Raw genomic sequence first — 144,179 nt, 5'->3', positions numbered from 1 at the left:
TTCAGTCTGCGCTGTCTCTGCTGAGGCTAGGATAAGCGTAGCTGCTGACTCAGAGCTCTGTAAAATGTATAGACTCCTCTGTCAGGAATAAATTGGTTGACTTTTAACATGTTATAATTGTAGTTCTTTCACAAAAACGAACACGCATGGAACCTCGAGAGTAATAGGTGATTATAAAATTCTGGTTCCTACACAAACAAAAGGAGAAATAAAACATGACTTGGGCAAAATGGTTATAGGGTCGGACAAATAATTATCTACACAGAAAATACGTGATAAAGCATCTGGCTTACCATTTTTAGAACCAGGTCGGTAGGATAACTTGAAATTAAATCTTGTGAAGAATAGAGCCCATCTAGCCTGCTTAGCATTTCATCTTTTAGCGGACTTGAGATACTCAAGGTTCTTGTGATCCGTCCATACTAAAAATGGGGTCTGAGCCCCTTCTAGCCATTGCCTCCACTCTGTCAAACCCACCTTGACAGCCAGCAGTTCACGGTCACCTATGTCAGTTTTTTCGAGAGATAAGCACAAGGATGTAACTTACCATCCTTGCGACATTCCTGGGAGAGCACTGCTCCTATTCTGGCATCAGACACATCAACTTCAACAACAAACTGCTGTTTGGGAACTGGCAAAGTGAGGATGGGAGCGGAGGTAAAGCTCAATTTTAGTTTCTGAAAAGTTGACTGACAAAGCGGGTTCCACACAAACGGTCTGTGTGGTGAGGTAAGATCATGCAAAGGCAAAGCTATTGAACTGAAATTTCTAATGAACTTTCTGTAGAAATTTGCAAACCCTAAGAACCTTTGTAGGTCCTTGCGTGATGTGGGAGTGGGCAAATTAGTCACGGCATCAACTTTGCAAGGGTCCATTTTGATTTTCCCTGGAGCCAGCATGAAACCCAGAAAAGAAGCGGACACCTTATGAAACTCACATTTATCAGCCTTGACAAAGAGTTCATTCTGCAGTAACCACTGCAACACAGAGCGGACATGAATGATGTGAGTCTCCTCATCCGGGGATAATATCAAAATTTCGTCCAAATATACAAAAACGTACACATTCAACATGTCACGCAAGACATCATTGACAAAGTTCTGGAAAACAGCTGGAGCATTAGTTAGTCCAAAAGGCATTACCAAATACTCATAATGTGTTGAATGATGTTTTCCATTCACCCCCCTCCCTTATCTTGACGAGATGATATGCATTTCTCAAGTCTAGTTTGGTGAAAACCTTGGCTCCCTCCAGGAACTCAAAGGCGGTGGAGATGAGCGGAAGAGGGTACCTGTTTTTCACAGTTATTTCATTGAGACCCCGGTAATCGATACAGGGTAGCAGGGTCTTGCCCTTCTTGTCCACAAAGAAAAATCCTGCTCCCACTGGGGATGAGGATGAGCGAATGATCCCGGCTACCAGTGATTCTTCCACATAATCCTTCATGGCATTGTGTTCCAGCCCTGAAAGAGAGAACAACCTCCCCCGTGGAGGTGTGGTTCCAGGCAGCAAGTCAACTGCACAGTCATAAAGTCTGTGGGGTGGAAGGGATTTGGCTTTGGACTTGGAAAACGTCTTTCATGTCATGGTAACAGGTGGGCACTTGAGACAAGTAAGGATCAGAGTCAATAAATACAGATGTATGAATCTCTTGATCTGGAGAGCGTAGTGTTACTTTAGAAAGAACCTGGGTAGGGTCTTCCGTAATAACATTTAGACCCACCACTCCCGTGCCCTTGTGACAGTTGTTCACGGAATGACCCAACTGCCCGCAGTAGAAGCACCGCCCTTCCCTCAACCGACGTTGACGTTCCTCAGGGGAGAGACGGAGCCTGCCCAGTTGCATGGGTTCATCCGTGGTGACGCTAGCCAGTGGATTGAGACTGACAACAGGGGATCTGCCTTGGTTTGGCTGGTCACCGAGGCTCATCCTCCAAGTGCGTGCTGACGCATCCTTCCGCTGATCTCCGTCCAGCTCGCGATCCAAAAGCCTTTTGTCGCTCTTTATGGTGAGAGTGATGCGAGTGTCCAAGTCGGTCGGCAGGTCTAGTGGGACCAAATGATCCTTAATGGCGGGGATAGTCCTCAAAAAAATGCATCGGGTAGTGCCCTGTTATTCCACTGACTCTCAGCTGCTAGATGGCAAAACTCAATCGCATAATCTGACACCCTGCGCTTGCCTTGTTGTAAGGTGACAAGGGAGCGAGCTGCCTCACGATCTGGTGTGGAATACTGAAAAACTTGCTCTATAGACTTTACAAAAGAAGCCCAAGAATGACGTGGCAGAATTGCGGCTCCATTCAGCAGTAGCCCACGCCTCCGCACAACCAGTCATGTGGGAAATGACAAACGCAATCTTTGCCCACTCGGTGGGGAAGGCAGCTGCCTGCATCTCAAAGTGGAGTTCGCACTGCGTGATGAACGGCTTTCCCAGAATCTCCAGAGAACCTCTCCGGTCGAGAAAGCTGTGGGCAGACAGCAGCGGATGTGGCAGGTGGCTGCATGGTGACTGCTTCACATAGAAACGGTGGTACAGTGGCAACATCGGGTGCTGTGCCAACTGGTTCCTTCTTCTGAACCATATTCATTAGAACTTCAAACTGTGAGGCCACCTGTCTCATCATAGTGTCCTGATGCTCTGACAGTCCCTTTAGATGAAGGTGGAGGGCAGCAAGCTGCTCATCCTGCTTCGAGATGCCTTGACCCCGCGCTTGAAGGGCTTTGCGCACTGGGTCTGAGTCCGCTGGGTCCTTGTTATGGCCAATCATTCTGTCATGAACAGAACAAAGGACAGGACCCAAAATGCATGACTCCAATTCAAATGGACATTTTCAAAAAGAGAAGTTTGATAAACGGGCAGAGTTCGGTACACAGCCAGGCAATCCAAAAAGACAACAGTATCCAAAAAACGTGAGGCAAAAAGGCAAGGTCAATAAACAGAACAGGATCTAGTATTACTATGAGTCGGTGACGTGGAAACAAGGAATGCTGGAACGTGACAACAAGGTTCAACGAACTGGCGACCAGAAAGAATGAGACACGAGGTTAAATGCATGGGGTAATTCGGGTAAACGACGCACAGGTGGAGAAGATGCTCTCAGGAGCAGGTGTGGACGACAACAACCAGAACACACATCCATGACAGTCTGTTTTTATACCCACAAACATTTAATAAATCAGGCCCTTACTGTGCCAGTGCTTCAAAATTACCAATGTAAAAAAGTAGGAAAAGAGCACAGACCTTCACGGCCATACCATTGGCATCCGTGCCAAAGGAGGCAGCAGAAATAAATGTGTTAGGAACTGTGCTGGTGTTGGTTTCACTGATGTAGACTTTTGACAGTGGGATGTGAAGCTCTCGACTCGCCACCTGCCCGCAAACAAGTGTAGAGAGATTATTCTGAAATTTCTGATGTTGAGCATCAACTCCCTACCTGCTGAATTTTGGTATGAAGTCCTTGACCCATCTCTGTCCCGGAATGAGTTACCAGAACAGAGCCGTCATTATAGATGTTCACCAGAGCACCAGCCTAAATACACAAAACATATTCCACATTCTTTTGGAAGCCGACACACAAACAGAACCAACTTACTTGATTCAGCATGCCATCTGAGAAGGCGATTCCATATTTGATCGGGATGATGGAGAGCCCTCTCTTCTTCCACCGGTTCTGCTGGTTATACGTGGCCACAGCAATGCGCCGACCACAAAAGTCCGACTTGAGCTTACATTCGTCCCAGCAGCGTAACAAGTTCTCCGGGCTGAACTCCACCTTGTAGTGGGTGAGTGACGGCCCTTTGTACATGTTTCTCTCTCGAACCTGATGAACCATTTGTTAATTAGACCTTTTAGTCAAATACATTGGTACCTTAATGTGCGAGTTTAATTCGTTTCGTAACCACGCTAAAAGCTCAAATCAATCATCTGTTAAATCAACTTTTCCCATCGAATTGAATGGAAATGCCATTCATCCATTCCGAAATCCCCTTAATAAAAACAAAAACAAAATTGGTAACATGTTGTTTTTATTGTACTGTACAAAAACACGCAGTAACTAAACTACTTTCTGGAGAAATTGTGTGTGAATGCTGAATGAAATATGGGAAAATGTGGAATGATGTTGAATAAAATGGAATGATACGGAATCACATGGAATAAGCTGAACAAGTTTAAATTTGAACATTTGAATCGGTCAAGAAATGTGCAAACTCGAGGTAAATACAACCCCAATTCCAATTAAGTTGGGACGTTGTGTTAAACATAAATAAAAACAGAATACATCCATCCATCCATCCATCCATTTTCTACCGCTTATCCGGGTCGGGTTGCAAGGGCAGTAGCTTTAGCAGGGACGCCCAGACTTCCCTCTCCCCAGCCACTTCATCCAGCTCTTCCAGGGGGATCCCGAGGCGTTCCCAGGCCAGCCGAAGGGCGTAGTCTCTCCAGCGTGTCCTGGGTCGGTCCGGGGTCTCCTCCCGGGGGGACGTGCCCGGAACACCTCACCAGGGAGGCGTCCGGGAGGCATCCGAATCAGATGCCCCAGCCTCCTCATCTGGCTCCTCTCAATGCGGAGGAGCAGCGGCTCTACTCTGAAATCCTCCCGGATGACCGAGCTTCTCACCCTATCTCTAAGGGAGAGCCCAGACACCCTGCGGAGGAAACTAATTTCGGCTTGTATCCGGGATCTTGTTCTTTCGGTCACGACCCACAGCTCATGACCATAGGTGAGGGTAGGAACGAAGATCGACCGGTAAATTGAGAGCTTCGTCTTTCGGCTTAGCTCCTTCTTTACCACAACGGACCGATACAAAGTCTGCATCACTGCAGACGCTGCACCGATTCGCCTGTCGATCTCCCGTTCCATTCTTCCCTCACTTGTGAACAAGACCCCAAGATACTTGAACTCCTCCACTTGGGGCAGGATCTCATCCCCGACCTGGAGAGAGCATGCCACCCTTTTCCGACTGAGGACCATGGTCTGAGATTTGGAGGTGCTGATTCTCATCCCAGCCATTTCACACTCGGCTGCGAACTGCTCCAGTGAGAGTTGGAGGTCACGGCTTGATGAAGCCAACAGAACCACATCATCTGCAAAAAGCAGAGATGCAATACTGAGGCCACCAAACCGGACCCCCTCTACCCCTTGGCTGCGCCTAGAAATTCTGTCCATAAAAGTTATGAACAGAATCGGCGACAAAGGGCACCCTTGGCGGAGTCCAACCCTCACCGGGAAAGAGTCCGACTTACTGCCGGATATGCGGACCAAACTCTGACTCCGGTCGTACAGGGACCGAACAGCCTGTATCAGGAGGTTCGGTACCCCATACTCCCGAAGCACCCTCCTCAGGACTCCCCGAGGGACACGGTCGAACGCCTTCTCCAAGTCCACAAAACACATGTAGACTGGTTGGGCGAACTCCCATGCACCCTCGAGGACCCTGCCGAGGGTGTAGAGCTGGTCCACTGTTCCACGGCCAGGACGAAAACCACACTGCTCCTCCTGAATCTGAGATTCGACTTCCCGACGGACCCTCCTCTCCAGCACCCCTGAATAGACCTTACCAGGGAGGCTGAGCAGTGTGATCCCCCTGTAGTTGGAACACACCCTCCTGTCCCCCTTCTTAAAAAGGGGGACCACCACCCCAGTCTGCCAATCCAGAGGCACTGTCCCCCGATGTCCACGCGATGTTGCAGAGGCGTGTCAACCAGGACAGCCCCACATTCTGCCAGACGTTCCCAGCAGACCCTCACAATACGTAGGGCCTGCCACGTCGGACCGGCATCTTCCCCCACCATCGGAGCCAACTCACCACCAGGTGGTGATCATTTGACAGCTCCGCCCCTCTCTTCACCTGAGTGTCCAAGACATGCGGCCGCAAGTCCGATGACACGACCACAAAGTCGATCATCGAACTGCGACCTAGGGTGTCCTGGTGCCAAGTGCACATGTGGACACCCTTATGCTTGAACATGGTGTTCGTTATGGACAATCCGTGACGAGCACAGAAGTCCAATAACAGAACACCACTCGGGTTCTGATCGGGGGGGGGGGCCGTTCCTCCCAATCACGCCCTTCCAGGTCTCACTGTCATTGCCCACGTGAGCATTGAAGTCCCCCAACAGAACAATGGAGTCCCCAGCGGGAGCGCTCTCCGGCACCCCCTCCAAGGACTCCAAAAAGGGTGGGTCCTCTGAAGTGCTGTTAGGTCCATAGGCACAAACAACAGTCAGGACCCGTCCCCCCACCCGAAGGCGGAGGGAGGCTACCCTCTCGTCCACCGGGGTGAACCCCAACGTACAGGCGCCGAGCCGGGGGGCAATAAGTATACCCACACCTGCTCGGCGCCTCTCACCGTGGGCAACTCCAGAGTGGAAGAGAGTCCAACCCCTCTCGAGAGGACTGGTACCAGAGCCCAAGCTGTGTGTGGAGGCAAGTCCGACTATATCGAGTTGGAACTTCTCGACCTCACACACCAGCTCGGGCTTCTTCCCTGCCAGAGAGGTGATATTCCACGTCCCTAGAGCCAGCTTCTGTAGCCGCGGATCGGATCGCCAAGGTCCCCACCTTCGGCCACCGCCCAGCTCACATTGCACCCGAGCCCTATGGCCCCTCCCACAGGTGGTGAGCCCATGGGAAGGAGGACCCACGTTACCCTTTCGGGCTGTGCCCGGCCGGGCCCCATGGGTGCAGGCCCGGCCACCAGGCGCTCGCCTTCGAGCCCCACCACCAGGAAAAAGAATGATTTGAAAAAAGAAAAAAAAAAAAAAAGAATACAATGATTTGCAAATCATGTTCAACCTATATTTAATTGAATACACTACAAAGACAAGATATTTAATGTTCAAACTGATAAACTATTGTTTTTAGCAAATAATCCTTAACTTAGAATTTTATGGCTGCAACACGTTACAAAAAAGTTGGGACAGGGTCATGTTTACCACAATGTTACATCACACTTTTTTAAACAACATTCAATAAACGTTTGGGAACTGAAGACACTAATTGTTGAAGCTTTGTAGGTGGAATTCTTTCCCATTCTTGCTTGATGTCCGGGGTCTCCGTTCATAATGCGCCACACATTTTCAATGGGAGACAGGTCTGGACTGCAGGCAGGCCACTCGAGTACCCACACTCTTTTACTACGAAGCCACGCTGTTGTAACACGTGCAGAATGTGGTTTGCCATTGTCTTGCTGAAATAAGCAGGGGCGTCCATGAAAAAGACGATGGCAGCATATGTTTCCCCAATACCTGTATGTACCTTTCAGCATTAATGGTGCCTTCACAGATGTGTAAGTTACCCATGCCATTGGCATTAACACAGCCCCGTACCATCACAGATGCTGGCTTTTGAATTTTGCGTCTATAACAGTCCGGATGGTTATTTTCCTCTGGCCCAGAGGACACGACGTCCTCAATTTCCAAAAACAATTTGAAAGGTGGACTCGTCGGACCAGAGAACACTTTTCCACTTTGCATCAGTCCATCTAAGATCAGCTCGGGCCTTGGTTTTCTAAAGTGTTCCTGATCCCATGTGATGATATCCTTTCCACATTGATGTCTGTTTTTGATGCAGTCCCACCTGAGGGATCGAAGGTCACGGACATGCAATGTTGGTTTTCAGCCTTGCCGCTTGCATGCAGTGATTTCTCCAGATTCTCTGAACCTTTTGATGATATTATGGACCATAGATGATGAAATCCCTAAATTCCTTGCAATTGTACGTTGAGGAACATTGTCCTTAAACTGTTCGACTATTTTCTCACGCATTTGTTCACAAAGAGGTGAACTTCGCTCCATCTTTGTTTGTGAATGACTGAGCAATTCCTTTTATACCCAATCATGGCACCCACCTGTTCCCAATTATAGCCTGTTCACCCGTGGGATGTTCCAAATAGATGTTTGATGAGCATTCCTCAACTTTCCAGTCTTTTTTGCCACGTGTCACAGCTTTTTCAGAACGTGTTGCAGCCAAAAAATTCCATGTTAATGATCAGCTGCTAAAAACAATAAAGTTTATCAGTTTGAACATTACATCTTATCTTTGTAGTGTATTCAATTAAATATAGGTTGAAAATGATTTGCAAATCATTGTATTCTGCTTTTATTTATGTTTAACACAACGTCCCAACTTCATTGGAATTGGGGTTGTCAACAAAAAATCTTAATTTTGACATTTTATCTTGAAATTTTGAGGGAAAAAAATTGGAATTGGAATGAGCTGAACAGTTTACTTCTGGTTTACTTTCTGTTCATTTAGGAGCACTTCCTGTTGATTTTAGGGCACTTCTGGATCACTTCATGTTCATTTGAGGTACTTCCTCTTCAATTTCGGGCACTTCTGGGCCACTTAATGTCCATTTTGGGAATTTTAGTAATGGGAATACTTCCAAGAATGACTTAAATTAGCTGAACATGTTGAATTTGGAATGGTTCGAATCGGTTGAGAAATGTAGAAACTGGAGATAAATATGTAAAAATTTTTAATTTGAAGCTTTTTGAAAATTTGGGGAATTTTTGGGAATGGAAATAGTTCACTGGAGGTGCTGAACATGTTGAGGTTGGAACGGTTTGAATCGTTTGAGAAATGTTGTTGAAGGAGGGTGAAAAAATTTAGAATACGTCTTAATGTGGGAAAATGTAGGTATTTTAACGTGGGAAAATTTGTAATTTGGGTGCATAATGCGGACATTGGTTAATGTGGGAATTTGGGCAATTTGAAAAATATTTTGTAGTTGAAGGTCAATAAATGTTGAAAGAGGGGGGAATGTAATGTCATAATGAGGAAAAATGTGGAATTTTGGTGAAAAATGTGGACTTATCAGTGAAACGGTGGTTGACTGGTTAGTACATCTGTTTCACAGTTCTGAGGACCCAGGTTCAAATCCGGCCTTGCCTGTGTGGAGTTTGCATGTCCTCCCTATGCCTGGGTAAGTTTTCTCCAGGTACTCCGGTTTCCTCCCACATCCCAAAAAACATGCATGGTAGGTTAATTGAAGCCTCTAAATTGCCCGTAGGTGTGAATGTGAGTGTGAATGATTGTTTGTTTGTATGAGCCCTGCGATTGGCTGGCGACCAGTTCAGGATGCACTCCGCCTCTCGCCCAGAGTTAGCTGGGATAGGCTACAGCACGCCCGTGACACTAGTGAAGATAAGCGGTATGTAAAATGGATGAATAAAATGTGAAAATATGTTAAATGATTTTGGAATAGCGAGCAAAATTTTTTTGAGTGCAACACAAAGCAAAAAAATCTACCAAGTGACGACTCATAACTCGAAAAATGTGAAAGCTGGGGCACTCGTAAATCAAGGTACCATTGTGTAAATGGAATTGTATTTCATTTGACCTGATCCGCAGGACACTGTAGCACTAGCCCCACATCGATGATCAAGTTCTCTATAACGAAGGCACCCTGAGGCACCCCAAAGCCTCTGAAGGAGGTGTTGGAAGGCAGGTTGGTTCTGCAGGCAGCAGCTCTGCCACGCAGATTTGGAATGTTGTAGGCATTATCCAGATGAAGCAGGATCTTCTCCACTACCTGCAAGATCAGCAGCATCTGGGTCTGGCTTGTTTGAAATTGCAATCAAAGACACATTTTCACCAAGCGGTACAGATCAGTCCATCACCATTTGGAAGCGTAAACGTATTCTAAATAGCTCCTTTATCCTCCTCATTATCATTAGCATTAGCGTCATCATGACATCATTGCAGTGCAACAAGGTGTCGCCCTGAATGAATAGGAATTTTCACAGCCAAGCTTGTTTCCTATTTCCGATTGTTACATCTTCTTGACTTTTCTGCGTATCACAAGCCCAGCTTTATTTAGAGGCACCTTTTGTGTTTTTCCCATTGTATTCCTGTTTTTGCACAAATGTGATTGCTGTCTGTCAGCCAATCAATGGAATGCATTGTGTCATGCTTGAGCTTTTTGGTTCAATACATCAGTACCGTAGATATTAATTATTTTTGGTACGGTACTTTTTGAAACTGTAGATCTGAAAATAGAAAGGCAACAAACGGCAAAACCCAGTGAACTGAACAGAATTTAACTACTTGTTGGAAATTGGGTTACCGTAAAGGAGTAAACTAATGCTACGTACAAAGATGGATTCATCAACTGCATTGCCAGCATTGGTCCAAATTTGGATATCTGCAGCCAGGATCTTTCCATCTTTCTGGAAGCCAACCTGAAACAAACACCCTTGCTGACAAACAGCAAAACTTCAAGAGTCTGCAGCTTTGGACAAACGTGTCCAATACCTTGTATTTTCCCAGCACAGGATGTCGTCCGCCAGTGATCAGCATGTCTTCACCTCGCTCCAGAACGCAACGAACTGCACAATTAGTCCTGAAGGAAACATCAAACCTTATTGGTGAAGTTCTTGACTTGGACATCAATTTAGTTTTTTTGTGTTTCTAATGAATGATGACCTACTTCCATGCTGCCACAGAGGTAATGGAAGCAAGCTTGCTGGTTTTAACAACTTTCCCTCCAAATGCTCCGCCCAGTCTCTTGACATGACAGCTGACTCGGTTAGCTGGGATAGCCAACGTCTCAGCGACAGCAATCTAATGGCAGGATTTATGACAACCCACCTGATGTCATGAGGAACGAATGCACGGCGAAGCGATTCTAAGTACCTGAACTGATGTAGGCCACTGAGACGACACATGAATTTTAAACTCCCCTTGCTCACCCACTGGTAAGACCAGCATGCTTTGGGTCTCCATATAGAAATGCTCCTGGCCTCCGATACGGATCACCCCTGAACAAAATATCAAAAGGTTCACAATTACGAGTCATTTACTGGACAAAGTTTGAACGCTTTTTACCTTCATGAACCAGATCAACAATTTTAAAGGCCTCTTCTACGTTTCCTCTCTCGATCATCCTCCTTGGCTCGAAGTAGGATGACCTCTTGATGGCGTCCTGTTACAGAGAGGGGCAGACCACTTGTCTCGGATGCACCATCGAATAGAAGCTTTTTTTCTTTTTGAAAGACGTTACTGTGAACACACCTCAATAGTAAAAATGGGTTCGGGCAAGTCTTCATAGCTGATGTTCACAGCTGACGCGCCTCTTTTGGCATGGGCTCTGGTGTCCGCCACTACAGCACACACTATCTGACCGATGCATGACACCTGGATACACACATAGAAGCAGCATTAAGGGGAGTAGCCATCATTTCAGAAGTTGGGGCGGGAGAGACACATTTTTCAACATTAAACCAACTTTTGTGAAAACAACTATGATCTTCTCACATTCAATTGCTTCTATTCTGAGTGGCAAAAGAACAATCTCTTTGCGCACAAGCTGGAGAGGAAGCAAAAGAGTTTTTAACCATTTTTACTATTATTTTAAAAAGTACAAATCCTCCGATTTTAGCCTGTTAAACATTAATATATTCAAAATTAGTGAGTCCTTGATGAAAGCAAACCAATTAGCTATGTGTTTTAAGTAAAACGACTTTCATGGACAACTGCTGAAATAGGAAAATTTATTAAAATTTCTTCCTATTTTCCGACATACGTATTTGGAATCAAACGCTAACCCAGTCATTCTCAAAGAGCATACAGATTTCAGAAAGTGGGGATGCCGTGTCCCCATTGTCCACTTTCGACTGCTCTCACTGAACACTAAATCTATTTTCACAAATTGAATAACATTAATAAATTATATACCTGCGTCTCAGCGAGTACTTCTTCTTCATACCCCAAAATTACGTGGGTTTTCTTCCCAGGGATATCTTTGGCTGTGATGATGTCAACGACACCAGGAAGTAGCAGGGCATTGCTCACGTCCACATTTCTTTTAAAATAAAAGTAAAACATGAATCAGGAGGAACGTTGGATAATGTCCAAAATTGTTTTCCTTACATGATCTTAGCATGTGCCCGTGAACTGGTGACCAGAGCCAGGAAAAGCTCGCCATCGATCCTAGGGAGATCATCGCAGTAAACTGCCTCGCCTGTGGCCTGGCTTATGGCGGAGCTATGCATGATGGGACGGCCCACTGGGTCCTGGTCGCTCTGTCCCTCAGATACATGCTGAAGAAGAGGCAGCTTTGTTCTATATGACCATGGGAAATGGAAGGTGGAATGACCTGACCCGGATCTAGGTCAGGCTGGTATATCAAATTCTTATGATCTAGCTAATGAAATGACTAATGAAGTGACTTTCACATTTTCCCTGTCAAGAGTCACCACAGCAAGTCACTCGCATGATTTCTTTAGCACAGTTTTCACAACAAATGCCTTTTCTGACCAGAAATAGAAACCCTGCCATCTACATGAAAGGTAGCAGCATGTAGCACTACACTACCATTGCATACATACTAACTGGCTGCTTCAGTTCATTCAACTGAAATCATTCACCTGCCAGCCGTTGCCAGTCAGTCGGTGTGCCTCAAGGCTTCATCTTAGGAGCCCTCCTCTTCATCACATATCTTATGCCTATCATAAACATCTTTCCCAAATACAATATCCACTTTTATTGCTACAAAGTTGAAAACCAGCTCTAATTCTCCAGTAATACCAAGATATGACTTTTGGGTCATATCGCCAGCCACACCTGAAACTCCTGCTGGCTCAGCTGGATTTCTCTGGGCAGCGGCTCTATCCTCTCCACAACAGTGTCTTCAATCGCATTCTGCAAAATACAATTCTTAAATAAATAAAAAAAATCCACAATATAAACAAGATGGACATTGAGTCAAGGGGTTACCATCTTTCTGAGGTTCTGCAGGACCTCTAGGTTGAATTTAAAGAGGAAGCTGAAAGTCAGAGTGCGACGGAATTCCGCTTTTTCTCCCGGAATCACAGGTGAGAGGTGAAATTCTTTCATGAGGATGTCATGAGCCCGTCTGAGGGTTTCATCATTCCAAGGTCTGCATAAGATTCATACTTAATTTGACACCATGAAGTAAAAGGACTTAAGGGTGAAACTTCTTCAAGTACCAAGTCTACTGCAATTGCCTTGGAATCAACATTTGTGGATGGACCAAAAATCATTAATAATAATAATAATTATTATTATACAAACAGAGAAAAAAACAATGATGAAGAACAAATAAGATACAGATTAAGAGTTATTTAATCTTGTGGTCCAGAATCAAACATTGCTGACCGTGCAATGATAGCTGCACAGGTTTTGGTGGCTCTGGTTGTGGTTGGTCCAATACCTCCGTAGTATATACTGACATCCTCCACTACTCTGAATCCTTCAGAGAATAACACTCGCATTCCAGTTGTTAATGTGGGGAAGGCACTCTCCTTCCTTGGAGCCTGGCGAAATGCTCGAACAATCTCTCCCTACAGTATAAACATGGCATGGCACAATATATTTATGTTGATTTTAATCTGTTTAATGTGTCTAGTTTTGAGGTATTTTCAAAAGCAACATTTTCACCTTTCTCGAAAAAGGGATCAGCACAGAGACAAGAATCTCCTCTGGCTTCAACACTGTTTTTCCAAAGCTCAAAAAGAATTCCTGATTGAGAGGAACCTCTCGCTGTCCGCCTGGTGAAGGACAATAGGAAACATATCAGACAGCACAGATCGCCTGAAGTGTCCACAGTTCCAGGTTGCCAGAATCTCACCACTGCAGATGGTGCTCACGATACAGTTCCCAGCAGCCAGTACTGGGTTTATGTCAGAGTTTGGATACGCACTCATGATGTTTCCTCCAAGAGTCTAAAGAAGCCAAATGTTTCTCATATGGTTCTTATTGTTGTACAGTGATATTCACAGGGAGTTTACTGTATACAAAGCCATTTCGAAAAGCTATTCTTACGGCAACATTACGGATCTGCTGGCTTCCGACATTCCCCAGCTGCTTCATCAGTGCTCTGAACAGCTCTGTCTTTGCCTCTGGAAACTGGCGGCACAGCTTCTTCAAAATAGACCAGACCTCAGAGAGTGTGAATCCCGCTCCCACCCAGACACCTACAGGGAGCCAAGAACTAGTGATGTGAAGAATCATTTAATGTCAAAGCAATGTCTGACGGATATCACCCACCGTGTGTCGTCTCAGTCACCTCAAACAGCTCCTTGACTCTGATGGAAGATATCATCAATGGGTGCACAATGCCCTTAAATGTATCCTCTGGGCCTTTGAAACAAAGTACAATACAAAGGTCAGTATGTAACACACATGATTCTTCTTATTTGAATGAATCCTCCATATTATATTAATTTTGACCGATAGTTGTGTTTCCCATGATCAGTGGAGCCTCTGGGTTACTGGTCTTGAGCTGGACCAGCTCCTCAAGCAGGACAGGGGACATCCATGTCACCCTTTCCCCATAAAAGATGAGTGTCTGCAGGCTGGATCTCTCCGTCATCAGCTGGAGGCAAGAATATAGCAGGTCAGATGAGTAGCCCAGCACTCTATACATCTACATGTACATTTATTCATTTTTTGTACCGCTTGTTCTCCTTAGGGTTATGGCAAGCTTAAGCCTATCTCCCAAAGCTGACTATGGGACACCCTGGACCGGTTGCCAGCCAATTGCACTCTAACACCTACACTCACACTTATACAGTTGAGAGTCTTCAATTAGCCTAAGAAGCATTTTTATTTTTAATTTGGGAGGTAGGCTGAGTACAATACCTGGAGACCACCTATTCAAATATGGGGGAAAACATGCAAACTTCACACAGGAGAGGCTGAGCAGAGATTCCAACCCGTGACCTTACCATGTGAAGCAGACATACTAACTACTGGTCCTCTGTGCTTCTGGTACTGTGTACAAGTTAAATGGAAGTCTTTGTGCAAGCAGATGCTTACAATTAGTTCCGGAGGGAAGATCAAGTCCTGAGTTTGGTCCAACGGGAGGAACTCTGACGTGTCAAACAACAAAGGAGTTTCCTGTAAAACATGATATGGTCAAGTAAATAATTCATCACGCTAAATTCAAACGATGTCATGCAAAAGTGTTTTTAGTATGAAATATGAAGAAAATAAATGGCAGCAAAAACATCACCAATTCAACTGACATTGTTTATTTCTTTCTCACTGCCACAGTTAGGGCCTCTGTTGACTTGACAGCAGTTGGCTTCCTGGTTGGATTACAAACCTTTTCAGTTTCAGTCCTTAGCTACAAAGAAACGAAAAATGTATATGAATTCACTGGATGGCAGCAGACATACCTGACAGAAGGTTCTGCAGCCATCAATGATTGGACGATAGCCAGTGCAACGACACAGATTCCCTAAATTAAGACGGCAAAAATCAGATGAAACATGTTTGGAATGAGATATTTGATCAGTACCCACTGCTCATGCATTAAAACTTCTGATTGGTGAAATACAAATCAAGACTGTCAAGAGGTACCGGCCAGTGCCTCAGTGATGTCCTCCAGGCTGGGCTGAGGGTTGTTACGTAGGAGGGTGTACATGGACATCACCATACCTGGTGTGCAGAAGCCGCACTGTGAGCCATGTGCCTTAGCTATTCGCTCCTGGAAACAGATCATGCACTGTTTATGAAAAACTAAGGCTTTGTTCAAAATTAGTCCCTCTCAGCTACTGTACAGTATGTAGATAGTGTTCTATTCAGTGGCTTGGATATTATGTAGTGCTGTTTGAAAGTGTAATGAGTATAGGTTACAGGTGAACCTGGCATTTGCAAATTCGCCTGTTCGCTGTGAATTGAGGAGCTTCATTGAGACAAAGGTTGCCCTTTCTGACTTCTCTGGAAATTGCCAGCACAGCTTCTTCAAAATAGCCTAGATCCATTGGTGATATCATCTTTCTTGTGGCATCGATAGGCAATTACAAACCCTTCAAGGGGGGTGTCAATAACTTGTGGATTTAACTATTTGCTATATACTATATAAGTAGAGCAACACATCAAAACATGAATGGACAAAGTGCATTTTTAAGCTTTATTCTGTCAAATACACAGGTTAAAACGAAATAATGTTATCATAATTTATTTTTCGGATTCATATTTATTCTGGAAGGTGAACCAGTTGACGTTGATCTGGTACGTTGTAAATATGCGACAGCAATGATGTAATTAATGGCACCCTAGTAGTATTTTCAAACAATTTTTCATTTGCCTGATGAACAAACTATATCGTTCACATTATAAAAATCCCTTTAGTGAGGGAGTAAGGAAATGAGAGAATTATTCTAAACACAGTCGCTGCATTCGGCATCATTCACTGATTCCATCCATCCATCCATCCACCCTTTACCGCTTATCCTCACGAGGATTGCGTGCTTCTGGACCCTATCCCAGCTATCTTTGGGCGGGAGGCGGGGTACACCCTGAACCGGTCGCCATCCAATCGCAGTGAACATAGAAACAAACAACCACTCGCACACACATTTACTCCTACGGGAAATTTAGAGTCTACAATCAACCTACCACGCATGTTTTTAGGATGTGGGAGGAAACCGGAGTGCCCAGAGAAAACCCACCCAGGCACGGGGAGAACATGCAAACTCCACACAGGCGGGGTAGGGATTTGAAACCCGGTCCCCAGAACTGTGAGGAAGATGTGCTAACCAGTCGTCCACCGTGCCGGCCATTCACTCATTCCCTACTCCCTAATCAATATTTGAGATTGTTAGTAGATCTTGGACCAGTTAATCCCATGTACTGTATAAAAACCCCTATACAGTATAACGATTAAGAAGGAGGGAATGAGTGAATAATTACAACCACAGTTTAAGATCCATCCATCCATCCATTTTCTGAGCCGCTTCTCCTCACTAGGGTCACGGGTGGGCTGGAGCCTATCCCAGCCATCATCGGGCGAGAGGCGGGGTACACCCTGAACTGGTTGCCAGCCAATCGTCCAGTTTAAGATCTTCATGCACAATTTCAAGGCATTTTTGGAGTCTCCTGGTGCATTATGACAGTAGGTTATCACATGAGGCATCCAGGCCTGACCTGGACCGGGTGGATCCTGGTTTTAGTGCTACCAATGCCTTCCACTGTGGTGACAGCAGCTCCGTGAAGCTGGCAGATCAGAAGCAGGCAGGCGTTGGCTGAATAATGACTGATGTCATGTGAAGGTGTACAAACTTATTTCTCAGAGTGCTGAATACAAAAATATCAAAGGATGTCAGGGCCACATTGACATTCTTTGACTTTAATTTATTAACCACTGAACTCAACTCAACTTTATTTATAGAGCACTTTTATAACAACCATAGTTGTAAAAAACATACGACAAGCTAACTACAAGAAATAGACGACGACTACAATTACTATTACTGCTACGACTACTACTACTACTACTACTACTAATAATAATAATAAACAAACTGTACAGCTCACTGAGAACATATCAGTATACAACATATACATATTTTCCACCCCTACATTTCCAACTTCAAGTCTCACATTCTACATTTCAACAATTTACTTCATTCAACAGCATTGCATTCTCTACTTTTTTCTGCCTCATTTTATCTGTCATTGGATTACTGTACTGCACAATAATGCACTTATGTACTGTAGTAAATAGCTGCACTTTGGGAGAAAGTTCAGTGAGTTTGGCAAGTCTCCAATGCATTTGACCTTTGTCCTCTTTTGTAATGTTTTACATTGATCTGCATCAAAGCATTGCTGCACCAAGTCCATGCTCCACCTAACAAATATTAACTTTATCAGTACTCAGTCTGCTGGCAACCAATTATAATACCTCTCAAAATCAAAATAATGAACCAAATGTTCTGTGGCCATATTAACAGTGAAAGTAGTGAAACAGTGTTTAAATTTGAAGGATACTAAATGGTTTTGTTGGCAGGTCGGTAGCGTGAGACCATCACTGTGCAGGCCCCGCAGCCTCCTCCACCGCAACCGTATTTGGTCCCAGTTAGCCTCACTAATGTTATTGTCAAGGTTAAATAATCATTAACAGGTATGACTCACATGATCAAGAAGATGAAATATTTGATGGCTTTGTCTTGATTGTGCAGGCTAAATAGAAGGATACACTTCTGTCTGAGGAAGGACAACAGCGTTGTCTCAGGATCCACATGTTTCTCTAGCACCTGAAAATTACACAAGCCAAGTCACAATCACACTACTTTCAACAATTTAACTTGAATGAAGGGAAGAAAGCACTCTCAGTGGGAAGTAAAAATTGTGAGCTACTACTTTTATCAACATAATGTACTGTATATTGTTCCCTCCTTTGATGTTGATCATCAAATAATGTTGATATACATGTACTGTATAGCTATCCATATGTGCATGTAGCTCTAGAAGGGGGGAGAAACCAAAAATAGTGCTGGAATTTTTTGCTATTTTGACAATTATTTCATTTTCTGCAAATAAATGCTAAAACTGACATTATGGGAGTTACGGTGGTGTCAAGTACCATGCACCAAAAAATGCTTGTCTCTCCAGTATGTACAGTATGTAGTACAGTTCTAAAAAGTGTAGTTGTGTTTAACTTTTATGTACAAGCCCAATTCCAATGAAGTTGGGACGTTGTGTTAAACATAAATAAAAACAGAATATAATGATTTGCAAATCATGTTCAACCTCACAAAGAGGTGAACCTCGCCCCATCTTTGCTTATGAATGATGGAGCAATTCAGGGAAGCTTCTTTTTTACCCTATCATGGCACCCACCTTTTTCCAATTAGCCTGTTCACCTGTAGGATGTTCCAAACAGGTGTTTGATGAGCATTCCTCAACTTTCTCAGTCTTTTTTCCCCATCTGTCCCCGCTTTTTTGGAACGTGTTGCAGCCATAAAATGCAAAGTTAATGATTATTTGCTCAAAACAATAAGGTTTATCAGTTTGAACATTAAATATCTTGTCTTTGTGGTGTATTCAATTAAATATAGGTTGAACATGATTTGCAAATCATTGTATTCTGTTTTTATTTATGTTTAACACAACGTCCCAACTTCATTGGAATTGGGCTTGTACACAAAAGTTAAATACAACTACACTGTACGTATTAAATGTACTGTACTGTATTCAAAAAAGTTTAAACCACTGTAACATTATGAAATTTGAACATTTCATTCAGTGATTATTTCACATACGACCAGAAGGAGCTGGTGTACCATTACAGGTACTAGTACTATGAGCATCACTGTTTTATAAAATTAAAAAATATATATTTTACTTAAACATACCTACAGTATAAATAGCAGCCAGTTTATTTATTTTTTCCAGATCTGTATGTTCATGGCTCCCATGTCAAACAGGGTAAAAATATGAAAAACTGCTTTTGAATTGGATCTCATGAGGTTGTACAGGTTACTTAATGAAATGAGCTTTCAGTGCATTTATAACTGTCACAGAAGTAAAGCAAAACATGACATCCACGTAGTTGCACTGAAACAAAAAAAATACACACAATCAACAAACTTACTTTTTTTCCATTGACAAAGAGGCACAAAGGTTCCATTTCTGCGCCTGCGGCCATTTTCACTTTAGCAATTTTAAAGTGAATTCTCAACCTGCAATGCTCCCTGCTGTTAATACTTCTGTGCCAAATAGTGAAGAGTGTGGCTCCAGTGTACAAACTCCTGAAGCAGGGGTGTAGCAATCATTTCAAAAGTGGGTGGGAGAACTTCTTCAGTTGTCAACAACTTTTATAAGCAAATGATCATCCTCTCCCACCCAACTGCTCACTGTTCGACATTCCTGTAAATTCTACAATTATTTATCACATACCATACAGTAAAATACTTTGAAGTGATTATACAGTAATTAACTACAGTTTCCACTGCAAAATGGGATTTTGGTTGACGTCACACAGAGGGTTAGTGTATTTTGTAGCAGAAACCGCGTGGCTCCCAGCATGCATTGTGCCATGAAATGTTGACCTGTTTCCGTAATAAAGACGTTAATCCTTAATGTTCATGAACGATCAGGATTAGAGTAACATGAATGATGTGTGTTTAGTTTACCCGTAGTTCGTTGAATGTGTGTCTTATTTAACTCTCGCATTACATTTATGTTTCACTTTGTTTTCATGAAACCCTGACTCTGGGTTGTGTGCGATAGAGTGACATCTTGATCAGTTCAGCTGTATGATAAGTGAAGTGAAGTATGACCTGGTGATTTATCAACTGTATTAGAAACAAGTGTGATCTTCCTTGTGATTATTCAATTTCCCCTACTTCTTCTGCAAGCCAAAAGAGTTCCCTTTTGTGACTCATCAACATCGCAAACAATAAAATAATTGATTTGAAAGGAAATGTCAAATAACTCACTATTTATAGTGTGTGAGGTCAACCAGTCCCATGTTGTGATGGAGACGGCAGTTCTTTTGAGTTTACTGAATCATTCGTTTACTGATGGTGTAGTGGTACACTCGCCTGACTTTGGTGCAGGCAGCGTGGGTTCAGTTCCCACTCAGTGACGGTGTAAATGTGAGTGCGAATGGTTGTCTGTCTATATGTGGCCTGCGACTGACTGGCGACCAGTTCAGAGTGTAGTCCGCCTTTTGCCCGAAGTCAGCTGGGATAGGCTCCAGCGTCCCGCGACCCCAACCAGGATAAGCGGTGTTGAAAATGGATGGATGGATGAATCATTCGAATCAATTCATTAAAAGGATTCGTTCAAAAGATTTGTTTACCGAATCGTTCAGTTCTTTTTCACATAATCATTCAAGTGCTTCATCATTCAGTTAATGAGCCATCCCTTAGGTTCACGTTCTCTCAACACATTCACTGAAGGACTATGCATTGTTGTTGTCATGTATAGTAAACTAGGAAAGGCGCGGAGATTATTAAAAATAAAAAAAAATTTGGTTAAAATCACTCATGAGTACGTTCACTGCGTAGTACGTCTTTCCTTGCGCGAACGAATCACTCATTGTACTGGTACATCGCTTCTTAGTGGATCACAAACGAAGAAGTTCAACGTACAAATCACTCGTGTCTGACGGATCGCGAAAGATAAATTCAACGAACGAATCACTCTTCAGTTCTTCAGTTCCTCAGTACACCAGTACATCAGTTCACTGAACGAATCACTCTTCAGTTCTTCAGTACACCAATTCACTGAACGAATCACTCAGTTCACTTAAGTCTCTCCCCCGCCTGCACGCCGCTGCCTGACGTTGGCTGCTCTTTAGCCATTCGCCGAAGTGAGTGACAACGCTGGTGAATCGAAATCACATGGCAGTACGTTTAATGAAGTCCCACTCCCGCCTGCTCGCTGGCTGCTCATTGGTGACTCGCTCGCCTCACGGCGGCCAATCTAAAAGAACGAATCATTTCATAAACTGATTTGGTTCATTTCATTCACTAAAAAGATTTGTTCTTCTGAACGAAAGGTTCCCGAACGAAACACCACTAGTCCCATGATGCAGTGGAAACTCATTCATTCATTCATTCATCTTCCGTTCCACTTATCCTCACTAGGGTCGCGGGCGTGCTGGAGCCTATCCCAGCTATCTTCGGGCGAGAGGCGGGGGTACATCCGAACTGGACGCCAGCCAATCGCAGGGCACATAGAAACAAATAACCATTCGCACTCACATTCACACCTACGGGCAAGTTAGAATCTTCAATCAAGCTACCATGCATGTTTCTGGGATGTGGGAGGAAACCGCAGTACCTGGAGAAAACCCACGCAGGTACGGGGAGAACATGCAAACTCCACACAGATGAGGCTGGGATTTGAACCCCGGTCCTCAGAACTGTGAGGCGGTTGTGCTAACCAGTCATAGTGCTTAAATGGAAGACGTTTGGCACCACCGGAAGCCTTCCTAGAGCTGGCCATCCGGCCAAACTGAGCAATTGGGGGAGAAGAGCCTTGGTGAGAGAGGTAAAGAAGAACCCAAAGATCACTGTGGCTGAGCTCCAGAGTCGGCAGTCGGGAGATGGGCGAAAGTTCTACAAAGTCAACCGTCATTGCAGTCCTCCAGCAGTCGGGGCTTTATGGCAGAGTAGCTCGACGGAAGCCTCTCCTCAGTGCAAGACACATGAAAGCCTGCATGGAGTTTGCTAAAAAAAAAAAAAAAACACCTGAAGGACTCCAAGATGGTGAGAAATAAGATTATCTTGTCTGATTAGACCAAGATAGAAATTGTTGGCCTTAATTCTAAATGGCATGTGTGGACGAAACCAGGCTCATCACCTGTCCAATACAGTTCCAACAGTGAAGCATTGTGGTGGCAGCATCATGCTGTGGGGGTGTTTTTCAGCTGCAGGGACAGGACGACTTGTCCAATCAAAGGGAAGATGAATGCGGCCAAGTACAGGAATATCCTGGACGAAAAACAATCTCCAGAGTGCTCAGAACCTCAGACTTGGCCGAAGGTTCATCTTCAAACAATACAATGACCCTAAGTACACAGCTAAAATACAGAAGAAGTGGCTTCAGAACAACTCCGTGACTGTTCTTGAATGGCCACGCCAGAACCCTGACTTAAACCCAATTGAGCATCTCTGGAAAGACCTGAAAATGGCTGCCCACCAACGTTCACTAGACAACCTAACAGAACTGGAGAGGATCTGCAAGGAATGGCAGACGATCCCCAAATCCAGGTGTGAAAAACTTCCCAAAAAGACTCATGGCTGTATTAGCTCAAAAGGGTGCTTCTACTAAATACTGAGCAAAGGGTCTCAATACTTATGGCTGTACTATATTTCAGTTGATCTTTTTTAATAAATCTGCCCAAATTTTAAAAATGTAGGTTTTTTTCTGTCAATATGGAGTCCTGTGTGTACATTAATGTGGAAAAATGAACTTAAATGATTTTAGAAAATGGCTGCAATATAAAAAAGAGTGAAAAATTTAAGGGGGTCTGAATACTTGCCGTACCCACTGTATGTCATAGATTTTTTCGTTCTGCTGATATTTTTTGTAACGCAATATATTCTATAAGATTAAGATAAAATTGTCCTATAAGATTGTCTTTAGGCTTGATGTGTGTTAAGAATGGATTTGTCCCAATTTTAGAGTATGAAACAGGTCGGGCCGACAATCTTAGAAGAATAATCTTAGTTGAAAAGAACGTAGCCAATCAAAAAAGTATCCAAGACTGACAAACGCAGAAGCAACCGTAAATAAAAACAAAAATCTCTTACCGAACCTTCGGGAACACTCAGGAAACATCGGCGCGTATCCGGAAGTGTTTCTTTTTCTTTGGTTTTGTGAGATCATGTGTGACCATGTGAGACTTCGAGATCGGCGATACAATAGAATTTCTATGTGCGTGGTCTGCTGTGTTGAGATTCTCGGAGCACACCACACAACTGATGACCAAAACTGTTGAATGCACGATATTTATGTGTGGGGTCTGTAGCAGATAAAAAAATCTTTTAAGAGAGTAAAAATCTTTGTGTGTACCAGGCCTAACTTACTGTAAAACCTCTATGAAATGTCTAACAGTGCTCTTCTCTACAGTGGCCAAAGAACTAAATAACCAAACTTCCCAACTCTGGTTGAGATAAAACACAATGACAGTAAAGCATAAGCAACCAAATAGTTGAAGGGAGAGTTTGCAATTTTCCCCCAAAATCACTTTTTGTCATGTTAAATGGGTTATTATGACTGTAGTACATGATGATAAATATGATCGATAAAAAATGTAATTGTTCAACTTTTGTTGGTTTAAAAAGGTTTAAAAAGCAAATGATTGCTAAAGAAGGATTAAGCACAAAAGAAAACACTTCTCCAGGTGAATATTTATTTTCTGTTCCCCAAGACTCTCAGGTTATTAACAAAAAACACCCCCTTCAGCTGCTCAAGACCCAACTGAAGAGAAAAATGAAACACCCTTTAAAACCAAACATCGATATTGTGCGTAGCATTTAAGAGCTTCCTTTTCCTCAAGTGGAAAGGTAAAGATGAGTGGTCTGACAGACAAAGTGCAAGGACAACTACTGAATTATACCGTAGTGTGATTTTTGACAAATTAATAAATTAAAAAAATGTTGTCTTGTAAAATAGCCAATTTGTGGGGGGTTACCCAGTCTGGTGCAACTCAGGGGTAGAACTTTATACGCTGCTCTGCTAACCTTTTGGGTTTGACATGATAGTGTTTCAAACAGGGTAGTCAGTTGAACATGACTCTGGATCCAGCCCAGCCAATGTGCAAGATTTTGCAAATATAAAAAAAAAAATTAAAAAATAAAAATAAAAAATAAAAATATATATATATATATATATATATATACATATATCCCCGGGGGAAAAAAATCAATGGCACAAACAGACTTTTGCAAGTGATTAAAAAAAAAAAGTCACTGGCGGAAATGGGCTGCCCATGTATGTGATTAAAAAAAAAAGTTTTTTTTTTTTTACTCATACTCATAAAAAGAAGCATTTTTTAAAATAACTGGTGGAAAGGGGCTTGCTGTCATAGTGAAGTAAATGGATAATCTCGGCAAAGGAGAAGTGCTCACTAAAACAGATTTAGACAGATTTGTAAACAATATCTGAGAGATTTTTTATTTTATTTTGTGTACATTAAAAAGTCTAAAATCTTTTATTCTAACTAATGAAAAATGGGAGCAAAAACAAAAGTGTTTTGTTAATATTTTTGTTCAGTATACTGTATTTAAGTAAAGGAGTTGAATCAGTGCTTTCTTTTCCCAGGGTCTTCTTTTACACAAATATCTGTACTTCTACTTAAACGCTTTTGCCACCTCTGGAAAGAGGCCTCCATTTGCAGGGCATTTGCGAACGTAAACTACGAAGGGAAAAAGTGCTCAAACAATTTGCATTTTTTTTGTTTAAAATAACACGATCAGTCACAAAGTGTTTCATCCCCAAAATACTTTTGTAAGTCATTTTGCCGTGTCACAACACATTTGGTTTTGCTGACAACTGTGTTCAGTCAACTTTCACAGCTGCCGCTCTGGTGGCACTTGCTAGAAGTATAACATCCTGCAGTTCCACTTCATTACAACATGGGAATTAACATTCCAGATGCTGCTCGGTTGTTTTTCTGCATGAACACTGATGTCCAGAAAAAGATGCGCGGGTAAGTACACCAAATTCTGTAGCCTACATATTGGGTTAAAAGCAGAATAGTAAGTAATTTTAGACATTAATGTGAGAGGCTTCACAACCTCAAGGTTTGAAGGGTAATGGGAACGTTTTGAAATACTTCAGCCTAAATAGTAACATACTAAGATTTTTTAAAATACGTTGCATACTGTGTATTGTTATTTTTTTGTATATGCTGCAGGGCGCTAAAAAATGGATGGTGGGCCGCAGTTTGGACACCTGGTCTAAAAGTTTGCGCAAGCTGCAATGATGAAGAGGAGACTTGAAGTTAGAATATTTGGCACAACATCATCAGCCATCGTGCATCTTTAGCTTGCATGCACCATCTTCTGCTACTTGTTGGTTACATTTGGAAGAGATGTGGAATTATAGGACAGTCCTTCCAGCAAAAGTCCAAATGTCTTTCTGTTTGAAAGTATGGCACTTAAAAAGTAATCTTTCATGAGATGCTACAATCCCAAGTTAAAAGGCATTCAAGCCTCCTTTCATTCCTTGTATGGAGTGCACATTGGTGAGTTTTTTTTTTAAAGGCTTCTTGACCTTGACATCATATTGTCTTCCTGGACTCCAGGTGAAGGGATCGTCTCTGCTGGGACAACTTTCATGACGAACATCCGACATCCAGGACGGACGACTTAGGTGCTGATGTTACCACAGGGCTCGCAGTCTTTGTTGACATGGAGAAGCATACACTCGGTGTTCATCCTGTATGTTTAATTCTCCTACAATTGCTCATGCGTATGCATGTCATTTTAATAGGGGATTTTGAAATGTGTTCCCTGAAAAAAAATGTTCAATTGATTTACAGTGCTTAAAAAAATGTAATAGACCATCACCCAATCTAAGGTAATACCATAGCCACCCTAAAAATGAAGAAGATTACTATAATTTGTATTGTTGCTATAATACAAATCATAGTAAGAAATCACATTCATAGATTCAATACCTGTTTTTATATGCTATTGTTTCTGACTGTCTTTTTATTCTATTTATATTTTGTTATTGTTATTTTTTTAAACATTTCAGAGACCTGAATTTCCCATCTAGGGATCTTTTTAATTCCCTGTGCTCTGTCTATAGTATAATGTAGTTTGACTCAGACGGGATGAGCATCCCCTCCCCATGATCCTGAACAGGATAAGCGGAATTAAAAATGGATGGATGGATATTTTTATTATGAAAATATAACTATTATCGTCATGCAGGAATTTCCCCACAATAAATCTTTTAATTTTACTTTTGAACAGAAAATAAAAAAAATAGTGAAACACATTATATCATCTCTCAAAGATCAGAGTGCAAGGACTTCATGGCAGTCGATTAAAAGTCATATTTGCATTGTTAACTTGTTTTGTAATACATACACGTCATTTACACCAAGTTGTCAACCACAAATTGGCTAAAAAAATTTTTTTTTTATTGAGCAATCCTGAACATTCCCCATTTTGAGACATCCTGGATGTAGTTACTCTATCCACAGCACGGCCTAACGGAAGTGATGTAATGTTTATCGTCCTGCACTTACACTGAATGGGGAACTACAATATGGAATATGAGCAGGATGAATATTTATATTTTTATATATATATTTTTTTATATTTGCTCCAGTATGTCTATATTGCTCCATCCTGGCTCGAACTATGCCCGTGTATTCAATACTTTCTGCTAAATGTTTCTGAAAAACACACTGATTCGAAGGTTACTTGTCTACTCTTGTGTTATTTTATTGCTTGGAAAGCCTAAAGAACACCAACACTGCCCACACCATGATTACAAGCAGCTTCAATACTATAAAACTTTGCGAAATAGCAAAGTATGCGGCAATAAACCGAACAACGATGTGTGTGCGCGTGTGTGTGCTAACGCTGACTGAACGGAAGGTGTGCCGTTTGTTACGTCACAGCCGAAAATAGCCGACGACGGCCGAAGATGGGGAGACACGAGATTCCAAACGCAGACGACACATTCAGAGTTATAATTTGGATTGATGAATTGATTAATCACCTCAAAATGGCAGTCATGGTTTGTAAAGGGGTTCTAGAGGTATGAATATGGCTTTTTTAAACCTTTGCACTCTGACCTTTAAGATGTCCCATGTCAGCTGATGAAAGAGTGGCCAATTGCGTTTCTGAATTGATTTCTGACTTCAAGAAGCCCGTGAGCCACATCACATTTGGGTATGAAAGATGAATTCAGTTAGAAATTCCTCCTCCGTCTTGAAAATGTTAAAACATTGAGAAATCACTGAAAAATGAAGAGTCTGGATGAACGCGCTCAATGATGCTGGATGGTGTCTTGTCGATTTCATGACAGTTGGTCTAATAAATGTTCACCGAATAACCCCTTGGAAGAATTATTTGCGTTAGGGACTTGCATTAGAATTAGAATGGTTGTAATAACTCAAAATGTAAAAGACTTGCAATGTGTCACATGCTTATTTTGAATGCTAAAATATAAAGAAGTGACTTTCAGCGTTTCGTGTTATTCGCGAATGTGTCCCTATTAAATGTCCTGCTTTACAAAAAAGCAGACAAATAGTCACGCACTTTTTCTTTCTTTTTTCTTATTTTTTTAAGATATCAAATGATGACACGTGGTCGAAGGGGTTAATGTTATGCTTAACCGATTGATGACTTCTCAGTGAAGCCCAATGAGACACATTTGAAAGGGCTTGAGAAATTCCTGAACTTGACACATTCGGCATTCAAGCAATTGACACTTGTCGTTTGAATGACAGGCGGTCTACTAAATGTGTTAAGCACCGAACATCCCCGCATGCAGTGAATAATCGCACGCCTTGTTTTGGCATCCCTCCGAATTCTAAACGGCCTCCAGACGTTTCCTATGAAGGTTATTGCTTCTCTCATTGCCTCTTCTTCTTCTGCTTGAGCGATTTCCTCCTCTTGACGATCATCTCGTGCAGCTTGTCCATGCCCTCGTGCAGCCCCTCGCCGATGATGGCGCAGGCGGGCTGGACGTGGTACGGCGTGGACGGGCTCAGTTCGGACAGGGCCAGCTGCCGCTCGATGTCGGCCACGTCAAGGGCCCGCGGCAGGTCCTGCTTGTTGGCGATGACCAGCAGCGGGGTTCCGTGGTTCTCGGAGAAGCGCGTGATCTTATGCAGCTCGGCCCGGGCCTCCTCCAGCCTCTCGGCGTCCACCGAGTCCACCACGTACACGATGCCGTCCGTGCAGCGGCTGTAGGGTTTCCACAGGGGCCTCAGCTTCTCTTGGCCGCCGACGTCCCAGAAGTGGCAGCTTATGCCCCTGGATGTGCCCGCGCCACCCAGCCGGATCCTCTCCGTGTTGAAGCCGATGGTGGGCACCGTGTTGACGAACTCGTTGAACCGGAGCCGGTAGAGCACGGTGGTTTTGCCCGCAGAGTCCAAGCCCAGCATGACGATGTGCAGGGACTGGAAAGCCGTCAGGTTGGAGAAACTAGTCCCCATTCTGGAAGCACGGCATGGAATCGGGGATGGAAGGATGCTGTCAGGTCCGAAAAGCGCTTTAACGGGTGGCGCAGAGGCACTCCGGCAGCCTCGATCGTAAATTCCCAAACCTCCTCAACCTCCGCATCCCTGCGTGGCTCGGTGTCACTTCACGGAACACTCGTGACAAACCGTACAACTGTTACATTATGTCCTGTCGCGTGTCTGCAGTCGTGCATATGCTGGTGTGGTGCGACATTTGATCACCCGCACAAGTGCGCGTGACGCGTGGATGAAAAAAAAAAAAAAACAACAACAACAATGCATACAGCGACCAGAATGGATGCGGCAAGATGGATGAGAATTTATATCCGGTTTTGGGAGCAAAAAATAAATAAATAGAAAAGCCTGGATTTGCGATAAAGTTGGTTACCTGACAATGGAAAGGCAAATGCTTTTATTCTGAAAAGTCGCGTTCACTAGTTCCTCTGCGCACAAAACCTTCACGAGACGTCAAGAGCTGGGGGACGCATCCTTGCAATATTGTTGCGGAAAGCCTTTCTTTCGTTCCAACTGGCAACAATACCAAACGTTTCTATTTTTTCTTGTGGGTTATTTTTATTTCTTATATTCGTCATTAAATTTTACTGTTTGGTGTGCTACACGCGGGCTTGTTACAATTATTGTCGCCACTCGGTGGCAGCAGAGTTTCGTCACAAAAGGCCACAGGCGAGCAAAGGTCACGAACTCTAGTGGGTTTCTGGTCTTCAAGGCTTGATTTACACTGCGCTCGTTCAAGTGACGCAATTTGACAGCCTAAGGAGAATAAAACGCATGCAATTAGATATCCTCAAATACAAATCTGACAATTGCCTTTGTGCCTGCAGCACAAATATAGACCGATATACAGACAGGAGTGTGCAAAAGTATACGCATACAGTTGTGAGAGGTATACTCAAGTTCTTATTATTCGCTGGACTTTATTACTGCATAAATGAATTACAATAAATTGAATGGCCACCACCATCACCAGATCTCACTGTGCTGGATTTCTTCTTTTAGGGTGTTGTCAAAGATAAAGTACATTATGCCCAGGGTGGCATTCTCAGAGGGACAACACCCCACAAATGGATTTACAATTTGTAGTTTGTGTAATTGGCGCTCGTCGGTGAGCGACAATGTAACCTGACCTTTGCCGAACCCCTGAGACTGACTCACTAAACGCCTGGGGTTCAATCGATCGAACCAATGCCCCAAGGCAGGGGTGTCAAACTCATTTTTGTCACGAGCCACATCGTAGTTATGACTTCCCTCGGAGGGCCGCTACAACTGTGAACCCATATAAATGAAAGATTACCTCATATACTCTAATTACATACAGTATACACAACACATTGATGAATAGCCAGTTTTGAAATCAGAAGCCTATAAAAACATGTTTTTCAACTATTACATTTCTTTTCAAAGGGGGATTGGTAACAAAAAAAAAATGCTTGCAAATATATCAATGGTATTACAGCAGAACACAATGAGCAATTTTGATTTGTTTTCGCGGGCCAGATACAATGACGTGGTGGGCTGGATCTGGCCCCCTGGCCACCAGTTTGACACCTGTGCCCTAAGGTGACCCCAAAATGGATGGCCTGTTTGTAAATGCTGAGGTCTTTAATTTAACAAAGCAAACATGTAAAAAAGCAAAGCAGTCGCATATACTTTGGCGAATCGACTCCAGAGTTCATCATGTTGAATTTAACCAATTATCAATCAGGCTGTAAAAAAGGAGGTAGAGGGGAGAATCATGGGGCAATGGGTTGTCGAACTGGACACATTTTGTGGGCCACAAAATTTACAAAGATAAATGCATAGGAGTGGTTGTGTTACACTCACTCTAGAACAAATTATTAGACAGGATCTGTTTGGGAAACACTTAAACATTATTATTTTTTTTAAAATAAAGGCACTACCTCTGAAAACCAGGAGTCCAAATGTTTTCTGAAATGCAGTTGAGGGAATAGAATTCACCCCAAACCAGTTATTCTATCAAAATGACAGATGAACAAACAAAGTGGACCTCGAATGAATAAACACAAATCTTGCATTGCACAAATGAGAAAAAAAAACAACAACAAAAACAAGGGAACTTTATCACAATCATTTTGTATTTGTTTCCCAACCTGCTTTCTTTCTTTTACTGTACGTTAAGGATTACAATGTTGTATTATTTTCACAAAATCGTCTATCTTCTCCCCAACTGTGTGGTTGATGGTTATGAAGCTGTGAGGCCAGTACAACTTACCTGGGACAAGATTGACTTTCATAAGGGTGAGGAGTCACCATACAGAGGAGTCACCATACAGCCGCCAATTTCTGACATTTCATGCATTACTCAATAGAAAACCATTTCAGGTAACTTTATTTTTTTATTTAGGGGCACGTTCTTGTTTCGATTCTGAATGTGGAGATGTAATTTGGTTGCTGTTCAGTGCAGTGGTGGATCTATTTTAGTGGGATACAGGGCCACGTTCTGCCCCCAAATCCTGAAAAATCCCAAACTATTTACAATATCATATTTAACAGAAAGCTGTGACGTAGCAGTTTTTCAAAAATTACTTCAATTCTTGAACAATATACAGGGTGTCCCAAAAAATCACTTCACCCTTCTTTTTTTCTGTATCATTTTAGGTATCCTTCAAACAGATGTGAGGCCATAAGCATTTGACTGCTTTGGCTTTGCAGTTTTTGTGCCCCGACTGCAGTCCAGTGCCAGTTTGAGAAGGTTTATGGCTGTCACACTGCATTAATGTATAATACACTTTTCGCTATCCATGGCAAGTTTTTCAAAATAGGATCAGTTCTTGACAAACCACACAGTGGAAAACCTGCTACTACTACCTCTGATGAGAAGACTAAAACACTTTTAAAGCAGGCCTTTATGCAAAGCCAGGGAAAGTCTATCCGGAGGGCTGTACTGGACGGCACTGGATAAGGAGAGAAAATGTCTCGCCAGGCTACTCCAATGATATATTTACTACAACTGTAAAACTTAATATGTAGATGTTGATGGCTTCCCATCTTTCCAAATGATATCGGAAACAAAATTGAAAAAAGGAAGTTTATTGTGACCTTTGGGACCCCCTGTTTATTCGCTTGCGTGTTTAATAAATTCAAGTCAAAGAATTTCAAAGTCACGCTTGCATCATTACATGTTTTTGTCTGTGGCCATTGGAGGAAAGGTTTCGACACCTCTGGCATTAAAAAAAAGAAAAAGAAAAAGAAAAAAAAATATCAATACTGGACTGGTGGATGATACCAGGAGTGCAGGGCACATAGCCATGGGTAAGGGAGCACAGATGCTTGACTGGCCTTGGACACTGGTAACCATTGCAACTCAGATGGCAAAGTCACCATAGCCAGTTGGACAGAAGGCGGCACTTCGGAGGATGTCGAGGCAGTTGACGAGAATGAGCGTGCCGGTCAGGTGCTTCCACCTCTTGGTGATGGGGTTCCTCATCTTGTCCAGGCCCAAGTGGAGCTCTTGGATGACATCACGGTAGCTGTCCCCTACGTGCGCTGCCCACGTCAACAGGAAGTCGTAGGCTGGTTTCCACATGGACTGATGGGGTCAAGGTTGAGGGGCAAGACAAATATTTAATTTATGTAAATGTTTGACAGAGGAAACTGCAGTCAAACATTGAAAACAACTTGCTACTATTAGTGTGTGCACTATTCAATAAAAAAAAGAGTGATGACCAATCTAAGGGCCCATGACTGAAAATGACTCTAGAAAATAGACATTACTTTTTCACCATGAGGTCATGTACTGTATTTCCTAGTGGCAAAAGACAGAGCTTTCTCTGATGACAACTTGAGTACCAAACCTTTCAAAGTTTTCAATTTGAAATATTTCCCAAAATCCCCAGCTAAAATCTCCTGGAAACTTTCCCGAAATCCTCCACCCTCTTGTGATCCAACATACCAAATAACAGTTGCACATTCTCACCTCATTGTCCAGCACGCCGCTTTTATCACAGTGCGGTGCCTCGTAAGCCTCCATCTGCTGTTTGGACACCCTCGCCAGTTTTTCTGCAAGTTCCCTCCAGCGGGATGCCACCTCTACTGCTGTGGTTAGAAGAACAAAGTCCAGAACCAATCTGGCAACCAGACCCTGGCAGTCCATCTTGAGCAAGGCCTGATAGGATAGCAGGTAGAGTTAAGGAAACGTAATCTTACGGGGGTGTAACGTTGTTTGACATCAGTCCTGACTACAGCTGAAACATTTTGGGAACTTTCATTAATTTTATAATGGGACTTTTTTGGTATTTTTTCGGATGGAGGAGGAGAACTGTCCCATCTTAACTTCCTTTTAAAATTTGCAGGAAACAGCCCAAAAATTTCAGTAATTTTTTATTAGATCTCTGCATGAGATAATTGACAGCCAATGTTTTGACTTCCCTTACATTTACCTCGCCCAAACCCACAGCCTCCCCCTGCTTGCTCTCCCTCTGTCACCTGGCTGAGCAGAGTGGCAGCCTTCTAACGTGCGGTGCTTCATCTTCTGATTTAAGCTACATGAAGGCTTGAGTCTAAATATAGCTAGACAAACACATACACATGTACACACAAAGCCTCAGCCTGCGGCATCAGCACAATAGCCCTACATGCAAAGAAGCAGCTTTGTTTCGGACAGATGTGTCATTTAAGCCGGAAAGGATTGAAGAGCAAGCTGTCACATGAAACAGGAAACAGTTTCAAAACAAAATTCAGGCTAATAATAAAGCCACAACCTGAATCCGGTACGGAGATTGAATTCGTAGAGGTTTCCACTCATCATCCTCCACTTACTATTCGGACATTACACCACATGGAGGTTAGAAGTGGTCATGTTGATTACGTATATTTTGTCAGCTGTCTGCGGAGGCACTGACAATTGTCTAACTTCCTCTAACTGAGAACAATTCTGGATGTATTTATTATCCAGCATCTGATGCTACATTGCACATTTTTAGATGTGGTTCAGTGCATGATTCTGTTAATATACTCTTGTCAGTTGTAACCCAATCCGGCACGTGAAGGGATCTGCCAGGCCAGTGTCGGATGCCCCTGAGGCCTCCTGCTCACATTTCATATGGAAACACCTGTTGCAAGGAGGGAAGACAGATCATGAATCGTTTTCTATCTTTTGGTGGCAGTGAGTGAGCGTAAAGAATGAATGAAGAAGTAGCCCGTTGCTGTTGCTAAATGAAGCAATGAAATTGATCATGGCCTGTCATGATGAGGTTGCGTCCACGCACTTTGTTTTCTTGTGGTGTCAGTTATCACTTCCCACAGCTTTTCATGGGAACATTGTCATATGGCAACCAGCTTCTGGCCCAAAGCTGCTAACAAATTTTAATCCGACTGTTTCTTCACTCGTGAGCCACAAGAAAGAATGAGAAGCTTGTTTATTAGTAAAGGATTTTCTTTCTGGGACTGGGAATGTTTGGTGCCGCAATAATTATGTAATACAGGCGACGATTCTCGGTTTTGAGAGACACTGCACCTCAACGTTACGAAGAAACACACATCCCAGACCCAGAGTGCTTTACAGCCGCATTCAGAGCATGACCGTTTAAATTACAGTCCACCTCCGCTTCAGCACAGGAACATCCTAATGTGCAACATTGTATGTTAATAGTTTTTCTTTTTTTTTTTAAATCAAGATAACTCAGTTAAGTCTCCTGCGTGTTAAAAATAAAGACCCAACAAAAAAAAATATTGACAAAGACTATCTCCTCCATCAAGGTCAAAGGAAAGCTGAAATATGTAGTCTCTTTCATTATGGCAGTCTAAGCTGGCAATTCCACCGCTTTTTGTGTAAGGTGTGGATGCAGGACAAGAGGAATTTGTCTACTTCTGACGTAGTAACAGAGGCATAATCGATGCGAAACGCTACCAGCTGCGACCAATGAGTGAAGTTTAAAACCCAAGACTCAATGTCCACACTCCTTTGTGTTGAAAGCTCTGACCTCGCCACACAACTATGACTATGTTAATGAGCATTCCCGCATCCGCTATGTGAAGGCAAACTTTGGACATGCTAATGTTCCACTTCGACAAGTTCTATCTGAAAGAGACAGGCGAATAAGTCCCGACCATGGTTACATGGTTACTCTATGCCTCTGATGCACCGCAAATGCATTATAAAAGTGGCTTGTGTGAAGTGTTCAAAAGTACCTCTCTTCCTTTTAGAAATTTGGAGATCATGTGGAGGTCAGCTGCATATTTTGAAACTGATTCTACAATTAACTGAGGGGTCTACTTTTTACTATGATGATACTTTTACTCACCATCATGAGCTCTCTCTGAAATGACTTCCTCTCCTTGTTCTCCGCATTGGTGCACTCCTCTTTGAGTTTCTCGAGAACACATGCTACCTTCTCCGGCTCATTGTCCAGTTCAGTCCGACAGAAATAATTGAGTGACAAGTTGCCATAGCCCAGTGCATCAGCGAACGCTCTCCAATTTCCTACATTCTCCATGAGAACTGTCCTAACAGTGGCATAGATATATGTAAGAAATTTACAAGGTTTGAGGATTTGCTCTAGCAGCGTCATCGTCGTCAGGTCTGGCCCACACCAGTAAATGGGCTTGACCTTACCCAAAACCAACACATTCTTGGCATGGACCAGCCCCATCTTCCCCTGATAATATCCGATGTACCACTCTTTGGTACGTAACTGCCCTCTTAGTTTAATTTTCTCCTCACTGAGCAGAGCAATCACATCGCCCTTCTTGTACTCCAGCAGGTAGTTGCTCTTGTGCTGCCGTATTATTGTTTTAATCAGCTTGCCAAATTTTAGGCTGGTAACACACCGGTCCTGAAATTTTGGGTATTTAGAGGTGATAGCCAGTGGCGACAGGGCAATCTTGTCCACTTCTCTTTTTTTCAAGAATCTCCTTTGGCCCGTCGTCCTTGCTCCAGACTTTGGTGGCGGTTGCGGCGTATGGACGCAGAACTGGGTGAGGATGCAGTCCAGCATGTCCTTGACTTGGACCCTGAGAGTGAAGTCTGAGATGCTATTGGGGTCATGAGATGACATCATATAGATAAGCCGGCTGACCTTCCCCAGTTTAAGTTGGAATTCCGGTATCATCCCAGCACCATCGCTCGCTTTCACCTGATAGTTAGATACACTGGGGTACAGCCACACTTGGAGGTCCTGGGGGAACCCTAGAACAAAGTGTTGCTTCCCCCACAACTGGAGGGTGACTGGAGGGGTGGAGCAGGCCGAACGACCCACCTCGCTCACCACTAAGGTCTTAGGGGCACAGTCATGCCCAAACATGGCAACAACTGTCTTAAAGGAAGGGTGGATGTGCTTGGGCCCATAAACACCAAGGGTTAGCTTCCTCTGCATGTGATTCCACACGGTCATGTTGTGACTGATGTACAGTGACTGAACCACAACCGCCACGTATATGCATGGTTCAAGACTGTCCAGACGCACTTGGACCATGTCCTTATAAAAGTAACAACCAGGAATGGGCGTGTAAGGCCCGTCTTTGCAGTCGCTCCGAACACAAAGCACTTCAGCGGAGTGGCAGCTGTCCTTCTTTACTGTGACTGATACTTTAATCTCCAAAGTGACAAAAGACTTGATCTGCATGTTGCTGAGCTTGATCTCCACCACTGGGCTGACAGTGGAGCAACTGTCATTGTTGAGCTCCAGGGGAAGATCCAGTAAGGCTCTCATGGAGATCTGCTGGCAGTCACCGTGGCAAACGTGACCTTCAGGAATGTGCATTGTAATGTGTGTGTCCGCGAGTTGAACCACACCTCCACTGCTATCTAAACTACACGCAATGCTTGTCTCAGTCGGCTGGGTCTGACCCCACCCGGGACTCTGGCCCAGTGATTCCAGGTCATGGCATGACCTGGCCAGCTTTCGATGGTTGAGCCATGCTGTTCTGAAGTCCTCACGACTCTGAAATTGCTCTGGCAAAGGCGCCTTCAAATCCGTGAAGAAACAAGATGAAGGTATGTTTGGATTCGATTGTGTTTGAAGAACAGAGAGTTGGGAAAGACACTGGGAACGCTTACTCCTTAAAAGAGGATTATCCCTGTAGAGGTGTTGCATGCCTTCTTGGTTGGGACAACTGTTGAGGACACTAAAGTTGATATTATTGGTGTCAAACTTGGAGCCACTTGGAGGTGCAAGTGTATCGAAAATACTCAAATCAGCCGCATTTGTTACACTTGCTTCTTTGCACTTCTGATTTAACGGATGGATGAAGAGGTTATCAGAAAAGGGATGGTTGTTGTTAGTTGGGGAGGGTTTTAATGTCACTCCTGCCCACTCTCCTAACCCTTCAAACTCCTTCAACTCCTCTTCTTCCTCGTCAAGGTTGTCAATCATCCCGCTGTCACTGAAGGAAGAATTCCTCAAGTTGACTAGTTTGACACTAGAAGCAGGGATGTATCCCATTTCTTTCTTATTGTGCGCATACCACCACTCGCCGCCTGATGTATCCAGAACAAAGAGTCGATCATCTTTGGAAAATGTGAGGGTGGTTAAACCTCTGGGGCAATAATCCTTGATGGCGACCACTTCCTGCACAGTCCCATAGGAGGCTGATGAGTCCAGTCTTAAGGTACTTGGAGAAGGCACTAAAAGCAAAAGAGATGACAATACTTAAATAAACTATAAAGACATTGCTCTTGGCATACACCAATCTATTAGACAGTGAGAGGTTGAGGTCGACCACTTATTTAAACCTGAATATCTTAGATGGTCTTCTTAGTATCTATTATCTTTATTTTATCTTAAATTAGGCACCAGGCTAACATTTTGAGGAGGTCCATAATACGTGCTCGATGAGTTTGGTGTGGAAGAACTTGAGATTCCTGACCTCAACCCCATCAAACAGCTTCCTGACCTTCAAGTCACAAATCTTGTTCTTTAAAAATGGACTAAAATCTTTCAGACACTCCCAAATCATGCAGTTTTCCCAGAGGGTTTATAACACAAAATGTGAGACCACCCCGCACATATTGTCTTACATTTACACTTCTTGTGGGTTTAATGGTCCAGTTTCCTCCAGTTGTACGTTTATTCCTTGCCACAAAACAGGAAAATTAATTTAAACTGAAATTATAGTATAATTAATTTCACCATCAAAGCAACTCTAAGAAAAACAACTTTCATTGCAGAAAATGTGCATAACTGAATGCATAATCTACTATGTTTAGCTCACCCCATTATTGCATATGGAGTATTTCAACAAAGCAGAAATGAAGTTCAACCAGTGAAGCAATGAATGTATGTATGGACACATTGTATCTCACCAGGCCTTCACCAATTGTTTATGATTCAGCATGTCCAACATGTGTACCAAATATGTTGTTCAATAAAAAATGTACTGAAAGGACAAAAAAAAAAAATAACAATCCTCAGTTGATAGACTCAATGGTTGTTTTTAACCTGATGCTGCCAAACACAGTCTTACTTTATCTTATCATAAAAAAAAGTCCTCGCATGACACATTTTTATTATATATTTTAATTCTATTCTGTTCCATATCCCCCGGGATTCCTTTAATGGGATACAATTAGAGGATAAATTAACTGTTCACATTAATCACTTCCAAAGAGAACATTTCATCCTGACCTCTGATTTGAGTGAGGCTGGCTGGCCCCCCCACGCCGAGATCCACAAGTGTCCCCTCAGACTTGCAGCGAGGAAGGAGGTGATTGCTGCTCGTCATGCTGATGAGTCGATGGGCAGCCATGGCCAATCCTCACAGTGTTCTCCATTCATTTGACACGTTTCATCTGTCAATGAATGAAAATATGTTTGAACTGGAGCATGTTTTTGTTTGCTTTAGAAGTATTAAATGGTGAAAACATACATTTCATTTATAAAGCTGTACCAGGATTTTTTTTTTATCTCAACCCCCCCCCCCCCAACCAGGAAACAATTAATAATTTTAATCAATCTTTTAATGAACAACAATACAGCCATCCACCCTAACCTTGAAAAGATATAAGACGGGTATGGTGACACTAGAGTCTTGTGAGTGTGCTTTCTTCATCCAAATTGAGATTATTAGCACCCCTTTGCAACTTCAGTGGCATCCTTAAATTTTGGGTTAATTCCAAATTTCTCAGGCTCCGTGGCATTCGACTTAAGAGGTTCGTTCCACTGTAACTGCTACAGGAGAAAGGAGAGAAGGTTGGAATGTGATTTTATGATGATCAATAACAGCAGCAAGGATGTGTTATTAGTTTCTAATCTGTGTGTAAGAAGTACCGGGGCTTCTAGGAGCCTTATGCTCGGAGACCTTATAAGATATCCATTGCAGCTGCTTGAAAGCTTACAGTGAAGACTTACAGACCTGTAGGCTAGCACTCGTGAAAAGATCAGAGCAGTAACAAAATCAGAGTAGTATGAGGGACATAATTCAGGATTACCTCTGACACACACTACTGAAACATTCTCATACACACACTACTACTGTGTTAACCTCTGTGTGAATCCTATGTCAGTATATTATTAGTGTATTTCAGTATGAAGAGTCAGAGAATTTAGTAATGTGTAATAAAGCGTCTCAGTAATGTGTAAGAAGATTTTAGTAGTGTGAGCGTTTCAGTAGTGTATGTGAGCAAAAAACAAAACAAAACAAAACAGAGTGTGAGCGCATTTCAGTAGGTTGTGAGAACATTTCAGTAGTGTGTGATAGCATTTCAGCATTGTTTGTTAAAGCTTTTCAGTTGTGTGTGTGTAGGAATGAGAGTGTTTCTGTTGTATTAAGTTGTGTGTAAGTATTTAAAAAAAGTCAGAGTGTTTCAGCTGTGTGCGTGAACAAAAATAAATTCACTTGTGTGTGAAAGCATTTAACTTGTGCTTATCAGCGAAAGATCGGTCTGTGAAAGTGTTTCAGTAGTGTATGTGAATGGAAAAAAAATCACTATGTTCGAGCGTTTTAGTAGTGTGTGTGTGAGCATTTCAGTAATGTTTGTGAATGGGAAAAAATTCTGTGGTTTGTGTAAAACATTTTAGTGTGTGTGAGAGCATTTCAGTAGAAATGTGAGAGCGTTGCAGTATGTCAGTGTGTATGACAGCATTTCACTAGTGTGTGTAAAAGGTAATCCTGAATTATGTCCCTGATGGCGTGTGTGTGTGTGTGTGTGTGTGTGTGTGTGTGTGTGTGTGTGTGTGTGTTTGTGTACGTGTGTGTTCAGTTCAGGATTTTCAGATTACCAAGTGACCTTACTGGCAGGGCTAAAACACGCTTGCTAATTTACTGCAGCATGATTATGCATAAATTTAAGGCAGTATGACTAAATTAAAAATCCTCACTCTTCACATCAAATTCTTATGCATTTTATTGTTCGTTGCAACATTTGTGTGGTGAATGTAATTTTGTAATTGATGACATTTTACCCAGACTTTTTACTAGTAAGTAACAAAAAACATGCGACATTTTCATATACAGCTCATATTCATATATCATAAAGTGCACTGTGTGGACATGTTCAAGCTTGAAGCCCAATATATTTCACTGTTTAACAAAAACGAAATAAATTAACATATTTAAGAATTAATGTCATTAGAAGTGTGTGTGTGTGGGGGGGGGGGGGGGGGGGACATTCAAATAAATGTGAACATGTGACATTGCTGGGTCAAAACAAGGTAATAATCCACAATAATTTCTAATAATAAGACAAGGCTCTGCTCACCTCAGTTGTTTGTTCTTCTCCCTACGTTGCCTCATTCCTATATAAGGTTAATAGATCAAATTAAAGCTATCTTCCGGGTCCAGAAGTTTTAGTGCACCAGACTGTTCTGTACTGGATGAGGCTGCTGCCGTCCTTGTGAGATGTGGGGGGCTGGAGACGTCAGAGCAGGGGAGGAGCCACGGACAGACACGCGCACACACACGTTGCACCAAAGACCAACACGGATCAGAATCAACATCATGATTTGTATACTGATAAATGTAGTGTTTCTTAACATTTAATGAGCCAAGACACATATTATACATATTATACATTAGAAACACCGCCAAACAAATATGTCACAAGATTATGAAAACACTCTCATACACATCACTGAATCTTTTTATTTTTTATTTATTTTTTGCTCATATACACTAGTGATATGCTTTCATACATGCTATTGAAAAGGTCTCATACACAATTGTTTCGCTCATAAACACGAATGAAATGCACTCATACTGAACACTCTCCCCCCCACCCCGGCCCCCCACGCTTATATACACTCATACTTATTTCCCCAGCAAAACTTAGTTTTTTTCAAAAATGAAACAAAATCTCCAACCTCCATCCATTTTCTGAGCCGCTTCTCTTCACGAGGGTCGCGGGCGTGCTGGAGCCTATCCCAGCCGTCATCGGGCAGGAGGCGGGGTACACCCTGAACTGGTTGCCAGCCAATCGCAGGGCACATAGAAACAAACAACCATTCGCACTTACAGTCATGCCTATGGGCAATTTAGAGTCTCCAATTAATGCATGTTTTTGGGATGTGGGAGGAAACCGGAGTGCCCGGAGAAAACCCACGCAGGCACGGGGAGAACATGCAACCTCCACACAGGCGGGGCTGGAGATTGAACCCGGGTCCTCAGAACTGTGAGGCTGACGCTCTAACCAGTCATCCACCGTGCTGCCATCTCCAACCTCGTCATGCCTAAAAATATGGATTATCCGCTATGGAGGTTTGTGTTGGTAGCATACCAGAAGACTGTTTAGAGCTCACTGGAGACAAGTGACACGTGAAAGCATCTTATCTTCATTGATTTCACGTAAGTCAAAACATAAAATTTTAAATGAAGTGAGATGTTCTTGATATAATATGAAAAGGTTATAGGCTAGTTATAACAAACTTTTCACTTAGTTATGATATTGAGCCATTTTTTGTGTGTGTGACACCAATATAATTCCGTATGTAAGTTAATGAAAGAGGGAACAATTATGTGTGCAAAGGAAGGGAAGTTATTTTCTGTTGTGCTAAATTATCAAAATTGGGCTTGCATGTAGATAACAGTAAGCTATTATTTTTACTTTTGTAATTACGTACATTTCAAAGTCTGTACTTTTTTACTTTTATTTAAGTACAGGAGTGCAATCAGTACTGCTATACTCACCAGTATTTTCTACACTTGTATCTTCTACTTGAAGTTCAGAGGTGAGTACTTTTGTCACCCTTGCTGATGTCTTTGATTGATGAATAACATTAGCATCACTTTTCTTTTCTATTCAACCGTGTGGGATAGGCTCCAGCACTCCAGGACACCCTTGTGAGGATAAGCGGCTCAGAAAATGGATGGATGGATGGATGGGAGCTGACATCCTAGCTGGGGTTTCATGTCATTTCACTGTCAGGTTTTCAAAGTCGGACCTGCTTGAAAGAGACAAATTCACTGAGCTACCCATCTTCATTATCGTAATGAGATCTCTCCTTTTCTGTTTCCTGGTGGTGCTTGAGGAGCTTCAATACTGCACTGACACAGAACTCACTTCAGAGCTACTATACATGAACAAGATGGTCACAACTGTTCAGTAAGCATTTTTCGCAGATAAATAATATATGCCTGTGATGACTGTTACATTGTTTGTCTACATATACTGCTGCACTGTTTGTATTAAAATATCCATTCGCAGGGGTGCAAACTAATTTTTGTCATGGGCCACATTGTAGTTACGATTTTCCTCAGAAGGCCATTCTGACTGTGAAACCATGTAAATGTTTGATTGCCTCATTATTACAACCCCAATTCCAATGACGTTGGGACATTGTGTTAAACATAAATAAAAACAGAATACAATGATTTGCAAATCATGTTCAACCTATATTAAATTGAATACACTACAAAGACAAGATATGTAATGTTCAAACTGATAAACCTGATTGATTTTAGTAAATAATCATTCACTTAGAATTTTATGGCTGCAACATGTTCCAAAAAAGCTGGGACAGGTGGAAAAAAAGACTGAGAAAGTTGAGGAATGCTCATCAAGCACCTGTTTGGAACATCCCACAGGTGAACAGGCTAATTGGAAACAGATGGGTGCCATGATTAGGTATAAAAGGAGTTTCCCTGAATTGCTCAGTCATTCACAAGCAAAGATGGGGTGAGGTTCACCTCTTTGTGAACAAGTGTGTGAGAAAATAGTCGAACAGTTTAAGGACAATGTTCCTCAACGTACAATTGCAAGGAATTTAGGGATTTCATCATCTACGGTCCATAATATCATCAAAAGGTTCAGAGAATCTGGAGAAATCACTGCATGTAAGCCGCAAGGCTGAAAACTAACATTGAATGCCCGTGACCTTCGATCCCTCTGGCGGATGCTCAGTCATTCACAAGCAAAGATGGGGCGAGGTTCACCTCTTTTTGAACAAGTGTGTGAGAAAATAGTCGAACAGTGTAAGGACAATGTTCATCAATGTACAATTGCAAGGAATTTAGGGATTTCATCATCGACGGTCCAAAATATCATCAAAAGGTTCAGAGAATCTGGAGAAATCACTGCATGTAAGCGGCAAGGCTGAAAACCAAAATTGAATGCCCGTGACCTTCGATCCCTCCGGCGGCAATGCATCAAAAACCAACATCAATGTGTAAAGGATATCACCACATGGGCTCAGGAACACTTCAGAAAACCAATGTCAGTAAATACAGTTCGGTACGACATCCGTAAGTGCAACTTACGCAAACTATGCAAAGCAAAAGCCATTCATCAACAACACCCAGAAATGGCGCCGGCTTCTCTGGGCCCAAGCTCATCTAAGATGGACTGATGCAAAGTGGAAAAGTGTTCTGTGGTCCGACGAGTCCACATTTCAAATTGTTTTTGGAAATTGTGGACGTCGTGTCCTCCAGGCCAAAGAGGAAAAGAACCATCCAGACTGTTATGGACGCAAAGTTCAAAAGCCAGCATCTGTGATGGTATGGGGCTGTGTTAGTGCCAATGGCACGGGTAACTTGCACATCTGTGATGGCGCCACTAATGCTTAAAGGTACAAACAGGTTTTGGAGAATCATGTGCTGCCATCCAAGCAACATCTTTTTCATGGACACCCCTGCTTATTTCAGCAAGACAATGCCAAACCACATTCCGCACATGTTACAACAGCGTGGCTTCATAGTAAAAGAGTGCGGGTACTAGACTGGCCTTCCTGCAGTCCAGACCTGTCTCTCATTGAAAATGTGTGGCGCATTATGAAGCTGTAAAATACGACAACGGAGACCCCGGACTGTTGAACAGCTGAAGCTCTCCATCAAGCAAGAAGGGGAAAGAATTCCACCTACAAAGCTTCAACAATTAGTGTCCTCAGTTCCCAAATGTTTATTGAATGTTGTTAAAAGATAAGGTGATGTAACAAAGTGGTAAACATGACCCTGTCACAGCTTTTTTGGAACGTGTTGCAGCCATAAAATTCTAAGGTAATTATTATTTACTAAAAACAATAAAGTTTATCAGTTTGAACATTAAATATTTTGTCTTTGTAGTGTATTCAATTAAATGTAGGTTGAACATAATTTGCAAATCATTGTAATCTGTTTTCTTTTTTTTTATTCAGAATCAAAATCAGAATCATCTTTATTGTTTATGGGAATTTTGTACCATTCTTCCAGAAGCGCAGAAGTCCCACGCTGATGTTGAACAAGGCCTGGGTCTTAGAACACCTTTGGGATGAATTAGAGCGGAGACTACCAGGTTCAGGTCAGGAATCTGTGCAGGCCAGTCAAGTTCATCCACATCAGACTGTCATCTGTCTTTATGGACATTGTTTTGTGCACTACTGCACAGTCATGTTGGAAGAGAAAGGGACCATCTCCAAACTTTTGCCACAAAGTTGGGAGCATGGAATTGTCCAAAACCTCTTGGTATCAGAATCAGAATCATCTTTATTTGCCAAGTATGTCCAAAAAACAAACAAGGAATTTGTCTCCGGTAGTTAGAGCTGCTCTAGTACGACAACAGACAGTAAATTGACAGAGAACACTTTTGAGAGATAAAGACATTGACAAAAAACAGTCACTGAGCAATAAAGGCCTTTGCTATTTATCTGGTAATGCCGGTACATTTATTTTTTTTTTTTTTTGACAACTGTGCAAAAAGATGCAGAGTCCTCTGGCACTTAGAGCAGTTCGAATGACTAATCTCGCAATAGTCCGGTGCAATGACCATTGTGAAAAGGGAGCCGAGACTTCAAGGAGTGTATCCAGTTTAAAGTGACGAGTAGTGCGATAATCTGGGACACTGTTGATTGTGCAAATGTTGCAGATACTCCTCAGTCAGTGTGGGGCAGATGCTACTCTGCCATGTGTGGCCAGTATTGGTCAACAACAGATATGCAAATAGTGCAGCATGGCGAGACTACTACAGTGAGTGCACGAGTAAAATGTAATTGGCCCGACAGAAATGTGACGACAAACTCAGACAAAAAAATTGGCAGCATGTTGCAATGGAATTGTCGGTTAGCTGTTTAAGAAGTTGATTGCAAGAGGGAAGAAGCCGTTGGAATGTGTTTAACACAACGTCCCAACTTCATTGGAATTGGGGTTGTACATGCACACAACAAATTGACGAATAAGTAGTTTTGAACTCAGATGTCAAGGATAACAGATTTGTCATGATCGGTGCCCTGCTGTTCCTCTTTTGGAGCTTTGGTGGCGCATTGTGGCCTGCTCTCCCCGTTCTCTCTCTCTCTCCCCAGCATTTACCACCCCCTCGCCTGTGCACCTGTTCCCAATCAGCACTCATCACTGTTTGTATTTAAGCCTGCCTGACCTAGGGATCCGACGCCAGGGTATTCGCACTCATTTGTGGTACACAAGCCGACTCTTGTGTTCCAACTATTGTGTGTAAGTTTATTATCCGGCGACCTGTACCTGTACTCACCCACTTGTGTTCTCATTCAGTGCTCCTCCCATACCTCCCACTCCAACCACGGCGTCAAGCTCTTCCACCTCCTCACGTTCCCGCTTCCTCCACAATCCTTGTTCCTACGGACCACTATCACGCCTTGGATACGCAAACTCTGAGCCACTTCAAAATAAACCATTCTCATCTACTCCCTCCGCCTCAGTCTGGTTTTGGCTCCAGTCCAATTACATATGATTACATATCGTGACAAGATTACTCAACTATTATTCAAGTTTCTGTAAAAAAAGTGGTATGATAACCAAAGAAGCTTATGCTATAGATTTAAGATATACAGATTTAAGCAAGAATCATGGAAGTTGACACACGATTTGCTTTGGCAGGCCACATAAAATGATGTCGTGGGCTGGAGCTGACCCCCGGGCCTTGAGTTTGACAACGGCGCCTTAACGTGTTATAACACTGTTGCATTTATGCTGTTTTTGTTAGCTCGTCTAAGGTGTTTTGCATTGTGTGTCAGTATTAGGCCGGTAGACTTTTGTAAGACAAAGTTATGTGGTTTGTTTAATTACATGGCGTATAATTATCTCTGTTGTATGTTTAATTTTACAAAAAAAACCTCGACTGGTGGTGGCAATAAACAGCTTGAAAGAAGCACTTGGATTTTTTTGGGATTTTTTTTTTGAATAATTGCTCACTATCTACCATACTGCTGCTTATTGTGAAATTCGCTGGCAATGTGTGTGCATGGTGTTTATGCTTTGCTGATTATTCATTGTCTGAGTGTTGACCATACAAAACAAATAAATCCAAACGGAACACCAGTCTCCGTTTTAAGTGCTTTACCATCATTTTGTGGCATCTATAGGCAATTACAAACCCGTTTTTGGGCGGGGCGTATATAATTTATTTGTAGATTTTTGATATTCGCGGCAGGGCTCGATCCTTATAGCAGGGGGTTACTGTAATTGGGCCAATGAGTCATTCCAGTCAGTGCCATCCTTGGAGAAAGTTTGCAGTTTTATTCCTATGACATGAAGCCAATTAAGCGTTCCTCCATGTCGCCATGGTTAGAAGTGTTTTTATTGATTTGTTCCTGCTATTCTGTTGTTATTCTCAGATTTCTCTCATTAGCATTAGCAATTCTGAGTTCAAGAAACAATTATTTGAAAGAGGTGCAGAGCAGAAGAACAAGACGAAGCTGTTGTTAGCGAGTCATTCAGTTTCTGTCTTTCTAATTAGTCCAACCTGGAAGGGGGAATTAGATATGTGGGCCATCAGGTGGGAGTGTGTGTAGGTTAGGCACTGATCCAGGTTCCTCTAATCCGATCGGGGGTGGGGGTGTTAGATTGAAGGCTGCAGAGGATTATGGGATTAGGAAGCGGAATATGCCACATGAGACAGCCACATCCTCCGTCACCATGTTGACAAGAAATTCGGCAATAGATTTCATTAAGATTCAACAGAACACATCTCCATAATGCCATGAAGTCATTTCTGGGACTTTCTGGGCCCGTAGTCTCTCTGCCCTATGATATTTCCGGATATTCTGTATCCATATCCATGTGTGATATTCTATACCACACATGGTAATCAATCAAAGCACTAACTAACTAACTAACTAACTGCACTTCATCCACTCTCACGTACTTTGTTCTTCTGTTGGTGATTCCAAGATAACAAGGCTTCAACCAAAGACTGTTTTTCCCAATCTTTAAGGACCCTGCAGGAACCTTTATACTGTATGGCAAGTCAAGTCAAATCAAGTTTAAATAGCCCTTAATCACCAAGAGTCTCAAAGGGCTTCACAGGCCCACAGCTCATAAAAATCAACAACATCCCCTGGTTTAGAACCGCCATCCAGGAAAGGAAAACCACCATTTCGGGGGAAAATGGGGGTGGGGGGGACCTTGAGAAGGAATCACAGATGGAGGGATCCCCCTTTTAGGATGACCATGCTGCAAAGGATGCTGAGAAGGCAACATTTATCTCATGGTATAAGGCTGTACAATGGTAGTTAAAAGAGCAGAAGAGTCCATTTAATGAAATGAAGTGCTGCAGGTAGACACCGCCGAAGAAGTGGTTCTCTTCAGGACTTGAGAGAAGAGAGAAGTGGAAAACAGATCACAATCCAGATGTCAGGGGCTGAGGGATTATTATTATTATTTTCTTTATGTTTTTTTTTAAGATTAGACATTTTTTGAATGTCAGAAGCTTTACATCAGCATAATCATTCTTGTAGCCAATGTCAAAAAATTTCTTAAATATGGCCATGGATGGGGAATATCTTGCATCTCTGAATTTGTTGCATCATCGTTGTTGATGGTTCCTGGTTCAGGTTTTGCCTTATAAATCCCCAAGATCTCAATCAATCAATCAATCACAGATAAAGACACAAATAACTGAAAGTCCATTTACTCTAAGTGGTTCACGAAGTACTGTATTTGCACTTCAACGCGACCCTTGGATGGCTGGATGCTTCCCTCCACTGGTGGATACCTGCTACTGACCATGCAATTTCCAGCCCGGTGACGTGCCTGTTACCATGACGACAGCAACACTCAGGCAGCCCAGTCGCCTCTGTGAATGACACAGACGGTTTGATTTTACTTGGGAGGACAATAGGAGTGAAGAGGAGACAGTGAGCTTGAGATGAGAGTGATCTACATTAAACTTTGTGTGTAGTTCACACATTGATGTCTTCTAAAAGAGCGTCATCACCACTGGTGGGTGGGGCCCCAGATGCAGAACCACCGCACCCATCCAGTGTGCACTTGAATGTGTGTTTCTACACACATTTGTATTTGCTGCTGTCAGACTGAGCTGGTGAGTTTTGGTCATGTTGTGCATATTTTTGTCATGTTGATGTTGGCAAGACATACAGTATGCAGAGAAAAAGTGTGAGGAAACTATTAACTATATGCCATTCAACACAGAGGCTGAAAGGAAGAATAAATGTCAATGTTAAAGTCATCATTCTGACTTGTGGTGAAGTATATTTTGCTTGGAGTGTTTCTGATCTCAAAGCACCACAAACCTATTAGTAATGAAGTTACAACTTAAACTAGTTTTTTAAATGTCAAAATAACATTGTAACTCAAGTGTGACTTTCTGCATTTGTTGTTTATTTGTATCCAGGTTGTTGTAGAAATGGTGGCTTACGGAACTCCTCCCCCCTTGGAAACAACCCTGCGTCCAGACCCGGTGACCAAGCCTGCGGGCGGTATGTGAATTAAAGAGAGGAAAGTGGTTGAAAATAACAAAGTTCTCACAGAGACTTTAAGTCATTCAGAGAAGACCTGGTTGTTAAAGAACAACACACTCTTAGTTAAATATTGTAAAATACAACAAAGACTCGAAGCAGACTGGCTGTACTGTACAAATATTTGCTTTTGTTACCTGAACACCGTCACTGGGTTGTCGTCTCCTGCTGCACTCCTATCCCATCATCCCTGTACCTGGCATAGATTTTACATTTAATTAATTCGTAACTTCACCATGATGTTGCACATATTTCTGGGTGGCAAAAAAAAAAGAAGCTTGATGGTGCCCCTCTATGTCTTTTGACCAAGGCAGAGCCATTGAGAAACAGGGGAAATGGCTCGAATGATGATATTATCCTTCTTCTCGACCGTCATGAATTTGTTGTTCATGGAAAAAAGAATGTTAGAAGAGGGAAATTGCTTGCAGTAATGGCACCAATAGTTTACATTTCAAATGATTAATTGATTTGAAAATAGATTTGTTGCGAATTCTGAAATACTCTAGGTCAGGCATGCCCAAAGTCCGGCCCGCGGGCCAAATCCGGCCCGTGTCCAAATTTCCTCCGGCCCGAAGCATCATGTCATAAAATCAATAATATGTGGCCCGCCAGCACAGTTTACCACAGTAAACAATACAGACATACAAAAAAAAAAAAAGCCATTTTATATTTCACCAGAGGGTGGCAGTAGACCTGTGGCCGCACTCTCGTTGTGTGACCCCTTTGTGAACTTTTACCCCTGTGGTATGTTTTTAGCCTATTTCTAAAATGGCAACTGAAACTAAAAAGAGGAACGTTGACAACGAGGTCCGCAGTGTCCAGGACAAGTGGATTTCTTCACTGACATGCGAAACAACTGTGTCTGCCTAATTTGCCAAGAGGCTGTGGCTGTTTTCAAAGAATTTAATTACCAGACGAAACATGCTAACTACGACAAGCTACCGGCGAACAAACGCGCTGAAAAACTGAAGCCACTGGAAGCTCTTTTGATAGCACAGCAGCGCTTTTTCACAAGAGCCCGTGATTCAAATGAAAATTCTACAAAGGCGAGCTACGAGTCTCAGTGAATTGATTTTTTGTGATGATCAAACCACAGTTTTGTCAAATTTCTGTCATCTTATTTGACTATACTATAGTCAAATCAGATGACTATATTATACATTATAATAATAGTATAATCACTATACTAGCTGCATAGCCACTATACTATTCTTTGTCAAATGGAAACTGGGATGTGATTTGTTAAAACAAAATCAATAAATACATGTTTCAAAAAATGTCAGTCAACTTTTATAAAATAGTTAATTTGTATTTAATTTATTATTATTTTAACCTTTAACTACCCTGGTAATGCAATTGAAAACAGATTCTCATTTGCAATATCGACCTAGCTGCAGACAGCAAAGTGATATAGTTAAATATTTACATGTTAATTTACAATGTTAATGGTTGGAGGAATATCAGGCCGAATGGTCGGCCCCCATACATTTTCGTCTGACCAAATATGGCCCTCTTTGCAAAAAGTTTGGACACCCCTGCTCTAGGTAGCGTGATCATTGAGGGAGTGTCACTCCCAAATGTGTTTTTCACCTTGCCGACTGGGGGAGGAGGTGTTTAGATCAAATGTGGGCATGTGAAGCCCTTTGAGACTCTTTATTTTATTTATTTATTTATTTTAATTTAAAGGCTATATTAGCGGAGATGGGCTCCAGCAAGCCCGCAACCCTCGTGAGGGTAAGCGGTACGGAAAATGGATGAAAGGACAAATAAACTTGACTCGACTTGACTCTTTTGAAGCTGAAATGGAAAGCATGATATAGGGCTGATATTAACTAGCAGGCTAGCTACTATGTTTTGCTCAAGTTCCATAGGCAACCCACGCAAATGATGATGGAGTTTTGGTCCCCAGTCTGCCTCTGTATAAGTGGCTACTATGTCTTACGATCTTTTTTGTACAACTATTCACTCCATTTTTTCTTTCCAACCTACAGTTTCTATTATTTATTTAACCTTTTTGGGGAAATGTGTCGGCGTAACCTCGAGCACAAGTTTTTGTCAAGCTTTCAATTCAGGTCAATTGTAGTCAATCACTTTTCTGCCACCCGGAAGTATCCCTCCACGTATGGTTTGTAAACGATATGAAATGGTTTATGGTTTATTATGGATGAGATAGGTTTTAGCTTCAAATAATAAAGAAATACAAGTTGAAAAGAACAAAGAAAGATTTTTAAAAATCTGAAAAAAGTTCGATACTTTATTCAAGAAAGAAATGCAATTTACGGTGTAAAATAATATATTTAATGCAGCAATGATGACATACTACTAAGCCATGAGTGACAAGGAAGGAGTGTCTAATCAGCCTTACATCAGAGTAGAGTAAACTCCCCAATGCTGCGCCTGTTGCCGTGGAGATAAGAGCTGAGTCTGATACCAGCTGCTCTTTGTTTTCACAGATGAGCCAAGCAGAACTACAGAAAATCAACTATTTGGAGGAGTTGATTATTAAATTAATTCATTCCAGCCCCACAAAAAAAAAACACCAACAAAAAAATTTGTAACATTTTTTTGATCAGAAAAAAATAGCACTCAACAGCATTTTACTTCATAAAAACATTGAGTAATGTGCGAACAGTTCCTCAAATGACACAATTAAATAAAATGCAAAGAATTAGACAATTTGTGCATCCTGATTCCATGCTTCAATGCCCATTGACATTGTGCTCCTTCTGGTGTGTGAGCCTAAGCCACCAGGGCACAGTCTGATACAGACATTCATACTTAACAAAGCTAAATTAAGTGACTCAGTAAGCTGCAGTAATATTTGTCGGTTTTTCGCAGAGGATAAAGAATATACAGTTTGCCTGTGTGTATTGTTATATTGTTCGTCTGCACGATGCTGCACCGTGTTTAAATTGCTGTTGCTGAAAGGATCGTAACTACCAGAACATTGATCCTAGTTTTGTTAGCCTATCTAAATCAAATTGCATTGTATGTTAGCATTAATCTAGAAGACTTTCGTATGTTATGTGGTTTGATGAGTTACACAATGTACAATTCTCTTTGTTTTATGCTTATACTTTAATTGGGAATGCCAATAAACAGCATGAAGCTCTTTAAATGTTCACGAGCTGCTACTTGTTTTAAAGTTCCCAGCTACCATTTAGAACTCGTAACAATTTTTTTTGCTTGAAACTCAAGACAACAAACCGACTGAGCAAGGGGTCTTATCTCAAGAAACTTGTAAGCCAGGTCACTAGTAAGTGGAGGGGCCACGGTACTCTTCATGTGTATCCACGTCTGACATTTTTGTTTGGTGGTGTGTCATGAGATTTTCCCATTGCAAAATATGTGCAGTGGATCAGTAAAAGTTTGAAAGTTGTTGGTCTAGCGTTGACAGATGTATCTCTAGTGTCTAACTTATGCAGCCCACAAGTGTAGAGCTTCAGGTGGCCAACGTGTGGGCCAGAGAACCATGGTTAAGAATCACTGGTATGAAAAATGAAATAAGGAGTACAGTTTCTTCTTTTAAGATGAGAATGAACTGGGAGACAGATAAGTAATAATTCACTTATCTAAGCTTACTTCAACTTGTGTGTTTTTGTTTTCTTCTAAAGGCCTCAACATGGATGGCAGTAACATTGCAGCCTTGATTGGAGGTGAGATAAACACTAAGGGCCCAATTTTCGAGACTGGTGTAAATCTGGTGCAGCGGGCAGCATAGATCTGCGCTACAGGTGGGTTAGAACTGCGTACAATTTGTAGACCAGTGCAGCCCAGTGGATCCGAGAGTGGGCGGGCAGTACCATTGGGGGCGTGTTTACAAAAACTTAATTCCTAGCCAATCAAAGGGGGCCCAGGCAGTCATAGTAACATGGGAGGAGGTGAGTCCACACTTAGCTGCATGGCGGTGCTCCTTAGGCCGGGGGCTGGATGACTGCTTGGTGTTGGGGCTCCCCTCTCATGACCCATAGCTGGGATAGGCTCCAGCACGTCCACGACCCTAGTGAGGAGGAGCGGCTCAGAAAATGGATGGATGGATAAATATGTCCACGGATTTCAGTATCTGTCCCGATCAAATTCACCCAAATCGTGTTAGACCTGCAGTCTATCTTGGACCAAGATTTAGATGTGGTCTTAGCAGGCGTAATTTTAGACGGACGTTCTGCCGCTAAATTGTCACTCTGATGAGCTCATGACCAAGGACACTCTCTCGCTGCTCCAGAATGCCCATCTTGGCGCAGACCGGTCTGCCAAATTGGCAAACATGTGCAGGGAGCCTTGCGCTTGGACAAAAATCAGAAACCGCTGGCCTTTGCCCCGTGCCGCAGATGCACTGTCTATGAAAATAGAGCCCTTTATGGCAACTTCTGCTTTTGCTCATGTAATTAAAATGCATGAATTCTAGTATTGTATTTTATGGTTGTGTGTTTCCTCTTGTAGGTGTCATAGGTGTGATGCTGCTAATCCTCATCTGTGTGATGGCACTGCTCTGGTGCCGGTCCAGACATAAGGGCTCCTATTTCACCTATGAGATGGACAACCAGGATGATGATGATGATGATCATGATGATGATGACGATCATCATCATGATCATCGTCATGATCATGATCATGATGTTGACTGAGTTTGCTCTGATACAGAACTCCAACACAAACTTCGTCTTGAGGTTACAGTGGACGACTAGCTCAGGAAGATGTGAACTTTTTACAGGAATATAGTGACCGTGAAGTCGCAGTTCAAGATTTTGACACACTTTCTCATTGTGGTTGTTATTCTCCAAATATTACTACACTTTGCAGATTTGTGAGAGAATTCCCAAACTGTCCTGTTAAATTAGTCAAAAAGTTACAAGAAAAGGAAATTAACTAAAACTATTAAAATGTTGCAGGATCTCTCGTTAAAAAGAAAGAAAAAAAACAGCAGAAAAGTGTCTAATTTTGTAGGATACAGTGGATATATAAATTCGACACACCCATGTTCCCATGCCAGGTTTGTGTGATGTCAAAAATCTAAACTTCAGCTTTCAAACCTTTTTCCACTTTATTCAGGTTAATCAGAGGTGCTTTTTGAATGGTGGCATGTGCTGACTCTCATTTAACATGAGTTTGACTGTGAGTTTGAATGGTTCATTCTGAACACAGTCATATCCCCAGTTATAAGACGTTCCAACATTATCTCAGTTGTTTATTTGTACTTCCCCATGTTAAAATGTTTTATTTTTTTCTATTGGGTTTTTACAGTTTATAGGTTGAGTCACTGATGGTGTAGCGGAAAACTCTCCTGACTTTGGTGCGGGCAGCGTGGGTGCAGTTCCCACTCAGTGATGGTGTGAATGTGAGTGCGAATGGTTGTCTGTGTCTATATGTGCCCTGCAACTGACTGGCGACCAGTTCAGAGGGTGTAGTCCGCACCTTCGCCTGAAGTCAGCTGGGATAGGCTCCAGCGTCCCGCGACCCCAACCAGGATAAGCGGTGTTGAAAATGGATGGATGGATGGATGGTTTATAGGTCACATTAATGGTGGAAAAGGTTTTGAAATGATTTATCTTAGTCTCAGATTTTACATCACAATAACCTGGCCTTTGAACAGGTTTGTTTAGACATTTCATATCCACTGTAGATAGATACTCTGTATTTAACTTGTAAAATATCTCTCTATCTATATATATATATATATATATATATATATATATATATATATATATTCCTAATGTGAAATATGAAAATAAAATAAATATAATAATTAATCAGGTGCCAAAGCTTCGAACTTCAAGAGATGACGTTTTGTAATTTTGTACTTATATATATTCTCTGAGTAAGTAAAATGAATTATGAACAGCACCACCCTGTGGCTAAAATGTATCACTGTATCCAGGTGTCGGTTTGCCACAGACTGAAACCACTTGTCTGCAGGAAGGAAACTAATGAGATAAATAACACTGCATTTCCCCGAATTGCTCACTGTTGGCCAGAAAAAGGATGGTTTGGAGGAATACTCTAACCCGTCAGGTCCGGCAGATTTTTTCCTGAAACATTCATTTTACGAGTCATTTATAGAAACTGGTAGGTTGAGGCTCATTTCCTGCTGCCTGTTTTTCATCACTGCAACTCGAGCCAACAATGATGCAGTCAATATTATCTCACATTACAGCTGCTTCATGCCAGCAGTTTCCAAGGAGGCTGGGTTAATCTGAGAACTCATGAGGTGAGACAAAACATTTGGATACATTCACAGGACACAAGGAGGGTCTTATTCTGAACAATGATCAGTGCAGCCCTATGAGGGGGGCTCAGGACAGTGCAAACTAGGCCGGTCCCAAGCCCGGATAAATGCAGAGGGTTACGTCAGGAAGGGCATCCGGCTTAAAACTTTGCCAAACAAATATGAGCGTTCATCCAAAGAATTCCATACCGGATCGGTCGTGGGTATGGGTTAACAACGTGCGCCACCGGCGCCGTCAGCCTGCAGGGCGCCGGTGGAAATGCAGCTACTGTGGGTCGAAGTCGAAGAAGAGGTGGAAAGCGGGATCTTTGGCAGAAAGAGAAGAGGAAAGCACAGAGCGTATAACTGAATGTGGGGACTTTGAATGTTGGGACAATGACAGGAAAATCTCAGGAGTTGGTTGACATGATGATGAGGAGAAAGGTTGATATATTGTGTGTCCAGGAGACCAGGTGGGAAGGCAGTAAGGCTAGAAGTTTAGGGGCAGGGTTTAAATAATTTTACCATGGTGTAGATGGGAAGAGAAATGGAGTCGGGGTTATTTTAAAAGAAGAGTTGGCTAAGAATGTCTTGGAGGTGAAAAGAGTATCAGATCGAGTGATGAGGCTGAAACTTGAAATTGAGGGTGTTATGTATAATGTGATTAGTGGCTACGCCCCACAGGTAGGATGTGACCTAGAGGTGAAAGACAAATTCTGGAAGGAGCTAGATGAAGTAGTTCTGAGCATCCCAGACACAGAGAGAGTCGTGATTGGTGCAGATTGTAATGGACATGTTGGTGAAGACAGGCAGAGCAGAGAACCATGTGGTGGAAGCTGAGACAGGACGAGTGTTGTGCAGCTTTTCGGGAAGAGGTGAGACAGGCTCTCGGTGGACAGGAGGAGCTTCCAGATGACTGGACCGCTGCAGCCAGGGTGATAAGAGAGGCAGGCAGGAGAGTACTTGGTGTATTTTCTGGCAGGAAAGGAGAGAAGGCGACTTGGTGGTAGAACCTCACAGTACAGGAACTCATACAAGAAGTGGGACACTTAGAGGACCGAGGAGAGGCGAAAGGAATACATTGAGATGCGACATTGGGCAAAGGTAGAGGTGGCAAAGGCCAAACAAGAGGCATATGACGACATGTAAGCCAGGTTGGACACTAAAGAAGGAGAAAAGGATCAATACAGGTTTGCCAGACAGAGGTATAGAGATGGGAAGGATGTGCAGCAGGTTAGGGTGATTAAGGATAGAGATGAAAATATGTTGACTGGTGCCAGTAGTGTGCTAGATAGGGGTAGCTTCGAGGGGTTGATGAATGAGGAAAATGAGAGATAAGGCAGAGTAGAAGAGGTAAGTGTGGTGGACCAGGAAGTGACAATGATTAGTAAGGGGGGAGTTAGAAAGGCATTAAAGGATGAAAAATGGAAAGGCAGTTGTTCCTGATGACATTCCTGTGGAGGTATGGAAGCATCTAGGAGAGGTGGCTATGGAGTTTTTGACCAGCTTGTTCAATAGAATTCTAGCGTGTGAGAAGATACCTGAGGAATGGAGGAAAGGTGTGCTGGTGCCCATTTTTAAGAACAAGGGTGATGTCCAGAGCTGTGGGAACTATAGAGGGATGAAGTTGGTGAGCCACACAATGAAGTTAAGGGAAAGAGTAGTGGAGGCTAGACTCAGGACAGAAGTGAGTATTTGTGAGCAACAGTATGGTTACATGCCTAGAAAGAGTACTACAGAGTACCCAGAGAGGAACTGTGGTACTGCATGCGGAAGTCTGGAGTGGCAGAGAAGTATGTTAGACTAATACAGGACATGTACGAGGGCAGCAGAACAGTGGTGAGGTGTGCTGTAGGTGTGACAGAAGAATTTAAGGTGAAGGTGGGACTGCATCAGGGATCAGCCCTGAGCCCCTTCCTGTTTGCAGTGGTGATGAATAGGCTGACAGATGAGGTTAGACTGGAATCCCCGTGGACCATGATGTTTGCAGATGACATTGTGATCTGCAGTGAAAGCAGGGAGCAGGTGGAGGAACAGTTAGAAAGATGGAGGCATGCACTGGAAAGCAGAGGAATGAAGATTAGCCGAAGTAAGAGAATATATGTGCATGAATGAGAGGAGTAGTGGGAGAAGAGTGAGGCTACAGGGAGAAGAGATAGCAAGCGTGGAGGACTTTAAATACTTGGGGTCAACCATCCAGAGCAATGGTGAGTGTGGTCAGGAAGTGAAGAAACGGGTCCAAGCAGGTTGCAACGGGTGGAGGAAGGTGTCAGGTGTGTTATGTGACAGAAAAAGCCTCTGCTAGGATGAAGGGCAAAGTTTATAAAACAGTGGTGAGGCCAGCCATGATGTACGGATTAGAAATAGTGGGACTGAAGAGACAACAGGAAGCAGAGCTGGAGGTGGCGGAAATGAAGATGTTGAGGTTCGCTTTCAGAGTGACCAGGTTGGATCAAATTCGAAATGAGCTCATCGGAGGGACAGCCAAGGTTCGATGTTTTGGAGACAAAGTTAGAGAGAGCAGACTTCGATGGTTTGGACACGTCCAGAGGGGATGGAGCTGCCAGGCAAGCGAGCTAGAGGAAGACCAAAGAGAAGGTTGATGGATGTCCTGAGGGAAGACATGCGGGCAGTTGATGTTCGAGAGGAGGATGCAGGAGATAGGCTTACATGGAAAAGGATGACGCGCTGTAGCGACTCCTAAAGGGACAAGCCGAAAGGAAAAGAAGAAGATCAAACGAATACACATTTTCACACCAGGGACTGATGTTGAATTGGCATCTGAAGTGTACTGTTTGGGATCGAACTCCTGTTGTGAATGTTACCGTTCAGCTCCTTGTTAGAGAACTGCAAGTTGTGCAAAAGGTGCTGAAACACTGGACATGAGCTTTAAAAGCTGACAGAATGTCAAATTAAGTTAACCTGTACAGGTTATAGTGCATTTTAGGGTCATTCTGAAATTTCACCCAAAAGACCAATATCCATGACTTTTGGGCAGTAGTGCATGTTCAGTGTATTAAGCTATCATTTTAAACTGACACGATGACAAACGGCGGCACGCTGGCCGACTGGTTTGAGCGTCAGCCTCACAGTTCTGAGGAGCGAGGTTCAATCCAGATCCGGCCCGCCGCATCGTTTTATGTGGCCCTCGAAAGCAAATCATGTCCGTCGACTTCATGTTTCTTGCGATAATATTAAAATTGCAAATTGTCTTCACTTGTAATAACGTTTAGAAATTGCAAGCACTTTTTCTTGCCAATCCCCCTTTTAACATGATTTTAATATGAGTTGGAAAAACATGTTTTTAAAGTCTTATGATTTAAAAACTAGTTATCCATCAATTTGTTGTGTATGTGTAATTATATGAGGTGATAATTCATTTATATGGGTTCATAGTCATAACGGCCCTCTGAGGGAAGTCTAACTACGATGTGGCCCGTGATAAAAATGAAAAATGAAAAATGAAAACACCCCTGATATACTGTATTATATGACTATACATATACCTGTATACGTTTATATGATTATATTTACATGGACTAATGAATTAGGCATTAAAACAATCTGTTCTTCTTCTCAGTCTGCCCGGGATGCTATAAATGGTAAGCAGAGCTGCCAACACTCCTCTGGCACTCACCCCTATGGGATGAGCCACGGGTCTGAGCCTTAGACCAGATCTGGCTGGCTTGCGATGGAAAATCACCATGGCATCAGGCCTCTAATTTTGAGCGGCTTTGACCTGTAATCAGAAACCTTTTTCTCTGTCTGGGCTAATTTGAGAAGAGATTTGCTAAGGAAATATTTTTAAGCCAGTACTTTTCTTTGGGAAGAGTAACATTTGACCTTTACAATTTTCTTGTGTCAACAGAAATGTGCAGTGCATGTAAATATGTTTATGACCTGATTGTGTGGTATAGGTTGTCTTACAGCAACGCTCATGTGGGTGCAACATCACTCTGTTCACTTATGGAAGTTCCAAGGTGACCTGTACCATGTGACCATCCCCAACAAATAGCCATTTCAAGGTGCTCCCACTTTCTTTCTTTCTGGACTCGCAGCATCTAATTTTCATTCCTTCACTCACAATAAATACCGTTACATTTTCACTTTATTGGTTCTCTTTGTCGGTGTTTCCCAACCTTGTAAGCCAAGGCACATCTTTTACATGCGAGAGAGCTCATGGGAAAACGACTAAACAAATGTCACAAAGTATTTAAGGGGTACCTTGAGTTAGGAGTGCCCTAACTTACAAGTTTTATTAAGTGACCAACAGTCCTTTGGCCAATATTTCGCTGTGCGTTGTGAGCCTAAATTTTAGTTGTAAGCGGGCTTCAGATGCACCCCTGCTCGAGTGAAGTGAAAAAAGGAGAGCCACTGTTGTCAATGCACATTCAGACGTTTATAAAACGGGACAAACAGTCAAACACACAAATACAAAATGAAAACGCTCGCAAGGAGCATGGTGCAGGCACAAACACTGAATGTCACTCACTTAGTCACACCCCTTAAAAGCACACATGAACACACAAATGTACTAGTGTGCGTGTGCGACTTTCGGCTTAATTACACATCCTAAAACCAGTCTATTTCTTTGCATTTACTTTTATTACATGGTTTTTACAATACAGTGCAATTTCTATTTATTACAAACATGTAACCCCCCCCAATTTTTTTATTTTTTCCGAGGCTGGAACGAATAAATAACATTTCACTTCATTTCAATGTGGAAACTTTAGTTGATATATGAGCAATTTGAGAAATGAGCTTTGACATAGAATTAATAAAAAAATGTGGGTAGCGTCATTGAGTTCAGAAAAACTGTACAAATTTTACTTGTATTATTATTATTACCACTGCCCGTTTTTATTCATTCGTCTAATGAAATTATTTTGTTTATCGTAAATAACAAAAAAATAAACAAATTCAAATATACATTCGTCATTGCTTTATTTGAATAAATAAGTTGTTAACGCTTTACAATTCCATTAATTACAAATTATACAATAAGGTATGAATGAATTCATTTTATAATATTTTTTTTTTTTTTACGTTTCTTACATACACGTTTTAACTTGGCCTCTCCGGGTGTACAGTAATGCTTACTCGCTTTCATACTAGTCTATAGTACGTACTAGCAAGTTAGTACACTAGTGCAAAACAAGCCACATTTAAGGTTGTCCTTTGGGTTAGCGCACCTCTCTCAATTGACTTTATACATGCTCCTATGTAGTCCACCTTAAACACCGTACAGTAACGTGTGCGTGTGTGTGCGCAGCCACATTCGACTCCTTCTCAATTTCATCACTACAGCTGCTCGGGCGACACACTGGCGGATCTCCACAAACCGTCACTTTAATAAAAGTACCTGCAGTGGAACTCTGTGACCGTTTTCGTCGTGAGTTTGTCAAGTTGTAGCAGACTGCTAGCTTCTGATGGGCGTTTCGACGGAAAGAAAGGAGGGGGGGAAAGTATTGATTCATTTTTTTAAACTTTTCCTTTCTCTGCGGATGTGATTAATTTTGGTGCGTCCGGACCCAAAACGTGATTAGACCACCTTTGTGAATTTTGGGGCTCGGATCTCAACATGCTGGCGAGCACTGCCATTTACGCCGTGAGGAAACGGAAGAAGCCGCTTCAAAAAATGTAAGTTAAAAAAAAAAAGGAGTATGGAGTATGATTACTGTAATCATACTCCAACCAAAGTACTCAAACTACAGCAACAGTACGCTCTTCACCTCTGTTCTATTCTGTTAGCATGTCACTACTGTACAGTATGTCGGAAGGAATATGCTAAAACAACATGTTGCTTTTAACAGTGCTCCATAAAGAATTTAAACGTTGCGATGTTTTCTATCGCAGAGATGTATACTGTATTTACAGTATGTGGAAGTACATATACTTGTGTAAAAAAAATATATTTTCTGGTAAATAGTATAGTAATGATTATAATCCTTTATTTCAGTTAAAGTTTACTGTACAGGCTGAAATGTACTTAAGAAGTAAAAACAACAAATTTTTTTTTTTGCTGTCAGTTTCATACAATACCCGTTTTGTTAGCTATAATCAGGGGGAGGAGGGTCAGTAGTTTTCCTCTCTTTTATTAAGATCCATACTGCTCATATTGAGAAGAAAAATCACTGAACACTTGCTGCAGGTGAAATGACAGGATAATCAGGCCTGAACTGGCAAGCCCTGCTTGAGCAAGGCAAACAGCAAAAATTGATAAATTACCTGACTACAACTGGCGAAAAAGGAAAATACCTGTATGCTTGTGATCAGATTAGACAGAGAACGCCAGAAACTGGAGTTTTTTTAAAGATCACTCAAGACAGAACAATTTCACCATCAATCATTATTCTGACAAAACAAACAACAACAAGACATTTTTTAAACAAGGCCATGGATGGGGGATATCTTGATTCTCTGAACATGCAGCGTCATCACTGTTAATGTTCCCTGGTTCATGTTCATCCATGTTGCTTCTGTCCCTTTCTTATGCCTTATAAGCCCCCAAACTCCCAATCAATCAACAGCTCAACTGCGGCTGACTTGACCTCTCGTATTTCCGTCTTTTTTTACACCGTGTCGTCGTACGTGAAGGTTGAAAAAAAGTAACAAGCCTATGACAAATTAAGGACTAGAACGTACAGATGTTTTGAAATGTAGTGATTAAAAGTCAGAAAAATAGAAAATGTAATAAAATTAGATAATACATGGTGTGATGCTGAGAGCCACCTTCACACTATACATTGCTTTTTCATGCTCAAAGACATGCTTGAATATGTGCAGGATTTTTTTCCTCTGCAGTGTGCAGTTAGTGTAATATTAAGCCCATTCACTATAGAAGACTGCCCCACGGTGGTTACGCAATATGAGTAGAGTGAGTGCAGGCCCACCCAGTCTGTTTAACAAGACAACTGTTGCCATTTCACGCTCACTGTACCATTTTGAGCCATCCGATTCTCCTGTGTGCCCATTGAGTGCTGCGTTTTGGAGGTTGTGGTCAGCATGAAAGCAGACCACACACCAGCTTGATGTCCCTCTAATTTTTACAACACTGAAACAAGTTACTGTGAGACGTTTTCAGAGATTTGCAGATTGGTGTCTTCAGAAACAGATTGGTGTCTTCAGAAACTCTGTGCAGTCATCAAACACAGTGAAAACAAAGTACAAATGAGCACATCAATTTCAAGATCATGTCAAAATACATCCATCCATCCATTTTCTGAGCCGATTCTCCTCAATAGGGTCGCGGGCGTGCGGGAGCCTATCCCAGCTATCATCAGGCAGGAGGCAGGGTACACCCTGAACTGGTTCCCAGCCAATCGCAGGGCACATACAAACAAACAACCATTCGCACTCACATTCACACCTACGAGCAATTTAGAGTCTCCAATTAATGCATGTTTTTGGGATGTGGGAGGAAACCGGAGTGCCCGGAGAAAACCCACGCAGGCACGGGGAGAACATGCAAACTCCACACAGGCAGGGCCGGGGATTGAACCCCGGTCCTCAGAACTGTGAGGCAGACGCTCTAACCAGTCATCCACCGTGCCGCCTGTCAAAATACAATGAAGCCTATAACTTTTTATAAGCACAAAGACAATTACCTTGTTCCTTCCGCTTGACAAGGGAGCTAATTAAAGATTCAGGACTTCAACTCTGTTTCTTCTTTCTGTAGCTTTGGTCCGTCCTTGAGATTCAGGATTTATGTTTCTCTTCTGCTTTGTGCCCTAGACCTCTTCTTTCCAAAGTCCCAGGGAGCTCAGACTAATTTTATGTTTGTATGTGACATCGCCTTGAAAGTGGTTTGCTATTACTGTAAAGCTTTGTGACATGGAACTGATTGCCTAAGAGTACATCATTTACACTAGTGAAGTTACAAGACCAATCCAGTTAATTCTTTACTGTGAGTCAGGAAAGCAGGTCACACATGCTTGATTTTTAAGATCTTAACCAATTTTTAAAACGTGAGAGACACATGATGACGAAAAAATCTGCATTTGTGTGTTTAATGCTATTCTCGTATGTTGATAATATGTAGTGGAATAGTGCACTAAAGGATTTTGGTATAATAAAAATACATTTGTATATTTGTCTTGGGATTTCTTGTAAAGCTAGGGACATACTTCATTTCTGGAGACTGGAGTGCCAATTCACAACAGAAATTATATCGAGGCAAATTCAGCAGGTCAAGGTCCTCCTTATACTAACTGAACCTCAAATCAGCAAGCACTTGGCAACGGAGGCAAGGAAAACCTCCCTCTAAAGAAGAAACCTCTAACAGAACCCAGGCTTTGTGGGGCGACCCTCTGTCTCGGACGGTTGGGTTGAGATGGAGGGACAGAGGGTAGATAGAGAAAGCAGGATCGAGGGGTTGAGCGACGAGACAAACAATGGGCACAAAAACAGCCATACTGTATAAACAAAAGTACCGGTTATAGTCACTTAATGAAAGCAACAACGGTGATAATAGTCCGTTCCCAACACCACCCTGCCGCGACCTCGCCACTGCCAAAACCAAGTAAATAAATGCACATTCGCACAGTGGTTGCAACTTGCTCCATTCGGTTAATTAATATGTAGTGACATCAGAGTGACGGTGACAATTGCTGTCAACTGAAAAGGAAGCAGTGAGTCTTGGCTGTGAAACCTTATACTCTGGTCGCGGTTGGCGGCCTTCCACCTCTAACTGCAGTGACGTGCAAAGGGGGAGGGGTTGGGCATCCAAATGAGCTCTGGTGGGCATTGATGACCCCCTACCCCCACCCCCACTCAATTGACAATTGGTTTTCAGGGGCATATAAGTTCGATCTGCATTGTTTGATTGTTCAGAACTCTGATGGGTGTGTAATACTTATTGTTTATGTTGGCTTTTTTTGTGTAAGTTTGATTGTTCTCCCCGTGCTTGTGTGGGTTTTCTGGAGGGACATGTTGCAACAAACATACGTGATGTTAATTTTTTAAATTCTAAATGTCCATATATTCCATAGAATGATATTTAAAAGATGTTTTTTGTTTTAGTGGTTTATTTTCAAAGGGACATTACCAACTATTTACATGCTTACTAGTACAGTGTTATCTGTTGTTTTTTTGTAAAACCAACAACATGGATCATTTTAAAAACATTGTCATCTAAAATGCAAAGAAATCATTCCCATTTTTACTGTCATTGTTGCATAAACATATCCTAACATGTTTTTGTTTTTTTTTAAAGAGAAAACAATCGTTTGTTCTTAAAAGTCCAAAGGGTTCCTCTTCACCTCTGTCAAACACAGACCCTTCATTATTCCAAAGGAGCTAGTTTGAAGCTGCTCTTGGGAATTGCTTGGGAAGCGGCTCCAACTACCGGAGACAAATTCCTTGTGTGTTTTTTGGATAAACTTGACAAATAAAGATGATTCTGATTGTGATTCTGATTCTCCTCTTCCTTGGTTTGAATATGTTACAACAGTAGCCTCTTTCACAATGACTATCTAACCTGTTTTTTCCCCAGTCCTGTTTGCATGATTATTGGCGCTGATATTCAGCATTTTGACACATCGGCCTTAGCCTTTTTTTTTTTTTTTTAATCCAACGGCCAATATGAAATCAATTCAAAACAAGGTAAACTTCAGGGAACTATTTTCTGTATTTATTTTCAACTCATTTAGGACAGCCCTTAGAGATGCAGCACCTCATTTTTGAGGGGGTCCCAACACAAATACAGAAAATACAATAATGCAAAACATACAACAACACACAAAAAACATAGATACACATTGCTCTACTACTGTCCGCAACCCCCACACCCCAAGTATTTATTAAAATTTTCAGTCAACTTCATGAGAGATTCTGCTGAACCTGGGAACTCACTGTACATTTTGTTCTTGTTTGAACTTAAAACAAAGATAAATGAAAGATGAACATTTCAGTTATATTGAAATTTTGGAAAACTTTATTTATTGTTGAAAACTTTAGGGACGTATATAATTTCAGTTTTTAATTTAACTTTATAAGACATGCTGCTGAGCCTGGGAGCTCCCTGCAGTTTTTTCTAGAATGTTAAAACAAATGTCTATTGTCTAAGATGAATAAAAAGCTCAAACATGTTGCAAATCTTTAAAGCTCTTTAATAAACATATGCTTAAATACATTTAAACAATGTTAAGTGTTGGAGTTTGTATTATTCAAAATATTACTTTTACTTTTTCAAATATTATATTTTACTTTTTACTACAAATGGTCCTCCTTGACTAATAATAATCAGTAACAGCCCGAGCAAACCATATCGGTCAATTAAAAAATATGAGAACTTAGATTCGTCAGTTAACCTAACATGCATGTTTTTGGAATGTGGGAGGAAGACAGACTACCCAGAGAAAACTCACGCGAGCACGGGAAGAATATGCAAACGCCTCAACCTTAGAACTGTGAGGCAGATGCTAACCACTTGAACAAAATATTACTTCTTGCAAACAAATAAATAAATCCTGAAGCCTGCCCTGTGCATAGTCTGATAACTAGAATGTTTCTAGCTGTCCAAATAGCTGGCACTGATTCATTTCCTTTTAACTGTGTCAGAACTCCAGTGTCAAGAAGCAATTTCCGTTCTCTTGTTCTGAAAAGGTGTCTCTTCCACTCGAGACCAAGCACCTTTGTGTGATCGCAGGGGAATGTTTTTTCAAGTCCAACTTGATCCCATATTGCGCTGGCAGACACACCCCTCACATGGCCGATGTGCCAGATAGCGCTAGAGGCAGCAATACTGGCCTCTTTTTGTTCTTGTTGAGAGTCCTGCCGTCAGGAATGCGTTGATAGCATCTTGCCTTCATCTTGGATCCATCGTTTTCTGGAGGATTATTGTAAGCAGATGGCTGTTTTAACTGGAAGGAATGAAAGAATGTCCACATTTAAAACTTTCAGCTCCAGCCATGAACGCACCACCAACACTTGTCAAAGCTTTGCAATAGTTGACTAAAATGTCAACTTTTATTATTCCCACTTACTGTAAAAATAGATGTCGAAGAGGTGGAAAGCGGGTTCTTCGGCAGAAAGAGAAGAGGAAAGCACAGAGCCTAGAACTGAATGTGGGGATTTTGAATGTTGGGACAATGACAGGAAAATCTCGGGAGTTGGTTGACATGATGATGAGGAGAAAGGTTGATATATTGTGTCTCCAGGAGACCAGGTGGAAAGGCAGTAAGGCTAGAAATTTAGGGGCAGGGTTTAAATTATTTTACTGTGGTGTAGATGGGAAGAGAAATGGAGTCGGGGTTATTTTAAAAGAAGAGTTGGCTAAGAATGTCTTGGAAGTGAAAAGAATATCAGATCGAATGATGAGGCTGTAACTTGAAATTGAGGGTGTTATGTATAATGTGATTAGTGGCTATGACCCACAGGTAGGATATAACCTAAAGCTGAGAGAGAAATTCTGGAAGGAGCTAGACGAAGTAGTTCTGAGCATCCCAGACAGAGAGAGAGTTGTGATTGGTGCAGATTGTAATGGACATGTTGGTGAAGGAAATAGGGGTGATGAAGAAGTGGTGGGTAAGTACGGCATCCAGGAAAGGAACTTGGAGGGACAGATGGTGGTAGACTTCGCAAAAAGGATGCAAATGGCTGTAGTGAATACTTTTTTCCAGAAGAGGCAGGAACATAGGGTGACCTACATGAGCAGAGTTAGAAGCATGCAGGTGGAATACATCTTGTGCAGACGATGTAATCTGAAGGAGGTTACCAACTGTAAGGTAGTGGTAGGGGAGAGTTTGGCTAGACAGCATAGGATGGTGGTGTGTAAGATGACTCTGGTGGTGGGGAGGAAGATTAGGAAGACAAAGGCAGAGCAGAGAACCATGTGGTGGAAGCTGAGACAGGAAGAGTGTTGTGCAGGTTTTTGGGAAGAGGTGAGACAGGCTCTCGGTGGACAGGAGGAGCTTCCAGAAGACTGGAACACTGTAGCCAAGGTGATCTGAGAGGCAGGCAGGAGAGTACTTGGTGTAGCTTCTGACAGGAAAGGAGAGAAGGAGACTTGATGGTGGAACCTCACAATACAGGAAATCATACAAGGAAAAAGGTTAGCTAAGAAGAAGTGGGACACTGAGAGGACCGAGGAGAGGCGAAAGGAATACATTGAGATGCGACATAGGGCAAAGGTAGAGGTGGCAAAGGCCAAGCAAGAGGCATATGATGACATGTATGCCAGGTTGGACACTAAAGAAGGAGAAAATGATCTATACAGGTTGGCCAGACAGAGGGATAGAGATGGGAAGGATGTGCAGCAGGTTAGGGTGATTAAGGATAGAGATGGAAATATGTTGACTGGTGCCAGTAGTGTGCTGGACAGATGGAAAGAATACTTCGAGGAGTTGATGAATGAGGAAAATGAGAGAGAAGGGAGAGTAGAAGATGCAAGTGTGGTGGACCAGGAAGTGGCAACTATTAGCAAGGGGGAAGTTAGAAAGCCATTAAAGAGGAGGAAAAATAGAAAGGCAGTTGGTACTGATGACATTCCTGTGGAGGTATGGAAGCATCTAGGAGAGGTGGCTGTGGAGTTTTTGACCAGCTTGTTCAATAGAATTCTAGCGCGTGAGAAGATGCCTGAGGAATGGAAGAAAAGTGTGGTGGTGCCCATTTTTAAGAACAAGGGTGATGTGCAGAGCTGTGGGAACTATAGAGGAATAAAGTTGATGAGCCACACAATTAAGTTATGGGGAAGAGTTGTGGAGGCTAGACTCAGGACAGAAGTGAGTATTTGCGAGCAACAGTATGGTTTCATGCCTAGAAAGAGTACCACAGATGCATTATTTGCCTTAAGGATGTTGATGGAAAAGTACAGAGAAGGTCAGAAGGAGCTACATTGTGTCTTTGTAGATCTAGAGAAAGCCCATGACAGAGTACCCAGAGAGGAGCTGTGGTACTGCATGCGGAAGTCTGGAGTGGAAAAGAAGTATGTTAGAATAATACAGGACATGTACGAGGGCAGCAGAACAGTGGTGAGGTTTGCTGTTGGTGTGACAGACGAATTTAAGGTGGAGGTGGGAATGCAGCAGGGATCAGCCCTGAGCCCCTTCCTGTTTGCAGTGGTGATGGATAGGCTGATGAGCCTGGTACATGCGAGCCTGGTACTTTTGGTGAAAAAAACCAAAACAAACTATTGCAGACTTGGTATGCTGTGCTTTATGAATACTTCAGGTTGTCTCATGCTTTTTAGAATTTCAAGTCAGTGAGAGGTGATCCAGCTTCATGTTGTACATGTTGTGATTCAGACTGGTACCTTCGTTCCCATGATCTTGTCATCAACTTGTGGGGAGATGAGGAAGTCCAGGTTGTCTCCTAGTAAAAAAAAAGCAATTCACATTTTCTCATATTCTCCTGCTCACATTTTCTCATATTCTCCTGCTTATATTTACCTTTTATTTAGTGTACTCATGTTCTGAACTTGTTTTCACAATCTGTCTTGCAGACCCAAACTGCCACCTCCTGAAGGTGCCAAATCAAACCCGTCCAAACGGCACCGTGACCGACTGAACAGCGAGCTGGACAAACTGACAAGCATGCTGCCCTTCACCGAAGAGGTTCATGCTCGGCTGGATAAGTTATCCGTACTCCGTCTCAGTGTGGGTTACCTGAAGGTTAAGAGCTTCTTTAATGGTAAGTCTCAGCAGCAGAACTCAGAGCTGCACAGTACCTTTGTGAAGTATAGCTTCAAACAAAATCAATCAGCAGTGTCAAAGTGACTTAGCAGTGCCAGAACCCATAATTTATTGAGTTAGTTGTAGGGATAATGTCACATGCAGTCTGACATAACTTTGCAAACACTAACACTGGGACAGTAATGTGAGGACAAGGTAAGCAATTTTGTTCTACGGGAGCAGATAAAAAAGCACCTAGAACTAGCTTCTGTAAGAAATGACAAATATCTTCAGTGGGCCTCATTGTCAAAAGTGAGGCTCGGCTTTGTTGTTGTTGTTTCCAGTTTCCACCAGTGTCTGCATAATGCTTGAATCGCCTTTTGCAGATGCAGACTTACTGAAAGATAGAATCCCTTTTTGCAGATGAGGCATCTTGGTGTAGGATCTCGTTAACAGGGTTACTAAATCCCTGTGTTGCTGTGAAATTGGCCCTTCTGGCACACCATATATTTGGAACTGACCTTTTGGCCAAAGGAGGTGGAAAGTTACGGGCCAGTACGTCAGTGTCTGTGTCTGTGTATGGTTTATGAGCACAAACATACAACCTGCCTTGTGTTCAGTAGAAACTTCTAGCAATGAGCTCATATGTCATCCATGTTGAATTCTACACCAATCAAATTAGGAGTGTTTGCTGAGGCCAATCAGTAAAACACAGTGGATGTCTTGCAATATGTTATGCTCCCTTCACCAGAGTACTTCATATTTGTCTATTTAATCCCTATCATTGTCATTCTCATCATCCATCCATCCATCCATTTTATGAGCTGCTTATCCTCACAAGGGTCGCGGGAGTGCTGGAGCCTATCCCAGCTATCATCGTGCAGGAGGCGGGGTCCACCCTGAACTGGTTGCCAGCCAATCGCAGGGCACACAAAAACAAACAACCATCCGCACTCACATTCAATCATATTCATATTCACATTCAATCAACCTAGCATGCATGTTTTTGGTATGTGGGAGGAAACCGGAGTGCCCGGCGAAAACCCACGCAGGCACGGGGAGACCACGCAAACTCCACACAGGTAGGGCTGGGGATTGAACCCCGGTCCTCAGAACTGTGAGGCAGACGCTCTAACCAGTCGTCCACCGTGCCGCCCATTCTGATCATATCAGAGATATTAACTATGGTCTCCCTTGTAAAACCCTAAGACCATTTTAACTTTGACGACCACCTTCCATCTCCCTCCTTCAATGTCTGGAGTTTATTGCTAGTCGGAACCCTCAGATAATACATTACTTTTGACTAATCCCTCCCCCAAACTAGCACCGCCCCCATCTGACCTCCATAAACCCTGTTGAACTCCAGGTTGTTGTTGAAATGGTTCGACCTGTTTGCCTTTCACTGGGACAACTCAGGGCTTTATGTCTTCATGGGGCTTAGCACACCCATTCATACCCACCACACTAGAAAGTTTCACAGTGTAGCTTAGTTATCCTTCAAAGACTCTTTCAAAGTAGCCCTGCATCAGAAATACATTGTGATGCCTGTTATTATCCTACTCACTGACCTTTTAGTATTAACAACTTCTCATTACTGTTTCTTTTCGGATTATGTTTCTTATGATATAATGAGATGTTTGTTCATTCAGTGGTCCTCTTATGGGCCCTCATCACTGATTATGATTTGTACTTCATGAGCCCCTCCAGCAGAGAATGGAGGATATTGCCTTTAGATCAGTTCTTATGTGTCATAAGTCCGAACGGTGTTGTAAACGTTGTATAGTCTGTTTTTAAAAGACAAATGTTATAAGGCGCTTGAATAGTCAAATACAGTGGAACTTTGATTTACAAACTCAATTCATTTCCAGACTACAACCGCAAACCAAAATGTTCACGAACGGAAGCAATTTTTTCCAATAAAATTAATGGAAATTAATAATCCGTTCCAGGCCCATAACCAAGTCAGTTTCGCACACGGCCGGTGCAGACGCCTGGCAAGTGAATAGAAATAGAATTCATCCGTTACTGCCCCAGAGCCAAGTGACGTTCCCCTTGCAGATGCCCGAGAAAGAGCGCACAGCGGGGCCCCCGTCCATGCCGCGAGTCTTCAGCCGATCTGTCGGACACTTTCCAGGGCTTACTAATTGCATTATCACTTGTACTTTTTTTTTTCTTGGGAGCCATACTGAGGGCTATAAGAAAAAACAAAAAGAAATTATTCCATCCATCCATTTTCTGTACCGCTTACCCTCACTAGGGTCGCGGGTGTGCTGGAGCCTATCCCAGCTATCTTTGGGCGAGAGCGGGGTACAACCTGAACTGGTCGCCAGCCAATCGCAGGGCACATATAAAAAAAAAAACAAAAACATTCGCACTCACATTCACACCTACGGGCAATTTAGAGTCTTCAATCAACCTACAACGCATGTGGGAGGAAACCGGAGTACCCAGCGAAAACCCACGCACGCACAGGGAGAGCATGCAGACTCCACACAGGCGGGGCCGGGATTCGAACCCCGGTCCTCAGAACTGTGCGGAAGATGTGTTAACCAGTCGTCACCGTGCCGCCAAAAAGAAATGAATGTGTATGTGAAATATGGCACATAATGAGCAAATGCTGTGGATATGAAACTATAGAATAGTTTGTGAACAGAAGCAATATTTGTCTTGAAATTTTGTTCGTAAACTGTTAGTCAGCAGAGACCTTCGGAGGTTCCACTAAAATCGAACATCGGACATTATTGCATGTAGTGAACACAACAATCAAGATAAAAGGATGGGGAAAAAAATCTGTGGACACTGGCTCAAGTTATACAGAGCAGTAGCCCTGAAGTCATCAGATAATAAGATGAGATGGGGAATGAGAGACTGTATCTCTTACACAGTATCTGCTCGTTTCTGCTTGTCAGGCTTCATCACACACACTATCGGTCGCTACGATTCTGGCTACGTTTTCTAGAATGCCTTGTATTGAACAAAGATGACCTGGAAGTGTAAAAGGTTTGTAGGGAGGCCTTGTTCTGTCTTTGTCGCCTCATTCCTGTCTTGCCCAAGGCCCTTATCAATAGGACAGTACAAAGTGTGGATACGGTCTGATGAGAAATGTCCGAGGGTCAAGTCCCATGAATGTTCCTTACAACCTCAGTATTGTTTGGTGTTTTGTAGTTGACAGTTACAACTGGGTTTCATTCTCAGTGTCACCCATGTTGCTGGCTGCAGCCATACTTGATGACGCTTTCAGAATCAGAATCAGAATCATCTTTATTTGCCAAGTATGTCCAAAACACACAAGGAATTTGTCTCCGGTAGTTGGAGCCGCTCTAGTACAACAGACACTTATCTTCAATAATGGTTAAAACAAAGTTGATCGGAAGTTGCCACATATTTCCAGATTAGAGTAAAGCCATTGAGGCACAAGCAGTGGAGTTCTCTTGCATTGGAGTGAAGCAATTTGCGGTCTTATAATAGCTTGTCTAAACCTCCCTCCTCCACTGCGCCTCAGGAAATACAGTACATACACTCCCTTGAAGTAGTTCGGTACTTTGTCTTTTGTTGGACATAAAGACTTTTCTTGCTCTGTCAACAAACACAAGCACCCCCTCCCAACCGGCCTCTGGATGGAGTTTCCAGATGTGTTTTTCATGGACAGAGCTAGGCCTCCTGACAGATGAATTCTTCTCAAGGTCCTTCTGAATCTTGGGACCATGAATCTAATGCAGAAACCCAGAAATGAAAACATGAAGTAAAAGTGCTTGAATCTGGTCACTGAGTGAGATATCCTTTTATTTCCTGATTTGAGGTGTCGTAGATGTGTCTCATGCTAGTATAGAACTCAAATAAAACCTATTGCGTTGTTGCCTCTAACATGGCATAACATAATGTCCTGTTACAGATCCCCTATTTGGAAGTACTCACAGGCCACATAGCTGTCCTTGGGAAACAGATGGCTGGTTTAGGGACCAAAAAATGTATTTGTGAATCAAAACCGGAATGATGAAAATCCTGAATGATGAAAATAAACTGACTTCTGTCTCCGACACAGCGCAACTCAAAAGAAAGGTTGTCCTTGGATAGTGTAGGACAAGTTGCAGGAAGTCTACTGTATGACAATGTGATCGCATCAGACCTGCAGAGCTTCTTCATGGAGGATTGGAGTCAAAACACAGCATCTGAATGCTTGTGTTGAAACCTGCCCAAGCAGCCGCAACACGGATTTGTGTGTGTCACTACGCATCTATTTTGGGATTTATGCTAGCAGCCCGACGCTGCCAAGCCAATATTAGACTGGTTGAGTCCCAGAACTGCTTTGATAATTTGTTTTGCCCAAATGGAACACAAATACAATGTCAAAAATACATGGGGTGGTATCCACAAATATTTTACTTTTACACCCTTGACCAGGGCTACCACAAATGATTATTTTGATAATCGACTAGTCACCGATTACCTTTGCGATTCTACTAATGGGATCATCCATCCATTTTCTATACCGCTTATTCTCACTAGGGTTGCGGCCATGCTGGACCCTATCCCAGCTTTCTTCGGGCGAGAGGCGGGGTACACCCTGAACTGGTCGCCAGCCAATCGCAGGGCACATATAAACAAACAAACATTCAGGACTCACATTCACACCTACTGGCAATTTAGAATCTTCAATCAACCTACCATGTATGTTTTTGGGATGTCGGAGGAAACCGGAGTACCTGCAGAAAACCCACGCAGGCACGGGGAGAACATGCAAACTACACGCAGGCGGGGCCAGGATTTGAACCCTAGTCCTCAGAACTGTGTGGCAGACTAACCAGTCGTCCACCGTGCCGCCCTAATGGGATCATATGTACTGTAAATCTTATCAAACCAGCAAGCAGCTACTCTTTAATAACCATCATTAGATTCCAGCTTGAAGTGTTTAAGGTAAATGCAAACGAAAAATAACTTTTAATAATGTTTAAAAACGATGGTGCAAATTAAATGAACTATGGCCTTTAATATTTTTAGCTGTGAAGGTTTAGTGCATTTTAAAATGGAAACAAAAACATATTTACACTACGAATACTATGTACTAGTATTAAGACAAAATCTCAACAAAAGAAATACTTGTAAACAAATTTCACTCTTCTCAGGCATCAAACATTTTTTTTGAATGTAGAAGCATCTTAGTGAAATGTGGGGGGGGGGGGAAAGGTACTGTGCTAAAGAAAACACATAACACTACACATAACCTATGTGTGCTAAGGCTAATGTCTTCATTACTGAGATGACTGTCCCTCTTGGTCAGAAATTGAATCAGCCACAATGTGCTTACTTTTTAGATGCTCATGCATCACCGTCATGCAGATTTTGTATTACATTCTTCTTGAGTATTTTTGTTGAAATGCTCACAAAAGTTTGGGCTCCGTTGCTAAAGCCAGTTAGCCATGACACTGTTAGCCATAGATGTTCATCACGACTGACCCAGATTACCACTACAGAGGATGTGAGCTAAGGACAGAAATGCAGACAAAGAAGTGAAAGTACCGAGGTATTTTTGAGAGAAAAACAAAGTTTCAAAAAATAAACGATGATGTGCAATATTAAATTAATTGTTGATGATTTTGATGGTAGAAGTAATCGTGACAAGTTGACTAATCTTGGCAGCGCTAACCCTTGACACTTGACTTTTACAGCTATGGAATTGATCGGCTCGGCATTTCCTCCGCGTCACCATTGTGTACAGTATATTTGAATCCAAAAGCTTGTTTATTTTTAGCATTGTCACATGTCTTTTGATGTCGTACTGTAAATATCTGACTGCCAAAAAAGTTATAAAAAAAAAAACATGTCGGTGGTGTGCGACAGACAACACGTAATGTCTGAATCAGACTACAAGACAAATTTGGTCTTTCACAATTGCACTATGTCAGACTACTGCAATAAAATCTTGTATTCCAATACCACCGCATCCCGTCTTTTACCATCACTGAGCTTTATCTTGTCAACTCAAACGCTACCGATACACTTGTTACCATGGCGACGACAGCAACGATGGCTGTATTATAACAACAAAATGGGAAAAAACATGTGCCAGTGGTCACCGGTGCTCGGGAGAGGACTTTCATTCAAGGATTGCTTGGGGTATGTTCACATACTTTTAATACGATACAGCTCGGAAGCATGCAACAAAACCTTATGTAGCCTAGCAAGCTAGCGCTAGCCCTAACGGTTCTACGTAGACAACGTTGTACGTAGGCGTTCTGTCGAATCATGCTCTAAAGTTTCGGTGTGTGTGTAAGTAATTTAATTACAATAAAGTAATTTAATTACAGTAAGTTAGCACCAATTATTTGTGTCATGTTGCAACAAAACATTATGTAGCTAGTGATCGCACTAACGGTTGTACACAAACATGCAGGCGTTCTGTCGAATCATGCTCTAAAGTTTCGGTGTGTGTAAAGTAATTTAATTACAATCATTTAATTACAGTAAGTTAGCACCAATTATTTCTGTCATGTTGCAAAGTTTGGTTTGACCTGACTGAATAGAATACATGACCTGAGTAGAGAATACTTTTGAAGATACTCAGTATACAGTACACAAGTATATACAGTAAATAAACAAGTCATTTAAATAGACACATTGCTCCATCTTGAGATCAGATCGGTGATCGGTTATTGTTTTTTTAAACTCGCTGATCGGCCTCAAAAATCCTGATCATGTAAAGCCCATTTTTTTCTCTGGCTGTTTTAGGAGTGACATCCAACTGTTTCTCATACATAACTGCCCATAGGCATACTATGGCAATTGCAGTTAAAAATGACACCAAATTTAGTGCAACGCTGGTCAAATAATAACTTTTTCATGATGTTAGAGGTTTTATTTTCATGATGTGAGATGTTTTAGTGCCGGAGGCTACCTAAAATTAGGTGGCAGCAGACCCCTCCAATTTGTTTTGCAGAAAAAAACCTGCATACTACATATACTACAAAATACTCCTGCAAATGTGGGTCATTGATTGCTGTGTTTAGAAACATATTTCAATGATTACCTGTGTTTATTTTTCATATGACAGCATGTTAATGAGTTTTTCAATGTGCACGCACAAAAATAGTAAGTAATTTTATAACAAATTAATGTTGCAAAAAATGAGTACACACAGGGTTTGACTTACGGAAGATAATGGGAGACAATCCTCTCAAAGTAAATCAGTTAATCAATCAGTCCATCTCTCAGTCGAAAAAACATTCTCCCCACCCGCAACCTTCCTTCACCGCCCATCGACAGCTGACGCTAACAACCTATTTGGGGGCTTACTCATTAAGTTGAGTACTGTCTGTAGGGAACGGCAGATGAAGGTGTCTCCTTTTTGCAATATTTCTTTAGAAAGTGGGTCCTCTTAAGCCTCCTTGTCTTGCTATAGCCCAATTAGTCCCAGATGTGTTGTCATGAGAGCATCCCTCGGGCCCACCAGCGACACTTGGTGCTATGATGTTTCTCAGCTCTCCTCTTCTTGCAGGGAGTAATGACTCCGCTGGAAAACAATGAAACGATAGTGCCTCTCATCTGCTCACTTGTCGCCAGTGACTCAGTACTCACTCAAGGCCAGGCTCCACACAAGAAGTGCCCATAGAATGATCAGAGAGGTCTTGTCCTTCTCTAAAACTTATCTCTTTGCATTCCTGGCTAGCTTAGATGTTGATCCAGATTCCATGAAGACGAATGAGGAATAAAATGGAAAAGCATATTATAGCCCACACTTTTAAAACTAAAAATGTTGACCAATCTCACCTGATGTCAAACAGGAAATAATGTTTGGCAGAAGAATTTGTAGCACGAGGATTTTCCTGCTGTAGAGAAAGAAGTTTGCTCAGTGTGTCTGTGAACACATGCACCAATTTCTCCTATTGTTGGACAGGAAATTATTATTGGCAGAGGAAGTTGTAACACGAGGTTATGCCTGTGCTAGAGAAAGGTGCCTGCTCAGTTTGTCAGTCACAACTTGGGCCAAACTAGGGGAAAGCAAGCAGCAAGGAGTTTTGAAAGAATACGTGAAAACTAATATTTTCATACACTAATACATTACGAGTCATGAATATGCGAGCCACGGGTTTATTATCATCTGGGGAACAGGCTGTTTCCGGGTTGAATGTCCTTGTTGATGATCCAGCTGTTTCTGTTGGAAGACAGTGCTTCCTTTCGCTGGGATATTTGCAGCTGTTTTCATCTCACATTTTTCAGTCTTGTTTCACTGACATTAGTTCTCATATTAAGACTTTGTTGAGCTGTTCACCAGCTAACTTGAAACCACATTGAGTTGTGTGACTGACACTGTCATGTGATTAGATCTGAAAACAGGTTTCCTTGTCTCACAGTGAGATGCAGATTCTTTAGTGCTGCTTGTCTTGTTTACATACTTTGGCCCAGGCAGATGAAAGAGGAGCTGGCATATCCTTACAGCTGGTTCAGACATGTCTGTAATATAGGTCGTCCTCCCCGCCTGGCCCCCCCACACCAAAATAAGGACTATTGCTTGTGTAATGGCTCTGCGCAGCACAGAGAGCAAGTCTGATTGACATTGACAATTTGATGACTGTATACCTATACCAGTAGTAACTATCCATCCATCCATTTTCTGAGCCGCTTCTCCTCACTAGGGTCGCGGGCGTGCTGGAGCCTATCCCAGCTGTCATCGGGCAGGAGGCGGGGTACACCCTGAACTGGTTGCCAGCCAATCGCAGGGTACATAGAAACAAACAACCATTCATACTCACAGTCATGCCTACGGGGAATTTAGAGTCTCCAATTAATGCATGTTTTTGGGATGTAGGAGGAAACCGGAGTGCCCGGAGAAAACCCACGCAGGCACGGGGAGAACATGCAAACTCCACACAGGCGGGGCCGGGGATTGAACCCAGGTCCTCAGAACTGTGAGGCTGATGCTCTAACCAGTCGTCCACCGTGCCGCCACCAGTAGTAACTATGGATGACAAATCAATCTCTGACTTGGATTAGTTGTTGTCCAGACTAGGCTTTACATGATCAGGAGTTTTGGGGCCGATCACCGATCAGCGAGTTTAAAAAAACAATAACCGATCACAAGATGGAGGAATGTGCCTATTTAAATGACCTGTTCATTTACTGTATATACTTGTGTACTTAATTGCTCAAAAAATGATATTTACAATAAATAATGTATCTTTGTTCCTCTATTTATGCCAGTGAGGCATAGTGACAGACAGAACAAATGAATGGTCTTCTATTAGATGCCAGGAAGTAAATACAGTAATTAATGTATCCACGTTTTGTGAGATTTTTGTTTGCTGGTGTGCCGTGAGATTTTTCAATTGGAAAAAATGTTCCTTGGCTCCATAAAGGTTGGAAATCGTCAGATCGTTTATTCTAATCAGTCAGGTCAAACCAACATTACATGACAGAAATAATGGGTGCTAACTTACTGTAATTAAATTACTTCACCCACACCGAAACTTTAGAGAATGATTCGACAGAACGGCGGCATGTTTACATCCAAGGGTTCGTGCTACCGATAGCTTGCTAGGCTACATAACATTTTATTGCCTGCTTGTGAGCCGTATGGTATTAAAAGTACGGGAAGATACCTCAAGCAAGCCTTAAACGAACGTCCTCTCCTGCCATAAGCACCGGTGACCACCAACACACGTTTTCCCCCATTTTGTCCTTATAATACCGTTGTCGCCACGGTAACGAGTGTATCCAGTCGCATTTGATTTGCCAAGATAAAGCCCAATGATCGTAAAAAACAGGATGCAGTGGTATCGGAATACAATATTTTATTGCAGTACTCTGGCAGTGCAATTGTGAAAGAACAAATTTGTCTTGTAGTCTGATCCGGGCATTATGTATTGCCTGTCTCCAACATGTTGTTTGTCCCACACCGCCGAAGTTTTTTAAATTTTATTTATTTATAATTTTTTTTAAAAATAACTTCTTTGGCCATCAGATATTTACAGTACTGCGTCAAAAGACACGCGACAAGGCTAAAAATAAACTAGCTTTTTGATTCAAATATACTGTGCATGTGGCGACGCAGAGTTAATGTCTTTTGTGGATTGGCGAATTATGACATTCAAGCCGATCGGCCGATCAGCATAAAATGCTAAATATCGGAGATACCGATCAGCCCGATCAAATCGGTGTAAAGTCTAATGAAGACATTACAGATTCCAGTGTCAGGAGCTTGTGCTCCCATCACAGCTTGTGCTCCCATCACAAGAGCCAGGCCAATTAATTGGGAGCCATTTTCAAAATAATCATAATCGGCTGCAGTATTGCAGATTAAATGCCGATATATTCTTACTTTCTCATGAAACAGTAAATGCAGTTCAGTGTTAGAGTCACTCAGAATGATGTCCTTGTGCCGTTTGCCCACGAGATAGAGCTCTGACTCCATTCAATCCAATAAGCATCTTTACAGAGATAATGACGTTATCCCAGTTATCGCATGGTCATGGACAAACATTGCCATTATTTACAACAGCAATGGCAGATTACCGTGTTACGTTTGTGCTGCAGAAATTCCTGAGAATGATATTGCTTTTACAGCAAAATCTTCAGCTTCTCACCGTCAACAAAAAGTGGAGATGGAGAACAGTATATAACACATGTTCTTATCCATGCACTGCGTATAACAGCAGAATGTTTTAGGATAAGATTCAGCGTTTGCGTGACTTTGGACACACACATTTCTTGACAGGAAACTTTGTTTCAGGGAAACTGAAAATTAAAAGATTGGCTCCCGTTTCAGTTTAACTCTGTAGATCATATATTTAAAATACAACTCTATTAAAGATTACTTTTTGACATCTGAAAAAGTTGTCCCTAGTGTTTATTTTGAAGTCATCACTTTATGGCAAAGAAATTAATGGAGTAGAAAAAAAATTTAACATTAGAGGGCATCATGCAGAAATAATATTTTGCCAGTAACTTCCCCATTATGTTTCTTATATACTGTATACATTTATGGCTTGAATATAAATAAATGTTTATGAGTTAATGCTTTTTTTAAAAAAAAATGTAAATGTTTTTGTACTTGAAAATTCCCTTTTGTTGTAAAGTTAAATAAATACAAAGGACAAAGTATAGTAAAACACTCAAATGTGCTGCCTGTAATTCATATCTATGCTGTTGTAAATGTAAGTTATTTTATGTTTTTTTTATTATTAATCGGCCAATTAATCGGTTATAAGCGTTTTTTCTTCCACATATCGGAAATAGCATCAGCCTAAAAAAAAATCCATATCGGTCTGGCCCTACCCATCACATTTATGTTCATAGTAACAAGGATTTTGAATAATTATAGTGACAGCAGTTGAAAGTTCAGACACCCCGTCTCTGTCTCTCTTTCATTCATGTTTGCTTCCTGCTGTGACTCATGACAGAAGCTGTTCAAGCTCTTGAAGCCATTAGTGACCGTATGTGCCACATTCCTGTGCAAGATTATTTTTAGCCACTGTGCCATTATTGTTAGGGCAGCAAAAAATGCACCGGGATACTTTCTTAATGTTGGTCTTTTGGCTCAGGTGGCAGGAGACCAAGCCCACAAGGAAACAGGTCGCTAACCAGTCTAAGTCGACACAAGAAACAGTCAAACGTGCCTGTGGCATGAACAGAGTACTGTAAACGCTAATAAATTCGTAGAACTCTAAAATATTTTTAGAACAGATTACACAAAAATATTTTTGTCTTGTTTTTAAATGTTTAAAGTTTACATAAAATAAAAGTTACATTTACATTTACCTTAAATTATCTTAATATTACCTCATAAAACCCAATATTCCACAATTTATAATTTGGGAGACATACCGGTACACTCAAAACTTTAAATATTCCTCAACTCATAGTATGTGGGGTATAAACAAAAAAATTTCAGGATTCCACAGCTCATATTCTGGGGGACATCCATTGAAAATTTATTTGAAAGTAAAACATTGATGCCAGCCCACTACACAATTAGAATCAGCTAATAATGTCAGAAAACACCACTGTTAAAATTCAACACAATGTGAACACTTTATACCCTTTAACCCTAACCATACCAAGGTTTGACTCTTACAGCCTTATTAATTATGAACTAGTTCAACTGTTTGGGATTACAGTGTGGCTTGGGTGGGTTTTCTCCGGGCGCTCCGGTTTCCTCCCACATCCCAAAAACATGCGTGGTAGGTAGATTGAGGACTCTAAATTGATTGTTTGTTTCTATGTGCCCTGCGATTGGCTGGCGACCGGTTCAGGGTGTACCCCGCCTCCTGCCCAAAAGATAGCTGGGATAGGCTCCAGCGGCCCGTGACCCTAGTGTGGATAAGCGGTAAAGAAAATGGATGGTTGGCTGGACCTAGTTTCAGATTCGCTGCCGTTTGAAAGCAGGAAAAGTAGCCGATGCACTATCAGCCATTTATTGAAGGTGACAGTCGAAAACACTCGCAAGGAGCATGAAGTATATGCTAGCTCTGAACTAACCACTTGGTAAACAATCAACACGACTGACTCCATGCTCCTGACATATACTTACTAGGCCACGCCCCTCAAAGGCACACTAAAGCATGAATGTATCTGCATGCATGCGCCTGATTTACAGTTTAGCTTTATAAAATGATATTTCTTTACTTTCTAATTTATTCCTGTATTTTATATTTGTATTTTACAATACAGTGCAATTTTACTTCATTAGAAATATGCACAAAAAAAAAAAAAAACCTCTTTGTTTTGGTTGGATCAGATATATGTCATTTTAGTGGGGAATATTTATTTGGTGTACGAGTAATCTGAATTACGAGCTTGGTCATGGAATGACTTGAATTTGTAAATCAAGGTACCACTGTATTTATTATAGAGCGTTGTCTCAGCAGTTGCAAATGTAGGTGACAAACCTGTGGGGGAACAAACCCATTAGTCCTGTTAGACTTGATTCCACACTAATCCCTGAGAAAGTGAGTGCCTTCACAGAGAACTGCCATACTTTGTTTTTCATATATTCTTATCCCTTTGTCTGCATTTAAGGCACATAGGGATTTTTCTGTGTGGGATGTTGAGGGTCAAGGCTGATCTTCTTTCAGTTCTTGTGTTACTCAGCTTCCTTAGTGTTTCTTCCCCACAAACATCCAGTTGATACTTACTTTACTGCTACTTTTTACTACTTACTTTAAAAGAGACTTGCTTATCTACAAATATTTGTGTCTCTGGAGTGCCTTCAAACCTATTAAGTTAAAGGTGATTTGGACAATGAAATGCTGGGAAGAGTTTTTGTAAGGCCCTTTTCTTTTCCGACGTGTTTCACCACAAAGGCAGTTTCGTGCAACCACTTCCACCTCAAAGAATTCAACACGTGGCCTCACCAGCCAGGTTCTAAAAGTGCTACTGCATTAACCTTTTTTTGTGTTGGTATCACTCTTTTTGGCCATTGGAATTTAAAGTCGTACAGTGACTATAAAATGCTACATTACCAGATTACCAGATAACTAGCAACCCTTTATTGGTCAGTGACTATTTTTCTCAATGTCTTAATGTCTCAAAAGTGTTCTCTGTCAATTTAATGTCTGTTGTCATACTAGAGCGGCTCCAATTACCAGAGACAAATTCCTTGTGTGTTTTTTGGACATACTTGGCAAATAAAGATGATTCTGATTCTGTTCTAATGTTGTTTTTGTGATGTAAAAAATTTGACCAAAATTAATCATTTCGAAACCTTTTCAGTAATTAATGTGCCCTAGGGGGATTGGAGTTTTTCCGCTGCACAACTAGGTATGTGTGCAAAGATGAATTGGCAAGTGTTCAAGGGGGAGCCGCCGACTGTTACTTGTTCACAATTGTCGTGTTCGGTCACGTCAATCAGATTTGCGAAAGCAGTGCTTTGAGTGATGGACAAATTGATGTTTATCTGAAGTCCTTTGTAATAATTCAAAAAACTAAAGAATAGTCTTCAAAAATATATTTTTGAAACGGTAAACCATGCCTTCTCGTAACTCTGTTGGATTACTGTAATTCTTGTTCATGTTGGTATGTTGTGTTGCAACAGACCGAGATTCACCTCTCCAAGTGGTCTTGTTCCACTTGTTTGCATGATAGCGTCCACACTCTAAATGCACTACCATAGCAAACGCACCAGAATTTGATTCAACCAAACCAAACATGACAAGTGTGAACACACCCTGAGGGAAAGAAAGATACAAGAGTTAGAGGAACCACTCAGACATGATCAGACACACACTGCACATGACAGGTTAGATCCAGCCAACGCAACCTGATTAACAGATAGTGTTTTTGCCTATGGACACACACAACCACCCACACAAACACACACACACACAAAAACATGCTTGTCTGTTAACACACCATGAATATCTTTTACATTGCACATATGATTAACATCCTGTATGTCTGCTGATGGAAAGGTGCATGAGTCATTTTTTAGTTTTGTATGCATCCATACTGCATGCTGTACAAACACTTATGTGCATACAGTATGTGATCTGTTCTCAGACAGTTCTAGAATTCCAACAAGCGTAAGACTACTTCCCTCTCTGCCGCAGAAATGATGCCTCAGGCCCCAACAAAATGTCCCTCATTCACACTCTTGTCTAAATAAACTCTTTACACGCAACTCTGCTGGCTGCCAACCTAGCACGTCTACAGCCCGCAGCGTCTGTCAGTCAGCATTTAGAGTTGTGGCCTGCCAGGTAGGGGACTCAGTCACTCAATGGACTAACCAACCCACGTATTGGTTATGACACACATGACCTTGTGGTGAGGTACTGCATTAGTCCTTAACATCTAAAAATATTCCCACAAAATCCTCTGTTATTGGTCCATTTCTAATAATATTTGATTTCCCCCCAAAAATACCTCCTCGAGGGAAGAAACCTCCAACACAACCCAGGCTCTGTGGGGTGATCGTCTGTCTCAGCCGGTTGGGTTGAGATGGAGAGACAGAGTATAGGGACAGAGGGTAGATAGAAAGAGAAAACAGGATGGAGGGGTTGAGGGATGAAAGAACAATGGGCACAACAACAACCTACTCAACAGTAGTAATGGTTCCCTGCCGACAGCAACAACAGCGATAATGGTCCATTACCAACACCACCGTCCCCTGCCTAACCACCGCCAAGAAGAGATCATATTTCCCCAGTGCAAGCGTCATTGCACTGGCTGTCTTTAAAATTTAGAATTGAATCTAAAATAGGCGGCACGGTGGCCGACTGGTTAGAGCGTCTGCCTCACAGTTCTGAGGACCCGGGTTCAATCCCCGGCCCCGCCTGTGTGGAGTTTGCATGTTCTCCCCGTGCCTGCGTGGGTTTTCTCCGGGCACTCCGGTTTCCTCCCACATCCCAAAAACATGCATTAATTGGTCACTCTAAATTGCCCGTAGGTGTGAATGTGAGTGCGGATGGTTGTTTGTTTCTATGTGCCCTGCGATTGGCTGGCAACCAGTTCAGGGTGTACCCCGCCTCCTGCCCGATGACAGCTGGGATAGGCTCCAGCACGCCCACGACCATAGTGAGGAGAAGCGGCTCAGAAAATGGATGGATGGATGGAGTTTAAAATACTAATAATCCTCCTCACCTATAAAGCACGAAATGGTCAGTCACCGTTATACTGTACCCTGAGTTTGTGGTTGTGTTATGAACCTACTAGAGCTCTATGCTTCCAAAGTTCATATGTATTTGTGGTTCCCAGAATCTGTAAAAGGAGAATGGGTGGCAGAACCTTCAGTTATGGGCAGGGCGTTGCTCGGCATAAAGCGCCCCTTCCTCACACACGCATGCGCGTGCACACACATTTACTCCACACACACAACCCTAACCCTAACACACACGCACAACAAACTACCCCACCCCCCTGCTGCACTTTTACTAAAAGTACTACTTCAGATATTAATAGCAATTATGGACACTTTAAACATGGCAGCAAAAGCAGAACGCAGCAATGATCTGGAGGCAAGAGCCGTGGCCATCGCAAGCGGTTGCAATGGGAAACGCTGTGGTGGATGTGACTCTAGCAATTGCGCCGAAAGCTTCTTTTTTTTTTTACATTCCCACAGCACCTACGAACCGGGAAAACTCTCTGCACTTCCGATGGCCAGTCCACGCCGGATACCGGAGCACAGCTCATTGACACTGGGGCACGTGCCCCACTAAAAGGGGTCTGGCGATGCCCATGGTTATGGAGTTCCTCTTCTGTGGAATCATCTTCCTGATTTGGTCCGAAAGATGAACACTCTCACTATTTAGGGAAGACAAGAAAACTTACTGTATATTAAGGGTTGACGCAGGCTTCACAGCTATCGTTATTTGCAGTTCTCTCATTCCTGTATAAGTATCTCACAGAAGTGAGAATTGCCCTCACATTTTTGTAAATATTTTAGTAAATCTTTTCATGGGATAACACTGAGCAAGTGACACTTTGCTGACGCGTAAAGTAATCCGTGTACAGTTTGTACAACAGTGTAAATTCATTGTCCCCTCAAAATAACAGCCTTAGACTTTACATGATAAGGATTTTTGGGGCGATCATCGATCACCGTTCAGCAAGTTTAAAAAAAACAATAACCGATCACCAATCGGATCACAAGATGGAGCAATGTGTCCATTGACATGACTTGTTCATTTATTGTATATACATGTGTACATTATGACTTGTTCATTTATTTTATATACTTGTGTACTGTATACTGTATCCATCTATCCATCCGTTTTCTGAACCGCTTATCCTCATTAGGGTCACGGGCGTGCTGGAGCCCATCCCAGCTCAAAATTATTCTCTAGCATTTTAGACAAATGTTAAAACATCAATGACCTCTAGGGGGCATTCAAGGATTGGCCACTGACATAAGTTTAGGTCAGATCAACATTACAACATGACAGAAATAATGAGTGCTAACTTAATGTAATTAAATTACTTTATTGCAATTTAATTACTTTAATAAATACTGTTAATGACATGCTTACTCTAACTTTCTCACTGTCCTGGCTATATGGACGGGTGTTGTCCAGAGTTTGCGACCGTTTGGCTTTTCCTTTTTCTTCCTTTTTTTTCACGCTGCGTTCCTTGAACGCGGCATGCTCCTCCTTGTGTACATTCTTCAGGTGCCTGATCAAATTTGTGTTGAAGCATTTAGATGACGTTCCCCACAACATACTTCAGTTGTGCACAGACTCCAAATAACTAGCATGTTGTTTGTCTGAGACACCGCAAAATAGTCTCGCACCGATGACGTGTTTTTTCACCGACAAGATTGAAAAAAACTTTATTGGCCGTCAGATAGTTACAGTACTGTGCCACAAGACATGTGACAAGGCTAAACACAAACTAGCTTTTGGATTCATACGCAACAGCGACGCGGAGTTAAATGTCTTGTGCGGAGCAGATCGATGACGTCATTGATTGGATCGGCGAATTATGATATGAAAGCCGATCAGCATAAAATGCTCATTATCGGCCAATACAGATCACACCGATCAGATCGGCGGAAAGTCTAATTTTAACTTCATGTCTGGCTGGACTATTGGTCAATACTACAGTTTATTTAAATACAGGTTGACCTCATACAAATGGCTCTGTATACTTTTGTGAGCTACTGAGCATAGTTTTTCTAGAGAGAGAAAAAGAGCAATGTGTGATACTTTTCACGATATGTGAATGCTATCCTGTATTTTTAACATCTCAATATATATATATATCGCAGCGTTAAAGAAGATCACCGTAATTGTTTCCCCCAGTTTTGTGCAGCCCCAGTGTGCGTGTGTGTGTTTGTGTGTGTAGGTGTGGGTGTGTTGGTGTGCAGTATTGTAAATGTAACAGCGTACAAATACTTGATCAATGTAGAACTTACAGTCTTACACATATCTGTACTTAGCAAAAGAATAACGCCATACTTTCCGTTTTACTCGACTACATTTACAAAATAAAATGTATACTTTTTCTCCGCTACATTTACCCGAACCACCTTTGTTACTCGTTACTACAAAATAAAATCTGAATATATTGTTAATCGACGTAATGCCAGAACCATAAAGCCCAAAGTGGAATAGTCTGTAACTGTAATGATGTAGTAGGGACATGAAAATGAGACGTAGGTAATCAGGAAGTCTTTATATGTGTACACCTCTAGTGTGTGAGACTAGCAAATGCCAGCGTCGCATGATGGCAAAGCTAACTTCGCTCATTAGCCAACATAAAGATCTTTAACTACTGTACACCACGGAAGTAAACTATCTACATGGATAGAAACATCAAACTTCTAAACACTCCTTTTTTAAAATACTTTTAAGATCCAATACAAAAGTACATTAAGATATCAAAAAATTACATTTGATACACAAGTACAGCAAATGTCAGATACTCAGGTATCGCTTTCAGGTACTTTATACAGTAAAAGACTGTGTGTGTCTGTCTGTCTTCCTCACCTCATTCAATGAGAGCCCTAAAGCTACAGTATATTAGGCTTGAACCTCCATTACAGACAACTGGTTCTGGTTCTTGTTCTTGTTCTTGTTGCTGTTCTTCTTCTTGTTCTTCTTCTTCTTCTCCTCCACACTAACACCCACCTTCCCCATACTTTCCCACCCAAACTCGTTCTGTCACTTCCTACTGTATAATAATAATGATAATAATAATAATAATAATATTTTGCCGTTTCCGTGTCAGCGAACATTTTATTATCCATTCGAAAGCTAGTAAAGCTTCTCAACATTATCACTGCAGTGTGTGTGTGTGTGTGTGTGTGTGTGTAGGGGGCGTTTGCGCATGTGAGTGCACTGCTAAATGTCTTCCATCTTTCTTTTTGTCTCTTCCTCCACCAGCCTCCTTCCTCTTCTTTCACCACTCAGGATGCTGAAGGTTGAAAGTTTGCACGCAATGCTTTGTTAGTGTATGTGTGCGTGTGTATTTGTGCTTGTGTGCATGCGCGTCTGTGTGCGTGCTTGCTTTTGTGTGTGTTTCGGGAAGAGAAGAAGTAAACAGCAACAAGAGCAAATTAGCCACATTTCCATGTTGTTTTGAAACAATAAAAGTGCCTTCCTTATCTTCTGTCGTTTTCTTTTTTCTTACTTATTCCCTACTACTATAATTACTTAAAAATGCATATTGTTGCCGTCAAGTGAAAATAATATATCTCGAGTTTTTTTCAAAGGGGAAAATGCCGTCAGTCCTATTTGCTGTTCACATGCTGTAAAAGTTTGCCCTCTAAGCTCCTGAACTTCCATCCTTCCATTTTATGACCACTTATCCGGTTCAGGGTCTCATGGAGCTGGAGCCCATGTCAGCCTCCCTAACTTAATTTGAAAAATGTTATTAAAGCCAGATTGAGAAGGACAAAACACAATAATGAGATATTCTCTCTTGCTATGTAAACATACGGGTATAGTATGGATGACTGTGTGGAGGGCCAGCAGGATAAGACATGAACAAATCAAGACATTAGTGTCAGAATCAGAATAAGATCTTTATTTGCCAGGTATGTCCAAAAAACACAAAAGGAATTTGCCTCTGGTAGTTGGAGCCGCTCTAGTACAACAACAGACAGTCAATTGACAGAGAACACTTTTGAGACATAAAGACATTGACAAAAAACAGTCACTGAGCAATAAAGGGTTGCTATTTGGTAATGCCGGGACATTTTTTTTTTTTTTTTTTTGACAATTGTGCAAAAAGATGCAGAGTCCTCCAGCACTTAGAGCAGTTCGAAAGACGAATATTGCACTAGTCCGGTGCAATGACCATTGTGCAAAGGGCGCCGAGACTTCAAGCGAAAGACTAATATTGCAATAGTCCGGTGCAATGACCATTGTGCAAAGGGCGCCGAGACTTCAAGCGAGTAGTGTGATAATCTGAGACAATGTTGATTGTGCCTTAGTTGTAGAACTTTAATGAGCGTTTGAATGTTATCACCTACAATAGGTGTGAAAAATGCCGTTGGTTAAGGAGGAAACACAATTCAGATTGACTTGTTTAGCCTCTCAGTAGAAATTGGGAGCGCTCAGATTCCAGAACCAACAAAGATTTTCTTTTTTCGAACTTCATGCCCAAACATGCCTGACAACAATCAGACAGAAAGGCAGAACAAGCATGTCTGAGAGTGAAAGGTAGTGTTGGTTATGTTCATGTCAGCAGCCCCCCCCCCCGCAAAAGAAAAAGACACAACTAAAAAACACACACATATAGTACTACTCCCGCAGTTCAAAAGATCGAAGACCAATAGCCCTGTTCAGCTCTTGGGTTTCAAAGTGGAGAGAAACCACAGAACGCCCACGTTGAAAAGGACAGTTTCACACCCCACACCAACCCGGCCGCACCACCGACCACAATCACACCTCTGACTTCTGCGTTAACCATCCATGAACAGGATGCGAGACGCATTTTCAAACAACAAAAGATTAACAAAGCGGCAGGCCCAGACCATGTGTCCCCATACTGCCTCAAAGTCTGCGCGGACCAGCTCGCTCCAGTCTTCACTCAGATCTTCAATAGATCTCTGGAACTGTGCGAAGTTCCATCTTGTTTCAAACGCTCCACCATCATTCCAGTCCCCAAGAAACCTGCAATCTCGGGTCTGAATGACTACAGGCCTGTCGCTTTGACATCTGTGGTCATGAAGTCCTTTGAACGTCTCGTGCTGGACCACCTCAAGAGTGTCACGGGTCCCCTGCTGGACCCCCTGCAGTTTGCCTACCAAGCGAACAGGTCTGCGGATGATGCAGTCAACATGGGAATGCACTTCATCCAAGAACACCTCGACAGTGCAGGGACCTACGCGAGGATCCTGTTCGTGGACTTCAGCTCAGCGTTCAACACCATCATCCCTGAACTCCTTTCATCCAAGCTTCTCCAGCTCAGCGTCTCACCTGCCATCTGCCAGTGGATTTACAGCTTTCTGACGGGCAGGACACAGCAGGTCAGGCTGGGGGAGGCCACCTCATCCACACGCAGCATCAGCACTGGGGCGCCCCAAGGTCGTGTCCTCTCTCCGCTGCTCTTCTCTCTCTACACGAACGACTGCACCTCAGCGAACCCGACTGTCAAACTCCTGAAGTTTGCTGACACCGCTGTCATCGGCCTCATCAAGGACGGTGACGAGTCTGCATATCGACAGGAAGTGGAGCGGCTGGAGCTGTGGTGCGGCCGACACAACCTGGAGCTGTACACGCTCAAGACTGTAGAGATGATCGTGGACTTCAGGAGGCATCCTTCGCCACAGCTGCCCCTCACGTTGTCCAGCTGCCTTGTGTCAACCGTCGAGACCTTCAAGCTCCTCAGGACCTGAAGTGGGCGACCAACATCAACTCCGTCCTCAAAAAGGCCCAGCAGAGGATGTACTTCCTGCGGCTTCTGAGAAAGCACGGCCTGCCACCGGAGCTGCTGAGACAGTTCTACACAGCGGTCATCGAATCAGTCCTGTGTTCTTCCATCACAGTCTGGTTTGGTGCTGCTACAAAAAAGGACAAACTCCGACTGCAACGGACAATCAAAACTGCTGAAAGGATTGTCGGTATCCCCCTACCCACCATTGAGGACTTGCACGCTGCCAGAACTAAGACAAGGGCGTGCAAAATCCTCTCGGACCCTCCGCACCCCGGTCACCAGCTCTTCCAGCTCCTTCCCTCAGGTAGGCGCTACCGATCAATGCAAACTAGAACTAGTAGACATTCCAACAGCTTCTTCCCTCTTGCGATCAACTTCTTAAACACCTGACCTACAATTCCATTACAACATGCTGGCAATTTTTTGACTTGAGTTCGTTGTCACATTTCTGTGGGGCCAATTATGTATTACTCGTGCACTCACTGTAGTTGTCTCGCCATGCTGCACTATTTGCATATCTGTTGTTGACCAATACTGGCCACTCATGCCAGAGTAGCATCTGCTTCATTTGCACACTGATTGAGGAGTATCTGTAACATTTGCACAACCAACATTGTCCCAGATTATCGCACTATTCGTCATTTTAAACCGCATACACGCCTTGAAGTCTCAGCGCCCTTTTCACAATGGTCATTGCACCGGACTATTGCAATATTAGTCATTCGAACTGCTCTAAGTGCTAGAGGACTCTGCATCTTTTTGCACAATTGTTAAAAAAAAAATTATAATAAATTTACCGGCATTACCAGATAACTAGCAACCCTTTACTGCTCAGTGACTGTTTTTTTTTTGTCAATGTTTTTCTGTCTCCAAAGTGTTCTGTAAATTGACTGTCTGTTGTCGTACTAGAGCGGCTCCAACGACCGGAGACAAATTCCTTGTGTGTTTTTTGGACATACTTGGCAAATAAAGATGATTCTGATTCTGATTTAAGGGGGGGGGGGGGGGGGGTGCTTGTGATACAGGAAGGTTTACACATGTTCATATTCTACACGAACTCCTTCAAAGTTCAGTTCACCGTTCCAAAAAATTAACTAGTTCAGTTCATAGTTCATAATTCAAAATTTTGAAGTTCACTGTTCCAAAAATGAACTAGTTCATAGTTGGTTTTTTCCCCCCCTCTCAGTATGTTGCTGACGGGTTATTTACGCTCAAAATACTGGCATTTCATTTCCCCTTGTTGCCACTAATTCAGTCCACACTTGTAGCCTACTTCAGCTTTCACCCTACAATCTCGAAAACATGAGTAAAAACGTGTTGCTTGAATAGTCTTTTTTAAAATCCATCCATACATCAATCCATTTTCTTCCGCTTATCTGAGGTCGGGTCGCGGGGGCACTAGCTTTGGCAAGGAAGCCAAGACTTCCCTCTCCCCAGCCACTTCATCCAGCTATTCCGGGGGGGATCCCGAGGCATTCCCAGGCCAGCCGAAAGACATAAGCTCTCCAGCGTGTCCTGGCTCGTCCCAGGGGTCTTCTCCTGGTGGGACATCCCCGGAACACCTCACCAATGAGGTATCCAGGAGGCATCCTAATCAGATGCCTGAGCCACCTCATCTGGCTCCTCTCACTGTGGCTATACTTTCAGCCCTTCCCAGATGACTGAGCTTCTCACCCTGTTTTTAAGGGATAGCCCGGACACCCTGCAGAGCAAACTCATTTTGGCCGCTTGTATCCAGGATCTTGTTCTTTCGGTCACGACGCATAGCTCATGACAATAGGTGAGGGTAGGAACGTAGCCTTCACCAAATCCTCAAAACACATGTTGACTGATTGGGTGAACTCCCATGCACCCTTGAGGACCCTGCCGAGGGTGCAGAGCTGGTCCACTGTTGCACAGCCAGGACGAAAACCACACTGATTATCCTGAATCGGAGATTTGACTTCCCGACGGACCCTCCTCTCCAGAACCCCTGAATAGACCTTACCAGGAGGCTGAGGAGTGTGATCCCCCTGTAGTTGGAACACACCCTCCAGTCCCCCTTCTTTAAAAGGGGGGCCACTACCCTAGTCTGCCAATCCAGAGGCACTGTCCCCGATGTCCACGTGATGTTACAGAGGTGTGTCAACCAGGACAGCCCCACAACATCCAGAGCCTTTTGGAACTTTGGATGAATCTTATCCACCCCCGGGGGTCTTGCCTCCGAGGAGCTTTTTAACCCCTTCGTTGACCTCGACCCCAGAGATCGGAGAAGGCCTGTCAGTACAATTGAGGAGGTTTTCGAAATATTCTCCCCACAGACTCACTACATCCCCAGTCGAGGTTAGCAGTGCACCATCAACACTGTATATAGTGGTCCCCCTCCTGAGACGCCAGATGGTAGACCAGAATTTCCTTAAAGCCGTCTAGAAGTCGTTTTCCAGGGCCTCACCAAACTCCTCCCATGCCAGAGTTTTTGAGGTTCTGAGTTCAACGCTACACTTCCGCGCCCACGCATCGGTGACGTAAGCGCTTTGTGTCATTAACTCCACTGCTGAATTCGTCTTTGCGACCGTCTGTGCGGTAAACCTGATTTGTAGTTTTGCTTTTCAATGTGTTTTCTGATGCACAAAATACAAATTTTGACCCAAAAACGACAATGCGAGACCGCTTAATTTGAGCCTTGCACACATTATTGCAATGTTGTGCGTCAGCGGACGCACTTTCACAAAGCTTTTTGCGTCCGTAATATTTTTTTTGCGTCAGGCACGCGGGACGCACATCAAACTATTTTCAGTTCCTTACGGCGTGGTCAGTAGTAGTCAGTTGCTTATTTCTTCTTCTTTTCCTTTCGGCTTGTCCCTTTAAGGGTCGCCACAGCGCGTCATCCTTTTCCATGTAAGCCTATCTCCTGCATCGTCCTCTCGAACACCAACTGCCCTGATGTCTTCCCTCACGACATCCATCCAGCCTCCACTACTCTTTCACATAACTTAATTGTGTGACTCAACAACTTTATTCCTCTATAGTTCTCACAGCTGTGCACATCACCCTTGTTCTTAAAAATGGGCACCAGCACACTTTTCCTCCATTCCTCAGGCATCTTCTCACGCGCTAGAATTCTATTGAACAAGCTGGTCAAAAACTCCACAGCCACCTCTCCTAGATGCTTCCATACCTCCACAGGAATGTCATCAGGACCAACTGCCATTCAATTTTTCATCCTCTTTAATGCCTTTCAAACTTCCCCCTTACTAATCATTGTAACTTACTGGTCCACCACACTTGCCTCTTCGACTCTCCCTTCTCTCTCATTTTCTTCATTCATCAACTCCTCGAAGTATTCTTTCGATCTATCTAGCACGCTACTGGCACCAGCCAACATATTTCCATCTCTATCCTTAATCAGCCTAAACTGCTGCACAACCTTCCCATCTCTATCCCTCTGTCTGGCCAACCTGTGTAGATCCTTTTCTCCTTCTTTAGTGTCCAACCTAGCATACATGTCATCATATGCCTCTTGCTTGGCCTTAGCCACCTCTACCTATGACCTATGTCGCATCTCAATGTATTCCTTTCGCCTCTCCTCGGTCCTCTCAGTGTCCCACTTCTTCTTAGCTAACCTTTTTCCTAGTATGATTTCCTGTACTGTGAGGTTCCACCACCAAGTCTCCTCTCCTTTCCTGCCAGAAGATACACCAAGTACTCTCCTCCCTGCCTCTCTGATCACCTTGGCTGCAGTGGTCCAGTCTTCTGGAAGCTCCTCCTGTCCACCGAGAGCCTGTCTCACCTCTTCCCAAAAACCTGCACAACACTCTTCCTGTCTCAGTTTCCACCACATGGTTCTCTGGTCTGCCTTTGTCTTCCTAATCTTCCTCCCCACCACCAAAGTCATCTTACACACCACCATCCTATGCTGTCTAGGCACACTCTCCCCTACCACTATCTTACAGTCGGTAACCTCCTTCAGATTACATCATGTGCACAAGATGTAATCCACCTGCGTGCTTCTAACTCCGCTCTTGTAGGTCACCCTATGTTCCTGCCTCTTCTGGAAAAAAGTGTTCACTACAGCTATTTGCATCCTTTTTGCAAAGTCTACCACCATCTGTCCCCCCAAGTGATGGATACCCATCACTTCTTCATCACCCCTATTTCCTTCACCAACATGTCCATTACAATCTGCACCAATCACGACTCTCACTCTGTCTGGGATGCTAACCCCGACTCCATTTCTCTTCCCATCTACACCATGGTAAAATAATTTAAACCCTGCCCCGAAACTTCTAGCCTTACTGTCTTTCCACCTGGTCTCCTGGACACACATCAACCTTTCTCCTCATCATCATGTCAACCAACTCCCAAGATTTTCCTGTCATAGTCCCAACTTTCAAAGTCCTCACATTCAGTTCTAGGCTCTGTGCTTTCCACTTCTCTTTCTGCCGAAGAACCCGCTTTCCACCTCTTCTTGTTCGACTTCTACCCACAGTAGCTGAATTTCCACCGGCGCCTTACAGGTTGACGGCGCCGGTGGCGGACATTGTTAACCCGGGCCACGACGGATCCGGTATGGAATTCTTTGGATGAACGCTCATATTTGTTTGGCAATGTTTTAAGCCGGATGCCCTTCCTGACGCAACCCTCTGCATTTACCCGGGCTTGGGACCGGCCTCCAGTTTGCACTGGCTTGTGCCCCCCATAGGTCTGCATTAGTTGCTTATTGCTCATCTTCCTTATTTCCTTGCCTCTCTCTACTTTACTGTAATGCTATTTAAACCATAATATACATTAGACAACCAAGTAGCATGTTAACATCGGAGCCCGTCTTCACAATCACCATAATTCTCTCATCTATTGGAATTTTAAGTCCATGGACAGTTTCTGCCTGTATCTCATTTGAGGATTTGCAGTCCCCCATCTGCAGGATCAGATAGCCATTCCATATTCCCACAAGTGGAGTCAAGCCAAAGTCCAGTGTGCCCACTGATTGTCTGCTAGAGATTGTCCAAATAAAGCACTGCCAACACACAGCTCACATATCAAATCATTTGATGTCATTGAGTTTTCCTTCATATTGTTGCAGGCTTGAAACTAGCATTTAGCTCCGAACACCTTAAATATGTAGTTTCTACTAGACATTACTAACAAAATGGAAGCATTGACTCTTTCTATACTTAAAATCAACTTCAGGTGCACAACACATTCGAAAAGCAGCCCAGTTTGTCTTTGGCCTGCATCCACCAACAAAATGGTTGAAGCCAACATGTAATTACTGGTATGCGGTTGTTCTCATTATCTGCATTTGGCTCACAGTTGTAAGGAGATGAGATTTCCTTTGTTGGTTATTTCAGGACTGACATTTTGAATCATGTCTGTTCTTGTCCGTCAATTGTTTTAAACCTTCAAAAATCAGTCTTCCTCTCTGAGAGGATATTTTAAGGTGCACAATCTTGTTTCCCTGCCATGATTAGGGCTGCTTGATAAGCTCCAGAGGAGGAAGAGGAGGACTTGATGAATGACACTGTTGTAAGACAACAGGAAACAGTTGGCGGCTCCACCCTGATAGAGGGCAATGCACTTCTGCTCTCCTCATTTCATAAAACAGTCTCGGCTGGATTGCTGAATCAATCTAGTATTTATCTGATCCACCGCAGCTTCTGGACAGTGACAGCACAGCCATCCATCCATTCTCTCCACCGCTTATCCTATTCAGGGTCGCGAGGCACTGGAGCCTATACCAGCTTACTTTGGGCGAAAGGCAGACTACACCCTGAACTGGTCGGCAGTCAGTCGCAGGGCACTGACAGCATAGACTTATTAAAAAGTAATGAAGTTACAGTGTGGTGCTTTATTTGCTATTTTCATCTTTGAAATGAAATTTAACTCTATAAAGGGGTGGAACATTTTTGATAAATTTCCTGAAAGTTTCTGGTAACTTTCCATGGGAAGTTAAGTTGGGGAACTAACTGGGAACTGAGAGTAAATTAATGGAAAGGTATTATATTCATCCATCCATTTTCTGTGCCGCTTATCCTCACAAGGGTCACGGGTGTGCTGGAGCCTATCCCAGCTATCTTCGGGCGAGAGGTGGGGTACACCCTGAACTGGTCGCCAGCCAATCGCAGGGCACATATAAACAAACAACCATTCGCACTCACATTCACACCTACGGGCAATTTAGAGTCTCCAATTAATGCATGTTTTTGGGATGTGGGAGGAAACTGGAGTACCTGGAGAAAACCCACGCAGGCACCGGGAGAACATGCAAACTCCAGACAGGCGGGGCTGGGATTTGAACCCCGGTCCTCAGAACTGTGAGGCAGATGTGCTAACCAGTCGTCCACCGTGCCGCCAGTATTATATTCAAGCACAAATAAAAGTATCTTTGCAGACATCTATGCAAAACACTGCATTAAAAAGCATTATTTTCAACAGATTAATTTTTAAGTAGAACATCTAGTTTAAAATATTTTATTGAAGAATCAGTTCCTGCATTGAAGGGCAAAAACATGGATGTTGAGTTAAATATTATTCACCCCCTAACCAACCCATTCAAAAATTAACCAAAATGCACACACCCATCCAAAATTATAAACAAAGTCTCATTCAAAATTTTAAATGGAAAAAAAAGTCCCAGTCAAAATGCAAATAAAAAAAGCATTTTCTCTTAGATTTTTGCTAAACCCTTTCAGGCAATGGGCTCTTTATATTTATATTTAGGTGTACTTCAAATCTGGTTGTCAGGATTATTCTAATATATATTTTCCTCAACTATATTTAAGTTCTCTATTCCGAGTCAAGCTTTAATTTTGTCTTAATATTAATTCACATTAATTCCAATGGAAAGTTTCTACTTTCACAAAATCTTGTAACCCTTAATCGTTCGGCTGTTAGGTCAAGCAGAATGGAAAATCTGTATCCCTTTTATGCCAAAACTGTTTTACTGTGTCACAGTGGAGTTTGCAACTCTTAATCTAATTGATCTTTCTATCACAATAGCCACCCTCAAGAATAGACAAAATGGGTCCAGCTGGTCCAGCAAACAAAGTCCTATGTTGGGGGGAGATGTCCAGAATGCACTCATATCCTCCACTGTGACCTCCCAAGTGGCCTCCATTGATGGAGTCAGCTTTTCAGAGGGAGATCTGCTCCTCCAGGTGAGGGCTGACAGAGCTTTGAACCAAGAAACTGAAGTGTTTGGTCAACTCAAGTGTTTGTTCTACAGGCATTGAATGGCTTCGTGTTTGTGGTGAGCACCGAAGGTTACGTCTTTTACTCATCGCCCACCATCCAGGACTTTGTCGGCTTCCAACAGGTGAGTACAACTTCACGGTAACCTAACAAAAGATAATAATGTTCCTCATTTGGCTCACTTCATGGAAGCAAACTGTCTACTGACAACACAGTCGCGGTCAATTCTATGAAGTTATCGTCAACATCCTAACGTCTGCTAGCGAGAGAGAGAGAGAGCGAGAGAGAGAGAGAGTAGGGCTGTAACAATTAAATATCAAGACTGTAAATCGTAGTTCTCAAATACACAATCCTGTGTCGTCTTAAAAATAATAGAACCGCGACATGCCACCACGTAACATACAGCCAAACTGTTTCTCTACATTCTACATAACTTATTTCAACCTGTCATAACAGACACTGGCCACTGAGCTGCATAAATGAGCGGCAGTGAGGCAGGTCATCGGTTGCAATGCGACAGTCACTGACAATGCTAAATAATCAAAAACAGTCAACAAACAAACATGATAAAAAGAGGGAAAATGAACACACAAAGTTTATTAACACTAGTTGGCGATAATTAACAGATTTAGGGAATCATTAACACTAACTAAAAAGAACAGCATTCATACAACTATTTACAATGCCGCTCATTGTGCTGGAAAATCCTCTGGCACTAAAATATTATTATTATTATTATCTATCCATCCATTTTCCATACGTTTGTCCTCATTAGGGTCATGGGTGTGCTGGCGCCAATCCCAGCTCACTTTGGGCGAGAGGCATGGTACACTCTGAACTCGTTGCCAGCCAATCACAGGGCAACCATTCACACTCACATTCACACCTCTGGGCAATTTAGAGCCTTCAATTAACCTACCATGCATGTTTTGGGGATGTGGGAGGAAACCGGAGTACCCGGAGAAAACCCACGCAGGCACGGGAGAACATGCAAACTCCACACAGGGGAGGCCAGATTTTTTTGTTATTCTTTTATTTTTCGTTTTATTATGATTTTTTTATATATATAACAAAACATAAGCCTCGATTGAAGATACATTTCTTCCTCAAGCCTTTCCCATCGTGTGTTGTAGGACAACATTCCAGTAAGCGAAGTGATCAAACCTGTAGCTCCTGGCAAGCTAAGCTACTCATGCTAGTTCAACATACTATGGGAGGGGAGCGGAAGAATTGGTGAATAGCGACCCCCCCTCCTCCAATCATGCACTGCGTACAAAACCACATAGCCGCTCGTCTGTGTGGCAGAAATACTGGAAGCGGCTGTGGCAGTGTGAAAAATCAGAGTGGAAAATAAGTCCAATGCCCTCGTTCCTCGTTCGTTTGTGGCCACCAAATGCTAAAAACATGCTAATGCTTTGGGAGTGGCTGCACGTGAGATGCTTTGCACACACTGTTGATCTGGCTGTACAGAGAGCGCCCGGGCATGCAGTGTGGCGACTCCTGCCAGAGTGACACAGTAAGAGCTATTAAACAGTAGCTATTAAGTTTCTTTTGAAAAGTTTCTTTGTTTTTATATATTTTCTTATTTAATTTCAATTTTATTTTTTTATTTTAATTACAATCATGTATAATTAAGTGTTACAACTAAACAGTCCAGTTTTTGCTATCATAAGCTCTCTTTTTTTACACACACACACCCCCCACCCTAAAAAAAAAAATCAAATCGTGACCTTGGTGTATCGTTACAGCCCTAATAAATAGATAGATAGATAGATAGATAGATAGATAGATAGATTTTATTTCTCAGTCAGCAGCATTATTCTCATATATATATATATATATATATATATATATATATATATATATATATATATATATGTGTGTGTGTGTGTGTAGTAATAATATAGGAGGAACCAACGAAGTAAAAAAAAACTATTTAAAAGCAGCATTTAGGAGTAATTAAAAGAAATTTTAATCTGATCTAATGACTAATATTACTGCAATTTACAGAGTCACTTAGTTGTAAGTAATTCTTCGTGTATTATGTATAGGATGTCTATTTGTTTGTCTTAGCCAAGCTATGCACAGCAGAGGGAGCATAATATCAATAGTGAAAGATGATTTGAGATGGGAGTATCTTGAGTTACAAGCATGGCGGCGGAACAAATTAAAGGCAGCGCTAACTGTTCTTTAATGGCAGATATTAGACAAATTAGAAAAGCCAACTAATTGCTAATACAGTTAAACTCAACCAGCAGACATTGCTGGGGAAATTACTTTTTATGAGTGGAGGTGAGGAGACCTAATACACCACTCTGTGTTACAGTCTGATGTCATCCATCAGAGTGTGTTTGAGTTGATCCACACAGACGATCGAGCTCTTTTCAGACGGCAACTTGACTTTGCTTTCAATCCGCATTTCAGCCAGCAGGATGGCATTGCAGATGGCAGGAGTAAGTCACCCTTGCATCATCCAAATCTGGTACGACCTGAGCACAGATGAATCCCCTGCATGGTGATCTTAATCTCTAAATGTTTACATGTAGGTGAACAGAGCAGCAGTGAAGTCAGCACCAACCTGATAACCTACGACCCAAAAGTCATCCCTCCAGAAAGCTCATCCTTCCTGGAGAGAAACTTCTGCTGTCGATTCCGATGCTTGCTTGACAACTCGTCTGGCTTTGTGGTAGAAAAACAAAACAAAACAAACAAACAAACAAAAAAACATAACAACTGAAGACATAAGGTCCAAAGTTGGCTTTTAGCTACAAATCTGATTTTGCCACCTGATCGTTCTGCCAACGTTTTTCTCTCCAGGCCTTGAACTTCTGTGGACGCCTGAAATTTCTCCACGGTCAGAAACAGGTGTCAGAGGTTGGGACGCAGGTTCCCCCACAGCTGGCACTGTTTGCCATTGCCACACCCCTGCAGCCGCCATCGATCTTGGAGATCCGCACCAAGACACTAATGTTCCAGAGCAAGCACAAATTGGACTTCACGCCAATGGGCATCGACACCAGGTAGACATTCGGATTGTTACCTTAAGTACACAGTTATGCTCTGAACTTGCTCTTATTGGAATTTGTGCACTCTTCAGGGGAAAGGTGGTTCTGGGTTACAGCGAAGCAGAACTCTTCACAAAGGGTTCAGGTTACAACTTCATCCACGCTGCAGACATGATGTACTGTGCTGATAACCACGTCAGGAGTGAGTCACGCTCTTCTTGGAGATGCTTAAACACACTTTTAAAGTATATCTGGGAACTAATTATCTGTATTTGTCTAGTGATGAAAACAGGAGAAAGTGGTTTTACCGTCTTCAGACTGCTGACTAAAAAGGGGATGTGGCTCTGGGTCCAGGCCAACGCCAGACTAGTCTTAAAGGAAGGGAAGCCAGATTTCATTGTGGCCCAGCAGAGACCTTTGACGTAAGTTGCAAGAGATGTTCTAGTTCTCCATCAGTCCGTCCTGTAAGGGGGTGGGTCGAGCCTTTCTCTAGCCTTGTTGTCTTTGGACTGGCAGAATAGCATAAAAGAGATTTAGACCCCTCTTGTTATGGAGCCATTACACTGCCTGGCTGTCATCATCACGTAATGATTTGAGTGCTTGTTTAAAGTTTCCTGAATAGATGTAGCCTTTATAGCAGTCGTCCCCAACCACCGGTCCGCAGACCGGTACCGGGCCGTGAGGCGTTTGTTACCGGGCCGCAGAGAAAGAATGACCAATTTATATAATTTCTGTTGTATTGCAATTCGCGTGTCAATGTGTTTTATTTTGAAAATTGACCGGATCTTTTCCGCCGCACCAGCTGCGCGTCTCAATTGACATGTCGAGACTGCAAAGAATGCTTCCGTTTCTGGTCCCAGCCGGGTAGAACGCTTCTGTTTACGGTCTGAGCAGGCTGGCTAACGGCGGGAGACCTCAAAGAACTAAATCATTCCATAAACTAATTCAGTTCATTACGTTTACTGAAAAGATTTGTTCTTTTGAATGAAACGTTCGCGAACGAAACAACACTATATCAGGAGTCCTTCTTAAAATAACGGGTTTATCGCAACAGTTAACTCTCACGCACCAAGTCCGTTACAGTCTTGTTACAGTCGTAGGTTGCTGCTCGACACAGCCAGAACTGCTTTTACTGAGTTAAAAGTCTACTCTCATTGAGGAGCTCCGACCCACACTCCTGCATCGCGCCCACAGTGGCACCACGAACGGCGAAGGAGGACGCAGAAGCGAGGCAAGCGTGCGTGTGTGCCGCCACAGCCGGTCCGTGACAAAAATGCCGACTCATAACCGATCCGCGGTGCAAAGAAGGTTGGGGAAAACTGCTTTATAGCATTTCATTTCCTGATAATCATATAACAAGTAATAATGACACCGGAGGATGACGAGAGGTTTTGGCTCCTGTAAGTCCTGTTTTTGTTGCCACTGCTTGTTAGTTTGTATTGATGATTAATAAGACTTGTTCTAAACAAGGGGGGCAGATCTGGCCCGCCACATCATTTTATGTGGCCCGCAAAAGCAAATCATGTGCGTGAACTTCTATGATTTTTGCTAAAATCTCTTCCAAAAAAATTAATTGTCATATTTAATAAATAATAATGTTGAGATATGCAAAAAAAAAAATTGTTACCAAAACCTTTTATGATAACTTGAACAGCAGTTGAACAAATATTATCCTTGACCTCTGATTTCAAAACTTGGTTATCCATCATTTTGATGTGTGCATGTAATAATATGATGAGGTGATCAAACATGTTTTTGGTTTCACATTCATAACGGCCCTCTGAAGGAAACCGTAACAAAAAATGTGGCCCACGACAAAAAATGAGTTCGACACCCCTGTTCTAGAACATGTCACTACGTTTGTTTTTGTATTGGCTGCAGAAATGAAGAAGGAGAGGAACACTTTCGTCTACATCGACTGCAGCAGTCATTTAGCTTCACTACTGGTGAGGCGCCGTTGTACAATCTGGTGCCAACCGTCGACATGCCTGACACTTGCTCCCCCGCCAAGCAGAGAAAGCTAGACAACTACTCAGTCAGCCCCAACTCGCTCCTTGGCTGCATGCTGAACCAGGACCAGTCAGTGTACTGCAAGCACAACAGTGCCAACACCCTAAACAGCCTTAATGACACTGCCTTTAAGGACACCCACGCCACAGTCAACGTCCCAGGAGATATCTGGCAGAACCTTTCACCCAAACCGGCTGTTGAAAGTATGGCAAAGTCCGAGGACACGATCCAAGACATGGTGGAGACTCTGCAGCAGATCCTGGGGGATGGTGACCTCATAGATACCGTGGATGTGACACCCGACGAGCTCAAGAGCTGGGAAAGCACTCTTCTGAAGGTGAGAACCAACAGCTGCGGCCTGAGTGATGACCTTGAATGACATTGCCATGGAGGACATCCTATTGTATGTGGAGGAGCAGCTCCAAAAAGAGGGTGGATTGAAGTTGCCTGACCAGCTGGATACCTGGGTCCCAACTTTAAACCTCCAAAACCAGGGTTCTGTTCACCCAGGCATAGGACAGGACTTAAGCTGCCCTCAAGAGTCTCATAGCCAGTTGTTACACAGTCGAGGCCGGATGTCCGAACAACCATCTGCAGTTCTGGGGATGATGAAACTGACCCACATTGATCTTCCTCAGCTGAGTTCTTCTGGTTTAAACGTTCCAGTGGCAGAGTTGATTTCCTCAAAGCAAACATTGTCCGTCCCTTCTCACCTTCATGATAACCAAGCCCACACAGGTGGACCGCCAACGGTCTTTGACCCAGGTTTAGTGGACTCCTATGCCGAGAAACAAAACCTGAGGAGCATACTTGTGAGTTTTACGGACAACCACCTTGGAGTTTTATCGTGCAAGCCCCCCACTCAGATTCCTCCCAACCAAATGGCCCAATCAATGCAGAACTGCCTGGAGCAGAGAGCACCTAACCTGACTGTTGACCACCATGTACAAAGATGGCCTGAGTTTAGCTTCAAGAACACCCAGTGGAACTCAAACCATATAGATACGCAAAATGTTACCAATGGACCAGTGATCACAGCAGATCCAGCTGCGGCTGCATCCAGCTGCATGCAAAGCCACTTGGTGCTTCCCTCTCAAGGCAGACAGAACCAGAGACAGTCTTGGCAGCTAGAGCAGCCAACAGAACCACAGATAATTTCAAATGGACCAATGAACGTTAGCCGATTGACAGAATTTCAGGCAAATCCAGGGGTTGTAGTGAACAATAACCCTGCCCTTTACAGTTCAATGTTGAGGACTCCATTTAATGTTGAGCATGGCATAGAGGGGGGACGTATCATGGCTTCAAGCAGTTGTATGTTAAAAAATACCCCCCTTTCTGTGCCTGTGAACGAAGGGCACATAAGTCAGACTCTGTTCTGTCAGAGATTGGAACACAGCAGTATTCACATTTCCAGCCCCTCCTGCTCTTATCAAGGTGATGGCGGGGCCATTTCCAATTCAAATATGGTACCGCTTTCCTGCCAAATGCCCCCAACTAGTGTGAACCTGAGCAACCTGCCAGTGCAACAACCGCCGTACCTGAACCTCAGTGACCAGGTAAAAAGGCATCTCACATAATTGAAAACCAGCTTGACTGACCATAATGTGGAATCCTGTTTTTTTTTTTTTTTTTGCTCTTGTTTTACAGCTCAACAGCCATTCAGTTGTCGGAAATGGTGGCATGGCCTTTCCTCATTGCGTAACGGGAACTCTGGGTCCTCAGAGAGCGAACGGGAAACAGCTCTGACTTGTAGACGGCAGAGGATCCCAACATGAACTGATCATCATCAATCATTCATTCATTCATTCACCTTCCATTCCGCTTCTCTTCATGTGGGTCGCAGGCGTGCAGGAGCCTATCCCAGCTATCTTCAGGCGAGAGGCGGGGTACACCCTGAACTGGTCGCCAGCCAATCGCAGTCATCATCAATCATGAATAACAGAAATGTGCTTTTGAGAAGGACAAATGGCTCAGGATAATCAAACAAGAGAAGAAAGATCACCTGCTCTTATGGAGTTTAATTTGTGATTTCAAACATGGATCATCACAGAATAATTCAATTTAAGCATTGAGCTGGAACCAAAAAGATGAAAGATTCAGGGCTCCTGATTTAGTACGATACGGACTAAAAATGACCTGTTATGAAATCACATGATGTACAATCTAAGAGATTATACTAACATTAAGAAAGTTTGGAGTTGTAAATCTAAAATGTGTCAGACAATGCTTTGAGCGATAAAGCTACTTCAAAGCAATTAGATTAACCTTAGCTTCTGTTATTTGTTGTTCATTTTTTGTCATTTGTTTATTCTTCATGGAACTATTCAAGCTGTCAAATGGATTTGATGGATGACCTTGATGTTAGTTCTCTACCAACTCAAACAAACACGCACAACTGACTCCCTTTGAGATCTCAGAAGGATAACAAGATTTAATGTGCTTTTTTTGCTGACTTTTTTTATTTTGTATTTTTAAACATAGCGCGACATTTTATTTCAAGCCCGTGTGAGGGTGATGTGTTACAAACTTCATCCAGCCAACATGAGATCAACTGTCCTATCCTAACATCTAACATAGACAAAACCTTAAAGTGACAACTGATCAGAATTTGGAGTGAAACCCAAGTTTACTTTTTACTGGATATATATTTCACTGTAATCATAGAGCTGAAAAGAAAACAAGTAGTTTGTCAGTCTCTGTAACAATTACGTAAAGGTGAAGTTGTCGTTCATCATTTTGCAGCAAACGTCCGTCCGTTCGTCATCTTTCCTCTCTGTCTCCATTTTGTGGTTAATATATGGTTCACCGCAGAAGTAAAACAACAAAGGCAGCTATTTTCTGTTCTAAATTAAGGGGGGGGATGGTAGAAATGTTCAATGTATTGCTTTGGATAGTTTAAAAATGTAGCTGACTACATTCTGAAAAGTAACTTTCGCCAAATGTACTGTAATTGCGAAGGCAGCACATACAGTACATAAGTGTACAACTCCCATATTTCATATCAAATGGATGCCTTCTGTGGTGTGCCCTAAGGCATTCTGTCTGGTATGTACAGTATATTTAGAATATTCAGTATTGTGTTTCATTATGGCCCTGAGTTTTATGGTAATGTGCATTTAACAACTGCCAAGCGACTAAAGGAGAAGAAGCCATCGCCAGCAACATAAAAACTTTTTTAAAAAATTCCCACAACACTTTGAGGAAGGGTGTGGCATGACCCAAGGGGCGGTTGGTATGGACCTAGTATAGCGTGTAGTGTGTATATATGTATGTATGTGGATGTATTTAGGAGTGTGTGTTTCCTTTTTTTTTAAAATACATACTGTCACAAATTGTTGTGTGTCAATGTATTCCCCCCCACACACACACACAATTTCTTATACTTGGCCACACATCTATGTACATCCGTGTGTCCTATTTTTTGTTGGTCGATATGTTGTTGCGTGTGAGTCTTTTCATCGCGGCCACAATAAATGTTGGTCTGGTGGCACAGTAGCTGTGTGCGGGGGGAAGCAGCTTTGCATTCGTCAATGTCTTTTTGTAACGTTCTCACTGTAGTACTAAATTAACTAACTAAACTGAACCAACTAGTTGTTTTGGGAATTGACAGAAACCGAAAATATAAATATAGCGCAAGCGTTATTAACGTGCTTGTGTTAATGATGGCGGTGCTCCACGCCGTCCACTTGGTGTCAGTATAATGATGTGTAATGTTTATTTTGCGTCGCGCTAGGTTTTGATCTGAGCTGCACTGGATTTGGTTATGGAGTAGCGTGTGGCGGATCAGTCTCCATTTCAGGGAGAAGCGGCTAAAAGCATCCAAATTGTCACTCGTGGAGGCAGCTCTTCGTCACCAAATTACACTTGTCAAAAAGGAACCACATTGTGACGTGAAAAAAACACACCTTTCGGAAATGGAGATTTACTTTGTGTAATTTCACACACACGGCACCCACTCGTGTAAAGTAACAGAACTAGGTAACCTGGAAATGACTGGGATGTGTTACCACGTGAGACTAACGATTTATGTTCAGAAGTGGCAAAATCCCAAGCAGTCATCGCTACGAGCTTGGTCACGGAACAAATACAAGTCGTAAGTAAGGTGCACCTGTGTATGGTGAGGCCATGAGTGGATCGTCCCCTCCCTCACCTTTTTGTATGTCACACATCAACTAACTAAGCCCTCTGCGGGGAGCGCACTCGTTCAGGGCGACCCAGCTCGGCTGCCTCGGAATTTTGGACGACGAGTTGGATGTTAGACTTCCACTTGGTAGCGGTTCATGTGAACCATGGAGCCGTGTCGCGAAACTGACGTGTCGTTATAATTGCGGATGTGGGACGGTGGCCGTGAAGGAGTCAAATGATGTCATCCCAGAGAGTTGTGTCTGAGGCTAACCTGTTTACTATCTCAAGCTAGCGTAACATCGGCGATGTGCTTGTAGTCCTTTCTGCTCACCGGACACATTTTGACTGCATGGCTTGAGTTCCACCTGGTGGATGGATGTGCCGCTCGACCGGGACTAACTGGAGCCAACATGTACGCGGGACGCAAGAGAAGAAAACCGTTTCAGAAAGGGTAATATCATTATTACAACGATTTACACTTCTGAGGACCGGGTTTCAAATCTGTGTGGAGTTTGCATGTTCTCCCCGTGGCTGCGTGGGCTTTCTCCGGGTACTCCGGTTTCCTCCCACATCCACAAAATATTTATGGTAGATTAAGAAAAGACTCTAAATTGCCCGTAGGTGTGAATGTGCGTGCGAATGGTTTTTTGTTTGTTTGTATGTGCCCTGCGATTGGCTGGCGACGGATTCAGGGTGTACCCCGCCTCTCGCCCGAAGATAGCTTTGATAGGCTCCAGCACGCCCGCGACCATAGTGAGGAAAGGCAGCACAGAAAATGGATGGATATCTTAATATAGGGATTTTATTGTGGAAATATTGGAAATTTTACTGTGAAAAAGTGAAATTGGAAGAATGTGGAAATAATTCCAAAGATGTTCTGAATCCGTAGAGAATAACGTGTATGCTCCTGAAGCTTAAATCACAGTCATTGTGATTCACAATTTGGAAAATTCTTGTTGTCCTCTCACTCACATCCAGAACCAAAATCACCCCAACTGAAGGGGACAAGTCCAACCCATCCAAACGGCACCGTGACCGTCTGAACTTGGAGCTGGACAGGCTCGCCGGCTTGCTGCCCTTCCCGCAGGATGTCATCTCCAACCTGGACAAACTGTCTATACTGAGGCTCTGTGTCAGCTACATCTGGGCTAAAAGATTCTTTTCAGGTGTGAAAGTATGCCATAAAGTAGTTTTTCGCCCATCATCCAGCATCTGGAGAAAAAAAACATACACACCCAAACTCATCTGTTTTCTCCAACTGACTGTGCCTTCTCCTCAAACCAAAAACACATGATTAGCGAATAGTCGACGTCGCGCTCAAAGCGTCACTGTGAAGCAGTGAAGTCAGCAAGTCTGTACAACCCTTAGTATGAAGTGAAGTTTAGAAGTGTTGTTCACCAAGTAAAATTGCTTTTATTCTACAATGGGCTCATTTCATTTCCAAACCAAATTATCTTTCAAATTCACATAAAAGATTATTTAAGAAAATAAAAACAGGACTGGGATCTGTCATGGGACTTTTAAGGTGCTACATTAGATATGCACATGGATCCACTCAGATCCTTCTGTCCGTGCTCTGCATCCTCCTGGTGGCCAACATGCGCACACTAGAAGGAGCAGCACAGTGTCCATTGAATTATAGCAAAAAGATTTTTTCAAAAGCTGTTTAAGTCCTAACCTTCTAGTTTTAGTAACTATGTTATTACTGTTCTGTATACTAAAGAGTGCTAATTTTCTTATTTAAACCAAAAAAGAAACACATTAGAGGGCTAGAATGGACTAATGGCGTCTCCATTCATTTCAATGGAAAAAGTTGATTTGACATATGAGTAATTTTAGTTACAAGCGTGGTCATGGATGAATCATAGTTCAAGGTACCACTGTACTTAAAAACGATTTTGTTCACAGTGACGGTGTGGATGGTTCTCTGCCTCTTTAATTGAGGGGCGACGAGTCCAGGTCGTAGAATGCCTTTTGCACAGTCGGCTAGGAGACGGAAAGAAAACAAATGGATATGGATGGATGGACTTGCACTTTCCAACTGAGTTCCATAAATCTTTATGTAGAGTTGTGACATTGGCCAAGAAAGGATGATGCAGATTCTGAGATTTTTCTGTACTTGAGGTATTTTTTGAATCAACTAGCATTGAATGAAAGACAATCATGTCAGACTGACACTGCAGAAACTAGCAGGAGGTCTTCCCCCATTTCTGTCTTGCTCCAGAACAATTGTATCACCCCTGGATGAGCCCTTGTGCATCACAGTGTCTGAAAGCACTCTTTAATGGATTGTCGGTCAGCCTGTTAGCCTGTGGCCATGAGATGACCTCCCTCCTTCGCAAAAGTCACAGACACACTGTAATGTAGCTCTGAGGAGGTGGGAGGAGGAGATGAAAGCTTTGGGGAGTAAAAACACAGCAAAAGAATCCACTCACACCACTTTACAGACTTTGTAAAAGGGGGCGGAAGTGCGGGCACCCACTTTTCAACTTTTGACTCTTGCAGCCACACCAAATCATCTGACACTCTTTTGTTGTGGAGGATGAATTGGTCTTTATAGAGCAGGGGTTTCCAGACTATGGCCCACTGTCTGTTTTTTAGCAGCCTGCGGTATATACTAAAAATAACATTTGGCATGGCTTGCAATGCTTTAACACTCCAAAGAATAAAGATAATTCGGTTATAGAAACAAAAATGGTCCAGACTCAACCCATCCCGCACACCTTCACTACCATCCGCTCCCCGAGGACAGGAGGCTACGGAGCATCCGATGTATGACCACCAGGATGAGGAAAAGCCTCTTTCTGACATCAGCCCCACCATGCCTATTCCTCCCTGCACGTAAACACGTTATTATTTTCTAGTTCTAGTTCTAGTACAAAAGACCCTGGATATATCATTAAATATTACGTGCAATTCAAGCCTCTGGCATTTGTAATCTTTCTACATCAAATTTTTTGATGCATTTGCACCTTTGCAAACATTCACAACTGCAAATAAGTATGTTTATCGTTTTTACCTTTTCTTATTTTATCTTATATCTTATTCTGTTTATATTTCAGTCTTGAGACTTATTGGGCTAATCAGTGACATTGGGTATCAAATGTTATCTTATTTCTTATTCTATTTATATTTCACAAGTCCTGAGACTTATTGGGCTAATCAGGGACATTGGGTATACAATTTTGTGTCGTATCGTGAAAATGTGCATTGGTATAAGAGTTAAAACTCCTTGAATACTTAAATCCTTTGAGCTCTGTTTCAAAGTCCGATTTGTACACATATCACATTAATGATCGTCACATAGTGCTTTAAATATTTGTCATTTCACAACAGATTGCGCTTGTTTTGCTTGTGAATTTGGAAATATGATCTGTGCCTCAATGCAGTGCATGTGTTCTAGTCACAAATCCAAACAATTTGCCTTATCACCTTTAACGAAACAACAGTGACATACGAGTATTTGAAATTAATTATGTATAATATAGAATAGTTTGAGGCCCGCGACCCTAGTGAGGATAAGCAGTTCGGAAAATGAATGGGTGGATGGATAAAATAGTTTGATGTCATAGTTTTAGTGTAAAACATTTTAAGAATATCAAAGTGGCCCTTGCATCCATCGATTTTTCTGTATGCAGCCCTCTGAGGGAAAAAATTGACACCCCTGGTTTAGGTGCTACTGGTTCTGTCACACCTCACCTGATGCACCCATGGGGGATGCAACACCCACACTTGTCCCCGCAGATTATCAAAATTTGGACAAAAAGGACTGTAAATGCAGTGCACTGCCGTTATGGAAAGGAGTAGAAAGACGTTAACATATTTAGATGACACCCTGTCACCATTACCCAAGATAATGTATCCATAAAGAAGGGCAAACTTATCCTTAAAGAAGGACAATACAAAATACATATACATACATTCATACATAATCTTCACATACAGTATACTGTAGAACAAAAAAACGACCTTTGCACGAAAGGTTTGCCACTTATAATTACCCATACATGCATCCACCTAATACCCAATTGTTCTTCCCTATATTCACAAATGTACTGATACATTCTCTATATCTATGCGCCCTTCCCAAATCCTACCCTGTGCAGCATACAGTATGTTTACGTATTCTTTAAAACTGGTTTTATGTTTGGATGTTGCTTTAATTTCTCATTCATACTGTTCTACTGTTTCACACCACAAATTGACAAAAACTTTTCCTTGTTGTGCATATCTTTAATATTTTAAAGTTATGTTGAGACCTCCAACGGTATCAAGTCCCTTTCCTATTCCGAAAACTATTTTCAAGGTTTTCTGGTAGTTTGTCATTTTTGGCTTTGTACATTAGTTGTGCTGTTCAATATGATACAATATATGTGAATTTCCAAAGATTTGATAAGAAAAATAATGAATCAGTGTTTTCTGGATAGCTTACTTTATTAATAGTCTTTATGGCTCTTTTTTTAAAGAGTTGTTGATGACTATCATGGTTTTTTCCAGTTGTTTCCCCAAACCCTAACACAATATTGTAAATATGTTATATATAGGAAACTAGAGTGTGGAGTGGTTTGTGGTCTAGGGTGTCTCGAGCTTTGTTAATGGTGGTGATATTTTTTGCTACATATAGACTGAACATGTTTCAAGTGGCCCCCGGGTAATCCTCTCATTCAATTCTCAATTTATAGTTGAACCCTTCTTATTTATATCCATACCTGTGTGTCTATTGTTTCGTTTCAAAATAACATGTTTTGTTTTGCATTTTGATTGTAGTAGCAACGTGGCGAGATTTCCGGAAAATGAAATTTTGTCAAAATGCCAAATCTTTTTGTAATGGCCACTTCAACCTGAGTACAACACACCAAGAATTTTGAAAATGGGATAATGGGTTCCAGAGAAATTTAGTTTTTTTTTGTTGGAAAAAATGGCCTTCTTGGAAAATGTTTGTGTGTGATATCGCCCTATAGAAAATTTGGCCAAAAAGCACCTTCAAATTCTATTTAAAGAGTAAAACTTTATTATTTCTCAACATATCTCAACCCTTTCGTTTCCTCTGCTACTTGTGGGACCCCCTTCTCCGATTGGCTGACAAGTTTCAGTAAAAAAAAACATCCACCAATGACTGGTAGGGACCAAAATTTCGAGGGGCTCTCCAACTCGACGCGTCAAACGGCGTCACTTGCCCTAAAAATTCGACTTAAATAGGACAAATGGAACATTACACGTGAGAGCAGTGTTGGCAGTACAATAGGTTGTGTAAGGTACTTTAGTAATCAATTGTTTTTTCCCCTGTTCATTTATTTGTTATGGAGGATGTTAGAGGCCTTTAAAATTCTAATCCCGTTATTCTTATTTTACTTTTTGGAGAACATTTCACAAAGATGTCAGCCACTTCAATTACCTTTCAGTAGTTTGCAGTAGTTCAAATTGTAATTGAGCAGCTTTTCACAAAATTTTCTTCTTATTATAATTTTTTTTTTTTTTTTTGCGTCAGACGAAATGAACGCATGTGTTTACATTTCGTCCCATGCTGTGTGGTGAACAAAGACCTTATAGACGATTACAGATGGATGTGGTCCAAATAAGCCATTTAGGCATTTAAACCTTGGGCCTCTGTATTGTCTGCAGCTCTCACTAACTTCCTTCTCTATTAACGTCTCCTCTGTTACCCCAGAAAAGCTCTTTGTTTCCTAGATTCAACCTGCGTGAATCCATTTGAAGCACATTGCTTGCCTCAGCGGTTTTGTCTTTGAGGTCAGAGGTCATATAGGAGCCCTTATAAGCGGTTTGGACTGCCTGACTACAGGAAAGTGTGACTGCTCGTGAGAGTTGGCATCTGAAACAGTTTTAATCTTCCTCCTGTCTGCTACATGTTGTTCTCTCGGGTTTCCCTGGATTCAATCATCATGATTTTTCTCCTGCTGCCTTGCAGTCTGTCCCTCAATCTTCCCCTTCTATTCCCTTCTCTCAAGTGGCGTTGAAAAAACATCTCTCCAGTGGCGTGAGCAAAAGTACTGACCAGCAAGATGACGAGGTGCCGGAACAGACAGCGCGATGTATGCCAGAAGGGGAACTGCTGCTTCAGGTGCAGTAAATACATTTTACTATACAGTGGTACTTTGATTTACATCAGTATACGACAGATTTTCCAGTTATGATATGTTGTTTGGTAGATTGTTATGCTTTGTTTTGCAAACCAAAATTTCAGATATTTATGAAAGCAATTAGAAAATCTCTCTCCGCCTGGTGAAGTGTGTGTGTTCACTGATACACTTTCAGCCATTTACTGAATGGAACAAGTAGCCAAACACACAAATACAAAATGAAAGCACTTGCGAGGAGCTTGGAGCAGATGTTCGTTCCGCCCATTAGTGAAGTGAAGTAAAAAAACAAAAACAAATAAATAAATAATTCCAATTAAAAGTTGAGTCGCACTCACTGATTCACTTTCAGCAATTTATTGAACAGGTCAAACACTTAATCACACTAATACAAATGAAAACAGTAGCAAGGAGTAAATTGAGTTACGAGTTTGTTTGGTCAATGTAGCACTGTACAGGACTATTGCATTGTGTTGAATAACTCCAAAGGAGAACACACACCATATTACCTCTGTCAAGCATAAAGGGCAATAGTGTAGTTCAGGATGTGGCTTTGCCACCAACATAGTCAAAAACTACCTGATTGATATTCACAATGAACTATAATCTGGACCAAAGAAGAAACAATTATACTTTATAAGGAATGTTTTCTTCAACATTTTTTATTCCGAGAAGTCAGACGTCAATTGAAGGCAAACATTGCCGTCACTGAGTGCTCTTGCTGATCCAAGTATTGATTTGAAAGTAGCCCACACATGCAGAAATGCCTCCTACAATCAGGTGCAGAGCCCGTGAACATTAACTATTCAAAGTCATTTGATTTGTCTGACATTTATGAAATGGAAGCCACAGCATTTTTTGTTGTTGTTCCAGGTAAAAAAATGAGCTGAGCCTATGCCAGCAATCAAACTGATTGTTAAGATTTTTCATTCGTTAATTTTATTTCTCAACGCAAAATTAGGAGATGCATGTTTTACACTGGACAGTGACAATTTATAGAACATAACATTCTGTGCTATCACTGTCAAATATCACAAATTCATCAGGAAAGCCAAAATTACATATTTTCTAATAGTCCCCAGTGTTGTTGTCTCTGCAGGCTCTTAGTGGATTTGTCCTGGTGATCACAGCTGAGGGAATCATCTTTTACTGCTCTCATACCATCCAGGATTACCTTGGTTTCCATCAGGTACAGGCTCATCCACTATACGCAGGGAAACAGGGAAGACAGCTTTCAGAATACAACACAAATAAGAACATTATCATTATAGAACAATTGCTCAGCTAACCATTTTCTGACCAAATGTGCGATGCATCGTTGATGAAATGAATATGTGATTGTTTGCGATCTGAGAAATAACCGCCGGACCACTTAGTTTAAAATGACGCCTAAACTAAAACCAGTTTTTAATCGATCACGAAACAACAGGATTATTTCATGTGGGACTGGATATTGAATATGATCGTGGCAATTTGGCAGTTGGTATCATTGTAATATTTTCCACAGTGACTCAATTTTGTTATTGTTTTTGTCTATCTACAATTTACAATATTTTTTCTTTAACTAAATATCGATGACATTGGAAAAAGAAAAAGAGAAATTTGGGCAGAATAGTCATTTTAACTGAGATTATTCTTCCCTCAAGTAAAGATCAATATGCTATTGCATTTGTGAGAGAAGGGGTTGAAAGTGTGGTTTATAAAGATTTTTATAATCTAAATCTAGTGTTTTCCACACCCCGAGGTATATAAAAACCGGCAACACAATTCAACACTGTGGACACACAATTCACTCCAAATGCCGACGACTTAGTGAGGTCATAAACATGTCAGGTCCCAAATGAAGTCACTTTCGTGTCACATACAAATTGTACTTCGTGAGGAAATTCACTGAAACTGCCCCATTGACTACAAAGTTTACATACGGATAATTTCTTGGGAGGAAACATCGTTAGGGAGAGGTAAATACTTAACTGCAAAAAAAAAAAAAAAAAAAAAAAGATTATCTTTGGCCTTGGAAAGCCCCTTTGACGAGACATCCCCTTGGTGTGACTGGGGTGCAAAATCAGAAGATGATGGTCAACCAGCTTTAGTGGAATGACTTTTGCAAGTCCAGCTAACATGAAGATCATGTCTGTCAAGTTTCTACAACTGTCGACGGGAAGAGTCTACTTCAGGGTGGAGAGAACTGACACCAACGCACATATTGAGCCAGATATACTAGTCTAATCTCATTTTGGATAGGGCGATTATCAAATTTTCATATACCATGCATCGCTCTTGAACTACATCTTACACACACACTGTTCCAACCTTACTGTATAGTATATGTGTCATGAGAGTATCAGAAGTCATTTTTCCCTTTACATTTAAAATTCACAGAATAAAAGTCCTCCTTTGTGGTGTTTTCCTGTCAGACGGATGTGATGCACCAAAGCGTGTTGGAGCTAATCCACGCTGAAGACCAGCAAGAATTCAAGAGGAATCTGCACTGGGCGCTCAACCCTCCTGAGGGCCGTGGAACCCCTTTGGACATCGCAGCAGGTCTGGAATCCTCTGTTTGACTCAGCAGGCTCTCTGTGATTTCAGATCAATTCAGTTTTAGTTATATAGTGCGAAATCACAACAGAAGTAGTCTCAAGACACATCACATATGGAGCACGTCTAGACGCACGCTCATACATTAAAGAGATCAACTTGAACCTCGCATGAGCAAGCACTAGGCCACAAGGCAAGGAAACATCCCTCTAATGGAGAAACCTCGAGTTGCCTTTTTTTCAAGTAAATGACTCCTTCTACCAAAAAAAAAAAAAAAAAAAAAAAAACATCCAAAACACAAAGGTAAATCTTATTGGAGGTCAAGAGAGGTGACATTAGCTGAAACCTCTGGAGATGCTGCACATGCGAACATCTACACCCATCCTTCCTGTAGAAACGTCACTGAGAATTATCTTCATGTCAGCAGTTGATGCATGCACACAGATAAAGGACAGTCTTAATCTACTCGGCAATTTTCTATTTTGTGGTGCTACATTTTCTCAAGTAGAGGGCGAGTCAGGTTCCTCCTCGTTGGTGAGCTACAACACTGATGAGCTTCCTCCTGAAAACTCATCCTTCTTGGAGAGAAGCTTTGTCTGCCGCTTCCGCTGCCTACTTGACAATTCTTCCGGCTTCTTGGTGAGATTTTATGAAGAAATGTTACTTTGACTATAGCTTTTAACAAAAGCTTTGCCGAGAGTGTCTGTGTTTTCATGCCAGTTAAGTGGCCCTGGCACTCCGGTGTGCTACCTCAGAGTCTCTCAGGGGTCAGAAGCCACCATTTACTCCTGTAATCCGCCTTAGGAGAGCTTCAATATGTGTGAAAGGGCCTGATTCCCCCCCATTGCCTTGAGGGAATGAGAGAGCTTGCTTTGTCATGGTCAGTAGCTCCAGAGATGCTGCATTCTACTTCAAAAATTAGCTGCCAATGGAGACAGTCGACTAGAATAGAAAACCTTTGTCGTTGTATGGTGCAGATAAAATGGAATTGGGGTGCAACCCTCAAATTCAACAATAAAAATAGAATAGAAAATAATATCATATAAAAAACATCAATTTTCTGCACCACTTATCCTCACTAGGGTCATGAGGTGCTGGAGCCCATACCAGCTGACTCAGGGTGAGAGGCTGGGTACACCCTGAATGGGTCGCCAGCCAATCATAGGGCACATATAAACACACAACAATTCACACTCACATTCACACCGACAGGCAATTTAGAGTCTTCAATTAACTTACTGTGCATGTTTTTCGTATGTGAGAAGAAACCGGAGTAACCAGAGAAAACCCACGCAGGCACAGGGAGAACATCCAAACTCCATACAGGCGAGGCCGGATTTGAATAAGAACTGTGAGGCAGATGTGCTAACCAGTCGTCCACCGTGCCGCCAAAAGCCATTACAGTTTTTCACAATTGCTAAAACACTATATCCCATTCTCTGAATCAAATCCTCAAGGGACTAAACTAATTTCAATTTCAAACACTCTTTTGGCCAATCCTTAGACACTATTCAGATACTTGGACTTGAGTTGCAAAACTCCTCTGCTCTTTTTTGCACAACCTCAAACACATTCCCAGTCACAAAACACATTTCATCATGCGGTACACTTGTAAAACAAACTGTAAACATTTGGCAGCAAACTGTGAACACAACTTCAACACAGCTGTCATCTTTGACACACAACAAATCAAAATTGAACACACGAGTTTCTAATGATGTGATCAGACCAATTTGGCAGGATAAAATGTTGTTGTAATGTTCTTTAACTCTGATGTCTGCAGCCTGGTCAGCATTGCAATGAGAATGTACCATAATTTCTTGTGTATAATGCGCATTTTTTTTACTACAAAAATTGTCGAAAGTCAATAGTGCACATTATACATTATACGACAGGCGGATCAGTGCAGCGTCTGCAGTGATGCGGACTTTGTATCGATCCGTTGTGTTAAAGAAGGAGCTTAGCCAAAAGGCGAAGCTCTCGATTTACCGGTTGATGTACGTTTTGTTTTGTTTTGATTTTTAATACAACGGATGAGTGAACAATAACCATCATTAATTTCTTTATGGTTATGTTTTGTTTAATGATAATATTTTTGGGAACTGCTTGACAGTTTAATTTAAAAATAAAATTAAAAAAATATAATTGAATGTGTTTCACTTGATCTTTCTTGTTTTCTTTAAAGAATTGTACACATCTTACAAATTCTGCCTGGCTAATCAAACATGAGCACAACTGTGTGTTTTCTCATTTACAAAATAAAAGTAGGGCTATGAATTTCAAAATAAGAACAAGTAAATAAAAAGAAAATATTATGTGTTCAAATAAAGTGCTTAACTTTAGAATATTTATTTGAAAGAAAAAAAACAGATAATACTTATTTTTTTGATCATATGGGTAGAAGCAAAATCATGCATTGTAAAAATGCATTATACATAGGTAGAAGGGTTTGCCAGGATTTTGAGGTCAACTTTGGGGGTGCGCATTATACACGAGAAATTACAGTACTCAATTGGCTTACCAGAATAAATAAAGGTTAAATCAATAAATAAAATCAGGCATTTTGTGAATGTAGGTAGAAGTGTTGGATTTGTGTTTAGGGATTTGAGAAAATGGGTGGAGGTTTCAAGAAATGTGGGTAAACTGCAAACAAACTAAGTTATGCAGTGCAAATAGAAATAAAAACAATATCGGCAGAGTTCTCATCTTATCACAAAGCAGAAGCAAGTAATGCTCCACTTTTCATATAAATTTGATGTCCTTGAGAGGTGAAAGCTTGGAGCTGAAATTTCATTCTCATGGTTCACCAGTTTGAGTCAAACTTACGCGTCTCCTCCTTGCCAAAGTGTTTGCGTGCGCAGTAAGCCCGGTTTTTGCTTGTATCTACTGGTCACCATGGCTTTGTTTTCGTAATCCCTGCTGCCATTCAGGACCAGATTCCTGACATCACGACAGCTCTTAAACCCACCTAGGTCAATAATGTAGAGTTAACAGAGCAGGAGGGTCGTCACCCCAGACACTGTGTGTGTTTCAGCTGGGAGGGAGTAGTATGGATATATAAAGAAGGAGAAAGTGTTTGCTGAAAGACCTCCCTTTGTGTGTGTGTGTGTGTGTGTGTGTGTGTGTGCGCGTGTGTGCGTGCGTGCGTGTGTGTGTATACCTGACAATTCATCCATTCATCAGCGTTTTTTTTTTTCTTCTGTAAAAATTTCATTGTGGCAAATCCGATAAAGCCCAGCTGACTTGTGGATGGTGATTCCAGTTTAGTTTACCTCAAAATTGAAGACTTAACATAGTCAACAACTGCCTCTGCGGACCAATTAATGCAAATTCAAATGTGGATCTCATTACTGAGAACCCACCAAAAGTATAACTTAATAATGGAATTTTAGCAAGAACATTATTATTATTATTATTATTATTTTAAACCTACCGAACTTCCATCCATCCATCCATTTTCAACAGGGCTTATCCTGGTTAGGGTCACTGGAGCCTATCCCAGCTGACTTCGGGCGAAAGGCGGACTACACCCTGAACTGGTCGCCAGCCAATCGCAGGGCACATATAGACACGGACAACCATTTGCAATCACATTCACATCGTCACTGAGTGGGAACTGAACTCACGCTGCCCGCACCAAAGTCAGGCGAGTGTACCACTAGACCATCAGTGACCCCTACCAAGCTTTTCTCAGTAAATATTAGAGGTCCGCGCCTGCATGTCGTTTTGGTCACATCATCCATCCATCCATTGTCCAAGCCCCTTATCCTCACAAGGGTCGCGGGCATGCTGGAGCCTATCCCAGCTATCTTCGGGCAGGAGGCGGGGTACACCTTGAACTGGTTGCCAGCCGATCGCAGGGCACACATAACATTCATAACACACTCACATTCACACCTAGGGGCAATTTGGAGACTTCAATTAACCTACCATGCATGTTTTTGGGATGTGGGAGGAAACCGGTGTGCCCGGAGAAAACCCACACAGGCACAGGGAGAACATGTAAAACTCCACACAGGTAGGGCCGGGGATTGAACCCCGATCCTCAGAATTGTGAAGCAGACACTCAAACCAGTCGTCCACCGTGCCGCCTGGTTTCATCATATACACATAATGTTAACATCTGCCTTTCCATTTACATGTATGCATATACACTATGTTCCTAATTCTTAGGCTTATGCTGTTGATGTTCTTTTTCCTAAATAGGTTTGGAAAATGAATGAGTTTATAGTGAATAAAATGTTTTTGATCTTTGATAATCAAGTAAAAAGTCAACATGGGCACACCTCTTGAATATCAGCTTAGCAATTCTCTCATCAATGAAATCATAAATCCATGATAGTGTCTGCCTGTATGCATTTGAGTATATAAGAGTTGACCTCCAGATTTTCAGTTTTGAGGTATACTGTCATCCACACTCATCATGTGCCGCATGTTCTCAACAGGGTTGAGGTTCGGAGTTGATGGTGGCCACATCCTAAGTTTGTTACCATTTATACACATGGCATTTTCTGCAGTGTGGGCTAGTGTGTTGTCTTGCATAAGCAAAGCAAATGTATTTATATAGCGCATTTCATACACAAGGTTACTCAATGTGCTTTACATGATTAAACGTATTTAAAAACAAAGAAAAACAAACACCTTCTAAACACTTAAAGAGAAAAAAATAAAAATACAATTAAAACAGCGTACAGTGCAAGAAATATCATTTAAAAGTGGAAATGCTCTAAAAGGTGGGGGGGGGGGGGTATAGTTTTTAACCTGGACTTAAAAACATGAACACTTGGGGCTGACGTCACTTCTGTTGGCAACTGATTCCATTTGTGTGCATCATAACAATAATTTTACTGTGGAAAGTCCAGTACATGGTGGCCATCCACCAACCATCCAGGACTCCATCCATAGGAGCACATTCGGTGAATAAAACAGTTTGAAAATTAGTTTTCATTGCAAATTTTTCTCCTAATGAGATTGGTTATGGGTGGCCAAAATACAGCTTTAAGTATGACTGCGAGCCTTTGGATGATCCTGCAATGAAAGGTTCTTGGCACTCATAACATCAGTTTCAAACACCTGCTTACTGTTCATTAGTGGCTTTTGAACAGCTTTTCTCTTAATACGCCTTAATCCGAACAAACCTGTTTACTCTCTGCATCACAAACTATAAATTGGAACAAAGTGTAATGTAAACTGTCTTTAAGGGAACTTGGGGACCTGCAATAATTTTTCTCCCAACTCTTCTTTCAGGCAATGAGCATCCAGGGTCGGCTGAAATTCCTCCACGGACAGAGTGGACTGCAGTGGACTAATGAGCAAGGTGCCCCGCTTCAGCTCGCCTTGTTTGCCATCGCCACTCCCCTGCAATCACCAGCTATTCTGGAAATCAGAACAAAAAGCATGATCTTCAGAACTAAGCACAAGCTTGACTTCACTCCAATGGCCTGTGATGCTAAGTATGTGCTTTTGTGCTGGTATTTTAATGTTTCAAGTATTCCATTTTAAGCATAGTGTCACGTTTGTGTTTTTAAGGGGTAAAATTGTGCTGGGTTACACTGAGGCAGAGCTACGTGTCCGAGGTTCGGGATACCAGTTCATCCATGCAGCTGACATGCTGCACTGTGCTGAAAATCACGTCAGAAGTAAGTTAATAGCTCACTGACTATATATTGATGGGTGGACCTCATCACGTAATGAAAGAAAAACACAAATTATCATATCAGCAAATCAGAATCAGAATCATCTTTATTTGCCAAGTATGTCCAAAACACACAAGGAATTTGTCTCCGGTAGTTGGAGCCGCTCTAGTACAACAAACAGTCAATTTACAGAACACTTTGGGGACATAAAGACATTGACAAAAAACAATTGTGCAAAAAGATGCAGAGTCCTCTAGCACTTAGAGCAGTTCGAACGACTAATATTGCAATAGTCCGGTGCAATGACCATTGTGCAAAGGGCGCTGAGACTTCAAGGAGTGTATGCGGTTTAAAGTGACGAGTAGTGCGATCATCTGGGACAATGTTGGCTGTGCAAATGTTACAGATACTCCTCAATCAGTGTGCAAATGGAGCAGATGCTACTCTGGCATGAGTGGCCAGTATATGCAAATAGTGCAGCATGGCGAGACAACTACAGTGAGTGCACGAGTAATACATAATTGGCCCCACAGAAATGTGACAACGAACTCAAGTCAAAAAATTGCCAGCTTGTTGTAATGGAATTATAGGTTAGGTGTTTAAGAAGTTGATCGCAAGAGGGAAGAAGCTGTTGGAATGTCTACTAGTTCTAGTTTGCGTTGATCGGTAGCGCCTACCTGAGGGAAGGAGCTGGAAGAGCTGGTGACCGGGGTGCAGACGGTCCGAGAGGATTTTGCCCGCCCTTGTCTTAGTTCTGGCAGCGTGCAAGTCCTCAATGGTGGGTAGGGCGGTACCGACAATCCTTTCAGCAGTTTTGATTGTCCGTTGCAGTCGGAGTTTGTCCTTTTTTGTAGCAGCACCAAACCAGACTGTGATGGAAGAACACAGGACCGATTCGATGACCGCTGTGTAGAACTGTCTCAGCAGCTCCGGTGGCAGGCCGTGCTTTCTCAGAAGCCGCAGGAAGTACATCCTCTGCTTGGCCTTTTTGAGGACGGAGTTGATGTTGTTCGCCCACTTCAGGTCCTGAGAGATTGTAATTCCCAGGAACTTGAAGGTCTCGACGGTTGACACAAGGCAGCTGGACAACGTGAGGGGCAGCTGTGGCGAAGGATGCCTCCTGAAGTCCACGATCATCTCTACCGTCTTGAGCGTGTTCAGCTCCAGGTTGTGTCGCCCGCACCACAGCTCCAGCCGCTCCGCTTCCTGTCGATATGCAGACTCGTCACCGTCCTTGATGAGGCCGATGACAGTGGTGTCATCTGCAAACTTCAGGAGCTTGACAGTCGGGTTCGCTGAGGTGCAGTCGTTCGTGTAGAGAGAGAAGAGCAGCGGAGAGAGGACACAACCTTGGGGCGCCCCAGTGCTGATGCTGCGTGTGGATGAGGTGGCCTCCCCCAGCCTGACCTGCTGTGTCCTGCCCGTCAGAAAGCTGTAAATCCACTGGCAGATGGCAGGTGAGACGCTGAGCTGGAGAAGCTTGGTTGAAAGGAGTTCAGGGATGATGGTGTTGAACGCTGAGCTGAAGTCCACGAACAGGATCCTCGCGTAGGTCCCTGCACTGTCGAGGTGTTCTAGGATGAAGTGCAGTCCCATGTTGACTGCATCATCCGCAGACCTGTTCGCTTGGTAGGCAAACTGCAGGGGGTCCAGCAGGGGACCTGTGACACTCTTGAGGTGGTCCAGCACGAGACGTTCAAAGGACTTCATGACCACAGATGTCAAAGCGACAGGCCTGTAGTCATTCAGACCAGAGATTGCAGGTTTCTTGGGGACTGGAATGATGGTGGAGCGTTTGAAGCAGGATGGAACTTCGCACATTTCCAAAGATTTGTTAAAGATCTGAGTGAAGACTGGAGCGAGCTGGTCCGCGCAGACTTTGAGGCAGGATGGGGACACATGGTCCGGTCCTGTTGCTTTGTTAATCTTCTGTTGTTTGAAGATGCGTCTCACATCCTGTTCATGGATGGTTAACGCAGAAGTCAGAGGTGTGGTTGTGGTCGCGGGTGTGGCCGGGTGGGTGTGTGGAGTGAAACTGTCCTTTTCAAATCTGCAATAGAAGGTATTCAAGTCGTTGGCTAGTGTGCTATTGTTCTCAGCTTGGGGGGATCGTCGCTTGTAATTAGTCAGCGATTGGAATGCACGCCAGACTGATTTCGAGTTGTTCGCGCTAAACTGTTTTTCCAACTTTGCTGCATAGATCCTCTTTGCAATGTTAATTTCTTTAGTAAGCTGGTTTCTAGCTCGATTATACATTATAATTGATTATGATTATTTCATTATAATTTAATGAAACCCATTAGCGTGACAAAGAAAGACATCCTTATTTTGCTATCTTTAAAGGCAGTAAAGGTGGCCATGATGTGCACATGTGAGGACTTTTAAAAGAAAAATGTTTTTACCCAAAATGTGTTTGGAAGACAGGCTACTAATAAGCAATCAGTTTACGTGACCTACTTGGCACATGTGCCAGATGACCCAGTTTGTTGTAACCATGGTGCCCACATCACTTTTATCTGACGTTCTCAGACAAAAACAAACTCACTGAATGCATTTGGTCATACAGCGATGTAAATACTGTACATGCATGCATTTGAAACAGTTACATACATAATGAATACGCTCTGATGCATGCCTGGATGGTACACACACAAAGGGGGATACACACAAAAATCACATTTTAGCTTCTGATCATCAATGTAATATTTATGAACATGTAAAGAATGAATGGCACTTTTATTATATGAAAACACAGCTGCTACATATTGTGTAGTCTAAAGTTATCTAACAATGAAGATATTGAATTACCACCGTTATAATACAGAGATATGCTGCTTGAACATGGAACAGGAATAGCAACTTTCACAAATAATAATAATAAACAGATCACAAATAACTTTTTACATGAACATGTGACAAACTGACAGTAGTTTCTAAAGACTCAACAAAACAAAATCAATGTAAACAGCTCAACACAAATAATATTAAGAGTAGTCAGTATTTTTAGCGTGGTCATCTCGTGAAAGTTTATACCTTTCTGGGTTGGGGCAGTGTTGCCACAGTTTCCTTGAAAAAGTAACTTACCGTAATTTCTCGTGTATAATGTGCATTTCTTCCCCCCCAAAAAAAGTCATTATACACATTATACATGGGTATAGAGGAAAATTGAAAAAATACTTTCACATTCTATCAATGTATGTCGCGATCTAGAGGTTATGAAAAAGCTGGACACTTTCATTCCAATATGCCACCAGCACCTAGAGGTTATGAGAAAGGTGTAGACTTTCATTCCAAAATACCAACGCCACATAGAGGTTATGAAAAAGGTGAAGCCGACACTTTCATTTCAATATGACACGGGTACGTATGACTGCATATATGTAAAGTTGTGGTCATAAGTTTACATACCCAGGCAGAATTTGTGAAATATTGTTTTTTTTTCTAATACGACTGATGACTGAACAACAACCGTCATTAATTTCTTTATGGTTATGTTTTGTTTAATGATAATTATTTTCTGAAATGCTTGACAGTTTAATTTGAATCCCATTAAAACAAAATTAAATGTGTTTCGCCTGGCCCTTCATGTTTTCTTTAAAGAACTGTGCCCATCTTGCAAATTCTGGCTGGGCAATCAACCATATGAACACAACTGTGTGTTTTCTCATTTACTAAATAAAAGTAGGGCTATGAATTTCAAAATAAGAGTAAATAAACACAAAATATTAAATGCTCAAATAAGGTGCATAACATCAGAATCATTATTTTTTTAAACTAACAAAATACAGATAATACTTCATGTTTTGATCATATGGGTAGAAGCAAAATCATGCATTGTAAAAATGCATTATACATAGGTAGAAGGGTTTTCCATAATTTTGAGGTCAACTTTGGGTGTGCGTATTATACATGGGTATGCATTATACACGTGAAATTACGGTAGTTACTGATTACTTTATTTCAACAGTAACTAAGTTAATTACAAGTAACCTTTTATTTACTTTCAGCAGCTGCCAAGTGGCAGGAATATCACTTATCCACAGTACAAAAAGAGCAGCTTAACCGTACCCAATACTTGGTAATATACGCCACACAAGTTACAAAAAATATGTCATCAACATGAACCAATGACTGAAATATCAGAGTAGTTGAAGCCACATTAAATGAGCTACTTAGTGCAGACCTGACATGCCAGACTTGACATTCTAGTGATAAAGACTGGTGAGAGCGGCCTCACCGTCTTCCGGTTGCTCACCAAGGACAACAGATGGAAGTGGGTCCAAGCCAACGCCCGTCTTGTCTACAAGAATGGGAAACCGGACTACATTATCGCCACACAGAGGCCGCTGGTGTAAGTGAAGGATGTCAGCCTGACCTACAGTTACCTGGATTCTTTAATAATTGTTTCTCTTTCAACAGGGACGAGGAAGGAGGAGAACACCTGAAGAAACGATCCATGCACCTTCCTTTCACCTTTGCCACTGGCGAGGCACTTCTCTACCAGACTGGTTACCCACTCTATGGCTTTCCAGGAAAATCTCAAGGGCAAAGCCAAATGCAAGAGGGGGAAAATGGAAAAGAAGTTCTCAGAGGACATGCATCCAAAGTCCTTGCTGGAAGCACTGATGAGCCAAGATCACTCTGTTTATGTCTGCCAACCTGATTCAGAGGCTCACAATTCCTACGCTTGCAGTACTTTTAGCAAAGAGCAAGGAGAGACTTCTGGATTTGGCGACAGCTGGCAGATGACAGCAAGATGCAACAGAGAAATGTCCATGTGTGATCCACTGCTAGCCACCCTGGACTCTCTGTCTCTGGATGGAGAGGAAACTTGCTCTAACAGCGAAATCCTCAGTGCTTTGGAGAACCTAGGCCTAAATGCCGAAGACCTAGAACTTTTGCTTTTGGATGAGAAGATGATCCAGGTAGAAATGGATTCCAGCCATTTCTCGACACTCAGCGAGCTCACCAACAATGAAATCCTCTCCTACATTCATGAGTCATTGGAGATGGGATCCAATAGAGAACAACACAATGACATAGTTGGATTCGGACTATATAACCGTTCTCCAAACTCTTCCGAAAGTGCCAACCAACAGGTGCAGGCACATTGTGTGCCTACTCACCCTACCACTCTGTCCATCAGCGGGCAAATGCAGCAGCTGCCCATCAGTGCAGGTGGGATTCTGTTTCCTTCTGGAAGTGTAGACGCCAGCAGACTCTCTGGCAAGAGCCAATGGATGCTATTGGCTGAGAAAGCCTACCATAGTGACAGGCACACTCCTCCTCATCCTCTTGTCAACGGGGAGAACAAAGACATCTCACCACTGGAGTCAAGTCACCCTTGGCAGCCAGGAAACAGCCAGACTTTGTTACATGACTCCCAGAGCCTGGAAAGAACCTTTAGGCGCAGTAAACATACTACTTTCCTTCAGAATGCGCTGGTTGACCCTGTAGTCTCAAACATACCACATGCGGGCAGTTCAGCACTGAATGGCACAAATGTTTGTCACTACGAACATTTGGTGGACTCTGCACAGCCACACACACTGGAGGGTCAGCAATCTCACAAGCTCCAGAGTCCAGCTCTGTACCCATGTTTGGCTCAGTGTTCTCAACAAAGTGCTGCTATGGAGCAGGAGCAATTGGTGGCTCTGACGCAACCTTCAGTCGACGCCTATAGTCTGTTCAACACCACCAACACCACACAGGGTGCCCGCAACCAGGTAAGACTCAGACAAATGTTCTATAGCAGTCATTTTAGAGTAAAGGATTAGCAGAATGATCATATATGGACAGCAAAGTTATCTTCATTGAAAAGAATAGCTGTCGTTACAATTCCATATTTCTATACAAACATGTCAAACATTCTGTCCTGCATCAATGCCACTACAGTATTTGCTTCTTCTACCCTCCAAATGACTTTAGCTGCCAACTTCCCTTACAACTGTTTGGTCTGGAAGGCCCCCCCTAATTGAGCTACTGAGAACTAGAATGGGGTAACACAATTTTTGTCATTTTGCAAGAGTGATTTAAAGTTTTATATCTTAATGATTTATATGGTAATGTTTACTTCTTATGTAGACTTGTTTTTACAGGAAATTTTGCTTTATCTCAGATTTTGGGATTTTGCCAAATATAATGATTTTGGGCTTGGATCATATTGGCTATTCATATTGGACCATTTTTCTTTGACTATGTAACCGCAAATGAGGTATTATCATCATTTTCGGTTTCATAGGGTTGGATCTCGGTTGGTATTATCTAGGTTGCCTGAAAGAAAGGAAACAAAGGGGGACAGAAAAAAAGTTGTGTGTCTGTCAAATCTACCAATAGTTCATGAAAGATGATAAATATCATTCACTAACTGTATACTAACATGGAGATGTACTGCCTGGCACCCAAGCTAAAGCACTAATTACTTTCGGAATCTTGTATCATTCTCTGAACCTTACTTTCTGGGATGTTTTTGCAGTTGGTGAAGTCTGGTTTCATGGGCCTGGCCATCTCGTAAAAGGGAGTTGGCACAGTGTTGCACTGAGGGATCATGAAAGGGCTGAGTGCAATAAGGACTGCACCCAATACTGTATGTCAAAATTGGAACTAAAACTTGATTTAGACCAGTACTCATTTGAAAGATATGCCATTTCTCTATAAATTCCTGCACTTAACTTGGAAAAATGACCAAAATTGAGTCACTCTATCTGTGGGTCAATTGGAAGCCTTTGACAGGGCCTGATGTCTTGCTCTCAAACATCAACTAAAGTAGTGAATCTACACCACTCTTTTGCTGTCATAGAAAGTTAGCACATGTAAGCTTCAAGCATGAAACTTACTGTAAACTGTGATGATCTGACGAGACATGCTATGTAACTAAGAAAAGGCTTCTATTTCTGTGCATACATAAATCTTTTAGACAATAGTGAGATCTCCAATTCCACTATCCGTTGGATAGAGGTGTGCTATGTGTTTTGCTTTAAGCATGAGAAGCTGTGCTTGGCACATAGAATGGAATGTGACAGAAATAGATAAAGATAGAAAGGAAAAGGCCGTAGTGAGATACGGTACAATAATTAATAGAATAATGCCCCCAAAGACGGCTGACCCGGCATACATTAATTCACAAGCCTCTGGTGTTATTTTTCAGGCTCAGTGAGTATGGCACCGCTGACCTACTATTTGCCTGTCATCATTTACCTCATGACGAGACAACAAATCTGGGTTGTTATAGTGAATCTATGATTATTGGATTGGATCGGATCATGACGGCTGCATACAGTACATACCTGGGATTAAGGTTACAAGGACATTGCAAATAAATACTGATCTATGAAATTCTTGTTTTATACAGGAGGTCCTATATGCTCCTTGTTCATTAACTCATTCAGTGCCAATCGTGAAGGCAGAGGTCCCCATATTGCCAGCCGTTGTAGAGCATTTGACTGATTTTTAAGGATTTTTTTAAGGACCCACTGAATATTGAGTTCTGTGACAATATAAGCACTATTCTTTCACCCAATTTTTTATTTTATTTTTTGGTTTGGTTTCTATAATGTTCTATAATGTAATCCGCAGGAATAAAAAACTATCTGAGCAAAAAGCAGTGAAAATGAGCTTTTTGTGAAAAGAAACCAGTCAAGCAGACCAGTGACTTTGACGCTAATATTGTTTGCTTTTGTGACACCTCAAACTGTAAAACAATAAAAACAAAACTGAGAACGGGCTCTTGATAGCAATGTAATAATTTATTTACAGATAGATAACTAAGAAACGCGCCGAGAGTAGCGCTGACTCACTGCATGGCCCGAGTTGAACGTCACTCGCTTTTTTAAATGGCGTTCCTCACTCACTCATGAACCACATCATCTTTTCTCATGATCGCAACACACACTTTATACAACCCACAGATACGCAGTAAACCGTTGAATTCCATTTGAAGACTATAAATGTCTACAGCAGTGAATGAGTTAATGTCAAGTGCATTTTTGATCCTAAAAACATATTGTATTGGTCTTTAAACAGAGACATTTGAAGGCTATATCGAAGTCATTGTCATCTCATTGTGATCACTTGGTTGTGGTTTTCAGCTGGAGAATGGTTGCCTCCTCAACGTCGCCAATGCCACCTTCATCCAGACCTGTCTCATGTCCAGTGGGAACAGAGAGGTGGCAGCCAACGTCCCAATCTCGTGCCCTGACGGACTCCCAGACACCCAAAAGTCAGGATTTATCCTCTGACAAGGAGGTACCAAATCTAAAATACAAAGAGAGATTCTGCGAAACATTATGCTTAGATCAAACTTCAGGATTTTAGCCCCAATATTGGCCCAATTTGCTATCACAGGTGATTTCCCAGATCGGGCCCAACATATTTTGTCGGGAACAACAAAACCTCTTGTAGTCTGACATAATCCACGACCAACAATTTGGCCCTACAGTAGCCCTGCGAAGCCAAAATGAAAATGTTAGCATGTTTAATTTTTTCTTTTTAAGATATGTTTGTGTAGTCTGATCAACGACAACTCTCCAACAGCACACCTTGACGACGACCAATAGGAATGCATATTGTGACCACCGCATTGCCTCCCGTGCTTGCCATTAGTCAACATACCGTACTTGGTCACCGTTGTCAACATTTATTCACAAGATACAAGGTACTTTTATTGTCAATTCTTCAATATGCGTAACACATACAGAGGATTGAAATTACAGTACTCAAGGGCATGCGGTGCTACAAAAGACAGTACAAATAATATCGATATAAAAGCTAAATAAACAATAGTATATACAATATAAAAAGTATTAATTGAATGTGCAAATATCAAAGGTCAGGTGACGTGTGCAACATAGTCAAGGTCAGAGAACCAAGGCAAATAAGACATTTATAAATTAGATGACAAAACCCCAATGCTGCTGAAGTGGCAACCCCGAGTCTGGTGCAAGTGTGTGTGTGTGTGTGTGTGTGTGTGTGTGTGTGTGTGTGTGCGTGTGTGTGTGCGTGTGTGTGTGTGTGTGTGTGTGTGTGTGTGTGTGTGTGTGCGTGCGTGCGTGCGCGTGCGTGTGTGTGTGTGCATCTACATGTTTGCGAGGTGTCAGAGTTCAGGTGGGCAGAGGACAGAAGAAGTAGAGAGGGCAGAGAGTTCAGATTCGTGACAGCCTGATGAATAAATCTGTCTTTGAGTCGGCTAGTCCTGGCCCCCAGACTCCGCAGTCTCCTGCCTGATGGCACGCGCACAAACCAATGTTTACTGAAGCTTTAGAACATGATTTGACAGAACGCCAGCATGTTTATGTACAAACGATAGTGTTAGCACTAGCTTGCTAGGCTACATAACGTTTTGTTACCCGCTTGTGAGCCGTTTCGTAGTAAAAGTGAATTAAACGTACGTGAACATACCTCAAGCAGTCCTTGAATGGATAGCCCAAAACATCATCTCCCGAGCACCCGGTGACACTGCACTTTTTTTTCCTCTTTTTGTTCTTTTTTCCCCAACATTGCCGCAGTGATGCACTGTTTGACAACAACTTGGTGTCTCCATGGTAACAAGTGTATCTGGTTGTGGTGAAAGGTGACATATTTTCTGGTCACGCATCCCCGAAAGTGTTTGATTTGAAGCCCAGTGATCGTAAAAGATGTGATACGCTGGTATCGGAATACATGTCGTGTAGTGTTTAGAGCGTCGGCCCCACAGTTCTGAAGAGCGGGGTTCAATCCCCGACCCCGCCTGTGTGGAGTTTGCATGTTTTCCCCGTGCCTGTGTGGGTTTTCTCCGGGCACTCCGGTTTCCTCCCACATCCCCAAAACATGCCTTAATTGGAGACTCTAAATTGCCCGTAGGTGTGAATGTGAGTGCGAATGGTTGTTTGTTTGTATGTGCCCTGCAATTGGCTGGCAACCAGTTCAGGGTGTACCCCGCCTCCTGCCCGATGATAGCTGGGATAGGCTACAGCACGCCCGCGACCTTTGTGTGGATAAGCGGCTCAGAAAATGGATGGATGGATGAATGTCGTGTAGTGTTGCCACTGTTTCACCGAGATACAGCAAATTTTTATGGCAGTAGTCAGGCGCAATCGTGAAAGATCAAATTTGTCTTGTAGTTTGAGCCAGACATTAGAAAAGATTAAAAAGGCATTTACCACCATTTTTCACTTCTCATGAACTAGTTGGTTTGATGTGAAATTGTCAACTGTGTTATAATGTTCCTGCGCACACTGAATCATAGTCTAGTGTTCATTAGCGAGTCGGATCTGTGCTCACTTATTACTGCTACAGCGGAGGCAGCACCTACTAATCTGTAAATACTCTCTCTTGAAGAAGTTTCAGTCAAAATAATTTTTAAGTTTCTTGTTCATTCCAAGTGGAACTTCTTGTTAACTGTTTGCGGGGCACATTCACGTGTTTGCAGCTGCTATTTTGACAGTATTGACGCATATTGTTGAAACACACAGAAAAAAGCTCGGTATCACGAAATTACATGAAAATAATCCCTTAATAATGTGAAAATGTATTGTTCGAACAATATCTTTAAACTCATCACATAATTTCAGTATGTATGTCCCTCCAGCTGATCAATGAGGAACAATGGTGCCTGAAAAGGTCAGATCCTTTCTTTCTTCAGTACGTTACCCATGCATTTCAAAATACTTCTCAAAGTATGCATACTAATACAGTGAATATAAAAAGTCTACACATACCTGTTCAAGTGCCAGGTTTTTGTAATATTAAAAAAAATGTGATCAAGAAAAATCATTTTAAAATTTTTTCCACAATTAATGTGACTTATAACCTGAAAAACTCAATTGAAAAAAAATATATTTTTGAGAAAGGAGGTAAAAATATAAACAACTGAGAAAATGTGGTTGCACATGTGTGCACACCCTCTTATAACTGTGGTTGTGTTCAGAATGATCATTGGAATCACCTTATACCGTATTTTCACGACCATAGGGCAGTCTCAGTTACAGGGGTCTATTTCTGTATTTAACACATACATAAGGCACACCCTATTATTGGGCGCAGGTATGGTAAAACATATGCTAGCTTAAAACATACGGTAGCATGCATGCACGCTAAAACAATTTATAACATTTATAGATGTTGAAACTCGGTGCACACATAAGGCGTGCCGCATTATAAGGCGCCCCATCCATTTTGGAGAAAATTTAAGACTTTTAAGTGTGCCTTATGGTCGTGAAAATACGGTATATATATATATATATATATATATATATATATATATTTACATATACATATATATATATATATATATATATATATATATATATATATATATATATATATATATATATACATATATATATATATATATATATATATATATATATATATATATATATATATATATATATACATATATATATATAGAGAGAGAGAGAGAGAGAGAGAGAGAGAGAGAGAGAGAGAGAGAGAGAGAGAGAGATCACAAAAACCTGGCATTTGAACAGGGGATTTTATATCCACTGTTACAATTTCATCGGTTTTGCTCAATAGAAAACTCACCATGTTCTGAGCTAATCAAAAAAGTTAAATTTAATTGAATCGTGCAAACGAGCCACATTCCTGCTTCATATCACTTCTATCATTTAACGTTTCCATTTATCTTGTTTTAACATGAAAATATCATATCTTGAAATAATGTAAAAAGTTCACAGTACAACATGAAAAAGATATATATATAACAATACACCTTTAAAGTTATTACGTGATACTGAACCTTTTTCTAGCCTTTATTTTGTGTGTATGTTTCCAGCATCAGTGTTCCGTAAGAACACACCAGCACGTCACCAAGATTTTAATGTATGGATGGTGATACACGTTGTCCGTTGACATGGACAGCAATTATAGGTTTTTTGGACCTTTCCCTGCTGCTGCCAAGGCACTAAACACACAGCGGCATCACGTCATTAATCGTAATGCTGCATTTTTGTGTCCAAGGACTGCAACCGTGTTGTGCACTTACATGTACTGTACTGTAATCTATGTCCCTGACATAATCAGAGCAGCTCTGTTATGTCACAAAAAAAAAACTATTTAGTTTCCCGATTGGAGACGTTACTGCCTTGTTGTTGCTTGTTTATTGACACTAAATGTGCATGGTGAAATATGTACAGACGATCATGATCCTCACAGAGTCCCTCCCCTCATGCAAAAGATAAAGTCATAGTTCGTGGTTCTCTTTACTCAAAGGGAGGACAAAGAAACATTCCGCAAGTGAGATGCAGTGTTCCTAGAAATGTTTTTTTTCCTCATCAGCAGCTGCCATTTAGTTGTGCAGACAGTGAATGACCAACATTTAGCATTTAGTACAAATTCCAAACCAAATGTGAAACAAGTCAACACAAATGTCTGCAGTGGCTTCATGTTGAATGTCACAAAATTAATTAATGATTTGTTCTTGTTTTTTTTTGGGAAATTGACTTTTTTTTTTTTAATAAAACTGATTATTTAAAACAGTTGTTGCATTTAATGTTATGTGAAACTAGACAGGAACTTCACATGCATTAAAAAAAAAATAGTGTTCTAGCATATAAATGTTTTACTTTTTTACAATAATTTCTTTAAAAAATCAACTAGCAATCAAGTCGACTCATGGAAAATGTTGCATTTTATGATTCAATGTTTTATGTGTATTGTTTATTACCATGGTAACAATGAAGTACCACCATGGTGAGCTAGGACTCACCACCATTTACCTGATAAACAGCAGCTTTGGAAAGTGTTCAGTCCCGGTTGCTGTTCAAGGATCACTGCAGATCACCGTTACTTTTGTGTCTGTACATGGATCGTGAATATGTTTCGAAAATGTATTGTCTTTTAGCAATGTGGGAATAAAATATTTGGCGCAATTACACAACCAAACGCCTCTGCTGTCATCTTTGAACTCCTATCTCGGTCAGGTCTACGGAGTTGGCATACCTGGCAACTGTGCAATTTGGTAAGAAGAGATCAGGTCAGGCCAGAGCTTGCCAGGCAACTTCAACACCTGTCAATGATCGCATTTCTGGTTGACTTGTTAACACACTTAGATTTACAACCCCAATTCCAATTAAGTTGGGACGTTGTGTTAAACATAAATAAAAACAGAATACAACGATTTGCAAATCATGTTCAACCTATATTTAATTGAATACACTAAAAAGACAAGATATTTAATGTTCGAACTGATAAACTTGATTGTTTTTAGCAAGTAATCATTAACTTAAAATTTTATGGCTGCAACACGTTCCAAAAAGGCTGGGACAGATGGCAAAAAAGACTGAGAAAGTTGAGGAATGCTCATCAAACACCTGTTGGGAACATCCCACAGGTGAACAGGTTAATTGGGAACATGTGGGTGCCATGATTGTGTACAAAATGAGCTCCCCTGAATTGCTTAGTCATTCACGAGCAAAGATGGGGCGAGGTTCACCTCGTTGTGAAGAAGTGCGTGAGAAAACACTTCGAACAGTTTAAGGACAATGTTCCTCAACGTACAATTGCAAGGAATTTAGGGATTTCATCCTCTACGGTCCAAAATATCATCAAAAGGTTCAGAGAATCTGGAGAAATCACTGCATATAAGTGGCAAGGCTGAAAACCAACATTGAACGTGTGAAGGATATCACCACATGGGCTCAGGAACACTTCATAAAACCAAGGTCAGTAAATACAGTTCGGTGCTACATCCATCAGTGCAACTTGAAACTCTACTATGCAAAGCAAAAGCCATTTATCAACAACACCCAGAAACGCCGCCGGCTTCTCTGGGCCCGAGCTCATCAAAGATGGACTGATGCAAAGTGGAAAAGTGTTCTGTGGTCCGACGAGTCCACATTTCAAATTGTTTTTGGAAATTGTGGACGTCGTGTCCTCAGAGCCAAAGAGGAAAAGAACCATCCGGACTGTTATGGACGCAAAGTTCAAAAGCCAGCATCTGTGATGGTATGGGGCTGTGTTAGTGCCAATGGCATGGGTAACTTACTCATCTGTGAAGGCATCATTAATGCTGAAAGGTACATACAGGTTTTGGAGAAACATATGCTGCCATCCAAGCAACGTCTTTTTCATGGCCATCCCTTATTTCAGCAAGACAATCCCAAACCACATTCTGCACGTGTTACAACAGCGTGGCTTCGTAGTAAAAGAATGCAGGTACTTGACTGGCCTCCCTGCAGTCCAGACCTGTCTGCCATTGAAAATATGTGGCGCATTATGAAGCGTAAAATACGACAACGGAGACCCCGGACTGTTGAACAGCTGAAGCTGTACATCAAGCAATAATGGGAAAGAATTCCACCTACAAAGTTTAATGTCCTCTGTTCCCAAACCCATCCATCCATCCATTTTCTACCGCTTATCAGAGGTCGGGTCGCGGGGGCAGTAGCTTTAGCAGGGACGCCCAGACTTCCCTCTCCCCAGCAACTTCATCCAGCTCTTCCGGGAGGATCCCGAGGCGTTCCCAGGCCAGCCGAAGGATGTAGTCTCTCCAGCGTGTCCTGGGTCGTCCCCGTGGTCTCCTCCCGGTGGGACGTGCCCGGAACACCTCACCAGGGAGTCCGAATCAGATGCACAAGCCACCTCATCTGGCTCCTCTCGATGTGAAGGAGCAGCGGCTCTACTCTGAGATCGTCTCGGATGAACGAGCTTCTCAACCTATCTCTAAGGGAGAGCCCGGACACCCTAGCGGCGTAAACTCATTTCGGCCGCTTGTATCCTGGATCTTGTTCTTTCGGTCACGACCCACAGCTCGTGACCATAGGTGAGGGTAGGAACGTAGATCGACCGGTAAATCGAGAGCTTTGCTTTTCGCCTTAGCTCCTTCTTCACCACAAAGGACCGATACAAAGTCCTGCATCACTGCAGACGCTGCACCGATCCGCCTGTCGATCTCCCGTTCAATTCTTCCCTCACTCGTGAACAAGACCCCAAGATACTTGAACTCCTCCACTTGGGGCAGGATCTCATCCCCGACCTGAAGAGGGCACGCCACCCTTTTCCGACTGAGGACCATGGTCTCAGATTTGGAGGTGCTGATTCTCATCCCAGCCGCTTCACACTCGGTTGCGAACCGCTCCAGTGAGAGTTGGAGGTCACGGCTTGATGAAGCCAACAGAACCACATCATCTGCAAAAAGCAGAGATGCAATACTGAGGCCATCAAACCGGACCCCCTCTACGCCTCGGCTGTGCCCAGAAATTCTGTCCATAAAAGTTATGAACAGAATCGGTGACACAGGGCAGCCTTGGCGGAGTCCAACCCTCACCGGAAACGAGTCCGACTTACTGCCGGATATGCGGACCAAACTCTGACTCCGATCGTACAGGGACCAAACAGCCCGTATCAGGGGGTTCGGTACCCCTATACTCCCGAAGCACCCCCCACAGGGCCCCCCGAGGGACACGGTCGAATGCCTTCTCCAAGTCCACAAAACACATGTAGACTGGTTGGGCAAACTCCCATGGACCCTCGAGGACCCTGCCAAGGGTGTAGAGCTGGTCCACTGTTCCACGGCCAGGACGAAAACCACACTGTTCCCAAACGTTTATTGAATGTTGTTAAAAGAAAAGGTGATGTAACACAGTGGTAAACATGACCTTGTCCCAGCTAAGTTAATGATTATTTGCTAAAAACAATAAAGTTTATCAGTTTGAACATTTAATATCTTGTCTCTGTGGTGTATTCAATTAAATATAGGTTGAATATTATTTGCAAAACATTGTATTCTGTTTTATTTATGTTTAACACAACGTCCTAACTTCATTGGAATTGGGGTTGCACAATCAGACACTTGCTGAAGTGATGGACTCCACCAACAACCTTTGGATACTTTTAGCACAAGTAAACCACACCACCATTCCCCACCACAACACTTTTTTTGCCACAGCACGGGTGTGAACTCACATTCATCCCAAAACAAACAAACACACTGATGCCAGAGACAGCTGCTTGAGATGCCCACAAATGCCACATTTTTATCTCAATTGTCTTAATAAAATGAGATGACTTTCAGCGGTGAGCTGGCAGCTACTGAAGCTTCTGCGACCTGCCGAGTGCACATTGCTGCTGACGTAACATCTTTAATGACCCACCCGGAATCATTTATGAGAGTTTTCTTTCTCCCGCAGTCTTCAGACAGTTTACTTTGTGCATTTGTGACATGATCAATCATCCAAGCAAGATGTTATGTGTCCCACTTTATCTTTGTGGTGCCGCCGTTTCCTGCAGCCGAAGCCCGCTGGGAGAGGCTGAGAGCAAATGTGTTCACGTGGGAACTGAGATCATTTACCGCATTACCATGGCAACAGCCAAAATCTGTCTGAGTCGGGACCATTTAATTGGTTCATTGGCTATCTGCGCTTATGGATTCATATGAGTTTGGTGACAGTCCACTAGGTGATATTTAACACCAGTATTCTGTGTCTATGCATCCTTTACTGCATAAGCAAAATATTAAATTGACCTAGAAATGATCTTTTTGGACCACTCACATCTTGACTGAGAACATGGAACACTGTTTCTGAGGATAGGACCACTGATCCGCTTTCGGGCCACTCAGGAGGACATACAGTAAGACATGTTCCTGTGTTCCGAGAAACTAAAACTAAACCACACAAATATTGTTGTTTTCTGATGATTATCACACATACCGCACACTCATGCAAGAGGTCTCCCAACTCTCAGTACAAGAACTGTTCCAGAGCAAGAACTGTTCCCGGTCCGCTCTGCAACACTCGGGGGAAGATTAGCGAAACACATCTTGTAGCTGGTTAAATCCGGCCTACAAAATAAAAATACGACAGTAAAATAACATGGTTACACCACAGTATCCTTTAGTGCGTTGCACCACCGAAAATGGTGGTCACGAATAGGTTTTGTTGATATATAGACCCTTTCCAAAACATTCTAATATCATGGAAAAGTTTATTTATTTCCATAATTCCATTCAAATAGTTAAACTTTCATATATTATAGATTCAGGGCCCAGAATTTAAACAATTTCAAGTGTTTATTTGTTTATTTTTACATAATTTGGGTTTCCGGCTCATAAAACCCACAAAATCAGGCATTCAAAAAATTTGAATACTCTAAAGAAATCAGCCCAGATTTTGCAGGGCATAAATGTTTTAAACTGAGTGTCACACACAAATCATCTACTGAACTCAAAGCAGCTACACAGGTTTCCCCAGGTGTCATTAAATTGCTTCAGTTTGGTTAAATTGTCTCAGTTGTGTCGGGTCGCGGGGGCAGTAGCTTTAGCAGAGATGCGCAGACTTCCCTCTCCCCAGCCATTTCATCCAGCTCTTCCGTGGGGATCCCGAGGCGTTCCCAGGCCAGACGAAGGATGCAGTCTTTCCAGCGTGTCCTGGGTCATCCCCCGGGTCTCCTCCCGGTGGGACGTGCCCCGGACGTGCCCGGAACACCTCACCAGGGAGGCGTCCGGGAGGCATCCGAATCAGATGCCCCAGCCACCTCATCTGGCTCCTCTCTACTCTGAGATCCTCCCAGATGACCAAGCTTCTCACCCACCTATGGTCACGACCCACAGCTCGTGACCATAGGTGAGGGTAGGAACGTAGATCGACCGGTAAATTGAGAGCTTCGCCTTTCGGCTTAGCTCCTACTTTACCACAACGGATCGATACAAAGTCCGCATCACTGCAGACGCTGCACCGATCCGCCTGTCGGTCTCCCGTTCCATTCTTCCCTCACTCGTGAACAAGACCCCAAGATACTTGAACTCCTCCACTTGGGGAAGGATCTCATCCCTGACGCCACCCTTTTCCGACTGAGGACCATGGTCTCATATTTGGAGGTGCTGATTCTCATCCCAGCCGCTTCACACTCAGCTGCGAACTGCTGTATTGAGAGTTGGAGGTCACGGCTTAATGAAGCCAACAGACTTGGACTAGGACATCCCTAAAAGTGACTCACAGAGTCTGTGGCGCAAGGAAGGTTGCGGGGCACTGATAATCTACAGAACGACACACAGACCCTTTTTATGATGGACCTCCAAACATGCGTTCAGTCATAAGAACAGTATTCTGATTACATTACTTTTATTGGATTTATTTCATGCGGAATAAAAAAAAACACTCCTTGAAAGTATAGCGTTAGACGGAGCGGTGCGCACGTCTTACTGCCGATGACACATCCGCTATGAAAGGTATTTTTGTATTTAAAATGTACGATATATTCCAAATGGATTTCTATGACGTTCACAAGTGTCAGGAAAACACAATGATCCATGATTTACAGCCAGCCTCAGACTTAAATGAGTCACGCCTCTTTGGCGGCTGCGCATAAATTTCCACGTTATGCACGGTGGGTTTGTCAGAGGTCTGGATGGGAGAATGCACATAGCTGGAATTTGCAAGGTGCGCAAGCCACTGCATTAAAGCCCAGAAAACTAGTCTGCTTAACAGCTTCCTTCCACAATCTGTGAGGCTACTGAACAAAAAGACCTGATTCTTCTGATGGCTGCTCTACACTTAATGACACTATATTAAACTTGGCACTTGTCTCTTTATTCCACTGCTCTGGACAATTTTAGCAATTTTTCTAACTTTTTTCAGTTGTTTTTACCTGCACAATAAAGATCGAATTGATTTGATTTGAAATAATTTTGTTATTTTAATTTTCAATGAACTGAACTGATTCATTAAGCGTAGTAATTCTTCAATTTAAAAAGTGGAGTAAAGAAAGGTAACTAGTGAATGTGTTTAAATTAATTACTGATAAATGTTCTTCCAAGTGTGCATTGGTAAAGCGTCCCCTTCCTCTGACGGCACACACCCTGTCTGCACCCATCGACATGTCAGTGTGCATTACATCCAGCCCAGCAAGCAGAACCTTGGGCACTTCCGCTACTCTGCTTGCTGTACACATCCACTGGGACAGAATAAGTGCACTATTTGTGGTTATTCTTTACCTTTATCACCTGGCAAAGTGTTAAACACATCAAGCCTAATTAGGAACGTTACACCACCTGATGATTCCTTTGCATTAATCGCCATGGCTTCCTATCGGGACGAGATGAGTGACACTGAAAGGTTGAGACGGTGGAGTGCCAAACTGTGTGTGCTGTCATAAAGCTTTAAACACAGCACTAATGGCCAGAATGAATAAACTGGGAGGCTTTTAGAGCAGAAGCACCACCACCTCCACTCCACACTCACTGTAACCCACATACTGTATTGTATGAGCTTTGACCTCCTGCTTGTTGCACATGCTACTCAGGCAGGAATTAAATACTGTAATCCCTGCATATTTGTGCTTCACTATTCATAAATTTACTTTAATGTTTATCTGTTGTTTTTTTTAAAAAAAACAAAAAACATTCTGATTTGTTTTTTTGGGGGGGGGGTTTAAAGAGAGTGACTTCAGGTATTTACTTTACTTTTATTTTACCGGTATTTACTAACAGCAATCCTTGTTTCTTTAGTGCCAAAAACAATGACCTAATTTTTGTTGTGGTTTAACTGAAGGGAATTTTGCTTCATCCAGTTATTTGTTTTAGACAGTGACACAACACCTCAATTGAACTGTAGTCATCTGGAGACACTGCTAGACATGACTGTGTCATCTGCATAGCTATGGTAGTCAACAAAGCTCTGATTCTCCAACAATAAAGCATTTTTTGTTTTGTTTAAAAATAGTTCTCAACTCGTCGGTCGAGACCCAAAAGTGGGTCATTTACCATTTTAGGTGGATTTCAGACAGCTGGAAAAATAATTATGTATTTGTATTCTGTTTTTTTGTTTTACCTTCAGTACAGTACAGAGGCGGACCAAGTTTGCGCATGGAATATATGGTAAACCACAGGAAATGTTACTCATTTGTGCTCTAGTCTAGTCACTAATATACTCCATGAACAAATACAGTCAGCCTCTGAGTAGCAGGTGTCATGGCTAGTAATAGCCTACGCATTTGGCGGGTATGTCAAACTTATTTGAAACGGCGTTTAAAAATATAACATACTGTATGTGTTTTCAGAGACTATTTTTAAACAAAACAAAAAATGCTTTATTGTTGGTAACTTCTATGAAAGTGGGTCACAACTTTGCAACAATAGGAAAATTCAGGTTCCAGGGTAACAACAGTTAGGAACCAATGCCTGAGAGACCCATTCAATTCCCACAAGGGAGAGATCGGCGGATTAATCTGCTTGACAATGTCTATAACGGGAATGGCCTCCGCACATTTCAAGATATTAAGTCTACTTTTGATTTACAAAACACTTCTTTCTATTTTTATTTACAAATTAGTGCGCCGCTAAAGGCACAACGTGGAGCTAATGATAAGATATTTGTACATCCTGTGTTTGAGTTTATCGAATAGTTAAAGGCACGGTGCATGGTCACGACCACATATCAATATAGTCTAAAAAAAAAAAAAAAATTAATGTATACTTTTATGGAGTGTGGAAATACCAGATTGGGAGCCAAATTCTGACTGTAATAATAATATGGACTAATATAATTGTATTTTCTAGAAACACAGATCATCAGCTTATTGGTTATCAGTTTGTACACAGAACTTAACATCTTGCAAGCTTTTTCATATCCATCCATTTTGAGAATTATTTTTGCTATGATACTTTTCCATAATTCACATCAATTCACCATATTTCCCATTGAATGTTTCCAATTTGGAAATTGACCGTCTCTCTTCAACCCTAATAATGTCTCCTTCAAAGCCTTCAAAGGACCCACAGTTCAACATAATCTTTTTTATTTTTGTGCTTGTCTGACGCTTTTGAAAGATCGCCTTTGTTGTGTCAACTTTGTTCCAATATCACCGAATAATTCAAGTGGATTTTCTTGTTTCGTGTCCTTCCCTACCACCTGTTCCTTTCTCTAGGAAGCTGCGGAAGCTCTCACATCCATCTGACCTAAAAGCTCTGACATCTCACAGGGCGATCACACACTGAGCTGACAGAAATACTCCTCGTTTGCGCCTGTGTGTGTCAGTGTGTTCCTCTGGAACACAACCTTGACCTAGATGCTGAACAAACAAACAAAGAAGGAGTGGGGGAGGAATAAGAAGTAGTGCAGTAGTAGTTACACTGCATTATTGCAGTAATCACAGTCTTACCACGCGCTCAATCCCCACCAAATCCAACTGTATATTCAGACTCTCTAGTAATCAATAAATAATTAAACTGAGGTCTTATTATGAGTGCAAAATATTTGCACACATACCAGTACAATAATACGCCTCTTAAAATGTGAACTTCCTTTATGATAAAATGTTTCTTCATTGGATGTACAAGAGCACGTCAAATTTTATAATTTCCCACGACACCTGAAGAGCGCTCATGGCACACTAATGCACACTGGTTGAGAATCATACCATATAGCATAGACTATTGTAGGCTATAACTCGCCTATGATCATATAATAATGATATGATCATATGAAATAATGATCCTGTTTAGGCGTCTTATGTTGTACAGTATATTGTACTTTACCACATTAATTAAACCATTAAAATATACATTAATCGTTCAGGAAGAAGCGGGTTGCTAAAGAGAGTGGATGTGGGTGAGAATAAGAGCAAGAGTCTGGACCTTCTCTCAGTCGCGATTAGCCAAGATGGCCATCTTGCACCACTTGATTGGCTGGTACAGCTGTCAGTCCACGTCTCCAGTCGTTCCATTAGGTTCAGCTGCATTCAGTTCACTCAATTCAACATGCAAAGAAACTCAAAAGACTGCACCCAAAACAATACAAACCAAACCAAACGTTGAAGCGAAATATTAACACATATAACATTAAACAAAATAGTCAAACAGCAACCGAACCATTAACACCAACATAACTATGACATATGTATCTATCTATAATGATTATTTTTTTTTCAAGGATTGGTTTCACATTTGTAGACCCTAATTAATTAACTCTTGGAGGTCCAGGATAGCACCAGGCAGAGTCTGCTCTGGCATTAGGGCCTCCTGTGGTGGTGACCAGTGCCACCAGGAGCTACTTCCTGTCACTGAGTCAGAGATGCCACGTTGGATCAGAGGAGAGGCATGGAAGCGGCGTCAAGGAACCGCCACGCTGCGCCACTGTCCCCTTTGTTAACACCTCTGTCTGTCACATGCCCAGACACTTCCAGGGGTGCAATCTCCACCCACCCAAATACTTTGTTACTGTACTTAGCAGTGCAGGGTCTATAGATGTGAAATATTCCATCATTCCTTATCAAAACAAGTATTGTAAATAAAAAACATTTGTACTTTTAACCTTTGTACTTAACACATTCATTGCCATTGCCGGCTTTAGAAGTCAAATATCTATGTTAACTGGGAAGGCTGGCAGTGAATGAGTTAAGAAGAGAATAAGAAGAATCGTCTTGTTGCCATGACGTATTGACAAAATTTGACCTCTGCTTTTGACCCCATCGCTGTTGTGAACATAAAATTTAGTCTTCAATTAACCTAACATGCATGTTTTTGGAATGTGGGCAGAAGCCAGAACACCCGTTCAAAACCTACGCAATGTTCACAGAGGAAGTCCGGAGCCGAGATTCAAAGCCGAACCTCAGAATTGTGACGCAGACACGCTGGCCGTTTGTACAATATGCATCATTGTGCAGTCAAGTAATTATTTTAGTTTATACATACAGTATCTCCCAAAAGTGAGTACACACCCCTCACATTTGTGTAAATATTTTGTTTAGCTATATCACCCTATCTAACACACCTGCTCCCCATTCACACCTGAAACCTTGTAACACTAACCAGTCACACGGGCGGGGAAATTGCTAATCGGTCCCAATTTGGACTTTTTCCACTTACAGGGGTCTACCAGTACTCCCTTTTTTGTCAGCTGATGAGACATTAATGGATGTGTGTTGAGTTATTTTGAGGGGACAGTACATTTACGCTGGTTCACGAGCTGTCAACTGACTACCTCGGAGAAATGTGTCATTGCTCATGAAAAGATAGAACAAAATATATTTTTTTAAATGTGAGGGGTGTACTCACTTTTGCAAGATTCCGTAAAGGCCGTTTTTAAACTTAAAAGGGTTTAATTTCTGAAGTATTCTGTGTGCAATTTCATTTGTGCTCAAATAGCCCTTAACCTTCTCTTGCTTTTAAAACCGGTCTTTTGCGCCCCCTGCTGGCTTACTGATCACTACACGTCACAGTGCTGTGAGTTAAAAAGCTGAACAAGGAGTACGTGTTCTTGTTCTGTTCCATTTGTTGTGCTAATAAACGCAAAATTATGGGAATATTTGTGATAATGTTTGGAGAAAGCCGTGTGCAGACAAACACGACACATTAGCCTAGGTGAACTCGTCCCCACTGACGTGAAATAAGATGTTGTGACGTGAATGTGTTTGATGTGTTTTCTAGAGTGGCCGAGACAGACACACACACACAACACACAACACACATCAAGTTCCTAACAAAACGACAACAAGGCACACCGGAAGTGGGCGACGAATTATACAGTCTTGGGGAGTCCCAGCGCTCACTTCCGTTGTACCTTAATGTCGCTATGTTGGGATTTTCATTGCTGGGAAAGTTCATTTTCTACGCGAACTAGTCCACAGTTCAATTCACCGTTCCAAAAATGAACTAGTTCAGTTCATAGTTCCCCCTGTGATCGCGCAGAGTTTTAACTCAAGCATTCTGATACGAATAATAATTTTCCTATTCATCGATATTTACAATTACGTACTGCATTCCAAAACAACCAAAGAACACATTCACTCACATTTACGCAGTGTAACTGAACTAAACATAAATGGCGGTTGTTAAATATGGCGTTCATTTCCGACATGTGAAGACTCGTATATAGTGCGTCCTGGAAGTCCATAACAAAAATCCGGCACACTTGAATGAAAATGAACTTTCGTTTATTGAACTCCTTTAGGTACAGCGCTGCTTGCTATATGTAGGTATGTTACAAAAGTTTCCGAACCACTTATACGTCA

The 144,179-nt window shown here is 42.2% G+C and overlaps 5 protein-coding genes across 8 annotated transcripts in view; 2 read left to right on the top strand and 3 right to left on the bottom strand.

Moving 5' to 3' along the window:
• The window catches only part of aox6 (aldehyde oxidase 6), a 48,753-nt gene extending 29,268 nt beyond the window's left edge, over window positions 1-19,485 (bottom strand). The window contains exons 1-28 of one of the 2 annotated variants that reach the window (XM_061676646.1): window positions 19,354-19,485; window positions 17,956-18,013; window positions 17,748-17,844; window positions 16,905-17,013; window positions 15,336-15,462; window positions 15,152-15,213; window positions 14,999-15,061; window positions 14,790-14,870; window positions 14,202-14,346; window positions 14,019-14,111; window positions 13,794-13,945; window positions 13,600-13,693; window positions 13,410-13,519; window positions 13,128-13,312; window positions 12,726-12,888; window positions 12,573-12,650; window positions 11,880-12,049; window positions 11,685-11,811; window positions 11,022-11,144; window positions 10,836-10,932; window positions 10,644-10,768; window positions 10,438-10,571; window positions 10,263-10,350; window positions 10,103-10,189; window positions 9,349-9,540; window positions 3,594-3,821; window positions 3,435-3,530; window positions 3,242-3,370 (exon numbers count right to left, since the gene is read on the bottom strand). In XM_061676646.1, the coding sequence (XP_061532630.1) occupies window positions 3,242-3,370; window positions 3,435-3,530; window positions 3,594-3,821; window positions 9,349-9,540; window positions 10,103-10,189; window positions 10,263-10,350; window positions 10,438-10,571; window positions 10,644-10,768; window positions 10,836-10,932; window positions 11,022-11,144; window positions 11,685-11,811; window positions 11,880-12,049; window positions 12,573-12,650; window positions 12,726-12,888; window positions 13,128-13,312; window positions 13,410-13,519; window positions 13,600-13,693; window positions 13,794-13,945; window positions 14,019-14,111; window positions 14,202-14,346; window positions 14,790-14,870; window positions 14,999-15,061; window positions 15,152-15,213; window positions 15,336-15,462; window positions 16,905-17,013; window positions 17,748-17,844; window positions 17,956-18,013; window positions 19,354-19,407 (3,267 nt within the window). In that variant the 5' untranslated portion in view covers window positions 19,408-19,485. The remainder of the gene's footprint in view (window positions 1-3,241; window positions 3,371-3,434; window positions 3,531-3,593; window positions 3,822-9,348; window positions 9,541-10,102; window positions 10,190-10,262; window positions 10,351-10,437; window positions 10,572-10,643; window positions 10,769-10,835; window positions 10,933-11,021; window positions 11,145-11,684; window positions 11,812-11,879; window positions 12,050-12,572; window positions 12,651-12,725; window positions 12,889-13,127; window positions 13,313-13,409; window positions 13,520-13,599; window positions 13,694-13,793; window positions 13,946-14,018; window positions 14,112-14,201; window positions 14,347-14,789; window positions 14,871-14,998; window positions 15,062-15,151; window positions 15,214-15,335; window positions 15,463-16,904; window positions 17,014-17,747; window positions 17,845-17,955; window positions 18,014-19,353) is intronic. The other variant, XM_061676655.1, reaches the window with a different exon arrangement.
• Window positions 19,486-24,131: 4,646 nt separating this feature from the next.
• Window positions 24,132-28,636, bottom strand: arl4ca (ADP-ribosylation factor-like 4Ca). Its single transcript, XM_061676636.1, has one exon. The coding sequence runs from the start codon at window positions 28,399-28,401 to the stop codon at window positions 27,817-27,819; it is 585 nt and encodes a 194-aa protein (XP_061532620.1). The 5' UTR covers window positions 28,402-28,636; the 3' UTR covers window positions 24,132-27,816.
• A 1,390-nt stretch (window positions 28,637-30,026) lies between these two features.
• sh3bp4a (SH3-domain binding protein 4a) lies at window positions 30,027-40,222 on the bottom strand. Of its 3 annotated transcripts, none has more exons than XM_061676614.1 (6): window positions 40,100-40,222; window positions 38,392-38,570; window positions 38,028-38,191; window positions 34,707-37,027; window positions 32,381-32,569; window positions 30,027-31,993 (listed from the first exon to the last, which is right to left on the bottom strand). In XM_061676614.1, the coding sequence occupies exons 3-6, from the start codon at window positions 38,146-38,148 to the stop codon at window positions 31,769-31,771; spliced, it is 2,856 nt and encodes a 951-aa protein (XP_061532598.1). In that variant the 5' UTR covers window positions 38,149-38,191; window positions 38,392-38,570; window positions 40,100-40,222; the 3' UTR covers window positions 30,027-31,768. The 3 variants fall into 3 exon arrangements, with proteins under 3 accessions (XP_061532598.1, XP_061532607.1, XP_061532589.1); XM_061676623.1 differs by lacking the exon at window positions 38,392-38,570 and having other exon boundaries at window positions 34,707-36,786; window positions 36,868-37,027; XM_061676605.1 differs by lacking the exon at window positions 38,392-38,570.
• A 19,802-nt stretch (window positions 40,223-60,024) lies between these two features.
• LOC133402630 (aryl hydrocarbon receptor-like) lies at window positions 60,025-105,346 on the top strand. Its single transcript, XM_061676591.1, is given in 12 exon segments — window positions 60,025-60,378; window positions 68,180-68,367; window positions 96,633-96,790; window positions 96,859-96,948; window positions 99,151-99,277; window positions 99,371-99,510; window positions 99,642-99,844; window positions 99,922-100,031; window positions 100,110-100,251; window positions 101,711-102,215; window positions 102,217-103,398; window positions 103,490-105,346. Coding segments are annotated over 12 exon segments (3,003 nt in total). The 5' UTR covers window positions 60,025-60,319; the 3' UTR covers window positions 103,589-105,346.
• Window positions 105,347-106,044: 698 nt separating this feature from the next.
• Window positions 106,045-131,432, top strand: LOC133402623 (aryl hydrocarbon receptor-like). Its single transcript, XM_061676578.1, is given in 12 exon segments — window positions 106,045-106,418; window positions 106,946-107,133; window positions 111,934-112,046; window positions 113,162-113,251; window positions 114,480-114,606; window positions 115,106-115,239; window positions 119,848-120,053; window positions 120,130-120,239; window positions 124,446-124,587; window positions 124,656-124,763; window positions 124,765-125,962; window positions 128,324-131,432. Coding segments are annotated over 12 exon segments (2,607 nt in total). The 5' UTR covers window positions 106,045-106,377; the 3' UTR covers window positions 128,474-131,432.
• Window positions 131,433-144,179: the final 12,747 nt, after the last annotated feature.

The sequence above is a fragment of the Phycodurus eques genome, chromosome 1, assembly GCF_024500275.1.
Source record: "Phycodurus eques isolate BA_2022a chromosome 1, UOR_Pequ_1.1, whole genome shotgun sequence".
NCBI classification, from domain to species: domain Eukaryota; kingdom Metazoa; phylum Chordata; class Actinopteri; order Syngnathiformes; family Syngnathidae; genus Phycodurus; species Phycodurus eques.
This window is presented reverse-complemented; position numbering and strand designations above follow the sequence as displayed.

Excerpts from the sequence above, each read along its gene's own strand:
- arl4ca (XM_061676636.1), bottom strand. The coding sequence starts at position 28,401 with ATGGGGACTAGTTTCTCCAACCTGACGGCTTTCCAGTCCCTGCACATC.
- sh3bp4a (XM_061676614.1), bottom strand. The coding sequence starts at position 38,148 with ATGGCTGCCCATCGACTCATCAGCATGACGAGCAGCAATCACCTCCTT. Across the intron at positions 37,028-38,027 it reads CAGCCTCACTCAAATCAGAG|TGCCTTCTCCAAGTACCTTA; the intron begins GTCAGGATGAAA and ends TTTTGCTTTTAG. Across the intron at positions 32,570-34,706 it reads TTCAGAGAGAGCTCATGATG|GCCTTGCTCAAGATGGACTG; the intron begins GTGAGTAAAAGT and ends CTATCCTATCAG.